The 120479-nt window shown below is 38.3% G+C and overlaps 3 protein-coding genes and 1 long non-coding RNA gene across 7 annotated transcripts; 1 reads left to right on the forward strand and 3 right to left on the reverse strand.

Annotated features, from left to right (window-relative positions):
- Positions 1–17277: 17277 nt before the first annotated feature.
- On the reverse strand, positions 17278–30035 carry LOC139126154 (uncharacterized). Its single transcript, XM_070692203.1, has 11 exons — positions 29720–30035; positions 25436–25714; positions 24509–24946; positions 24030–24178; positions 23570–23716; positions 21686–23159; positions 21258–21383; positions 20927–21085; positions 19501–19776; positions 18985–19122; positions 17278–18759 (listed from the first exon to the last, which is right to left on the reverse strand). Exons 1-11 carry the CDS (start codon positions 29790–29792, stop codon positions 18728–18730), a joined length of 3291 nt encoding a protein of 1096 aa, XP_070548304.1. The 5' UTR covers positions 29793–30035; the 3' UTR covers positions 17278–18727.
- An 11340-nt stretch (positions 30036–41375) lies between these two features.
- Positions 41376–48618, reverse strand: LOC139125884 (uncharacterized). Its single transcript, XM_070691968.1, has 4 exons — positions 48467–48618; positions 43627–43953; positions 43217–43294; positions 41376–42650 (listed from the first exon to the last, which is right to left on the reverse strand). The coding sequence occupies exons 1-4, from the start codon at positions 48525–48527 to the stop codon at positions 42592–42594; spliced, it is 525 nt and encodes a 174-aa protein (XP_070548069.1). The 5' UTR covers positions 48528–48618; the 3' UTR covers positions 41376–42591.
- A 1143-nt stretch (positions 48619–49761) lies between these two features.
- Positions 49762–75726, reverse strand: LOC139126137 (kin of IRRE-like protein 2). Of its 3 annotated transcripts, XM_070692190.1 has the most exons (5): positions 69753–69882; positions 56908–57150; positions 53136–53450; positions 52121–52405; positions 49766–51866 (listed from the first exon to the last, which is right to left on the reverse strand). In XM_070692190.1, the coding sequence occupies exons 2-5, from the start codon at positions 56966–56968 to the stop codon at positions 51793–51795; spliced, it is 735 nt and encodes a 244-aa protein (XP_070548291.1). In that variant the 5' UTR covers positions 56969–57150; positions 69753–69882; the 3' UTR covers positions 49766–51792. The 3 variants fall into 3 exon arrangements, with proteins under 3 accessions (XP_070548292.1, XP_070548289.1, XP_070548291.1); XM_070692191.1 differs by lacking the exons at positions 56908–57150; positions 69753–69882 and adding an exon at positions 75634–75726 and having other exon boundaries at positions 49762–51866; XM_070692188.1 differs by lacking the exon at positions 56908–57150 and having other exon boundaries at positions 49762–51866; positions 69753–69884.
- A 33758-nt stretch (positions 75727–109484) lies between these two features.
- Positions 109485–117275, forward strand: LOC139126130 (uncharacterized). 2 transcript variants are annotated; one of them, XR_011550478.1, is made up of 3 exons: positions 109485–109923; positions 113612–113724; positions 115614–117275. It is a non-coding gene; the product is annotated as an uncharacterized lncRNA (long non-coding RNA). The 2 variants fall into 2 exon arrangements; XR_011550479.1 differs by having other exon boundaries at positions 109491–109923; positions 113606–113724.
- Positions 117276–120479: the final 3204 nt, after the last annotated feature.

The raw sequence follows: 120479 nt of genomic DNA on the forward strand, positions 1-120479 counted from the left end.
CAAAGTGCAGTACAGTTTGATTTTGGTAATGTTCAATGCATACATGTACCCCTGAAAAATATGTTTTTCTGAAACATGATTTTCTTTCTATAAAGAATATTTCTTGAATTATGTCAATATAAATATTTCACAGTACTAAGGTCAATTTGTAAATATTTCTCATGGTCAGTGAACAGTAACTTCCAATTTGTTGTAGTCAATGCCTACATTAAAAAAGTTGTAACCTTTAAAATTGACAGTCTTGTTTGGCAGTCTGAAACTTGAATGTCACTGTGAAATAAATTACCAATGTTCCTGACAATGTAAAATATGGATGTGTTTTTCCTTTCAGAATTGTATTGAATGTGATAAGTAATACAGAATTTATGTCTTCATGTGTCCTGAGCTAGTGGTAATCTCTTAATTCTAACTTTCACTTACTTCTGATAAGAGTGTAAATCAGACAGCCTAATCCGAACCACAACAATTAAGGTATGTGATTAGAAATGCAAAACAGAGACGGACATTCCTTACCACACAATTATGGTATACTATGAGATTTGAAATGCAAAACAGAGACAGTCTTCTCCAACATTGTATGACTAAAATTTTACCTGCAGCACAGAGTCGGAGCACAGAGTCGGACATATACCACCTCAAATTTGGTATGTGATTTGAAACTGAAAATAGAAAGGTCCATCTAGAGACAGGCTTCCTCTATCTCAAACAATTCTGGTGTATGATTAGAAAAAGAAGTATAGACAGGCTTCTTCTATCTCAAACAATTCTGGTATGTGATTAGAAATAGAAAATAGAGACAGGCTTCCTCTATCTCAAACAATTCTGGTATGTGATTAGAAATAGAAAATAGAGAAGGCTTCTTCTATCTCAAACAATTCTGGTGTATGATTAGCAATAGAAAACAGAGATAGGTTTCTATTTTAAATGAACATTCTTCCAGTTCAGTCTTCTTATTTTGTCTGTTCATCGCTCTGTCATATCTGAAAGGAAACAGAAAAACACAAAACCAATTATGTAAACTATTGCACATGTTTTACCAATGACCGTTTTGAGGGAGAGACTCTGCCTTAAGGAACACCCTTTGTTGGTGATGATGCTTTATGAATAAATCAAAACCAAATCACCAATGGTGATTTCACACTTGTTCAGAGGAAATTGGTGTTGAATAGGTCTGATAGCTATTCAAAAAGATGAAAACAAAGTGAACACTTTCTTTAACAGAACATGAAATAGTAAACTATTGCTGTGGCAGACATATCGCATGTGATAACAAACATCACACCCATACTTGACTTTTACATGGTAATTTATATATAAATCCATTCTGATATGAAGTACTACTGTATTCAAAACACAACCTGCAATTAAATAGATTCACTCTTCTGGACATTTTCTTGCAGTATAATAAGTCAATAAACTTTAACAGGACATAATACTACATGTAGTATATTACAATCTTGACAATGACAAACATAGAAAGAATAAACAATGCAATTTTATCATGCCATCACTGTGTACTTCATCAAACGGCAAAGCATTCCTATCGATTCACTTTTTCTTTTGCCCAAATGATAGACCCAACATGGTTTTAAGTCCAGATGGTTTCCAAAGGTATAAAGAGGGTGGCCAGTTTGGGTGTCTTTCATCATACAACATAAATGCTTTCTCTTATTAGGAAAGAAAGGAAGGTACACTTAGTGTTCACCTGGTACACTGTTCAGTCACGAAATGAAAACATTTCATTCAATTCTATGTACTGACCAATTTTTAGATTACAAAACTTAATGAAATGCAATAGGAACTTCTGTAAGTTACAGTTCAGGACTTTTGGCCATATATGAGAATCAGTGAATTGATAAGACGATTTATTTTGCAAAGCAGTATACTCAAAGCCAGGCCATGGACGTTTATCGGAGTATGATATTCCAAGCCAACTGGTATTATCCTATATCATTAACTGGGTAAATGGCAAGCTGCAAGCAAGCTTTCGTGTAGAATTAAAGCAAAACGACAGAGAGAAATGTGTGCACGTCGCCGGTGTCCCGACGGAGTACATCACATCACAGTCCCTCTATCCACTGTGGTCACATCAAAGAATGCTGAACGGCAAATGCAAAATGGCAGGAAAGTTGAACATTCGTATCATGCTAGCGGGAATGTATGCACTGATGCAAAGCAGTATTATTTGCTGAGCGATCGGTCAAATAATCGAGTCACCATTAAACATGTTCACATTTGTGCAGGTTATTGTTGATATAAAATCGGAACAGCAATAAATACCTGTCAGAAAATGGTCCGAGCTGACTTTGTTTGGAATACTTCGATGGCGTCCAGTCCTTCCGACCGATAGCACAGATCCAACTTTTCCGCCTTTTCATGGACAAAAATTTTGTTCTTTCATCTGGGTAATCGATAATTTTTTAACTGTATGATAGGATAGTTGGGCCTCAGGCCGACAGATCGATTATGGCTGCCGACCACTACGCAAAATGTTCGCGTTCGGCATCGATTACGAGAAGGTAAACAAAAACAAAAGACCCACACACACGTGTACACGTTGTTGATTCACTGAGCGGTGCGGGTTGCCCCACAAGATGGCGGATGACCTCGTGACCTGACCTCGTGACGTCAATTGAAAAGCATCTATAACGCCGGGAACACACAGACCTGTACTCAAGGCTAGTGTATGTCCATGGCACGGTACTCCAGCAATATACTCGTAGAACTATAGAACATTTTGCGTACTTCCGCAGGTTATTTTTGAAATAATGTACACACATCACAACCGCATGCTGTCTAATCGTTTGTTTATATACTGCCTCTACTCTTCTACAGTCTCTGTGACACGGGCGATGCTCCCGAAACGGAATTGAAATGTAAACAGTGGTAAATAAGAGAGCACAGCAAGATTGTTTACTCTTCCATTTAAGTTTATATAATGTAGTCTTTAAAATGTCGTTTTACGCTAATTTTTCATGAAAACAGTATCGAATTCCACTAACCTTGTCGACACAGTTGGATTTACCGCCATCTTGTAGCGTCGTTCGAGTCATAGCAACAACAGGGTCAACAGCGGAGGTCAAAGCCTCACTTTGAAAAATATTACTATATCTGGTAAAAATTCGTCACGTGAGGAAAATTACTACATTTGGAAATTGTCCGAACTGCCTATACTTGCCATAATACTATCGAGTGTATCTATTGATAGCCTTGATGGTGATCGCGTCTGCATGCGCTTGTCGTTCGGTAGATAATAACCAGTATCAAGTCTTCAGATTGCATCCACTCGAGTTAATCGCGATAACATCGATGCAGTTTTTACTTGTGTAGAAAAACAAAACATCATCATCATCATCATCATAGTTTATTCGCTAATGTATGTTTAAAAATAAAAATACACCAGAAATCTCATTGGCTCGTGCTCTAAACCACGAAGAATACAATTAAAACATTTACAATATAAAAACAGGATCAACAAACACCGATAAGATACAACACTCAATAAAAAAGTTACGAACATCTGGCTAAAGGGTCCATCCCATTCAGTTGACTGACTGCTGAAGGGTAAAAACTTTTCCTATGACGTTCTGATTTTGCTGCAATAGAGCGGTAACGTTTCCCTGATTGAAAAGCGAAAACTGACCGAAGGCAGGATGGGAAGAATCGGAAAGAATAGAATTTGTTTTCTTTTGCATCCTAGATCTGTAAAGGTCATCTAATTGAGGCAGATTTACACCAATAATGCGCTCGGCAGAATGTATCACTCTGTTTAATAGGCGACCATCCGCAACAGTAGAACTCCCGTACCAGACAACAATGGAGACTGTCAACACACTCTCGACAACTGCCCGATAAAATTTTATCAGGAGATCCCTGCTAAGAACCGAAGCCCGCCAGCCTTCGTAAAAAGAACAATCGTCGCTGAGCTTTCTGAACACAATGCTCGACGTGCGCGTGCCAGGTTAAATCACTGGAGATGCGGATGCTGAGGAATTTAAAGGTGTCAACTATCTCGACATCTGTGCCATTGATAGACAATGGTGTGAGAGGAGTCTTATTCCTTCGAAAATCAATAATGACCTCTTTTGTCTTGCTAACATTTAATTCTAAGTTATTAGCGGTACACCACATCACCATTCATCAACCTGGCTGCGATAATTGATCTCATTTTCGTCAATCAGCCCAGCAACAGTTGTATCATCTGCAAATTTAATAGTGGGGCAGTCGTCATACCATAGTCCGTGGGCTAGAGGGGGTCTACGTGCACCCCCCCCCCACAGGATAACAAACCTGTATTTTTCAGAACCCTTGGGATCCCTAGAATACGAAATGGAATTTTAACAGGAAAAATATAGGGACGCAATAGCTGTTATGGTCATGTTTTGAAGGGTACCGCAAAATCACGATTTTCCAAGCCAAATGCATTTTCGTCAAATCTGTCTTCTTGTAAGTCATGTGCTGAGCTCATTTTTTAACATAACCTCACTTGTTTGGTATCATTAGAAAGGGAATTTATTCCTCTTTAACATGACATATTGCACTATGCAATATCTTCTACAGTTTTTGTCAAATATAACCAAAACTTACCCCTTACCCAAAATTTAACATTGTAAATTACAGTAAAACTCAAATTCTACCAATTTTTTAGCTGGGCATAATAAAATATGCATTGCTTTGTCTGAAATCTGTTTTATTTGATACAGGGACATGTCGGAAATATGAAATAGACTTTTAACAGAAAAAATATTGGGAATCTACAGCTGTAACAGTCATATTTTGAAGGGTACCGCAAAATAACAGTGTTGCAGATTTGCATGCATTTTTGTTAAAACTGTCTTCTTATAAGTTATCTGCTGAGCTTGTTTTTGGATATAACCTGGCTTGTTAGGTATCATTAGAAAGATAATTTACTAATCTTTAGAATGACATATTGTAACATGCAATATCGTGTGTAGTTTTCATGATATATAACCAAAACTTACCCCATACCCTAAGTTTACATTGAAAATTTCAGTCATAGCTAAAACCAAATTCTACCATTTTTTTAGCTTGACACAAACAATCTGGCCGTTTTTGCTATGAAATCTGTTTTATTGGTATAGAGACATGTCAGAAATATGAAATAGACTTTTAACAGAAAAAATATTGGGAATCTACAGCTGTAACAGTCATATTTTGAAGGGTACCGCAAAGTAACAGTGTTGCAGATTTGCATGCATTTTTGTTTAATTTGTCTTCCTATAAGTTATCTGCTGAGCTTGCTTTTGAATATAACCTGGCTTGTTAGGTATCATTAGAAAGATAATTTACTAATCTTTGGAATGACATATTGTAACATGCATATCTTGTGTAGTTTTCATGATATATAACCAAAACGTACCCATACCCCAAAGTTTACATTGAAAATTTCAGTCATAGCTAAAACCAAATTCTACCATTTTTTTGGCTTGACACAAAAGTCTGGCCGTTTTTGCTATGAAATCTGTTTTATTTGGTACAGGGACATGTCAGAAATATGAAATAGACTTTTAACAGAAAAATATTGGGAATCTACAGCTGTAACAGTCATATTTTGAAGGGAACCGCAAAATAACAGTGTTGCTGATTTGCATGCATTTTTGTTAAAACTGTCTTCTTATAAGTTATCTGCTGAGCTTGGTTTTGAATATAACCAGACTTGTTAGGTATCATGAGAAAGATAATTTACTATTTTTTGTAATGACATATTGTAACATGCAATATCGTGTGTAGTTTTCATGATATATAACCAAAACTTACCCCATACCCCAAAGTTTACATTGAAAATTTCAGTCATAGCTAAAACCAAATTCTACCATTTCTTAGCTTGACACAAAAAATCTGGCTGTTTTTGCTATGAAATCTATTTATTTGGTATAGAGACATGTCAGAAATATGAAGTAGACTTTAACAGAAAAAATATTAGGACTATACAGCTGTTGCGGTCATATTTTGAAGGGTACCGCAAAATCACAGTGTTGCAGATTTGCATGCATTTTTGTTAAATTTGTCTTCCTATAAGTTATCTACTGAGCTCGTTTTTGAATATAACTTGGCTTGTTAGGTATCATTAGAAAGATAATTTACTAATCTTTGAAATGACATATTGTAACATGCAATATCTTGTGTAGTTTTCATGATATGTAACCAAAACTTACCCCATACCCCAAAGTTTACATTGAAAAATGCAGTCATAGCTAAAACCAAATTCTACCATTTTTTTAGCTTGACACAAAAAATATGGCTGTTTTTGCTATGAAATCTATTTTATTTGGTACAGGAACATATCAGAAATATGAAATAGACTTTTAACAGAAAAAATATTGGGAATCTACAGCTGTAACAGTCAGATTTTGAAGGGTACAGGAAAATCTCAGTATTCCTGACTTGTGTGCATTTTTGTTGAATCTATCGTCTTTTAAGTCATCTGCTGAGCTTCTTATAGAATATAATGTAAGTTGTTAGGTATCATTAGTAAGATTATTTACTAGTCTTTAAAATGACATATTGTAACATGCAATATCTTGTATAGATTTTTATGAAATATGACCAAAACTTACCCCATACCCCAAAATTTACATCGAAAACTACTGTCATAGTTACTGTCAAATTCCAGCAATTTTTTACGCAGACATAAAAATTAGACAATTTTTTGTATGAAATCTGTTTTATTTTGTATTTTGCCATATCAGAAATATGAAATGAACTTTTAACAGAAAAAATATTGGGATTCTATAGCTGTAACAGCTGTATTTTTAAGGGTACAGCAAAATCTCAGTATTCCTGATTCGCATGCGTTTTTGTTAAATCTGTCATCTTATAAGTCGTCTACTGAGCTTGTTATTGATCATAACCTGGCTTGTTTAGTAACACTGCAAAGATAATTAAATATTTTTTACAATGACATATTGTAACAGGCAATATCTTGTATATTTTTCATGGAATATGACCAAAACGTACCCCATACCCCAAGGTTTATATTGAAAGTACTGTCATAGATAACGTGATCAAATTCCGTGAATTTTTAGCTAGACATGATAAAAATAGCTCTGTTTCGGTATTAAATCTGTTGTATATGGTACTGGGTCATGTCAGAAATGTGAAATAGACTTTTAACAGAAAAAATATTTGGACTGTATGTTGTAACAGCCATATTTTGAAGGGAAATGCAAAATCGCAGTACCGCAAACTGGCACCTTTTTTGTTAAATTCTTCTTCTTGTAAGTCATCTGCTGAACTTATTTTGTGACACAACCTGGCTTGTGAGGTATCATTAGTAGGGCAATTTATTTTTCTTTAAGATGACATATTGTCATATACAATGTCATTCATAGTTTTCCTGGAATATGGTCAAACTTTACCCCATACCCAAAAAGTTCTAATCGCAAATTACGGCTTATCTTAAATTCTACCATTTTTGCTGCACATAATACAAAAGGCAATTCTTGTTTAAAATCTGATTTATTTGTTACAAAAGTATGTCACAAGTATAAAAGTAACTTATAACGGGAAGATGATACAATTAAGTAGTCATTTGGATCATTTTAGGAGGGGGAACCCATATATTGCAAATGTATGTGTTTCAGCAAATTTGCCCTGATACCTGGGTACCCTTCCAAATATGATCCAAAAGGCTACAAAATCATATTATGTTCCTGTTAAAAGTTAGTTTCATATTTGTGACATACTTTTTTAACAAAAACAGATTTCATAGATTGCATACAAGCATTGCCTTTGGTATATAAAGTTAATAAATTGTAAAAAAGGTAGAGTTTCAGATTTGCAGTAATTTGCTGTGTAAACCTTGGGGTATGGGTAAGTTTTGGTCCTATTTCATGAAACCTAAACAAGACATTGCATATTACGATATGTCATTTTAAAGACTAGTAAATTACCTTTCTATTGATACCTAACAAGTCAGGTTATGTCAAAAATCAAGCTCAGCAGATGACTTATAAGAAGACAGATTTAACAAAAAAGCAAGCGAGTTGGCAATACTGTGATTTTGCGAGACCCTTCAAAATATGACTGTTACAGCTGTAGAGTCCCAATATATTTTCTGTTAAAAGTCTATTTCATATTTCTGACATTCCTCAGTACCAAATAAAAAGATTTCATATAAAGCATTGCCTTATTTGTTATGTCTAGCTAGAAAATTGGTAGAATTTGACGATAGCTACGAAAGTAATTTTCGATATAAACTTTGTGGTATGGGGTAAGTTTTCGTCATATTCCGTGAAAACTATATCAGATATGGCATATAACAATATGTCATTAAGAACAATAGTAATTAGCTTTTTAATGATACCAAATAAACATGTTATGTAATAAAATAAGCGCAGCAGATGACCTACAATGGGACAAAGTTAACAAAACACATATGAGTCTGCACTGCTGTGATTTTGCAGTACTCCACAGAATATGCCAGTTACAGCCATAGAATACGAATATTCTTTCTGTTAAAAGTCTATTTCATATTTCTGACATGTTTCTGTACCAAATAAAATAGATTTAATAGCAAAATGGCCAGATGTTATATGTCTAGGTAAAAAAATGGTAGAATTTGGTTTTAGCTATGACTGAAATTTTCAATGTAAACTTTGGGGTATGGGGTAAGTTTAGGTTATATATCACGAAAACTACACACGATATTGCATGTTACAATATTTAATTCTAAAGATTAGTAAATTATCTTTCTAATGATACCTAACAAGTCAGGTTATATTCAAAAACAAGCTCAGCAGATAACTTATAAGAAGACAAATTTAACAAAAATGCATGCAAATCTGCAACACTATGATTTTGCGGTACCCTTCATAATATGACTGTTACAGCTGTAGATTCCCGATATGTTTTCTGTTAAAAGTCTATTTCATGTTTCTAATATATCCCTGTACCAAATAAAACAGATTTAATAGCAAAAACGGCCAGATTGTTTGTGTCAAGCTAAAAAAATGGTAGAATTTGGTTTTAGCTATGACTGAAATTTTCAATGTAAACTTTGGGGTATGGGGTACGTTTTGGTTATATATCATGAAAACTACACACGATATTGCATGTTACAATATGTCATTCTAAAGATTAGTAAATTATCTTTCTAATGATACCTAACAAGCCAGGTTATATTCAAAAGCAAGCTCAGCAGATACCTTATAGGAAGACAAATTAAACAAAAATGCATGCAAATCTGCAACACTGTTACTTTGCGGTACCCTTCAAAATATGACTGTTACAGCTGTAGATTCCCAATATTTTTTCTGTTAAAAGTCTATTTCATATTTCCGACATGTCCCTGTACCAAATAAAACAGATTTCATAGCAAAAACGGCCAGATTGTTTGTGTCAAGCTAAAAAAATGGTAGAATTTGGTTTTAGCTATGACTGAAATTTTCAATGTAAACTTAGGGGTATGGGGTAAGTTTTGGTTACATATCATGAAAACTACACACGATATTGCATGTTACAATATGTCATTTCAAAGATTAGTAAATTATCTTTCTAATGATACCTAACAAGCCAGGTTATATCCAAAAACAAGCTCAGCAGATAACTTATAAGAAGACAGTTTTAACAAAAATGCATGCAAATCTGCAACACTTATTTTGCGGTACCCTTCAAAATATGACTGTTACAGCTGTAGATTCCCAATATTTTTTCTGTTAAAAGTCTATTTCATATTTCTGACATGTCCCTGTACCAAATAAAACAGATTTCATAGCAAAAACGGCCAGATTGTTTGTGTCAAGCTAAAAAAATGGTAGAATTTGGTTTTAGCTATGACTGAAATTTTCAATGTAAACTTTGGGGTATGGGGTAAGTTTTGGTTATATATCATGAAAACTACACACGATATTGCATGTTACAATATGTCATTTCAAAAATTAGTAAATTATCTTTCTAATGATACCTAACAAGCCAGGTTATATCCAAAAACAAGCTCAGCAGATAACTTATAAGAAGACAGTTTTAACAAAAATGCATGCAAATCTGCAACACTGTTATTTTGCGGTACCCTTCAAAATATGACTGTTACAGCTGTAGATTCCCAATATTTTTTCTGTTAAAAGTCTATTTCATATTTCTGACATGTCCCTGTACCAAATAAAACAGATTTCATAGCAAAAACGGCCAGATTGTTTGTGTCAAGCTAAAAAAATGGTAGAATTTGGTTTTAGCTATGACTGAAATTTTCAATGTAAACTTAGGGGTATGGGGTAAGTTTTGGTTACATATCATGAAAACTACACACGATATTGCATGTTACAATATGTCATTTCAAAGATTAGTAAATTATCTTTCTAATGATACCTAACAAGCCAGGTTATATCCAAAAACAAGCTCAGCAGATAACTTATAAGAAGACAGTTTTAACAAAATGCATGCAAATCTGCAACACTGTTATTTTGCGGTACCCTTCAAAATATGACTGTTACAGCTGTAGATTCCCAATATTTTTTCTGTTAAAAGTCTATTTCATATTTCCGACATGTCCCTGTATCAAATAAAACAGATTTCAGACAAAGCAATGCATATTTTATTATTCCCAGCTAAAAAATTGGTAGAATTTGAGTTTTACTGTAATTTACAATGTTAAATTTTGGGGTAAGGGGTAAGTTTTGGTTATATTTGACAAAAACTGTAGAAGATATTGCATAGTGCAATATGTCATGTTAAAGAGGAATAAATTCCCTTTCTAATGATACCAAACAAGTGAGGTTATGTTAAAAAATGAGCTCAGCACATGACTTACAAGAAGATAGATTTGACGAAAATGCATTTGGCTTGGAAAATCGTGATTTTGCGGTACCCTTCAAAACATGACCATAACAGCTATTGCGTCCCTATATTTTTCCTGTTAAAATTCCATTTCGTATTCTAGGGATCCCAAGGGTTCTGAAAAATACAGGTTTGTTATCCTGTGGGGGGGGTGCACGTAGACCCCCTCTAGCCCACGGACTACCACAATATGCAATCGGAAGTCATTAAAGAATAAAGCAACGGGGACAGGGCGCAGCCTTGTGGTGCACCTGTATTCAAAACCAATGTTTTAGAAAATCGTGAACCTATTTTCACCATCTGTGGTCTGCCTGTAAGAAAGTCGAGAATCCAGCTTGAAATGTTGCGGTCCATACCAATACTTATTAACTTACCATGGAGCCTGAATGGCAAGATAGTGTTGAACGCTGAGCTAAAGTCGATGAATAACATGCGAGCATACGTTGGCCTTTTCTTATCGAGATGTTGTAAACATGCATGATTACAAGAATTCCCAGGGGTTTAATTCTTTAATATATACGATACAGCCATGTAGATATGAGACTTCAAAGTCAATGATCGGCTTTAGAGAAAGTATGCTCGCCGGATCTATCAGTAATCACGATAGTGAACAATACTGGAGTGGAATTAAGGTACACTTGAACACTGACGTTAGCTTTGATCGCGGGTTCGGCAGCGACCTGTGAACTCTGCAGTAAACATGGAGGCATCGTCGGATATGTTGCTATGAGTGGCGAGCTACCAAGAATAACTTTACATTGCAAAAGGGTCTGTAGCCGTAACTTTTGATAGTTTTTTTTTTCATTTTTATTGTCAACCATAATAATGTAATGCATCGTAAAGTGTGCTCCTGTCAGTTTAGTATGCGGTGTGAGATATCTGATATCTTCTCTCAGACTGATTTTATCATGTGAATGTTTGACAATCAATTTCTGTTTGGTGTATAAATGGGCGCAGAAACTTTACAAAAGTGTAATCGAGCCTGAACCTTACTGAACGTAGCATCTTACACAACAGACTTTGGTGATTTTGTTGAGAAAACGGGTAAAATACTTACCGCCGCTACCACTGCTCTTGCTGTCAGCCATCTTGTTTTACGCCCTCAACATCAAAATAAGTTCAAAACTATCGTTTTAGATGGCCAAACTTACGGATTCTATTCCACCAACTATCGTTTCCCTACCTAAGCTATCCTGCACGATGTCAAAGCTAACGTTTTCATTCAAAAGCTACACTTTCTTAGGTACCCCTGATAAACATACCAATTTTTCGCCTGGGTTATGTTGGATTTTAAAATTTCACTAGTTTTAGCCTATGAATATTTCACACTGTCTTTGTCCCATTAAAAAGCGATATTTTCTTTAATAACGCCTAACATCATGTACAAACACCACTTGCACAACGTGTAGTTACAAAAAATCTTTAGGGTAGAAAGGAGGTCTGTTATCCAAGATATTATAATTTGACACTGTATGTAGTGGGCGCTTTCGGCATTGCGAAAATATTGGTTATTCAGCACAGTGGATGAAATGAATTAATGAATGAAGAAAGGAAATGAATTAATTTTACGTAATAAAGACAGTTAAACAATAATCATAATTTTAGCTATTGACGTAAGACCTAAACTTACCAAGCCCCTTGAACCATCACGGCCTTTAAGCATTTCCTTATCGCCGTCCTGGTGCAAACACTCTCCGCTGATCATGATCACCATGTTCTTTCAAATCGTGCAGAAGAAATACCCGAAGCCTTGCCTTAGGAAGGCACGTCCTGATTCTTGCTGAAATGCACTTTGGTCTCCTTTTGGAAATACCCTGTTCTGAGCTAAAATTAGTCTTCCGGGTGTTTGATGATCAGCTGGACAAAATAATGGGCCTGTTGGAAATTTCACAAGTCAACAGGATGCCCATACATCGACAGATAAGTAATCTCTAAATGGTTCCCTTTTGAGTCCACGGGCGCTGTTTACATCAATATGACTTCTCACAGAGTTAAGTCTTTGATATGGAAAAAAGACAGAAGAGGAAAGAAACACAATGGATTACAATCCGTCCCACATGGAACTGTTTTGACATGAAAACATCGACGTAGCTAAGATTGGTTGTAAAGCCATGCATCAAGTTGATAAAAGTAATACGATTCCGAGGATGCAGATTACATTACCACAAAATGTTAAGGATGCCAACAGAAGTAAAATGTTTCGCCAATTTGCCAAAAGCAGAACAACAAAAGTCATTTTTTGAAGTTAATCAGCTATTTGCAAAGACCATATCTGATAGCAAGCCTAAACAATTCAAACGGTAGGGACGGGGTTATACGGCCCTATATTAGGCATGCCACACCAGTGGAAATCTCTCTATACGTCCCATCTTGGCACAACCGACTCTGCACATGCACTTACAGTTACAACGAATCTTTTCCCGGAACTAAACAGTATGCTTCTGTCCATAGCATAAAGAATCATTCTTCACAAAAGCATTCAATATAATATATCATGTCATGCCTTCAGTTGCTTCAATGTGAAATAACAGGGTTTATTGTTGACCACAGGTTGTCGATCAAAATGAATGCCACTGTACTATCAACATGGCTGGTGTCAGCCAGTGTAGGGCAAGCCAGGACGAGGCTGTATTCGCTAACTTTAAGCGACGTATTCATTGCTTCGCTTCGACAAATTTTTTGTGCGATGTATGATAGTGAGCGTACGAAAGTGAGTGTTTCACGAACTCTACAGCGTATGGAGTGGTCGCAGTCAGAATTGTAACAATTTAGTTCTGTCATTGAACCAATCTTTTTGAGATTGGGGATATGGCCGAGCGGTTTTGTCTGTGGCTTCTCCGCTAGGTGATTGGGTACCGTACGTTGTGAGTTCGAACCCGATTGCAACCATCGTATTTTTCATGGATTGGAGAAAAGAAAAACCGGTTACACAAAGTGCATACAGTAAAAAATCCACGATGTTTCATTATTGTTGCTGAAAGGAAGTCTGACTCATATACGGAACTGACAGGACACACAAAAGGCAGGCACATATGGTCCTATGGATAAGAAATGAATACTCACAAATAATAACTGTGACATTCAAATATGCAAGTTAGGCTTACTTGATAGATTTGGCGGAGACGGAAAGTTGAGATAACCAGTCAGCTTTGTAAGACGATATGTGATGCAGTCATCCAACCAAAAAAGAATCTGCCAAGTTCACTATGATAAACAAATATAACATCTTAGGCTTCTTTGAGGTATTACCTGCCTATGTCTTCCCCTAAACCAGGTAAGGATTTCTGTGGGGAACAAGAAATTGGCACAAGGACGGGGAACCTTTTCAGTTAACAGCCGTCAAAATTGACGGGATCGAGCGTGCTTATTATGAAATTGTTAATATTATGGTATACAGGCCTGCCTATTTTACTTTCATATTGTAGTTCATCATATGATGGCTAGCAAGTGGAGCATGTGACCATACATAAGGGGGCACCAAACCGTAATCTAGTTCTGGCTTTAATGTGTTATTATTTTAATTGAATAGAGTCCACTGCAACTCCTTAGAGGCTAGGCAAGTTGGCCATCCCAAAATCGTCCGTTTTTCTTGTACCTCCCAACCATGATAGTAATCTTTCTACTACGCAGTCCCTATGGAACTTATTCTTCGGTTTGAAAGATTTTGCCACTACTTTGGTTCAGATTTGCTAATGCCAAAAGCATGTTCTTCGGTACGTATCGACATGTCCTAATTTCAATTGGTCTTCAACGAAGGTTTTACACCAAAGGTGACTAACTTTCATCATATAATAGGAACCTGCATGGGAAAATGCTTATCAGAAACTTACCTTTACTTTTGTCAGCAATCAAGGCTTTCTAGCCTTGTCCTTAAATTTTGCAGGCTGGCGATGATCGGGTTTGCTCCTAAAACATATGGAGTGTTTCATACTTGGTCGCGCACGCTTTGCAATTAGATTTCACATGTCCACTTTACCCGTAAAAGAGATACTCTTTCCGCTGAAATGCTTCATCCCTCTGTTTGGTGGCTTTGTCGAGTATAATAAAATGATGCTAGTTCTACTACATATAGTCTCTGTAGGACATCGCTAGCACCCAAAAGTTTCAGACTTATTTCTTACTTGACCGATGTCATTTCCACCTGTTGTTGGTACTTGTGTAGAGTGATGTGCAGGCGAGGGGAAGTTCGACATTTCATGTCATCATTAAAACAACGAGGCATTATAGCTCGATTCTCGATGATGACTGGCAGATCAGCAGTGTGTGACAGGCACCTTTTTGTAATGTGTTGTGTCTGTTCAAGCGCCAAACCTATTCTGGCAAAGACTAACATCGAAATTCCGGTTGAACGTCTCATTAGAGATTGAGTCCTTTTCTTCAAATCATGAGCTAAGGGAGCGTTAAGTTATTATGGCTGAGGGTGGGCCGGCAAAATCCAGGGGGGGGGGGTTCACCTCAAATTTGAAAACTGCAAGGGGGGGGGGGTCATGTATTTTTCAAACTGCTCAGAGGAGGGTCACTTAATTTTCATAAGTATCCGTCCTGTCAAAAAGCAGTTTCAGTTTTCAGAAATATTCTGGGAGATAAAAATGATTCGTTGCATGATTTCATTCTCTGAAGTTATTCACTTGTTAATCTGAACAAAAGTATAATTATCTGTCACATGAACATCTTGACTTGACAACTCTGAGGCTTGTCTTATTGTAAATCAAGCTCACTGCACTGAGGGCGATGAACAATTCCTATTACTTAGTACATATTAGAGATATAGCAAGTTTTGTCAAGGAAATTATTTATTAGTTACCTGTACTGAGACTACTAGTACCATGAAAAGTTAAATAATACTTTTAGGTGAAATTCCAATATCATAATTGTTGTCCACATCTGAACTTTAAAATACCCTATTTGAATCAAGTACATTTGTATTAATTTTCAAACACCCATAAAAGCACAAATTAATTTAGTTTAGCATTAAAAAAAAATATTCTTAGTTTTCTCATAGACTCCAATGTATGGTGAATCAACATTTCGGTGAAATTCCAAAATCCAATTTCTTGCACACATATCAACCTTTAACCATCGTTGGCTAATGTCTATAAATACACAGATTTTGATAGTTTTGTATTGAAAAAAAAATATTCATTTTCCTCATAGACTCCCATGTACAGTGAATCTACATTTTGGTATAATTCCAAAATCCAATTTCTGGCGAACACATCCATTTGTTACCACCCTAATCTAATCAAGTACATTGATATCAATAATCGAGAGTACATAAATACATGGGTTTACCTATTTTTGTATTGGAAAAAAATTATTCATACTTTCCCCATAGACTCCCATGTATAGTGGATGAACATTTTCAGTGAAGTTCCATAATCAGATTTCTTGTACACATAATATGCACCTTTAACCATCATATTCTAATCAAGTAAAATTATGTTAATTATTGAACATCTGTATATGCACAAGTATACCAAGTTTTTCATTGGAAAAAAAATTATTCACAATTTTATCATTGACTCCCATGAATAGTGGATGAACATTTTTGGTGAAATTCTAAGGTCAAACTTTTTGTCCACATGCCAGTTGTAACAACCCTATTTCATTTAAGTACATTTATGTAAATTATCAAATATCTATAAATGCACAGATATAGTTTTGCATTTAAAAAGTATTACATAGATTTCTCATACATGTATGAGAAAATATATGTATAGCATGTATGGTGAATCAACATTATCAACAGCTAATTTTTAATTAAATCCAAATATCAAAATTTTGTACACACACGCATGCGCAGAAATATTGCGATCCACCAGTAATTTCTGTCAAACCCTTTTGAGGGGTAATTCAAAATTATAGCAAGTCAGAAGGGGAAATCTGATCATTAACACCTTTTGAGTTTTGTTAGGAAGGTCATTTGAAAACATCTAAGCTCTTTTTTGGGGGGGATTCTATTGCTCAATACCCCCGAGGTGTTTGTGTGTGCAACTTTACTCAGGCAATGTGGGGGTAGGGGGTCATGAAATTTTTGTCATCTTGAAAGGAGGGGGTTCATCAATTTTTTGGTACAATGGGTAGGGGGGGTTCACTTATTTTGACTGATGCGCAGGAAGAATTTGCCGGCCCACCCCCGGCCATAATAACTGAACGCTCCCTAATTACGTTGCTTTGAAAGAAATTTCGACGAGCTGATCTTTTACATAATCGCTGTTGGCGAAAAATACTGCTGCAACTGACACTAATGATTGTTTATTACTGTATAATTCTAGACTACTGTTACGCTGCTCAGAATGATTACAACCTACTAATCAGTTATAACAGCCACTGTTAGCATGTTTTGTATACCTCACACATTTGTGGGTGTATCATGGTAGCATGATTTGGTAATATCATGTATATCAGCAAGTGTTTTGCAGATTCATCCTGAGGCATTTGGAAATAAAATTTAGCAGGAAAAACGCAATCCGTGCGAAACTGTTATTTATTCATTTATTTTTTATTTACACTTTTACAGAGCGGGGCTCAAATATAAAGAGAAAAAGCAGCAGAATACCAATACAAAGAGCACAAATCTCAATACAAAGAACAAAAATAATTATATAATAAAAAAACAATAATTGCTGTTCCTCTATGATTAGAAAATTGACCCATTTCTGTCCGCTAGTCTTTTCGTACACCCCAAATAAAATAATCCGCACTGCCCTCTCCTGCTTGCATGATTAGGCCATACACATCGACAACAATTCGTCCAATAATCGAAACCTATGCTGTACTAGCCGTAATGTGAAATTGTCCCCGCATGCTGATAATAAAAATTACTCCGGCCAAGAAACTGCTGTAAGTACTTTCCCTTTCAAAAACACTTTTGGTGCCACCGTGTGTCACCTATATCTTTCAACTTCACAAAAGTAAAATGGTGGAGTACACTGCTAGCATTTAGGGCGAGTGTTAGAATTATTGATCGGATTCAGCTAGTCTCCTCGTGTCATGCACGAGAGCATCCTACTGACGATTTTCAAACACAAAAATATACAAGTTTATGGACATAAATCTTGAAAGAAGTTTAAGAAGAGAAATGATGTCTTCTTTCAATGTTACATTTCTCATACATGCGTTTATTTTACTAATAATTATTGTTTTGTTTTTGTTTGATTACAGATATTACCGTTCTTTTCACTCTCTCCTAATCAAGGATAGGGTGTTATCGTCATGTTCGCCGTAGACCGAGTATTATGGTTTACTCAATACATTATCTAAATCAAATTATAAGTTAAGTGCAAGGGGATACATAGGGAATGAGCGTCTAATCCTAAACATATGACGTCCCCCAGCATGATAATAACACCATTCACCAATAAAGTAATTTTAATGAAGCTTACAAATAAAAATACAAGATCAGTATACACAAGAAAAAATTCCTCCTCCATGTAAAAGTCATATATACATAATAAACATGGATACTGAAGTGTCAAATCCTTTGAATATTTCCAAAAGTATATATGTATAATGTCTAAAACATGTTATAAATGACGAATAAACCCAAGAACGTTATTCCTTAGGTGTAATAAAATATTGAAATATTTTGTGCTAACCCACCTTTAATAATATACGTTAATGTATCAAGATGGTATTTGGAATGGGTGACTTTAGTAATATGTAGAACAATGTAAAATTGATTGTTATAGTGAGGCAGTAACTTGCAAGGTAATCCTGCTTCTATTCGAAACATATACTCACATGTGAATGGGTATTAAGAAATCACTACAGAATATCTTTGGTTAGCTACATATTTGAAACCATATGAGTATGCTGTAATCACGATTGAAACACAGTAAATTGTCGGGATGTGCCGAAACGTCGTCTCGAGGATTGAATGCTCCGATAAAGCGGTCGATACAACCATGTCATAATGGAATGACGTCACCCCTTACAACCATATTGTCTTCTCCGGTGGAAACACTGTACGAAAGAGAGCGATATTTGTGAGTACAACATGCAGCAAATCCAATACTGTTCTCAAAAAAAGCTACAAAGTGGACAAATTAACATTAGCTTTGCGCTTTGAGTGGAACATTATGTTGTTTCTTGATCAGTGTTTAATATGGCCAATAGCTGAACGCGTATCCTTCGTCTAACATTTCCTCAAAAAACTGTACTGAAAATTGAGTAATCTAGACATCCTACCCTCAGTGTAGTCCATCTGCTGACCCTCTGTCTTGTTTAACATGTCAATATGTTCAGGAAAGTCGATCTGGTCTCGATATGCCCAAAATCTTTCAAAATTCTTCTTTTCCCGATAGAGGGCAGCCAAATAGTACAAACCTGAAAATAATTGCAAGCTTTAGAATAAGAGGGTGAATAGTCTTCTGTTTGTGCGTGAGTGCGTACTTGCGTGCGTGCGTATAAATGTATGTATGTATGTATGTGTGTGTGTGTGTGTGTGTGTGTGCGCGCGTGCGTGCGTGCGTGCGTGCGTGCGTGCGTGCATGTATGTATGTATGTATGTATGTATGTATGTATGTATGTATGTATGCATGTATGTGTTGTAAATTTCCGAATATGCTGTCATGCAGGTAGCTAGGTTGTGTAGGTTGGCGATCATCCACTTTTTGATCTATACCTCAGTGTATTATGGCTTATCTTATCTGTATCAAAGTTGGCTCTGAAAAAAGATAATAGTGATTAATATATTTTGCTTACCCAATTGAAATGAATCATTAGTCTTTGGGATTTCCTTCTGTTTAATTTGCCAAGCTTTAAGCAGCAATTCTTCAGCCTTGTCGAGATCCCGATTGTCCTCTTGGATGAGATAGTTCCTGGCCAGGTTTGTACAGCTGATGGCGATGTCAACATGTACATTGGTGCCGTACTTTCTCTCCCAATACTTCTGTCGCATGTCTAAACTGCCTTGTAGGTACTTGAATGCGTTGTTGAAGTCCACGGTATCTTGATAAAACCGGCCAAGCTGGTGGAGTGCTAGATTGGAAGGTAATTATATAAATGATAGGGACATTGGTCTTAATATCTGGCAAGTAATCAACTCTCAAGTCCAGAAATAACCACCGCTGTCTATACGTAATATGATATTCTTTATCAAATGTCAGAAATTTTTGGAGTGCCAGGATTTTTTACTTTGTTACGATAGCAAAGAAGATGTAAGATTTCAAACCAGCAACAATTAACATTTTGCCTGCCAACGAATCTCATGATCTCGCGACCTTAACGCCAATTATTTTATTCAGGTATTCTACATTGCAAAGTGTACAAGAAAACCATCAAACCTTTATATATATATATATATATATATATATATATATATATATATATATATATATATATATATATATATATATATAATTGTAAAGCACACGTACTGTTGCAAATGTGTTCTATATAAAAATCCACTTTATTATTATTAGGCCTATTATTATTATTACTATTATTATTATTATTATTATTGTTGTTGTTATTGTTATATATCGAAGTGAGTGGGACTAAGAATCATTTTATTTTATCTGTGTGAAGATTGCACGGTGCATGAAACTAAGTAACAGAAACTATCACTTTGTACTTGAAGTCATTTTGTGATCATCACATTTCTTTAATTGCTATTTAAGCGTTTTAGTGCTTTATCATTCTCTATCCATGTGTTTTGTTGTACTTTTTTAATTCACAAGAGTAAGGTTGAGAATAATCTGATTAAAAGCAGATGCAGAGATGGAGACGTTTCCATATTTGCGTTTTCTTTGCTGCTTTTCCTTAGCAACCGATCGCCACATTAAATCTCAACCCCCCTGCTTTACAAATTCGCGTTCAAAACACAGGCAATATCAGAACAGCCGACCGTCAATCAGAAGAGACTTGCTAGATTTGGAATGCATTATTGTTAACATCGCCTGACTAGCTCCTGCAAAGCACAAGATTTGAATGTTGCGTAGTAATGAAACTAGCAGTTAAGGAGAATAGCAATTGACATTCAAGTGTAGAAAAATCGCCCTCTCTACATATTATCTTTGTCTATTTTGTGGAGATGAACCTGATGTTTCCTAACTTTCGGTACTTTATTGCAAAATGGGAAACATTCAACGACTTCATAACCGTTTTTTGAACCCTTCTGTATACATACCGTGAGCAATACTGTAGTTGTCACTGCAGTTATCAGACTTGAAGTACTCCCTTTTCATCTGCAGGGTCTCCAGCAGTAGTTTTTCTATCTCCTTCCTTTTAATGTCATCTTGCATGTAGGTCGGATTATTTTGTTGAACTCTACCGATGCCCTGCATAGCTGCAATATAAACGAAATATAGGAGTGGTAATTAAATATCACTGATATTTCATATGACTTCAGGGGTGTATTTGATACCCAAATGGATTATAATGTTCGTTTTGCTTCACTAATTCATGGAAAGGTAGAAACAGCAATTCTATTAATGATGGAATAGGAGTCACAGCTTTACCGAAGGCTATTCTGATGTCATTTTCACCATATAGCTTCTTATGTAAAGCAAGGCATTCTTCAAAGCATTCTTCTGCCTCTGTTAGTCTCCCTAATTCAAAGTTGACCTTTCCAAGGAAATGCAACTCTGAAAGAAATAGAAGAAAAACTGAGTAATAAATTTAAAGAACTTTAACAGCTTTAAAAAGGTAGGTTTATTGATCCATAAAACACAGCTGAAATATCAATACATTAAACAAGAAAAAATATTGCTATTGAGAACTCCTTACATGTACCTTTCTGGGTGCCTGATTTAACTCCTCCTGTACTTTTTGCGTAGCAGTGTTCGTACAACGTTCGTTTCAAGTTTTGCCTTATATGGAATTGGAAAATCTCATTAGGCGCTTGAATTGACATAGATGCAAATCATTCTATTCATGAACAACCTACCATTGGCAAGATCGTGCTCTGATCCTTTAGTTCTCCATCTGCTGAGTCTGGCCATCAACTTGTATAAGAGTCGAGCATCCTTCGTACGCCCAAGCCGCCTTAAGTACGTGCCAACAGAAGAGAATAGCTGTCCAGTTTTGCTGAGGTCCTGAATGTCATCTTTTTCCAGGGATTCAATTTGTCGTCCAAGAGCTAAGGTGTGGATCGCTATTATCAGATGCCGGTCATGAATAGGTTCACTGAAAAGAACTTCAAAGTTGTCAGAAGCAACCTGCTGCACCTTTGGAAAGATACCTTCCAGTATACGCATGGCATTGTTAAGGCTCCGAATTTTATCCTCACGGGTGACGAATTTCAGGAATACAACCTGTTGGACTAGATGGTGAACTGTGAAGGCACCAAATCTTATTAGTTCATTATCAGAGTGTGGTTCTTCAGGATGACCGACAATAATCGTAGCTAAAGAAACTTTTCTGAGTTGTTCTATGAGTTCGCGAACTCTCTGACATATTTCGATTCCACTTCTGCATTCTCCAGTGCAATGCTGCACTTTCAGGAAATTCCGCAGAGCACCATGGCCCAGGTATCTTGCACCATCCGCCAGAAGGGCAATTTGTATTCGCGATGCAAAGCAAGAACATAAAAGAATGAACTCTTTTGTTGCCGCACATTCACACAGCTTGTCATAGTTCAGTTTCCAAGTTGTAAGGAAGTTCTCTTTACTTGGGTCAAGCATCAGGGCGAAGAAATTCGCGTCGGTGTCTCTCTGAGCTCTAAGGAAGGCGACAACATCAATTTCCTGCATGTTGATCGGAGGCTCTTGAAGCTGATCCCTAGTGAAACTCTTCAACCTTAAAGTGTTATTTTGCACGACCTCTCGCAACCGAGGAGCGTATTCTGGCTGTAGACCATTTGCATCCAGCCAGGCAGCTAATGGATCAGTTTCGGCAGCATGCTTGAAAATATCGAGGCGACACGCCTCATATAATGTCTTGTAATGATTGAACGCAACGTTGAACTGAGTGATATATCTACTCGCTTGTCTTAGTGCCAGAGGAAGGCCATGCAAACCACCGACATCGCCGAGCCAGACGAGAGCTTCGTACTCTTCTTTGTTTGAATGTTTCATCACTTCCAACTGTCTTTCAGCATCTTTCACAGAAACACTTCCACCATTACCAGTCATCTTTTCTCGCAGTAGATAGATTGCTGAATCCCTGCCACACATCAAGTTCACTTCCAATAAGCGGCTGTTTCTATACCAATTATTCCAACCTATGCTAACCCTGGATGTTAACAAGATGTGACCATCGCGTAACGGCGGCGTGCTTGGAAAGGCAGTCGTAATGAGTGCCACATCATCGGCGTCATCGATGACCAGGAGCCAGTCGTTGTTCTTATGTAACCAAGCCAGAGCCAGCCTTCGTATGTTAGCAGGAGTGACATTTTCTTCATTCAAGGAACCGTTCACTGTCTAGATAAAAAATGTATAGACGAACTATCAATCTTGACAAAGTGTGTATTCTTTATGACATATTATTACATTTACGTGAAGTACCAGTGAGTAAAACAGCAAAGTTCGTATTTCTACACAGCAGACAATCGCCTCACAAAATATGTATACCCTTTAGAGTTTTAACCGTGAGGCGTTTGCGTGCATTCACCTTGAGTTCATCATTTCATGCCTTCACAAGAATATCATCTGATTACATTCTCACATCAGAATATGATTTGACGGAGTCACTAGCTGTCGGCATTGTAAGTATCATGTCAGTGAAAGATGCATATTTGTTGATGAGAAGAGAAGTAAGGTTGAAATTGGCTGGTAGATTTTGTGAAGTATGTTATAATTATTTGGAAAGTTAATCATAAACTTGCGCATACCATCAATAATCTCTTTAAACCAAAATCAAGGGAAGAGTTAGATTGCCCATTTATGTAGAAGACTCCACCAGTATATTTTCTCCATTCTTGATACACATAGCGTGTTGCTATTTCTGTTTTTCCACATCCACCAAGACCATGCAAAATCTTAAGAAGACATGAAAATCGTAAAATCGGTGGGGAAATTATGATTTATATCTTACACAAGGTAAATAATTTCTCTCTCTCAGTTATGTTTGAGATAACTGTATATTATTGTTCTTTTGAAAACTATTCATTAGAATATAAGAAACACATAGAAGATATAGCTGTCTTCTTGTCTTGTTGCTAAATGAATCAGAACATATTTATCTGGGTATGTGCTGTTTTTTAAATATATTGCACTGAAATAAGGGAAAATGAATGTTGTTCACTGACTACTTATGGTTGCTTCAAACGATTTATGTTAGCGTAAACTCACGTCCACTAGCACTTCTCCCGCTTCTGAAGGTCTACAACGATGCTCTTTATATTGTTCTCGTATCTTTCTCAAACACCACTCATGCCCTTCACCGCCGAATATTCTGACAGGCTGTCGTAATTCCACTGGTAAACCTAAAGAGATGTGACCTGTGGAAGTTTACGCTTCAGTAAGATAGATAGTTTTATGTCTGTATTGACTAAAAGTGTTTAACCGACTCACAAAGGCCATATTTCAAAGTGATATAGCTCGCTTCTTGTAGGAATTTTAAGACTTAACAATACCCCGCGGTCTTTTCGGTTTTAACAATATTATAATTTACTAATTTTTATGTTGGTACCATATGACATAACTATTTCTTAGTAAAGTAATCTTTGAGTTTCTTCTTTGGAGAACATTATATATATTTCGCCCATAAATAAATTTACTTTCAGTTTCCATGGCCAAAATACAAATAGGTGTTGTTGATTTATTCTTACCCCGCAATGTATCACCTCGGTTGGTAACTGTGGCCACAATTATTCCAAAGAGTATGACGACCATTATACTGCAGGTGATACCTATTATCTTTGATTGAACATCTCCAAAGTTGTAAACTTGCGGCACCATAATGGATAGTACAATGACAGCAAATGATACCATTAGGATACCAGAGCTCCATGATATCCGCAAGGGTTGTTTCGTGCAGAAGTGGAATCTTTCAGGATGGTCATCAGGCGTCAGCAAAGGGGCAAGTTTCGGTTTTTGGTCTCCAGGAGCCTCGAAACGTCTACCTAATGTCTCGGGTTGGGACTCAGAAGCAGTTTGGGTTCTCCGGCTTTCTTCTCGCTCTTGCACTACTATGTCGTGCACCGTTCCTATGCCCGCTTCACCAGTTTCTTCTGTTGATGAAGGCTCGATTGGCCGGCTACCCGGCACTGTAAATAAAAACTGTCTCTATTAGCTGCATTTGTTGCCTTTATTATATTTGAATAATATATGACACTCATTTGTGAATTTTTTTTATGATCTTAATTTACATGAAACTGTGCGTCCTTATTTGATAAATGATGTGATAAATTGAAAAAGCAATGATAGTGAAAGGAAATAATGTCAACTAAGGAAGTAAATTGCCTGAACGCCAAGGATACTTATTGCTGGATATCTCATTTTCGTCGTACATACACACGCTTTTCACACTTGTCATATTATGTGCAATGTCAGTGTCATATTGCATAATCCTTGGATGGTTTGCAGCATTATTTTGGTCATTCCATCGTTATGACCATAATTGCCAATTTCGATCAATGTATTTCATACACGAACAGATAATTGCTTTAATGGTAACCTTGTCGATATTGACACGATTTGATAACATTCATCGAGAAAGTGCGTTTTATAGGACGGTTTTACTGATGTTCACCTACCCTTTAAGAAGGCATCAGCGGCAGTGTGCAGACCACCACGTCGCAAAGCGTTAGCGAACCAATAATCAGTTGCTTTAGCCCCATTCCTTAGGATCCACCTCCACACGATTTGATATTTGAGTTCATTGTAACCTCTGCCCTGAAAATCATGTTCGATAGTCGTCAGCTCACCCTCGCTGGAAAGCAGATGTCGACCAAACTCTCTGACACTGGTATGAGGTAAGTTCTCGGTAGCAATGATATACCTGGTTGGTACTGATGAACATCCGCGCAAATCCTCTGTACAGTGGTGAAATCACAAAAACACACGTTCATAACTGGTGCAGTGATCGCAAACTTGCTGCTCGCAGAAAATTTATTTTGGAAGCTTCAGATTAATCCATTGTACGTAATTACTAACGTGGCTGCAACCATTGTAAGAGAAAAGATGACAAACTAGGCGTACATTGATACTTAAAGCAAATAAAGTGCATAGAGACCATTTTTTACACCCATAGACACGTTCAAATGCAGGTCAGTAAGTCAAGCGACAACACCAAACGGACATTTAGGCTTACGTTGATGTTCGTAAACATCTGTGCAGAACTCATTCTCAACTTTATATAGGAGCAGGTTTTCAAACAGTGATGTATGGAGCTCGTGACGAAAAATTATAGCAGTGTTAAGATATATTGGGTCGTTTCGTGAAACAATATAACTCTCAATACTTTGTTCACCTCTGTAGGGGCCGAACCCTGATTGAAGAGCATCCTGTCAATACTTCTCTAAGAAATTCCGTCTCAATGCCAATAATCACTTAACTTCAACAATGAAACTAACCTCGTTACTGAGAAACCACTCAACGTCATTTTGCAGTATGTATTGTGCTGTGCTTGCTCATTTGTTTGTGTCGAGTTGCAAGTACGAAAATAGATACACTAGATTATTCTTCATTGTTTACTGAACGACAGCATTGTAAAGCGACATGTCATTTGAATTATATCTTGTTATACCACAGCGAAAGCCTACCCAAAGGGACGCGTCTCTTTGATGTCGCTATGGAGGACGTGATCCAAGGCGACCCCAAGTCAAAGTAAAATGCCGGTCGTCCGTAACGCTGCCTATTCACAACTACTAGGCACCTTGCCAAGCTAAAGACGGATGAGTGTGCGTACGTATTCATGTAGGAGTGGAGTTTGTACAGAGGTATTGTTCTTCATTATTTTTAATTCATCATCACAGCGTACCCCAATACATGAAACATAACATGTTTTTGGATACGAAAAGTGAGTTGAATTTGCAAAATGGGCACTTTAAATTACGTAACCAATAAATCACTATTATTTTTAAGTGTAAGCTAATAAGGAACGGTTTTGATTTAAAGAACTCCTCCATGACAACGCACTTTTGTTTACTCCCGCTGCAAATCGTAGAAAACGCTGGGAAGCTACTAGGACAACGTAAAATATTTGGGATAGGAACCTTAAGAAACAACCTCAACCCAGAGCTCGATCAGCTGTTTTTTTTATCATATGAATGCACGCTTTAGGGCATCTCATGACTATCGTGTTTAAGTTGTCTACACGCATCTCCGTTGGCAAATACACATGTTAAAAGTTTTTGACCTCACTTTTACGTACGTCAACATTGCCAGCCAAGGGTTGTTACTCGGTAGGGCGCCCCCAACTGATTAGGGTGATTTTGCAAAAGCTGACCTGACTAAGACTGGACGATGACGTGTGCAGGCAATTGTAGTACGTGCTTTTGGAGATGTTTTGGAGTAGTTTTCACACTCCTCAGGTTAATTAAAAAGTTTGTTTTGGATATAACACCGCCAATAACAGGTTATGTATGTACGTATATTGGGAATATTGACGAGAACAATAGCTTTGACTTGTATTGAGAACAATGAAGGTGTTTTCCTGGCAATAATATTTTTTTTAAAATGGTCAACTATTTGTAATTTCAAAGTAGCTTAGATATCTGTGACATTAATATTATTCGGTCAATATTGTACCAACGACTGCTAGTGATGTAGAAAGTCTTAGAAGAAAACTTAATACGGGGAGTTCCTTCTAAATATTTATATACAATCCCATGGTATTTTTCTCTGTTTGACATCATCATACACGAGTGTTTTTCGCGGAGCCGTTCATTTTCGAGCCGAGGGCGAACAACAAGAGTGTACGATGACGTCAAACAGAGAAAAATACCATGGGATTATAAATCTTATTTTTCTTTTGACGCAGATGAATCAAAATTATTGTAACAAATTGCACTAATTTCGTCGCGATTTGTGTTTCACTTACGCGGGATACTTTCATTTAATGAGTAAAGCGGCCCGTCACCCAGGAGATTCTTTCGTTCATAAATCCCATAAAGCTGGAATTTTGATAAATCGAATGGTATCTCCACCAACCAGACGTACGGATTCGGTCACGTGAACGTGTCAATCATTGTCTCGCGCTGTACCGATGCCAAGGCAAGTAAGCCATCGGCGGACATAGCTTTCACCGTGCTAGCGACGGAAAGCCATAGTATTCAGAGTTATTTAGAATATTTACAAATGGATTTATGATGTAAATGCAACGACACGATCGAAACAGTAATTCTCATTCTCAGAGATACCGTGGCTTTTGAAAATATTACACAGGTTTACGACCTTGGCGAGCGCGAAACATTCCGTTCGATGACACACAGAGTGTACCTCCTTGTATGTTTGTGGCCATGCCGTCAGCGGTCTCCGCCGGTGTCAACTCGTCAATCCCGATCTCAATCGTCAATGTTTTCGTCTTACGGACTTTGATGGTTGCAGTGACATATATCTCGCCCGTGGATACCTCCTAATTTTGTTACTTGACTGAAACTCTATTTTGAGTGTTGTCTGCATCAACTTTCGAAATACATCGGATTCCAAAGCGTTGCACTGCAAAGTTCGGGCTTCAGCTCGACAGCTTACGTCTTCGCTAAAGCCTTAGGCCGCGCTACAGGTTTGATTCCGAGCGAGATTTTACAGATCGGAATATTTGGGTGACGAAGGAAATTTATCGTATTTCGTCGAATGACTTTATGCTTGCGCCTCCTACGTCGCTTTCCCAAAGTTTATACGGTACTCATTTATTCTGTTGAACTTACGTTGAGGTGTAGATTTCGGGTTTATCGCCAACCGGAATCGCCAGATACGAAGTCCACATTAAGCCTTACGATTCGACTGGAGCGGCGACGTTACCGAGCCATTTAACGATCGACAGTATCCCCATTCGATCCTCGGGAAAAGCTATAGTTTTAGCGACTCAAATTTTTGTTGGACAAATATGCCTTCTATGTTTCCATGTCTGGATTTAGCATGGCATCGATCACGACAAGTCGGTGTGTGTCGCGACGCGCATACATGTATGAACTGTATCATCCTTGCAGGAAAAAGGTTCCGCTTGATGACGTAGAACAAGCCAGGGTTATTCGGATTTCTTATCTGTCCTGTTCTACGCCACACGGGTGGCGATTCGGGCCAGTTCATGTGATTAAAAGATTAATTTCAGTATGCCAAGTACACTAGGCCTATAAGACAGCACGATTTTAAAATCGTTCGCTTTTACGCACGTTCTCAGGAAGTGGAAAGATATCTAAAATTATATATTTGCATTAGCCTGAGGTTTATCGGTTTGGTTCACAAGTATACAGAAGCGAACAAACTGCTTCAAAATTTAAACATCTCTGTTTTAAAGGCCCCAGCTTCATAACTCTGATATTTTTCAATTAAAACATTTTGATCGAGAAATTTGTTTTCGTCACAAATGATCTCATTCACTTATACAGACAAGAGCATCTGTGAATAGCTTAAATGAAATACAGAGTCAACTAGCATTGTTCCTCACTGACGCGTTTATTGTAACCGTACATTCGGCTTATAAATTAGAAGTGCCCTAAGAGAGAAGCGTTGCAACACACCTTGCCACCGTAATACACTCCCCGGGGCAAAGGTCAACACTGTTTTATGGTTGCATGACCGTACGATCCATCAAGGTATATACCCATGACCACCTCTGTGCGTCTGTTGCCATGCAAGCGTAGAATACAACAGTGAGTAAATGGCAACTGTAGTTATTGCTTGGTCTTAACGCTCACAGTTCTAACTGTTGTTTATTATTTCTTTTTCTTTTGTCTTCAAAGCTGTATTTTCATGTCTGTCACTTCTAATCTCATGTCGAAATGCCCATTGTCTAACTTGCAACTGAATTTTTCTGTGTATTGTAAAATGTTACAGTTGACAATTAATGAAATAACTACGACAGTACTAATACTCACCTCGCGTCTCACCGCCCTCTTTGGCTGTCTCTTGATTATCGTCCTTTTCCGAACACTCTCCGTTGATCGCCATGCTTTTGCGCAAACCAGCAACACAACAGAAGTACCTGGCACCTTATTCTTGTCAACACAACGCTTCCGCCAAGAGGGACGCTGTGACTCGTGCTGAACTAAGTATTCACACTCAGGCCTCCAACGGTCCAAATAAGCTCTTTCTGATTCAAATTGCAGTACAATACCTGCTATATCAGAGGATTTGTTCCTTGAAGTGACCGTCGTACCAGAAGCAGAATTTTAGACCGCCTGCATACGCAGGACGTCGCACATCGAAATGCAAATATTTAAGTAATAGTTCCTTTTTGGGGCCCCTGGACGTTGTTTACTTCAAATGTCCTCACTGAGAGGCAACGTCTTTGATATGGAAATCATAATGTATGAGTGTTTGGAACACTTGTGCACGGTTGGCTGACGAACGCTGAGTGACTGTAAATAAGTTGAATGGACGCTGCCCGGGTCAGCATTGAAGACAGGGTCCCAGGGAGAGTGGCATTTTGTCCCGCATTGGTGTACTACAGAGCAGGCATTTAACGTTTTCAGTTAATTGTGCAAGGTGTTTAAATATCCTCACTTTTGGCGGAATATTTATATCCAAACACTACGATATTTATAAAAATAACGGGTCAATTGATTATTTAGAGTTAGGAAATGTGCTCGAGTAAAAAATTCAGGCTCAAAAAACCACATTTTGTCATCCCCTCCACGGTTTTAATTCTATTTTGGTGAATAAAATCTAAAAAGTAAAACTCCTTTCATGAAATATCCTCCTAAACTGAGCCAACTAATCACAATACAATTACGTAAAATTTTCTCAACTTTAAAGATTGTAAATTAAAACTATTAAACAGGAAGAAAATTAGTCAGCTGATACCCTAAAATACACCGTCTTTCACACTTCTTAGTGGTGGAACTGGCGTTAAGTTTTGAGCAGCGGATATTTAAGGCAGACGCTACAATAAACGGAACTCTTTGTCTCTTGATAGGAAAGACAACAGCAAACTTCCATGAACGTTGAAAGATCACTTTTCCTATATTAAAATGTCGCTATGGAAATACATTATAATTATGCACACTTCTCAATCACTGAGGGAATTCTGTTTAAAATTATAGATGTGCATAGACTTTTTCATCAGTTTGAAACTACGACGGCTCATACTTATAAGCGATTTGTCGCAGGTCGGAGATGAGCTCGTCAGATTTTAGCACTCCTGGTCCATTTTCAGATGACGGGGAAAAGGATTGATTTCGAGGGCAGTAAGTTCCATTTTTTTCTTATTCAATCATAAACAGCCCCTAACAGCAACTTTAGCTTCCCCGTCTCATTTCATGTCCCATAACATTGCCAACTGATAGGGCCAACATAAGTAGATAACGCGGAAACTGCCTAACCTCCTTAAAAACACTTGACGCATAATAAAACTCTAGAGTACGTAAATCTTCGCATAAAATGCTAAAAGACATTTAATTTGCAAAAAGAGAACCAAAGTCAAAGTGCGATATTTCGTAGGTTAACGGTAATTCCATAGTCTTACTCGTTTGTACGTTTAAAATTCACCCAGCAACTTATTTTTCTCATGGCGTACAACCGCCATGTTCCATTGGATTTTAACCAATCGTAATATTGGGCTGTCATTGCCGTTTTAATTCATTCATCGCGTGAGTTTGAAACAAAAGAATTGTAGCATGGGCAAGGGATAATTTGTACTTTTGTATCTTTTCTAATGTCGGTAGAAATCAAGTATTGTCTTATTTTATTCTTTATGGCGTCGGTATCGACATAGCCACTATACTGTATAAATGGACACACAAGCTCGCAACGCAAACTAACGAGAACTAGAACCGACTCAGGCACGGGCAGACTCACAGAATGATGTATCGGTGGCTTGGCCGTGAGACCTAGCCATGGTTTCGTATCCAATAAACAAGTTCAGGTTCCACACCATCACTCGTCGTCACTTCCAGCTTCTTTCCATAATGTATATGACATTAGCACACCCCTTGAAAGTACAATAATTCAATTTTTGCTCAAATTTTCCTTAGTGCGAATTTTAACCATACTGTTACCAAAGCAAGAATACAAATCAGGGGTCAACGTGTAAAGTGCTGTACCTTACATTTACGGATTTGAATTTCAAAATGGTCGCCGTTTCTGCATTAGAGTTGGCGGAGGATACAATTTTCTAGTTTCGAAGTTTGAGATAAGGCCAAGTGGTAGATCAGAAAAGAATTTGGAAAATTGAGAACCCCAATATATGTTCCCGAGGCGCATTCTACCTCTATTAGAAGTTACGTTTAGGTCAAATGAATAGCACTTACTACACGATTTTTGAGTATATGCAGTTACTTGCCCCAGCTTCTTTGCAATTGTTAGAGGATCAATATTTTCTTTATTTTCGGAATACGGCAATTGTACAGTTCACTTTGAGATACGAATACTTGTAATAGCAAGTAGCAAATCAAACAGTACTTTAGCATTGCTGCGAAACGTTCTACGGGGTCAAAGGTTGCGTGGTTGTCTGACCTTTTACAATACACCACGCTATGAATTGTCACAGGTGTGTTACAACCACATTAAAAAAATTGGAAGCGATGTCAAGGGTCATGTCACCGTTCGTTGGGTTTTATTTTCCTTTGGGCATCATCACGTTGTCAATTGAGTGTGAAACATTTCAATACTCGATCGAGTTCCCCCTCTGGTAAGATCTCTACCTAACACCGAATCTAGATTTGTGAACATTTATAACAGGGTTCTTCTGTCGATTTTACACGTCCTTGTGATATCACAAGCTGTAATTGAGTAACTGAGAATATGTCTTTAAGTTGCTTTTTTCGTCTAGCAGAGCGGGAACACCGCGTGTTGCCCCCGAGTACGGTAGTCGCCAATAGCTCAGTCAATGTGCTCCATCTTAAAATGTCACAGGACGATAGTATCTCCGAGTGACAAAACTTGCAAAATGATTTCCTATAATATATATTATGTGATTGTAGGGGACATCCCATCTAAATGCGGATCACATTTCAATTTTTGCTGACAACGCGCCTAGTATGATACACATAGTAGATATCCAATAAAAGAATTTCCGACAACGAACTGGGGCAAAGGTCCATACAGGAGGCTTATTCAGCCATGCGTCGATTCCCTGTTCTAGTTTTAAGCCTTTCAAAGCGCCCAAAGCATGGTACATTTTGTATAACCTCAGATCACTTAGTACACCGAATGTGCCCTTACACGCCTGTGTTAACACTTGTAGTACATTCTCTGGCTACATAGGCATGTACGCTCAGGCACGAATTGTTTTTGTTGCATTTAAATGATGTCAAAGTGGTTTCTCCTTAAACTTTACTGTCATTCTTCATATTCTGTCGGTAACTTCACAGAATCTTATTTTGCTTTTTACATTCTTTCGCTGAGAAAATTACCGATTAGTCATGTGGGGGATGAGCTTTGTACAGGCAATAATACCTAAATGTCGATTTCCCAGAGTAACTACAATGAGTTCAACTACAATTCGTTCCAGGTAAAGCGGAGAAATGTCACATGAGTATCTACTTTTGTCTGATAAATTCAAATGGACTGAACACCGCTGCCATTGAGTAAAATATTAACAGACCTTACGACACTAGGGTAAAACTGTGTGAACACCGCTGCCATTGAGTAAAATATTAACAGCCCTTACGACACTAGGGTAAAACTGTGTTAGTTCAATGAGGTAAAAGTAGAGATACGTCACGTGAATGCCACACCTTTAAGATAAACTTACATAAAACCAACCTGTGTAGCCGACTTGTATTGCAGTGGCGATGTTTCAATCGTTACCTCACAGTCATTCAATATTTGAGTTCATTTTTGCACATTGCTCGATTTATTTTCCACGATGTTAATTTGTTTATGGTTGCAAGTCTTTTCGGAGTGAATGGCAACTTTTCAGTGTCCTCTCTGACGTCAAAATGAAGGAGTTTCATTGAACATGGCAACAGCCATAATGCTGGAGAAGAACTTCGGCCCGTCAACATTGTACATAAGTAAGAACAAAATATCGAAACAATCATTAAGCTAGTATTTAGGATACTTAGACTGTGTAGTGATTTGATATTGCCCATTCAAAATCCTTGAACTTCAGAAAAGGGCCGTGAGCTGCATTAGTCAAGCTTGTTTAAATGACTTTGGAGAAGTAAAACTTGGCGATATGGTATTACACTACATTTGACAAAAATAAAATATCGTGAAATGTTCAAAAGTGTTTAAAATCAAGCATTATCATCACCATCATCATCACTGTGGCCTATTTTGTTTATTTTTATGGCAGATGTGTCTTAAAATATAAGCATGATGCCAAAAGAGTAATTTAAAAACAAATGCATTAGCCAATGCTATCATGTTCTATGTTGTGTCGAACATGCCAATCTATACTGTTTCCAAGCTTTCTTCGTACTCATCGGTCCCAACGTTTTTTCCAAACTTCAAACTTATATACTCAATCAATCTGAATTTCAAATTGCTGACAGATATTGCAGCAAGTCAAACGAAATTTGAACGATTGCAAGTTAAAGGCTCACATTTACTTCAAAAAATGTTTATTGCTTTGACATCGCTAAGAACACATTAACAATACATTGTCGGAACACTCTTGGGTAAAACTATCATTGTACAATTTACTAAAATGTAGGTCCCTGAGACATTAAAACTTTGCTGAACGTATACATATTTCTATGTAGTCTCATAAAATAATGAATTATACATCTTTAATGTTTGAAAAGCGATATTAAACACATCGAATTTTCGTGGATTTTATTCACCTAGCTCATAACTATTTCAACAGCTCTTTTCTGACTTTATTGTCTTAAATATCGCAACCATTTTTTGACGAAACAGCATCCGGTCCTTCTTTTTGAACACGATAATCACTGAAACAAATGAAATTGAAACGTATTTATTCAACTCTGTCATTACTGCTGAGGGCTTATCTATTCAGTCTCACCTCTCACCTTTTTCGAAACTGTCATCTATTTACCTAATATAGTATATATTATTCATAAATGCACTCATCTAATTTTCAAGCCACAAGCCGCACATCAATCAATCAATCAATCAATCAATCAATCAATCAATCAATCAATCAATCAATCAATCAATCAATCAATCAATCAGTCAATCAATCAATCAATCAATCAATCAATATATTTACCTATCTATCTATCTATGTATCTATCTATCTATCTATCTATCTATCTATCTATCTATCTATCTATCTATCTATCTATCTATCTATCTAGAGGTATTTCTCTATCTCCCTCTATTTCTTAATTTGTCTGTGTGACTTGTCTGTCGCTACCCTACTGTCTGTGTCTCCTCCACAGTATAAATTGTTCACTATGCTGCATGTCCATCTTTGCGTTTGTAATGGACACGTTTCTTATGCTTTCCCATGGCTATTATATCTACTTTCATGTTTTCCTTTATTTCCTATTTTCATGTGCCTCTGCTGTACCCACTCTCTATAAGACGTCAGAATGTGAAAATTTAAACTCACGTATCAGTGTCATGATAAAAATTACTGCTACCATTGCAGGTATGGTGTGTTGTAGAAGATTACCATGATTCTCAGCAGCTGAAATTAAATATCAAAGTTGTATAATTACGTTAAAATCTCACCAATACACGTTAGAAAACTGTATCAGCTACCAATTATATTGATTTGAATAATTACCTTATTTCATTTAAGGGGTTGTTCAGTAAACTTTAACGTTGATAGTGCATGGAACAAACAATTAGTTACATATTAAAATATCACTGAGAAGTCAATTGAAACTAGAATATCCGGACAAAAGAGTTTACTGCAGTGGACGTTTTAGTGTTGTTATAGTTCTAACAAATTTAACAAAAATGTCTTGCATGGATGTTAACTTACCTACAACACTTAATGTTGCACGTTTGGTTTGATCATCTACGATTCCAGCAAATCGGCAAATCCAAGTACCTCCGTCTTCACTCTTTGCAGACCGAATCCTCAGATTAACTTCACCGTTTTTGACGTTTCCTGTGACGTCACAGCACGAATTATAGGAGATACCAGTATCTGTTATCAATTCTTCTCCATTACATTTTCTCCGTCTTTATACCATTCCGGCAAAATACGTAGATCACCGTGATTTTTCACAGAACAGTACAACGTTGTTGACTGACCTTCGATGACCGTAGTATCAGACGGCACCACAAGCCATTTGTATGTACCAGAGGCTACAGTGTGTTTAAAAAGGGTAAATTAATCACTCTACACGTCACGTCGCCGTTTTTCTGTAGTTGATTTTTTACTTAACGGCAAAACTTCAGTTCTCAAAGATGGCTGAGTTGTTGTGAATTTCCTCTTTTTTCCGTGTGAGAGAGAACCTGCCGTAAACTTTTGCCTTACCAGGGTACCGGGATGAGAAAAATAGTATTAAAATGTTAGGTATCTTGTTTCGGCGGTTTTCTCTGGAAGAGGGGCAAGGTATTTGCATGATGGAACACTACCAATTCCTTGCTGTCCCTGCAGATCCTTTTTACACTTTTCTGTGGCATGTATATCATTTCATTTCACAAGAGAGTGCCAAATCTTCTTAAAATATCCTACCTTGCTTTATCAACCGATTAATTTGAAATGAATGAAGTAAATCATGGAGCAAATTGTCATGATTTGTACGACAGAGGGAACTGTATAAAGAAATTTGTTGTCAGTATATTCATTTGCGTTGGTGTGAGACAGATGGACATACAGGCAGAGACAGAGACAGAAACAGAGACAGATCGGACAAAGAAAGAGTGAGATAGTGAGAGATAGACAAAGAGAAAAAATGGCACGGACTGATGTCATTAAGTTGAAGGCAGAAAGGTTTTTAGATCAAATGGACATACAATTTACGCACAAACTGTTATCATCGCATTTCTGCGTTTCTTGAAGTCTACAACGAATGGTGGGCAACCTGCCATGCATTGTGTAAACGCAAAGTTCGGAGGCGCTTGATTGAAATTTGTTTCAAGTTTTATGCTCCATTTGCCTTCTCAGAATAGAAGCCCGCTACATTTTTTTCTTTAGGTTCTCTGAAGTTAGAAACTGACTGCGATACAAGAAAAGCACTACTATATCTTTGAGACTTTAGATTGGTCTGTTGGTAATATCTCACCTGGGTCGACTGCATAGGCTGTAATCAGAAAAATAAGCGATAGTCTTGTTATACTGATCATGCTATTTTCTTGGTTCCTGTCCGGTTGAAATTATAGAGCCAGCGTGGCGATCAATCAGTGTTTACTATGATGACGTCATTTAGTTTCGAAAGGTCATTCAGCGACAATAAAAACTCCAACCACGGTTCGATAGACATTTTTAAGTAGTGAAGCAGTTTTAAGCTAATCGATGCAGAGAGCAGAGCCATAGACTGACACTCGTTTCGTTTCTTATAGCTAGTCTCTTGCTCTTTTTTTCCGGCCGTTTGTTAAAATTTTCCATAGAACTGAGTCGTCTTATCCAGTAACAAGACGGTTTAACCACGTTTAGGACCGTAATGCTTGACTTTAAACATCGAGAACGTTTTTCTTATAATTACAGAACGATCAGTGCGTATGCCGAGTGTGGGCAGTTGGCAGATTAACATTGTTGACTTTAGAGCAAATATCAGATGTTTCAATCCTGATGGCAGCTACATTATATTATGTCCAGGCATGGATGTGAGGGGGGGTGACTGTCCTGTTAACTTAGTTTCGACTGGCTTTACAAAGACATACAAAGGCACACAAAGGCACATATACCGGTACAAGTGTAACAAGGCTCAGTTGATCGAATTGAGAGAGCACAAAACTATAGAATACAATCACGTCCTTTGATTATGGTGAGTATCTTGCTTGTTTTTTCAATAGTTTGTTGAGACGTGATGGAAAGGTATTTTGTTTAAGAACATGGAGTATCCCCAATGCTTGACTTTCAAAATCACTGAATCTTAATTTTGCGGAAAATATTTAAGGGGCTGCTTCCGAGTTTAAAGGCACGGCTACAGGAAGTAAATCTGTACGACATAGGTGGTGTGAATCTCCTTCTTGTACGATCATTGCCAGCGCGACGAAATCAAAATGTGTTGTCGAAGCACTGACTGCATTTTCTGCTGTAAAACGGTCACTTTTGGCACTCGTAAAAGGCTCAATACGAATGTTTATTCAGTGAAGCGACATTAGAAGTTACCATAGACTTTGAGCTCCAAAATTTGGAATACCACAGACTGTCAACTGTTCACTGATTCATATTGTGCAACAGAAATGTAAGGGCGTCCCCGTATAGTTAAGTGTCAAAAAGGTACCACACAAATTTTGTGCGCAGTGAAAGACAAACAAACAGTTGAAGCACATGTGATATATAATGATGTCTAAATTTTGGTTTTAGTAAATTGTGTTGATGGATAGAACATTACAGAGCAGTCAGTATGCATGTGTAGTTCGGCTTATAAACAACGTTGCTTTACGGCCAAACGACTATTTTTGACTCTCTAGGATATTGACAGAGCCACAAAGCCTGGTGACTGCTACATTGTATTCTAGAGAATGAATGATTTACCGACACCTGACCTGAACCCTGGCTATGTCAACATTTAAGTAGGGGTAATACGAGTTAAGAGCCGATATACTTGATATAATAAGATACTGATAGAAGCTTCGTATTGAGGAACGATTTTACTTTGATCAAGGCGTCTACAGGAACCAAACCTTCACTGCACGTACGGGAAAGCGAGGTAACTTCTGGAAGCCAGCAGATGACCAGCTTTACCCGTCTTTACAAGCACTATTGCTGTCTCGCTCTTATTTACAGCATATTTTGATAAGACGTTTGCTTGTAATCGCCATCGCGGATGATGATTGCGGATTAATGTTGACATATGGTTATGCCCAGGCTGCGTGTGTAAACATTGATAAGAGCATCAGTGGAGTAGGCGAACTTTTAGATTTTGGTAACTATACCACCTGTGGTGTTCTAAATGGCTTAAAAGCTTCTGCATATGATTTTATGATACCCTTTATCTGTAGGTTTGATATTAGAATGTTTCGAACTACTGTTTTGTTAATTGTTTTGTTTAGTATTTTTCATTACACGGATATATCTGATATGCAAGTGTGCTGGTTTACACTCCGCAGAACTTTATGTGGTTCTTCAAATCAGATGTAAAGATGGTGACGTATCCCCATGTTCTTTTTTTTTGCCGTTGTCGGTAATCATTAGTCACCTCAGTGAACGAGGAAAGCAAAACACAAGCAGAGTTGGAAACGTCGCCAACTCTACACTGATGTAAATAAAATTGATTTTTCTCCATAATCATTATGTTGTCAAATACAGCTCCAGGGATTGTAGCGAGTTGTCGTTGGAAATATGAACCGTCTATTCCAAACAATGGTACATTCAATTTTCAGGTATTGCCCAAGAAGCAAAAGAACAGTTATAATTTCTGTCAAAAACCGATCGAGTAGCTTTATTGTCGTAAAGGCGAGTATCGCTCCACTACAATTGTCCGTATTCGATATAAAGTGTTGATATCATTCAGTTTGTGACACAAATACAACTGCCAGTGGATGTTTCAGCATAGAGATAAAAATCTATATCATATCTTCAAGCTTATATAAGTGACGTGTTTTTTTGTAGTGAATTATAAAAGCTATTGTAACTACATCGTCAAAATAGACTTTTTTGCTTGTAGAGAACGCATGCGAATATTTCGCAAGGTACGATTTTCTGACCGCCGTGTACGTAGGATCACATTTTCAAATGACAAGTTTATCTGATTAATTCACAAAATCCTATACCAGGAATACATATCAACAGCGGTTATCAAATATCTGAAAACATGCATGTCTTTCAGGTGTTGTGTCAGTTGGCATCGCGAGAACACCATTTGTTGTCCACTACGCTCGATGGTACCAATCGCCAGGTGCTCATGATCAGATACTGTTTTCTTGCTTGAAACATGTCAAAGGTCGATAGTATTTCTGACAGGCACAAATATACTTCGTATTCTCGACCGCGGGTCTTTCGGGTACATGGTGTTTTAGAAAACTATCGCAGAGCCATGTAGAGAATGTGTTTTAAAGAGGGAATAATACCTGAAAGTCGATTTTTACTGTACAAATTTATAAATATTGATTTGTCTTCTAAGGATTTGCGTTTGAGAAGCAAAATAAGCATATATTAGTATATCGTATATCTCATAAATTTGTGCATTGATGTTTTGTCAGAAAACGTACCGCTGAAAATGAGCCAGTCAAATGATACATTCAATGAGTACTGTAAGTTCCAGGTAAATGGGAGGAAAAGTCACCGAGGTGTCACTTTTGTCAAACTGTTAATTAAAGGGGATTGAACGCCGCCGAAATTAAGTTAAACATCAACAGATCATCACGACTCTTGGTTGGAATTGTGCCTACAATATGCGGGCACAGTATATACATGTCAGATAACCTTTCAGATAAACTCACAAAAAACACACTTGTGAAGCCGACATGCCGATACTTCAATCGTGACCCCACGGTAACCCTGTCAGTCAGTGTTTGAGTTCATTTTTGCGCGTAAATTGTTCGAATTATTTCCCATGATGTTAAACTATTCATGATTGCAAGACTTTACAGGATGAATGGCAACTTTACTGTGTATGCTCTCTGACGTCACACTGAAGGAGTTGGATCACACTGAAGGAGTTGGATTGTACATGGTAGCAGCCATGACGTTCAAGAAGAATTCTACACTGCCTGCATTAAATGACAATTCTTCTCACTTTGGCCTGTCAACATTTCCACGCCAGAGATTTTTATTTAGTCGCCATCGATATGTACATCGGTATAATTATATGCTTTGTGGATGTGCCAACCTCTAAGACCTGTGGATTCACAGTGTAGTGAAAAAAAATGGATAATGCCTTCGAAAAGTATATTTTCTATCAGCAGTTTTAGGGAGCAAGTTGATTGCTAAATCGTTCTACTAAACCTATATTGATCATTGAACTTTTCAATCATTATACTATGAGCATCACGATCATTAAGTAGGAATTTCACAATGAACTTTTAAATAGTTTTTTCTCTGCTAAGTGTAACACCTCCTACCTGCAGAGGCAATCATTGACGTTAGTGCCATAAGCAAATACTTTGATGTTAGGGCATTCTGAGTCCATGGAAGCAATTTTCATGAAGGTGTACATATATCATATGTAAATTCCAGTGTTTGTGTTCATGATTATCCTCCATGTAAGTGAGGAATAAAGCCTACAGTTCAATCCTATGGTACTGAGTTACCCTCATTTGGTTTAACTCTAACATGTACGTAAAAACAGTATCAGGCGTGCAATGTAACTATAACATCGGTAAAAGTGTTGACCCGTATATTCCTTGAATATCAGGTTTATGCAAAAGAACGTCTTGGTTGATTGCCCAGAGTGCTTTTTCCGGTAAAATAAAATGCCTTGACCTACATGGCACTGTGGACATCTTCTGTTTGATCGTATAAATCAGCAGTGCTATTCGCTGGGGAACGTTATAATTAAGTGGCGTGGTTTTTTTCCTGCTTCATGTTTGCATATGAAATAAATTCAACCCTTTCAATGTGAAAAGAAACCAGTAACGTTATTTGAAATTGAAAATTGTTTCGTATTTGCCGTCCAAATGAAACACTTGTATACTAGGTAAGTTTCGTAACTCGTATAGTAACTCTAGCAAGTTTATGTTGAGAAATGTGTGCTAGGAGATGTTAATCATGATGTAATCAGCTGCATGATTGGAAGTCTGTGAGCCTTTTATTGATGTACAAGTTCAAATGTTACTATTCTGCGTATAATGCAATTTCCCCTTTCACTAATAAAGTCGTGTACAGATTCCAAATCTTCAGCTTGTCAATACGGCCTTTATCTGTGTAATGTCAACGTGACTCTTGATGACTACTGAACTTCAGTGAAAACAGATCAAAAATACCCCATGAAACAGAATTGACAAGCATTCACAATTCAGAGAACAAACATTGTTCATAAGTAACAACAAAATATCGAAACCACCATTCATATAGTATTTAGTATATTTCGACTGTATAGTGATGGGACAATGCCCATCAAAAACCTAAGCTTCATAAAAGAACCATAGAGGCCCATTAGTCAAGTATATTTTAATGATTTTCAAGAATTGTTCAAAACATGTCGAAAATGTATAACATTACACTACAAAAATAGAATATCTTGGCATTATTAAAATATAATATCTTTGAAAATGTACAAAAGTGCTCAAAAAGCAGCATTATCATTATCAATGCAGTCAGTGTCATTTTTTGACATCAGAGTTGTCTTAAGTTTACAAAATAAGTATGATGCCGAAAGACAGTCAAATGTTGGGGCTAATGCTAACGATGCTCTATATACGCTCAACTGTTTTTTCTTTGTATCCATTGTTCCGTTAAGTTATTTCGATTTGCTATTAGATCTTAAGACATGGTCTTTTAAAACATGAGTGTTGCCGGACATATGAAAGCAAGTCTTAAATTGAATGACGTCAAAAGTGCTCGCTTGCTACTTTTACTTTTAATCAGCATTCCTACGAAAGTATTCCGGGGACAACGACAGGTATACTCTTCACTAAAACCAGACTGGTGTTACTAAGCAACAGTCAAACATGCTGAACTCATCTGCATTTCTATTAAGTCCTAAGAACTATTGTTACAGGTGCTAGTCATATAAAATATCCGACAAATAATATTAAGAACAATATTTCAGGGGATATTTCTCACTTCGCTCGCTACTGTTGCTACCAGTTCTAATCTTACGCTTTCGTCTTAACTTAACTCAACTTTCTTTTGTCCCCAATTCTTCTTACACCACAACACAATGAAAACTGAAACAAATGAAATCAGAAACGTGAAGATGAAACTACGTTCCCATTGATTAGTTATCTACTCAAATCTTCATCTTACCTTTTGTAGAACACTTAATCCATTTACTCCTTCATTCATTCATGTGACTTTATATACATATTACTCACTTTTATCTATGTAGTCCAACTCTATCTATCTATCTATCTATCTATCTATCTATCTATCTATCTATCTATCTATCTATCTATCTATCTATCTTCTATCTACCTACCGACCTACCTACTTACCTACGTACCTACCTACCTGTCTGTCTGTCTGTCTGTCTGTCTGTCTGTCTGTCTATCTTTCTATCTATCTATCTATCTATCTATCTATCTATCTATCTATCTATCTATCTATCTATCTATCTATCTATCTACTATCTTCTACCTACCTACCTACCTACCTACCTACCTACCTAATTTAATGTGGTATTTTTTAATAATTCTTTATGTCAACGCATTATACATTCATGCAATTATCATATTTCCATACTGTTTGCATCCCCTGGTAATTGAACGACCAAAGACTGAAAATGAGAACTCACGTATGGATGTAAATGTAGCAACTGCACACGTTACAGCGAGCATTGGGAGATGTTGGCGGTTATGATGATTTTCAGCAGCTGAAATCAAATATCGAAGTGTTTTAGTCACCTTGAAATCCCACCCTTCGTACAGTTAATTATACTTACAATTAATATTATCAATTTACTTTTTTCTAACTAGTTTACTTGACTCACAAAGAGACCTCGGTGAAAGATTTAACTATTAGCTACAATTACAGTTAGTACTCGTTTCATTCAGATAACTTAAACATGGTGCATCAGAATAACATTTGTATTTAGTTCATACTTAAAGACCGACGAGAAGTTAGGTACCAAACATAAAAATGTCTGGAAAGGGGTCTGCTACAGTAAAACTGTCGGCAATATCGTTTATGTTACTATTCTCTTACCTACAACACGTAAATTTGCACGTTTGGTTTGATCATTTATGATTCGAGCAAACCGGCAAATCCAGGTACCTTCATCCTCCCTTTTTGCTGACCGAATCCTCAGGTTAACTTCACCGTTTTTCACGTCTCCCATGACGTCACAGCATCGATCATACGAGACACCAGTATCGGTTATAAGTTTTTCATCTTTCCCGGTGACTACTTTATACCACTCCGGTAGAATACGAGAATCACCAGAAGTGTCCACAGCACAGTACAAAGTTGCTGAGTTTCCTTCGGTGACCGTCGTAGCAGATGGTACGACGAGCCATTTGTATGTAGAAGATCCTGTCAGGGATGTTTCAAGAAACACAAATTAAACACTTAACTCGTCACGCAACCTTTTTTAAATTTTTTTAAAATTAAAATTAAATTTGTTTTTACTTAACCGTAGGAACTGGATTCTGAGAGGTGTTTGAGAGTATGGGAATCTAGATGAGATGTGATGAAGTTCAGAGCTACTATCTGATGTGAGAGAGACGTTGCCTAAATATTTTGTCAGACCTGAGGACCAGGGTAAGAAAATCAACACTACTATGTCAGGACTATCTAAAGAGGGGCAAGGCCAAAGGTTAGAGAGGACTTAAGTCGGTTTTATTCGAAGTAGTGCCACAATGGGGCACTAATAAGTTGTAATTTTCTGTGCTGACTCTGTTAAGATTGTGCAAAAAACAGTCTCTGGTGGCATCTATATTTCACCCAATTTCATTATATGTGTCAGTGTATATCGCGAAACCACCAATCTTCCTTCTTCACAGCTTTGTTTGAAATAACTGAAGTGGCATTTTTGTGTTTGTAAATAAATGCACTTAACGTCTAGGTCACTCGTCCTGCTTGATGTTAGAAACCGGCAAGATGGTAGGAATTTGCACTGCGAGTTTTAAACAAAATATTTGGGGATGGTAAAAATTAATAATTGTAATTGATTATCTTCTTCTTAAAAACTATCTACTGTTGATTGACCAATCAGAGTGCTCAATTCAGGGTGTTTTATTTACTCATAAAGCCTTGGTCACCAAATTACAGAAACGATTGACAGCGCCGTAGTAAAGTACTGTCCAATCAAAAGTGAACATGTCATATTCTGTAGACATCTGGTACGTTTTAATATTCTAATTTGGTAACACAGCGGAAACCAGCTGCAACACAAAATCTGGTGTGCCCTAGGGCATTTATATAATGTGCCCTAGGGCATTTATAGGATGTTCCATTACCAGGGGTTTCATTAAGAGCCGGCGAAATGGACCGGTTACTCTCACGATTTCGCCGGCTACTTTTTCGGAAATATGAACTCTTTCATAGCTAAAATATTGTTTACCTTCTGAAATGATACGCACAGGTTTCACAAGCTGCTAGCTGTGTAATCAAACTCTTCAACGGCTTTTATGTGAAACAAAATTTAGAAGACGAGCGACTATACTACGATCACCTTGTACTACGATAGAGCTCGGTCTTGGGTATACTGCCACAATAAAAATCGGAATTGCAACGGACGATTCTATTGGCTACCCGAATTGCTGATTCCTATGTGGTGACCTTTATATACGCCAATGAAAACGGGCATACTACACCTGTCGGCCGTCGTTAGCTCGACTCAAACTGGTCGATGAACAAATGCAGACGGAAGCGATCGCAAGGTCAGGCTTCGCTGTACGATCCTCGGTTTTGAAGTGGACCAAGAAACAAGAGAAGGATAATTATGTGACTTTAAACTGTTTTCGAAGGCAATGACCTGATTTTTTTCTCACGAAAAACTTCCCGGTTACAGTTCGAATTTTAGTAAGCCGACGTGCGTTGCACTGCGGTGGGCTTAAATGTGAAGGTATATAACCAGCTGGACGTATGATATGTACTGCTCTTTGGTCTATCGACGCCAATAAGAACGTCGCCCAGAGTGGTTACAATACGATCAGACCTCTAAATTCACTTCAAAAACGGTCGTCAGGTTAAATCCAAATGTGAGTTTCTGAACGTACAAATTTTCATATCCTATATCAAGGTTCTTACTTTGCATACCCATATAGTCAAATAACCTTGAGGGTCTTTGTTTCTATTTGCGAAATATGGTAATGATTGTCATTTTTTTATCATTATTGTTATATAAATTATCCTTTTTACCTCCCCAGTGGTATAAAAGTTCTTCATCTACAGATTTCCATACCAAACATCATGGTTCTTAATTTGAAGCATAACATTGTTCATTAATGAAAAGTTTTTCATTTACTGTGCTTAAAATATGAGTGTTTCATCCAGGATGACATCAACAAGGGGGATTTTCTTTACCAGAAAGTTTCGGGGCATTTCACCAGTTCATGTGTTCTACTTTGACCTCTAAGGTGTGACTGGCACCATTTCATTGGGGGGAGTGGTCCCCTTTGACAAATAAATTGGGGGTGCCAACATTTCAACAGAGGGGGAATCCCCTATCGCCATGTCCAGATGTAACACAGTGTAATATCATCTACATATTAAATTTATATCATTAATAATTGTGAATTATCATAGTTTACCTCCTAAAAGTATAGAGGCTCTAAAGACTTCAGTTTCCTTTGTTCAAAATATCGTCAACATTACCACATTTTATCATTTTTAATTATGAATTATCATATTTAGGCCTAATCTCCCAGGAAAATGGCTTTTATGATATGAACACAAATTGCCCTGGAACACTGCTGACAATTCTCCTGAAAATACTAGAAATTCAAGTGACTGCGAGCTGTAAAAAGTAAATTTTAGCTCATTTATCAGGGTTTCCGGCCTCCCGGACCCTACCCCAACGACGACCGCAGTGGTCATAGCAGCTGCAAGCCGCCTACTTTCCCATTCTGGCCCCCTACTTCAAAAGTTAATGAAAACCCTGATTACATTGGAAGGCTATTTCACAAATAAAAGTTTTGATTCATATCCTAAACATGTTACATTTACAAAGGGGACGGTTGACGTAAACACATTGAAAACGAAAATACATCAGTTAGGGGCGATAGTTTTTAAGTCGGATAAAACCCTCGTACTCGGGCTCTTCTGGTATATAAAATCCAACCCTACGATAAAATGTCTCAGCCTGCGGCCTCGACATTTTATCGTTGAGTTGGATTTTATATACCAGAAGAGCCCTCGTACTCGGGCTTTATCCTATACTGCATTCGTGTTAATTTTCCACTGTGTGTGTGTTTGTGTGTGTGTGTATGTGAGAGTTCATAAAGAGAGAGAGAGAGAGAGAGAGAGAGAGAGAGAGAGAGAGAGAGAGAGAGAGAGAGAGAGCGCAGTGGCATTTACACTCATCATGCTGCGGCGTGTTCGGTGTCTGCAGAATTGCGTAAACGGTAAATAGAACAGCCATAAACGTATGACTGTAGTTGTTTTGAATTCTAAGTTCCAACTTCTTTCTCAGTGACCCAACGTGTGTCGAGTAAACAGAATAGTGAATGACGCATGTGACTCAGAATTGTTTCAAGATTGAAGTTCCAAATTCTTTCTCAGTGACCTGCTTTCGCTTTTTCTTTTTTTTTTCTTGGTGACGAATGTACTAACAGCGAGATGTTAATCAAACCACGATTGTCAGCAGGACTGAGATTAGCAGGGACCGTGGATAATTAAAACATGGATACGGTAAAACGAAACTAAGTGCGTTTGCCCTCAACCGAATTCCCCCTCCCCTAACCGAAAGTTCGGAAGTGCGAAAATCCAACCAAGCCTCGTTATATTCTGTATCTGAATCCAACAATTGGTGATTACGTCGCTATGAACTCAAGCATAAGCTACAGACCGCCCCCTGTGCATACCCCTTCCTCTCTATTCAGTGCCAACTCAACAATGAGGCAACCAATAGAATGAAATTAAGCAGTGTATCCACAATGATTGTTACGGTATTATACTCGTGCACAGATTAACATGTATGTCGAACAGATGCTGGTGTAGTGAGATGTTGCGATAGGAAAACTTGTAGTGCGATTTTTGCGCATGGTAATCGAAATACAGCCGAACTCGTTTACCGTGCGCATGTTTTAATTATTCACGGCCCGTTAGAGACTATAAACAGCAGCGAGCGAGGGTATTTGGTTGAGGATATAATACCTCGGGTGTGACAATTAGCATATTTGGCGGGAATGATTATTTCCCGCCAAAAATCATTAGCTTATTTCCCGCCGATTACTATTAGCATATCTGGCGGGGAATCATCACTAAGCTTCGCTCGGTGATGATTTCCCGCCAAATATGCTAATTAAATTACAGTTATAATTAGCATATTTGGCGGGACATAAAAGCTAATTGTCACACCAGAGGTCCTTACATGCACAAAAAATACCAGAGCGCACCGTTTATAACCACATTATAATGTAATATATCAAATACAAGTTCACAATGTCGTCATTTTCAAGCGAAGTAAGGACGAGGGTTCACGAGCCTAGCCTGAACACAAACTCTTTAAACGAACATGTCGTAACGCTTGATTATATACGATAAGGTAAAGCATCGCATCGATTACTCATTACACTTGAAGTATTTTACTGGAAAACGCTTAAAAAAGTAAAATTTAACAATTATGATATTGTTTCACCGCCGTCTCTGTTCATCAAGTTGCACTAAACTGGACAATCAAAATTAACCTCAAGTCGTACACTTGTCCTACATAATGGCGCGTTGAGCTCTCAACCAGGAGCTCGAAATTATATGCCAAGCGTCCAAATCTTACCCGCGTAGACGTATGTAGGTCTTCAAGTCTAGAATATAAAACCCGGCTCAAGACAATCAGATTGCGTGAGTCCAGCTAAGCATAATATAATTATTTGTAATACCTCACCTGAGAAGACAGCGTGGACTGTCATTAGAAAAACATACAAAACTCTTGTTATACTGGTCATAGTTTCAAGTTTTCCACAGGCTTGCCGAGTTGAAACTTCAGTGTCAACAGGTTTAAAATTGGCGGTAAAAACGTAAACTATGATGTCATTTAGTTTCGATTGGCTAACAAAATATATACAAAGTGACGTCATTAAATACAAAACGAAATAAGGCTAAGTGGATCAAATGCAGAGAGCTAAAGTGTAGACTACCACTCAACTCCTGAACTATGGCTAGTCTCGTTCTCGTATTTTCAGCAGTCTGTTCAGACATCATATAACAACACTGCTTAGCTTAGCCTATAACATCGACTAAACCTTTGTGTATACAAGAGCCTTATAGCAGGGGCTTCTCAAAATCGTCTTAATTTGAAAGGTAAATTGTAAAGGAAGTAAAATCTGTACAACATCGTTGCCATGAATACCCTTTTAAGATCATTGCTAGAGTGACGAAGTCTGAATAAATTATCGAAGCACTGACTGTATTTTCTGTGGTGAAACAGTCATTTTGGGCACTCACGGTAGGCTCAATGCTAATGTTTGTTGAGAGAAACGTCATTGGAAATTAGCCTTCAATTAAAACTGGAAATGCCGCCGAATGTCAACTGTTCACCACTTGATATTGTGCAACAGGACCGTAAAGCCGTTCCCGTACGGTAAATCATGTCACAAACTTCTTCACGCATTTTGTGAACTGTGATTAAAAACAGACGAAGCAGACGTGACTAAAATTTGAATAATCCTGATAAATGAATGTAATACTACAGCTTAGTCAGTATGTATGGGCAGTCGGGCGTATTGTATTAACACCGTTTACTTGAGAAAAACGACAGCTTGTCTCAGTTTAACTGAGCCTCCAAGCCGGGAGTGCTACAGTATCTGCAGATTGGTTTACCGACAACTGACCTGAGATTGGGGTACTACGCAGCTATGACCAAGAACTTGCCAACCGTCGAAACCAATAACAGACTAAAAGTTATTTTATCTGCTGCTGTATTCGCAATCGCCCATTCAGATCGCTCATTTGACCTACTCAGACTACAATCGTTTGATATCCGTCACTCGAGGGCGCTCTTAGAGAGAGCCCTTGAACAAAGGATCATTCAGTCTAACCAGACGTAGGCGGGGCAGAATCCGACACATTTAGATGGTAGTCAGTATTTATTGGCCGCAAAAAGTATGTGAGTCAAGGTTATGAATATTTTTTCCATAGTCAGTTCTAGGTGTTATTTTTGATAGCTATTTTGAAAATTTGTGAAATGTTTTAATTTAGAAGTGTTGATGTCATGCGATCTTATTCTCGCCTGAATTGTTATGTTTAGGAATTGTGGTCTACCAGCGAGTAGGGTTAAAGCTACTCAGCGTATTAGGATAGGATCTATGTCAAGGCTTTGTATTCTTTTTAAAGGTATAGAGACAACTTTCTCGTTCAAAATCTCTGGTTTATTCAAAGAAAAGTGTCTAGTAAATAACATGCATCAATTCATAAACAATAACTGTTACCACAATCAGACAGACTGTCAACTAAAAGGGCTAATTTTAGGATAATTTTATTCTATATGCTAGATAACCGGTCATTAAATTCTAAGTTGTGAAATAAAGAAATGGCACTAAGTAATGTTACCGAGTCGCGTGATAGTAGAAATGGAAATTTTTCGCAGCTGCCAAAACTTAACCAGCAGGGCGGAGGTATAACTTCCGCGTGTGTTTTTAAGGAGTGATGGTGACGTTAACACCAATGTCGAACTGTGTAGCCTAAAAGACTAACACTCAAAATAAGAAAATTCGCAATCGTTCGAATTCGCCATCTCCATAGGTCATTACTTGAATTTTTTTCAGTCTATTTAAATATTCTGTAAGATATCAATTTAATTAGATTAAGAGTCTGATTCCATCGTCCTATCATCGGAGAAATCTACGTCATACATTTTATAACATAAACTCATACAAATTCAGAATTGTAAAATTAAAAAGCATTTAACACGCCTAAAAGATGGTAATTAAAAATAAACACTACTGATACTTTGATAAAACTTGCAAATAAATTCATCTTCATATAATCTTCTGGATGAGATACTGAGTAGTAAAAGAACTTGGAGATCTGATGGACGTATTCGATTCTACCGCAACTATTGGTGAACTTGTCCTTTAAATTAAATTTCCATACATAAACAGCATTCAGGAAGACCTTTTAAGTGGGTTTCGTCGGTAAAAGTAAATGTTGATGTACACCTTGACAGTCAGAATAACATTATTATGTCATAATCATAAAACGAGGGGGACAGAAAGATGTCAACATTCCGCCGGTGAAGCGGTCTACCAAAACTTCTCAAAGTCAATATCCGTACTGACTCAAAATTAATACATTCCCACATAAGCTTACTCGTAAAAAAATCTTTCAAAATTTGGCTATTTAAGTGTTTTAGTACACCAGACGACACCAGATATGTATTTGGAAAGTCAGTAATTATACATACGCAAAGCTAGGCAATGGTCAGCCTACGTACTTTGTCAATTTATAGGCGGAGAGAGTCAGTCTATCAGACGTGTTACTGTTCAGTATTTCTTTGATGTTTTCTTCGCTTGCGTTTTCAGAACAATAGTGTTGTCGCTTGTTTTAGCCTGTCTCATGTATTCAATCACTTCAATTCTGTACGAGTAGGAGAGAATATCTATCTCAGATTCCATGATGGCAGCATGAACGATATGTGGGGCAAGTAAGCGCGAAGGAGATCGCAATATCATTGTGCTTTGCAGATTTCCGAATGGAACGTTGGACCGGATTGACAACAAATTGTGTGGTAGTTTAACGTGATAACGTTGTTGTTCACTTCATTTGCCTATTGTTCACTGTCCTTTAACTTCACCGTCCTACGAGTCATAAGGTTAGTCACTGTATCCACTCCCAGCTATGGTCTCACTTATTTCTGGATACTCGACGTTTGCTGAACGCGTCGGCATATTCGGACACTGAACCGTTGATAGGACAGCCGTACGTCGGGTTATGATACACTCGCAGAGAGTATTAGCGCTTCATCTGATGTACGTACGAATTACAGCAGAAATAGTCTGCTGTGTTTGTCGTTGAGGTAAATCTGGAGACGGCTGCCTTCATTATCGACATGCGTGGAATCATCACTGCTGAAGGATCACTGTGTTTATCCTGGCTGTGACTTGAATTCGATATCTTCTCAGTGTGTCTGTTCTGTGTAGCGTAGTGGACTTGTTGCTGTTCAGGAGATTCTTCTTCTGAACCACCACAGGCTGCATGACTTGACGGGGAACTTCACAGATAATGTAGGTAGAATCCAGAGCTTGCAACCCATAGCAAAACAGTAACTAATCGACTCTGCCCTTTACCTGTAAACAAATGGAACGAAAATACCATATCAGGGAATAACTATGGTCCTCTATTGTTGCGTTTATCCACAGTGGTTTTTCTTATTTAATTGTGGAAAATGCAGGAGCAATCACTTTCAATGGATATCATGAGTAACACCCGCTTGCATAATATATGTGGATAGATGTTGACCGTAAAGTAAATATTGTGTATTCTGAATCAATAAAGTTCGGCAATGACTTGTGGTGTTTATCAAATATTGAGAACTTCTTACCAGCGCCACTGGCCACGCTGATTGGTTGACTGTACACTTCCTGTGTGTCCGGCTGTATCACACTGCACATCAGCTGTCTCGGTGGTTTACTGAACGATGCTAAGGACAGTCGACTGACACTGTTGAATGTCCCGTCACTATTTTCGCTGATATTCGGGTCTACTTCGGAATGAAGTATTGAGTCGGCATACCAATACATCTTATTTGTGGGTGGTTTTCCGCGTGTAGCAAGACATACAATTACGCCTTTTCCCATCTCTGACAAGCTGACATTTCTGTATGGTACTGTAGAGGAAATTAATGTATACGTTAAGGAGCCATTCCTCTAACACAAATGAGAAACGTATGTTTTATTGCATTATTATGAACACAAACGTACAATCCTGCACGTATGTTTATACTATGTACATACCTATGTATGTATGTATGTATGTATGTATGTATGTATGTATGTATGTATGTATGTATGTATGTATGTATGTATGTATGTATGTATGTATATGTATGTACGTGTGTATTTTTGAGTTTGTGAGCATGTTCAGTGGGTAGGTAGCTATATGGGGGCTAGCTATATGTCGAAATATATGATGGTTGGTTACCAGTTCATTAATAGCAACCACGTATGCTTTGTGTGCAGGCGGAAAATTGGGTAGATACTTGTAGATATAGGTAGCGTGGAGATAATTAGCAATGTACTAGCTAGTTGCGTAATTATGTTGCTGAAGACTTGGGCAAAGTTCGTAGGGACGGAGGTACGCTTGAACGTATATGCAAGTATCGGAAAATGCATTGATCGCATTTAAAGCATCAACTACATATGCAAAGAGCAAGCAGAGCTATCGGCGTATCCTCGTGCATTTCATACTCTTGGTGTCATTCCGTATGAGAGTAACAAGAGTAATATGCCTGTATTATGAATATTGATTTTCCTTCGAATCAGCAAAAATCGTGTTGAAATCAAGTGTATCAGATATCCAGCAGTTAGTCTTATGTGGCTTAAGTTTCGTATACTTACCATCAACAGTAAGTCTTCCTTTTTGTTTTCTTGGATTGGCATGGATAAACTCACACGTATATTCAGCCTCGTCGAGCAGGGACACATGCCTCATAAACAGATGAAATTCTCCCTCCGAATGATTTCCGATGATCTTGTATTTCTCTTTATCACCGTGTACTGTATTGTTAGTTGCTATTTGGATACGGTCCTTGAACCACTTAGTTTTGGCTGGAACACGTGATGTCATGTTTGGTTGGCATCTAAAGATATGGTCATCTCCCTCTCGCACCTTTGCGCTGACAGGTGTCTGTAGCCATGAATCACTGGGCTTGACTGAAGGACAAAAAAGATATGTTTTGTTCAAAATTAGTTAATGCATCTTTAGGTTTATACATTGTTTTGTTCTTTAAAGCTCATCCAACAGGCGAACCCAATTACAGGATGAGCTACAGATAGCCCGCTACCCAATGGAGCAATGAGGAGAAAAGTTACTTGCTCAAGGGCGCAGCACCGTGCTATGGAGTCTTCAACTCTCGATCCTCTTAAAGTGAGTCCGTTACTCTAAATCTACCTGCTCTCGAACTCACCATACGCCGATAGTGAGTCCGGTACCCCAACCACCGCTCCACGGTGCCTCAACATTAGGTTTAAGCTGCCACACCTTTCCTGAACAATGATAACTTGTGTTGTATAGCCTTGAGTTGTATGACCACAGACACTAGACACCTTAACCAAGCACATCAGGTCCGCCCATCTGCTTGCAGACATAGACAGTTGCCAAATCTCTAGATCTATTCGAATAAGGTGAAGTATGTTCGGAAGAATTGGAAACATTTTGTAATATTGTTCTTGAAATGACATAACTCTAGCTCCGAACATATATTTTTGACTTTATGCAAATACGAGTGAGCTTGCGCTGAAGTAAGGATCATGAAAAATATGTGTTACACTCAACAAGTCGTGCACTGAGTACAACAGGACGTTTTTGCCGACGTCAACTCATGCAGGCTTTTCATAAACAAATTTGCAACAACAATTGCAACAAAGTTTATTTCAGGGGACGTAACCTTTGAACTAGAGCCTTATTACTGATAACAACGTATAAAATCATCAAGGTTTTCATGTCAACTCGATGTTTTCGAAAAAGTGTGTCAGCGTAAAGAGTGTAATGAAATAAAGGCTACACTATGGTGATAGTACAGCAAAAAGTGGACAAGAATAAAAATCGGAGATGATTTTGTCTGAGGCATTATAACCATTGCATGACGTCGCGAGTCAAAAGGAGGTAGAGTTCAAAAGGTCCTTGAATGTTGGTACTCGAATTCCAAAACGTCTAAGGTATATGCATATGAATATTCAAAGACTGATTAATTATTTACTTTTCCGACGGCCAAGTGAATGTGACTAGACAGTCTGGCATGTTCTAACTCGGCAGACATCAACGGCGGAAATGACAAAGAAACAACAATCAAAGCAAGGGTGTTGAATACCAACACCGAAGGACACATGACCTGACGAGCAGGGACAATTGCTATACCTGCCGAGTCTATCAACACTATCCGGACGGTGAGACTTCCTGTCGCACGACCACAAATTTATTCTAAATCCAAAGGCACGTGAGGCTGAATTGCCACAAATTTAGACGACAACAACCGAGAGTCAAGCTTCAGTAGTATCTTACGCAATTTTACACGTCGGTCGATAAAAACACATTAATCAAAAGGGAATATGTATGATGTCAAAGTTCAGAGAAATGCGGTTACAGTTCACACTGACTGGTTGACGTGCAAACCTATGTCTACCAATAGGGTCAACGTGATATTACCCCATTCACAGAATGAATGATTGAATGTATCTCTCCGAAGTTCAAATACACCTAGACGTACTTTACTGGTCACTACGCAACCAGGCAGGGCCATCAAACTAACACGTTGCGCTCAACAAATTGCGCTTTGGCAGTACATGAACTCCGCCTCGTCACCGCAGTAGTAAATGAGTGAAAACAGTTAGCGGTTCATGGTTCAGGTGAGCCGTCGACGGCTTCTGTGACGTTTGCACTCTCGCATAACGCATCGAACACGTTGCAGGCCCCGGGGGGGGGGGGTGTTGCAGGTTTCACTTCGAAATTCTATTTCGAGCACTGTTGACGTCTCACGGACAAATGGTTGGAAATATATATTTTTCTTGTCAATTGATGAAGGTAGTTAACAGGAGAAGAGATTGATTCAACTCGTAGGTAGTCAATGATAAAGCGCCGTACAAGTTTCTTTGGCGACGACCTTTGACCTGATAGATAAGACACAGCACCCGTATTTACATATATACACAACCGTATCATGGGGATGAGCATTATCAGCTGTAAACTGGCATGACCTTTAATACTGAAATAACGGAAAGAGGAACAACACGTCACAATCGACATGTCATACTATCGATAGTCTGTCCACTCGGTCACTTAGATTCAGACAGTCACAAATGATGACTTTGAAACAAAATCTACTGACAACCTCGCTTCGCTTCGTCATCAACAAATGAGCTCTCCTGATTGCAACACAGTTTACTTAAAAGGCGTAACACGCAGGCTCAGAACCTAAATTATATACAAATAGCGTATGAACCGTCTTTTTTATACCGCAACTCAATCGTAAATTTTCTGTTGTTACCGAAATAATTACAGTAATTATTCAAACAACTAGTTAGGAAAGAAAGCATGCATATTGTGATTGGGGTCAAGGGCATGACAAACGAGCAGCTTGTACCAACAATCTTTATCAGCGGATCGAGCAGTGGCTGATTGTGCTAAACCCGTGCCGCTTTCTCAAATATAATTAATCATCAAAAAATATTCTAAGTTGTGCAATCTAATGGCACGTGAGGCTGAATTGTAAAGAAAATGACGACTGCCTTGAACATTCCAATATTATGACGTTGCAGGTAGCGCACATGTTTGCTCTACAAAACACTGTATTAAATCACGGATGCATTTGAGAGAGGTAAATTGTTAGTAAAATGTATACTTTGGGCATACGGCCATGAAGGCATTAGCAGTCCTAAAAAAAGTGTAAAAGCGTCTTATGATTATCGTAGATAAAAACTAATATTTTCGTCACTATTGTATACCTTCACTTGAATCATCAATTATGATAAATCCTTATGCCAAATTCACGCAGTTGTACTAGATACCCTCGGAATGGAGTCTATCGTAATAGGTCGGATGTAATGTGCAAGTATTTACTGTTTACAGAGATTGTCAAGATAGTACTGTGATGGCGCGTTACGGTACGATGCAACGGTACAACTGTATTTGCTTAGTCAACCGAGTGAAATATTGATTTCATTCAGCTTAAATGCAGGCTGCCATGACAACAACCACGGGGTCAACCATGACAAAAACTACGGGGCCGAACTATGGATGTGAAGTTACTAACAGGAAGGTTAAAGGGCCTCTCAATCAGAAAACGATAAGCGTTGTAGCCAGTGGACTACCTGTAGCATTCGCCGCCTTCTGATCAGCCTAATGGTGTCGGTAACACTGAATTAAATCCCGGTGGAAAAAGTACACAACCAGAATCGTACAGGTCTGTGTCGAACTCAACAAGTGCATAAAAACAATTATATTGTTGTAGCCAAGTCTGTAGAAGGAATGTGTAAATACATTTTATCCGTTGATGAGCCTACCTTGAAACAAACTATGCTGACAGTACAGCAGGGGTGTGTTGCTACACTCAAAGTGTCACAGATCGATATTCTATCAACTGTCATTTAACCTCAAAGTTTACTATGAACTCACCACCATCAATGCCGGCCAAAATACACGCGACTCCAAGACAAAATCCAACAATCACGGTCATTTCTGAGATGCCTTTGGCTGTATTTCCGACCTATGTACCTTCCGAGTGTTCTGCTCGATGTTGCCGTCTTCTCACGTATTCACAAAATGATGACTAATGAAGACAATTTGCTGACTCCTGCTTCTCTGGCTTTTCGTAAACAAATGATTTCTGTACTGGTATTGCAACATACATGTCGTGTCCTGGAAGATCATGAGATGTACATGCTAATTCGACGCTTACCAATCAGGAAGAGCCAGATCACTCTAAGTGTACTATCGCATGAATCATCGTTACTTTGCCTACCTATCAGAAAGAGACATCAAATATCGCGTGAATCACCACCAACTTCAAGTAAACGTTATTATAAACCATACATTGGCATGACGATACCCTCTTTCCGAGCACAGTTTTTCCTCTTGCACTGAGGTGTTCGGGGTCAGGTAAGCTGACAATATGTCTGCTAACAAATTAAATTTGGTCTCTTAAAGGCAAAAAGACAATCGATTTCAGCTTCCCGTGTATGCGGATGTCGAATAAGTAGGTGTGATTTATTTTTGGCCCTGTGTGTGTTTGATAGGTTGACGGCTGTGTTGACAAGTGCGACAGAGGGTAATTAAACAGTGTCGCGCAGATAATTCGCTAAATCCCTGTTTCCGCTTTGCATTACTGAAAAACAGTGCAACATGGATTGGGCGGAAAGGTTTTCGGACACCCCTCTGAATATTCATGGCAAGTAAAACCTAATAATTAGAGGAATTGAGTGAATCAAAGTCAATAACTGACATAATAACACACAAGCATTGCGCGAAAATATTATTTTTCATGTCTAGTTATTATCTGTGATGTTGGACGTCATTTTATATGCGTTGGCAAGTGCACTTTGAAAGTAAAACATGTAGTAAAAAGCAATGTGAAGGCAATTTCCGTCACAGCTCAAAACGGGGCATGGAGAGAACACTCACGGAATTGATAGGTATTTATGCTTGTTCCGAAATCTTTCAAACTGCCAACCATGGTGGAATTTTCAACGGGAAGACAGTCCCGTAATTTACAATACCTAAGAGAGGCCCCTGCCCACAGCTATTTGGATGTGTTCTTTTACCAGCATAACCTACGTAACTTGATGTATGATCCCGGTGGCGGACTGGCAACATGAATGCGGAGATTTGCCGAACAGTGAATTTGACATTGACATGTATTTGGCATGTATCAGTCAAATGCAGTTACCGGAGTAAAGATTTGAATGTTTGAAAGGTATTTACGATCGTCGTATATCACTTTTTTAGGGCAGATATTTTATTATGTTGTTTGGAATTCTCGCCGATTTGTTGTGTCAAACCTTCTATTTTATATTACTACCGTTCTGTTAAAGTCACCTATCTCTGGACAATCACCACCAGACATTCACCCCTCCCCCGACTAATGACCATCAACCATTTCCCAACAACAACTTACCATCCAGGACATTTACCACCCCGGATATTAACCCCCTAATACTATTTACGAAATTATTGCTTTGTCGAAATGTCGTCAAGTGGAGGTTGTAAAATGGACTAATGTGTAGGTTGGGGGCACTTAGACGTACATTCTATTATTCGCCATAGTCCGAGGAACGACGCTTTAGTGACCTTGATAACTTCCTGTCGGCACCACTCATATCAGGCTAGCAGTGGCCAAAAATGCCATGTCAGGCAACTTAACAGGTAACTACCTGTCTTATGTCGGACGTCTGTCTATATTAATAGAGAAGCACTAAAATTTCGATTCGAAAGTGCTACATCACTGGCGGTGTTCTAAAAGAGCAAGAGATACACCTTCCATCCAAGGCTACCTGTATGCCAAAATTACTACTTTGATTTTACAACTTGACATGCAACTCCGTTTTTTATTTCACTACTCAACATGCTATTCCACTGCTCTGTATCCTATTCCACAACTGTGTATGCTATTCCATTTTCTATTCCACAATTCAACATGCTGTTCTGAATTTAATTTGACAAGACAACATGCCATTCAAAATTCTATTTCACAATTCAACATGCTCTTCTGAATTTCATTTGACAACACAACATGCCATTCCAAATTCTATTTCACAATTCAACATGCTCTTCAGAATTTCATTTGACAACACAACATGCCATTCCAAATTCTATTTTACAATTCAACATGTTCTTCTGAATTTCATTTCACAACACAACACAACACAACATGCCATTCCAAATTCTATCGTTGAGTGGAATTCCCGGAAACACGAAAAATGGAAAATTGAACATGGAAAATGGAGAATGGAAAATAAGAAAAATTTGACAGATTAGACAGAAAAAACTTACACAACGAAAAACAATCAAAATTAAAGTAGCAAACTAACATACAATAAATATATGAATAAAACATATGGGAGAGGGCCCCTTCAGTCAAGCACCTGAGGAAGGGTCGTTGGTGACCTTGTTTATTAATCCATCCTAAGAGGCCGAAATGTGGGAAAGGCTTTTGCAACAAACCATTCATTTAAAGTTCATGCAGTGAATGGAATTTTCACATCTCATTGGTCGACTTCTCCAAGTAAATTATTCATTAAACTAATAAGAGAAAGTTTGGCACCATATCTTTCTCGGAAACCATACCAATGCTTATTGAAAACACCATGTTTATTCAAATAGCCAACCAATCGTAATGTGTCGAATTTAGCAGTTTTATTTGCTCACGTGTTTACACACGTGAGCATATGTCGCAGCGATGTCTGTCTGTCTGTCTGTCTGTTGGTCCGATATCTCAAAAACGGCTGGTCAGATCAGAATCAAATCTAGTACATATATTCAGTTAGCAAATGGCAAGAACTGATTAGTTTTTGGTGAATGTGGCTTGCATACTTTTTACTTATTTGCATAATAAATGATTTTAGAAAAAACGGATATACATTAAAAACAACTACACAAAATTTGATGAGATTTGCTACAAATGTTGATCACACCGAGATATATCAGCAGTGGGAACCATTAAGGGGTTATATGAAAGGTAGTTGCTAATTTGCATATTTAATGAACTTTCCTAATTAGGGATATATGTCTGATTTGACCCGACCAAATTGACCAAACACGGTATGTATATTAAAGATACTATTATTTAACATTATTGAAAGTCATTAAGCGTTTTAACTTTTTCAATTCCTAATTTGCACATTTAATGAACTTTGCTAATTAGGGATATATATTTGAATTGACTGGACCGACGTTGATTAAACGTGCTACATGTATTTGGAGCTACTATGATACAACATTTTTGAAAGTCTTTAAGCATTTTTACTTCAGCCAATTCCGAATTTGCATATTAAATGAATTTTCATAATTAGGGATATTTATCTGAATTGACTGGATCAAAATTGATAAAACTTGCTATGTACATTAATGCCATTATAATACAATATTATTGAAAGTCATTAAGCATTTTCTCTTCAGCCAATTCCTAATTTGCATATTTAATGAACTTTCCTAATTAGAGATATATATCTGAATTAACTTAACCAAAGTTGACAAAACTTGCTACATATATTGCAGATACCATGATACAACATTATTGACAATCATTAAGCATTTTTACTTAAGTCAATTCCTAATTTACATATTTAATTAACTTTGCTTATTAGGGATATATACAGGGATTTACTTGATCAAAGCTGGCAAAACATGCTATGTACATTGATGATTATACCAGGTTAAAACAATATCGAAAGTCATTTCACATTTTCATGTCGGCTAATTTATAATTTGCATATCTAATGAGCTTTCACAGCTCGGCATATATAGCTTGAAGGACTTGGCCAACGGTAATTACAATTGCTATATAAAATGGTGATACAATGATAGCAGTCAAAGAGCTTTAATATTTTTATTTCAGCTAACTACATATTTGTATACTTCATGACCTTTTAGAATTAATCGGCGGTGATTATTGTTCATTATGTTGATCATAATAATTTCAATGAAGTTGCAAACATGTGGCCAAGGTTCAAATTTACACATAACCGGTATATAATGAAACACGTGAGCATTTTCAGTTCATATCTGGTATTGGCATTTTTCAAAGAATGTAGATTTTACAACCCGATACAGCAGAAAATTGTATTGTTGTGTTTTCAGTTTCAACCGCCAAGGTATTCTGCTATGCAGACATCGACTCAGCCGAGTCCAATATAGTACTGCAGCAATAAAAATCATACCGTATCAGTATACAATGTCAGGTTAAACAAGTCATCGTTGATGACACAGTCCCCACTTGTTAATGGGTACTTCGATTACATGTCCTCAGAGAGGATAGAGTCCTCTTCATTAATAAGGTTTGTGATAAAAATACTTTGATAGAGATGGCGCTCAATGGCCAAGAATGAGTTCCATGGTGATGAAAACATAAAACCAATGTACGCAACCATCCTAAAGTTCATAAAATGAGTAAACTAGGAATTAATCAACAGGATGTTGCAAAACAGGTTTGCATACAATCCTAACACTTAACAGATTATCACTGGTACCGTATTTCATAAAGTTTGATGCAGTATTTACAAAACTATAAGATCAGCATCTGTATCAAGTTTCATCAAATTTGACGTTGTATTAATTTGTGGCTATATCACTCTAATTAGGAAAGTTCATTACTTATGCAATTACAAATTAATTAACATGACACTGATAAATGTCTTTTTCAATGTTAAAGCAATGTGAGCTTAACATCTGTACAAAGTTTCATGAATTTGATGCAGTATTTCTTGACATATTAGCCTATTTACAAAACTTCAATAATTGACATTTTACTGCTACATGACGTGAAACAAATTGACTAGCATATGTATGAAATAGTCGATGTCCTTGTACCAACTTTGAATGATACTGGTGGAAATATGTCTGAGTTATGGCTCTGTACATTAGAAAATTGTCACAAAATCACCGCCATGCAGCGATATTTGATCTTACTGTTTAAAAAATCAACACGTATATGTATGACATAACACTGCATGAAAACGCAATAATACAGATAAATTCACATTAATGAGTTGCCTGTATTATAGAATAATACACGTGAATTCACATGAATCCACATGAATACAGGCTTTCTGAATACAAGCAATGGATTATTAACTGTATTCACCTGTATATGCACTATTCAGCTAAAATACAGGCAATAATTCATGCTAATACAGTAAGTATTATAGCGTTTTTATGCAGTGTAACTCAATGTTCATATACCACTTTGGATAAGATCAGTTGAGACTTGCCAGAGTTATGGCTCTCGACATGAAACAACCATAACAAAATTGCTACCATGTGGCCATATTGGACCATCTCGTGAAACCAATCCACATACATATGTATAAATAAATCAATGTCCTTGTACCAACTTTGAATAAATTCGCTTGATACATGTCTGAGTTATGGTTCCAGACATGAAAAAATCGGAAAAAAATGGCCAAAAGGCGGCCATATGGGATTGTATCACAAAACAAATCAATGTGCATATGCATGACATAGGTCAATGTCCTTGTACTAAGTTTGAATAAAATTGGTGAATAAAATCAGTTGAGACGTGCCCAAGTTTTGGCTAAGGACATGAAAAATTGTAATAAAATGGCTGCCGTGCAGCCATATTGGATCATATCATGAAACAAATTGACCTACATATGTATGACATAGGTTAATGTCCTTGTACCAACTTTGAATAAAATCGGTTGAGATATGCCTGAGTATTATGATTCTGTACATGAAAAAATCGGAAAAATGGCCGCACGGCAGCTATATTGGATCGTATCACATAACAAATTGACATGCATATGTATGACATTAGTCAATCTCCTTTTATCAACTTTCAATAAATTCGCTTGATACATGTCTGAGTATTATGGCTCTATACATGAAAACATCATAATAAAATGGCAGCCTAGCGGCCATATTGGATCGTATAACAAAACAAATTGATTTGACGAACATATGTATGACATGGGTCAATGTCCTTGTACCAACTTTGAATAAAATCGGTTGAAACATGTCTGAGTTATGGCTTTGTACATGAAAAAATTGTAGCAAAATGTCCGCATGGCGGCCATATTGGATCGTTTCACAAAACAAATTGACGTGCATATCTACCGGTATGACATTGGTCAATGTCCTTGTACCAACTTTGAATAAAATTGGTTGAGATATGCCTGAGTTATGGCTCTGTACATTGTAATAAAATGGCCGCCAGGCGGCGATATTGGATCGTATCACAAAACAAATCGACGTGCATATCTATTACATTGGTCAATGTCCTTTTACCAACTTTGAATTAAATCGATTGAAACATGTCTAAGTTATGGCTCTGTACATGAAAAATTGTAATAAAATGGCCGACTGGCTTCCATATTGGATCGTACCACAAAACAAATTGACGTGCATATCTATTACATTGGTCAATGTCCTTGTACCAACTTTGAATAAAATCGGTTGAAACATGTCTGAGTTATGGCTCTGTACATGACAAAATCGTAATAAAATGGCCGCCTGTCAGCCATATTGGATCGTATCACAAAACAAATCGACGTGCATCTGTATGACATATGAAGTAATCCTTGTACCAAGTTTGAATGAAATCGCTCCCTGCATCTCCGAGATATCAGCGTGAACGGACGGACGGACCTACGGACATGACCAAACCTTTAAGTCCCCCGGACGGTGTCCATGGGGACTAAAAAAGAAACGGAAGTGCGATCAGTGACTGCCACCAGAGGCCAGTGATATTGTCACATGTTTACGCTATTATTTCGAACTGATGACGTCACCTTGACGATCGAACCTCCCATCTCAGGCTAGTCGGTCTATAAATAACAATGACGTTTTCCATAGAGGCTACAGTGAACCCCTCTTGCCACAACAGGCTTGAGGTATTTTATTAGAATTGAATTGATGTTGCAATATAAAACAACAGAAATTCTGCAAGACAAACTGAAAGGTAAAAGTCACTCTTTTAGATGTAAAACTAAACTACGTCAACTCATTCTAAAGTACAACGAAAAAGAGCATTTAAACAACCCTATTGATTCTGTTCTGCAATGATGATTATTTCAGGACGTTTTTGGATTTCAAATTAAATTAGGGTTTACCAAAACTTAATCGCTTAGTTTTTTCTAAGTTTAATTTAGCACTAATTTTGACGGCATGGCAATTTTACAGCCATTTTAGTAAACGGTTGTTTGACACGCACTGCATGACCACAAACGATGGTTTGCTGCAAGGCAAATTTTGCGATGTTTTCAACGAAGCGCTCCGGGTACGGCGTAAAGCACGTACATGTTATCGTATAGAATTTCTACAATCCCTTGTGCCTTCTCTTGTCTATTGTTATTGTCTCTCGCACATACGGGTTCGGTTTCTTGCCAATGCCGAAGTGTCGATAGCCTAGATTGCTTTACCGTCCGCTTGCCTGCGTACCTCCGTCCCCACTACGCACATTATGCATTGGGCGTGTCTTTAGTTAGTCATTTCATTCATTGATTCTAATGATTATTCATACTACACTGTATATATGGACCTGTGATAGTAATAAAGGTCAAGATTTGAACTTGGTCATACTAAGACACAATACAAAGCTGTCTCCGCCTATTCTGTCTCTCTCTAACCGAACCTATCCCCAAGTGTGTACCCCACATTTGCTCTGCCCAACCAAGTCATAGGCCAATCATGAGAGGGTCATTTTCAGTGATTGACTTTGGAAGGGATGCTGGTGACGTCATGGTCTCAGTTGGTGACCATCGACATTCAAATGAGCAGTTTTTACAACTCCAGCTCGAAATACTGCTCACGAGACTAGACGGTAGTGGGGACGGAGGTACGGAGGCAAGCGGACGGTAAAGCAATCTAGGCTAAAGTGTCGAAGGCTTTCGCCAGACATCGGCCCTCGATTCGGCCGAGTCCACTGTTCCTGCAACAATGGAGCTCGTACAGTATCAGTATACATGTACGGAAAACAAACGAAAGTCCGATGAGTGACCTGCCACCCCAGGCTAGTGGACTGGTGATGTCACCGTGACGTACCTCCCATCACAGGCTAGTCGGTCTATAAATAACATTTATGTCTTTCGTAGAGGTAACAGTTTGTGTGAATTATCCTAATTGTAGACGTCGCAGAAAGCTCAGATGTGCAAGTTTTTGTTTTGCCGCAGTGATGCATATCGGCCGTTAAGCTTATATATTTCGCTACATGATGCGTACAACAAAAACTAGTAGCCAGAGAGTTGAGTACGGTCTCCTGTCAACTCCTTAGCCTCCTTTGCGTGATATATTTTTCAGTTTATCAGAATTGCAATCATACATATATCCCCGAATTACGGACAAATGACTACAATACGAAAAGGCTATTTCGCTGCAGTTACTGATTCATTTGTGTCAACTTAACGCGTAAGTACTAGGTCACAAGCCACTGTAAGATCACCGATTATGTTGGATGAAAGCTTAGGGCCGCGTTCAAAAAAATGGTGGGGGCGGAGCCTGGAGGAATCTCGATTGAAATTTTTTTTTTCAGATCCTCCCTCAATACCCTCAAAAATTGTCAAGCCCCCCCCCCCCCAAATTACCACATAGCCGCACATTTATTAGGAATGCACGCAGAGTAGAAACAAACATGTAATGTGTCGTTCTGCACGCAGATGTTCAACACTACCTCTTATCAGCAGGTTGTAGAGCCATATACTTAGGGCAAGTTCTTAAATTGATTCATTTTTAAATGCATCAGTGGAATTTTTGGATTTCTCAGTCTAAGCCGACTTGAGTTTATCCAACTCTGGCCAGTTCAATGGCACCAGCTGAAAAGCACACAAAATGACAATCATGAGAGAGTATGAAAATTGTGTATTCCTAGCTACGTTTAACCAAATTGTTAAAAAATGAGCACAGTGACCAACTGAATTTTTTTCCAAAAGTACAAGACACATATAACTTAGATGCCACTTATAAATGTTTTACAAAATTGACAATACTGGAAGGTTAAAATATTCGATAAAAGTTATATTTTAATCTCAGAAATTTTGGGTGTAATAATGGCAAATTTGATAAAAAATAAATGATTCCATTTAGTCATACATTTTTCCATTGAAATTAGAGTCTTTACTGTTCAAAGTTTTACTTTTGTGTTATTGGTACAATGAGATGTGAAAATTTCATTCACTGCATGAACTTGAAATGAATGGTTTTATATATTGATTTTAAGTGATTTTAGAAAAACTTACTGTAAGATCAAGTATGGTGACCCCATCTTTTTTCTCTAATATTTGATTGTTCTCATATGCCAGAATTCAAAAATCCATGATATGGTAACTGTTAGCCCCCTGGTCTTCTATGTATTGCTCTGTGGCTGGATCTTGTGTAAAAGTAGATGTATGTTTCACTATCAATTGAGTGTCCTATGACCGAAACTACATCAGAATCAGAGCTATATGTATCACTGTCACTGCCAGTATGTAGTAGCAGGGCAGTTATTGTATTAACTTTTTATTTTGACAATATTTTTGTTCAGTCTTTACAAATGCGTTCTTGTTCTACTCCCTACAGCATGTTGAGCTGTCAAATATTTAGCTTGCTGACACAGTTTACGTGTACCATGCATTTGTATCATTCAATTATCACCAATATTTAGACAAACAGGTTTTGTTGACAAACTGAATATTGTGTTTTCCAGCATGCAGTAGAGAGACACCAAGAAACTGTGTTTGATACATTGCATAGAAATATTGAAAAATTATCAACAGTTGCAGCTCCTGCCCCATTACAAGGCCAACTTGTTTCACGAAAATTTAATGGCATTCATACATTTTTAGATTTTTTCGAGATTAAAGACATAGAATGTGACAAAACGGTTCTAGATTTTGTTTAATTATTACTAACATTAGAACCATTGGATGACATCAAAATGTTGGGAGTCAAAATATTTTCAGGTCCCCCTATAGGCAGAGTAAAACCTTCAAGTCCCCCCTCGACTGCCCCAAAACTTTTCGAATCCTCCCTGAATTCCTCCAGCCCCCCTCCCTCACCATTTTTGAACGCGGCTTAAGCACTACCAAACTTTGAAAGGAAAGTTATACAGGGGGTGTGTACCTCTATTGTGACCGCTTACCACTTCGTCTACGAGTTTGACAAAGGTCATATCGATGTGGCCTGACTTTTTTCCTAGGTTATAATGAAATAGACGTTTGTATCGCCTATGCACTTTTGAACTATTAAATGTACCGAATTTAGAAGTTTTGCATCAGCATTTTCCAAAGAATGTAGATAATAGTGTAACAATGGGAAAGTGGCTTCACACATCAGCCATCTCGTCTTGTATGTGCTTTGGCGTATTTAGTGTCTGAGTTGTGTTTTGGCTGTTAGTGTAAAAATTAACAAATGAGTCGTTAGTTTTAAAATAAGCCATGGCAAGACGTGGGCGTGGTCAGATGTGTCCTTGACAGCAGTGACTCTTCTTTATCCCCACGTTTCGAAACCAAAGCGGTCTCTTCCTCAGTCGCTTAAGATATATTTATATCTTGTTTTGTTTTATGTCATGTCGATATTGTTGATCTCCTGTTCTTCTAGCAGTGAGGCCAGAATGCTTATGTTTGGATCGTAGTGTGCTCGTTCGTTCATTGACTTGTTTCTAATGCAATGGACTTTGACCTTAGTTAATGTGTCGCTGATGTTCGTAGGAAATAAAATGTTTCGTCCTTTTCTATATGTTCCCAGTTTTCACACATAGTAAGTTTTTAGTGTCTAATCTGTCAAATCTGTCTTATTTTCCATTTTCTAGTTTCCGTGTTTCCGGGAATTCCACTCAACGTAAATCGTTGATTTTATTGCATCAGTGACATCTGGCGGTTCGCCTGCAATGAGTCGAGAGCCTGTGGGCAAAACCACTGGTTGCAACGCAGTTACCACCGAAAACAATCGATTTTTCATCCAAAATCGTGATCGATCTCCTATTTTGAGCACGCTCAACTTGTCAAGATACACGATGTGCTAAGCCTGTGCTTTTAAACTTACACAAAGCCCACTTTTCTCTCTCTATGCGAGGGAAGCGTTCGTATCCGCCGCCATCGTTTATCTCATTCAACCCGTGAGCACTCGGGCGAAAAACAGCCTTGCAAACAAAAGAGCATCGCGATGTCGAACCTCGAAAGTCGACGTTCTGAGAGGAGTGAAACAAGAGAAAATTGTGAAATATGTAAAACTTCTGAAGAGAAAAAAGAAAATTATTTTGTCAACGGAAAATGATCATCGTAGATTGTTCATAGCTGAAGGGTGGTTAGAAATAATGTTAATTACAGAGTGCTACATCTCGATGCTGTTTTGTTTGCAAGGCTTGTTTTTGCCCGAGTGCTTATGGGTTGAATGATAACAATGGCGGCGGATATACCAATGCTTCCCTCGCATAGAGTGAGAAAAGTAGGCTTTGCGTAAGTTTACAAGCGCGGCTGAGCACATCATATACCTAGGCGAGATGGGTGTGCTAGAAAACGAAGATCAATGCAAGTTTTGGATTCAAATTCGGCTGTTTTCGGCGGAGAAACTGCGCAGTATTTCCGAGGAGCTACGACCTGCAGCGGTTTTGCCTATAGAGCAGTCTGCAAGGGTGTGGTGGGAGGCGGTATAACGCCGGTAACACACAGCCCTGCCATGCAGAACTTGGTCTAGAATGGGATGTTGTGTTGTGAAATAGAATTCGGAATGGCATGTTGTGTTGTAAAATCAAATTCAGAGCAGCATGTTGAATTGTGAAATAGAATTCGGAATGGCATGTTGTGCTGTCAAATGAAATTCAGAAGAGCATGTTGAATTGTAAAATAGAATTCGGAATGGCATGTTGTGTTGTCAAATGAAATTCAGAAGAGCATGTTGAATTGTAAAATAGAATTCGGAATGGCATGTTGTATTGTCAAATGAAATTCAGAAGAGCATGTTGAATTGTGAAATAGAATTCGGAATGGCATTTTGTATTGTCAAATGAAATTCAGAACAACATGTTGAATTGTAAAATCGAATATGGAATGGCATGTTGTGTTGTCAAATGAAATTCAGAACAGCATGTTGAATTGTAAAATAGAATTCGGAATAGCATGTTGTGTTGTCAAATGAAATTCAGAAGAGCAGGTTGAATTGTAAAATAGAATTCGGACTGGCATGTTGTGTTGTCAAATGAAATTCAGAAGAGTATGTTGAATTGTAAAAATAGAATTCAGAATAGCATGCTGTGTTGTCAAATGAAATTCAGAAGAGCATGTTGAATTGTGAAATAGAATTCGGAATGGCATGTTGTGTTGTGTTGTCAAATGAAATTCAGAAGAGCATGTTGAATAATAAAATAGAATTCAGAATGGCATGTTGTGTTGTCAAATGAAATTCAGAAGAGCATGTTGAATTGTAAAATAGAATTCAAAATAGCATGTTGTGTTGTGAAATGAAATTCAGAAGAGCATGTTAAATTGTGAAATAGAATTTGGAATGGCATGTTGTGTTGTCAAATTAAATTCAGAACAGCATGTTGAATTGTGGAATAGAAAATGGAATAGCATACACAGTTGTGGAATAGGATACAGAGCAGTGGAATAGCATGTTGAGTAGTGAAATAGAAAACGGAGTTGCATGTCAAGTTGTAAAATCAAAGTAGTAATTTTGGCATGGATTGGACACCATACTACCTGGACGTACGTATCTGCACTATGTATTTCACAATCCAGGAAACATTGAGTGGGCGTTCCTTTCCGATCCCACTTATGTGACATTACATTATCGTAAGATGAAAATGAACTTACCGTTGAGTTGTCGGACAAAACTCGCCGAAGTAGGAATGAAGGATAAAAGAATACACATCACTGTTATCCAGTAAGTGCTACTTAACATTTTGATGGCCGAGGAAGCGTGCGCTAAATTAACGATCAGTTAACATCGACTCGAAGCTGTCAAGTAAGAAATGGCACTGGTTACCTGGCGATTATGACATCATACTATTCGCGTGAATTATTTGGGACTATTTCATTGGTCTATCCGGGCTTACTGCGTGCTCACTAATATTTTGATTGGCGTTTTCCAGGCCCTAAACATGTGTAATAACGAGATGTAGCCAACGAAGCTGTTGTAAAATGGTCTTCGTGTGCAGATTTTCAGTTGGCGGCAAAAAAAAAACTCATCAGCGGGCAGGGAGAAAGAGTTAATGTTTACAGTGCAGTAGGGAGGGAATACATTTCACTTTTACCTATGGAAGACAGAAAATTTCTGGCAGTGCCGGGGTACCGGAGGACAGGTAGAGAGGGGGCATACTATGGTAAATAGAACTTCGTGGAGATTACTAAGAGCCTTATAAAAACTTAGAAGATGTTAAGTATAACAGTTCGGTAGCTTTTCACTGAACACGGATGCATATTACATTCATGCACTAAACAATGTATTGGATGATAAATGGTTGCATAAATGATATGTAAAATGGGCGCGTGTGCATCTGGTGGGCAATGGGGACTTTCAGAGAGGGGAGTTGGAACTTGAATTGTTGTGGTAGCGGGTCTCGGGCAGATCATAATAATTACTGGAGGGCAGTTTTCATCATTATTACATGCCTCGTATATCGAACGTCGCGCGCTCCATAGGATTCAATGGTAACTCGCCGATGACGTCGCGGGCCGCATAGTCATCACTGGACTGAAAGTGAACCGGAACTATTTTCAACTTGAAAACTTTTGGATGTGAAAGTCTTGAAATTTCATGTTTTGCACAGAAAATCCGGTTTTTGGAAAATTTCGCATAAAATAATCGATCAACCGCATAACAGTAGTTTAAATATATCAATGCGCCATTCGATGATGAAAATCGTTCTATTTCTAACAGTTTTTCGTCTAAAATGACAATAAAGCATTTGACTATAATTTGCTAATAAACGTAAATATTTTTGGTGCAAACTGAGTAAGAGAGGCAGGTAATAAGAACATTATAGCCCAAACAAGGGACTATGTACCCTCGGGGCAGGAGCCCATTTGCCCTCCTTACGTCGGGCAAATGTTCACCTACCCTCGGGCACATAGTCCCATGTTTGGGCTATAATATATACTATTCTGTGGAAGGGCGGAAGGGTATATTTTCCGCATATGCCAATAGGAGGGCATAATTGAACAACTGAACTTTCTCCTCAAAATTTTAAGGCCAATTTCAAAAACATGACGTAGAATCAGTATATCAACCGTCGAAACATTTCCTTATGATTTTCTAAAATCGATCGTATTTACCAGTAGGCTGCAGCTTTACATTAAAACAATGATATTTGCGAAATACGACCTACCATTCTGAGTTTGAACTTCAACATAGACTGTGTGTGATACATCTGGATATTTTTTCGAGGACTTTAAATCTTCTTTTTTTACAGTACCGGACTAACTAACCCCATCCCCCTCCCCAAGAGAAGAAGATGACGCATGGTACTGATACAAACAATCTTGTATATGATACCGTGACCATGGTTACAAGTGTTGTTCAATATAATCTACGCTGGAATTGGTCGACCAAACAATATCAAGTAGTTCCATTCGACAAAACCAGAGTAATCAAAATGAATCTGTATGACGTCATTGTCAAGAGAAATGAGGTTACACTTCGGACGGCACTGACGAGTAGACGTGCATGAAAAAACGATGTCTACCGATAGGGTCAACATGAATACAGGTCTAGGTCAAAGGAACAGATTTGTTTTAATTTTGAAAGAGTACGGGAATGTGGGTTGTCCTTAACAAAACTGCGGCTGAGTTGTAAATAGGAAGGTATACAAATGTTTGCATGACATAAGGTCTTTTAAGGTAGCTTTCCACCTTTGCGTCGACCTATTTTCAAACGTGAATTTTGCCATCAAGATGTGTACTTTTACCCAAGTATTATATATCACCTGAAAGCTATTGCTATGATTTTTTTGTTTTCTCAAGAAAATTAGTGTGCGATGAATTTTTTTGAAGATCTTAGTGAAAGTGTAAAGAAAATGGGTGGTCTCACGTAAAAAAGTTTAAGTCTGAGCGGAGAGGGGCTATTGTTTAGTTGATAACGGGCAATTGGTCTTCAGGATACTGGCTACAAAACCGTGTCTCAGATTTTTGAAAAAGGCCTTAGTTTTTTCACATCGTTGAGTCAAAGTTTATCCACCGATTAGTCTTACAACGCCGCCTAATTAAGCAGCAATAACTCGACTTTAAAAATCTTCATAAGAAACTGAGACACGGTTTTGGAGACAACCTACTTGACAAACGTCTGTGAAAATCTGGTGAACTTCCGTTCACGCGTTCTCGAGTTAAACTCTTTTGAACGTGCTGCAATGTGACAAATGGCGAACTGAGAAAAAGGCGATTTAGTAAATTGGTTCGGTTTTTTCCTTTTGAATGGCAATAAACAATGTACTCAACGACAAAACACTAAACCAGATAGTGAAATCAAAGTGTTCAACTTCAACAGTATATTCACTCATTGAAATCAGTGTCAACGGTCGAAATGAGGCTAAAAAGGGTGAATTTTGGGAGCGTTGTACTCTTTTTAGAGCGCAATCTACACAGTAGCTGATGAGTAAATAAACTTGGGGAGTGCCAGGAAGGGATTATGCATAATCTGTTGACTGATTAGTTGTAAGGTTTAAATAGAGTATTAACTGTTCGACCTAACTGTCGGAACTGCTACGGCATCTCGATGCCGTCAACACGAGCGCTTGGACTAATTACCTCCATGACAAGCGTACACTACAGTGTAAGTTTATGGCAGCATTCGATTCGACCTCGGAAACGACTCACTGCTGCGGAATGAAAGCGAGCCCAATGAGTGATATAGGGAAAACAATATTGGCTGACAACAAAAATATCTGCGTTTGTATGTGGATGTACATTTGCGGTGTCTGTGATCATGGAGATAAAAAAGAACAGCTCCATGCTGTGATTCGTTACGGTTAGAGTAACCGAGGATTCAGTGAGCAGCCATTTTTTAGTTCTTCACGCGCCTTGAAAACTAATTAACACTAATCAAACTACGAGCATTTCTGAGACAATAGTTCGTCCTCACTCTGTACAGCATTTCTGTGGGTGAAGACCGTTTCTGGAGTCATGAACCAATCGCCTGTCGGTGGCATAAAAGTCAAAGGAGAGAAGTTGAGAAAACATGAACATAGAGAAAAGTACGTCATTTCATCAAGCGCAAGTTGCATGCGATAGACCTCTCGTCAAGCGTCATACGTCACAGCATGGAGGTCGTAGTCTTCCTACCCCATGGTCACAGATAGATAACTCTCTGCTGTTGTTCGTATCCAACATGAGTACCATCGATTCCAGGCGAATATGATATCAGACCCGTCTTCATTACATGTAAATCTCAGGATTAGGATGGTGTTTTGCACTGTATTCAAGTAGTTAGCCCGTAAGCGTCTCATTCAATGGTTACCGACCAATGATGACATGTTGATGAAAACTCAGGGCGATTACGTTATTACGTTGTGACGGTCAAATTCATATTGAAATTTGTCTTCGGTCCTGCAGCATTTTGGCTACTGCCATGATAACTGATAACAATGCTGTCGTGTCCATTCCCATAAAATCATTTGATTCACATTCGTTCGGTGTACGATGAACATTTTTAGTCGACGTATGTTTTTACTTTGTCAAGGTCGGTTTCTCATTTAGTTGTAGGGTTGCATTGTACGATTATTGGGTAATAGCGCGGTCCGGAAACGAAATGGGACAAGGAAAAACGGGACCGCGGGATTGAAACGACTTCGACATTATCAGTTCACTGCCATTGTGCCAAAACGTCTGCAAACCAAAGCAGCTATTGTTTTGTGGCGTGGGATTTCTGCATCGCTACGTATTTTGCCTTGGGAAAATTTGCTGTCGCTCTCTTGCAGCCCATGCAATTTGTTTCCACCTTGTATTTTCTAATCCCAAGTAGTTCCAGTGCCGCGGCTTCTGATATTTCATTTTTATTCATAAATTGTTCAACTCACTTAGTATTCTCATCGAACGGACAATGTCGGGTTTCTAGACCTTTTGGCGCAAAGTCGTTTCGGCCGCACAATTTCCGACCCCAAGACGTTTAGGCAACGCGACCAAAGACGTTTCGGCACTATCTGGTTGGGGGACCTCGTGCTAAATGTTACAAATCAAAACAATGAGAAGTAAAGTGTCAGCATTCACATGCTTTAAAGTTTGTGAGAACATGGTGAAAAACCGTCGAAAAGAGTTTCATATCATTTTCAATAGCAATAGCCGCCGACACTGTCAAAGTTTGAAAAGCGGGGCCTAAACGGCACTGTAAAAGTCAGACTGGTCAAAACGCAAAGGTCACGCTTATGAATATGACTGGTCTGTCAGTTACTAATAAGTTTGAAGGGAAAAAAATAAATCGTAACGGGGGTGTCGAAATGTCTTGGGCCAAAAGAAGCCGAAACTTCGGCCGAAAGAGGCCGAATGTTGCTTGAATGTTGAAGATGTGAAGGGTGTCTGTTGCGGTATTCAAGTGTTCCCGCTGTCACTAAGGCCGCCAGTGGAACGTACCATTTATGTATACGGGACAGCCTCTTCAAAGATGTTTAACATTATATACGAAACTTATCCACCACTCCTGGTGCTTTTACAAAAGCACAAAAATGTGCCAGATAAAACATTTAGTGCGTGGGCCATTTGTGTAATCTGAAATTGTACCGTCAACAATGTCATAAGTGTGACCTTGTCCGATTGTGTCGATAAATTGTGATCTTTTGGGAGCGGCCACCCCTATGAGAAAAACGGTAAGACCCACCTTTCGACGCCTAATTGCCAGGTACACACTATGGTCTTGACCCACGCAGTGAACGGTAGGTGCTAATGGGATTTTCACAGCGTATGTTGTCCAAGTGCATGTGAATACTGTGACGCTGCTTGCTTAGCGTAATCCCTTGTCAATCAAGACTTAACGGTAGTCTCAAACGCCAAAATGTACACCTGTGCCTCTCGTACATTTTTATTCCAAAATTTCACCCAAAAACAGGAACTTCACGACCAAGATATTCTACACACAAGGAAGATCAATATATAGGAATACTTTTAAGGGATAAAAGAAAAATCGTGTTTTTGACTCAAAATACCAAAACAAAGGCGGAAAGCTACCTTAAGTGGAACACGCACAACAGATGTCCATTTTTATAACAATGTGTTAAAGACAATTGCACAGGTGATTAGACATTTAGTAGAAATTCGAAATAGTTTTGTGGTATGGTTTATTGATAGGGCATAACTCTTACAGAAGGAATTGTTGAATGTATCTCATCGAAGTTGTTTAATCAGATACGTGTTATAGAGCTCGCACTTAAACTATAGCGGTCACTACGTTACCAGAAGGAATTTTTGAATGTATTTTTTCGAAGTTGTTCAAATATCAGCTCATGTCTAACGCCGAAAAAATATAGTGGTCACTAAGTAGCCAGGACCATCAAGATTATACGTTTAACAAGTTGTTCTTTCGTAATACACAAATTCGGCCTCGTCACTGCAGAAGGAATGAATGAAATTATTTATCGGCTTATGGGTCAATCATCTGAAACAAACCACGATTGTCAGCTGCTGATTGAAGTACAAAAGCCCTCGTCACACTCAACATGCCATTCATCGATGTGGCGTCGACTCTATCGAATGAAATAGTACTTTCTCTTACCGCCATTAGTCTCAGCCAAAATACACACTCCAAGAAAAAGTGTTCCAATCATTGCTTGCTGTTAGATTTGCTTTGATGTATTTCCGATCCCGAATTTCATAATCCTTTGTTTGACATGCTTGAAAACATATTCACAAAGTGATGACTTTGCAATAAAATCTGCTGACACCCGCTTCTCCAGACTTTTCATAAACATGTGAGTTCCTTATCGCCACACAAAAGGCGTAACAAGTAGGAGGAAATTAAGCATTGAACACCTTATGACGCTATCAATATATCTAGGTCAACTCGGTCTATTATTCGCCTAGTCAACGTAACGAGGCTTTAGTGACCTTGACAATCTGACTTCCTGTCAGCACCTGCCATCTCAGGCTTAGCGGTGCGCCAAAAAATCCATGTCAGGCAACCAAGCACACTGTTACCTCTTAATGTATACTAATCCAGAAGCAGCAAAGATTCGATATCCTGTGAAAGTTCAATGTCGCAGTGACCTAAAGTTAGAAGCAACAGATACGCCTGCCTTCTCAGGCTACTTGGACGCATATATTAATGATATCAGTATATTTCACAATTGAGGAGATATATTCTATGAGAGTGCCTTTCTGATCCCACTTATTTGACTTTACACTCCGAGTCTTACACAACTCAGAGTCTGATGACAATATGCAAAGGCACTCCTAGTTTGTCTGTGCTCGTTGATGGAAAAGGCCTGCCAGTCTTGGTCGATGTAACGACGCTTTTTTGACTTTGACAATATCTCTTCCTGTCAGCACCTGCCGTCCTAGGCTAGTGGTACTCCAAAATGCCATGATGGGCAACCTAGCACAATTTTTACCTTTCTAATGTCTGTCTAATACCACATACGACTCTATACGTCGCACTATTAAAATATTTCAATTTGAAAGTTCAATTTCGAGCACTGTCGAGGCACACGGAAAAATGGTTGAAAATCTATGTTCTTATTATTGATGTAGTTAACAGGAGCACATAATGAGTCCATAGACAGTCAATGATAAAGTGCTGTACACGTTTCTTTGGCGACGACCCTTGACCTGAGCATCAGCAATAAGCCAATTCACATCTATACACAACCGAAATCATGAGAGTGTGCATTATCAGCTATAAAACTGGGCATGGCCTTTAATGCTGAAATAATGCAAACAAGAACCATGAGTCACAATCGACGTGTCCTTACATCGACACTCTGTTAACTCGGTCACTTAGATTCACCGTGACACAAATATGACTTTGCAAGAGAATCTTTGACACTCCCTTTGCTTCGTCATCAGCAAATGGATTCCTTTCCTGCTTGCAACAAGGACCTGACGAGCGAGCAAGTTTGTACAAGCTCACTTTATCAGCGGATCGAACACTGACTGGTTGTGCTAGCCCTGCCGCTTTTCCAAACATAGTTAATCATCAAAAATATTCCGAAGTTTTGCAATCTAACGGCACGTGAGGCTGAATTGTAAAGAATATGACGACTGCCTCGAACAATCCTCTGTCATGAGTTTCGCATCTAGCGGACATTGTTTTGAGAGGCAAATTTTAAGTAGAGTGCACACTTTGGGCACACGGCCATGAAAGTATTAGTAGCCTTAACAAAAATTTAAAAACGTGCTATTAATACATAATATGATTATGATTATCGTTAAAAAATTAATATTTCTGTCATTACTGTATACTTGCAAATGTACTAAACTGCACTTGAATCATCGATAATCAGTATGTATGCCAAATTCACGCAGTTGTACTGCATAACCTCGGAAATGGAGTCCATCGCCGCAGGTCGGAAGTACTGTGCATTATTTACTGTTTAGAGAGATTATCAAGATAGTAATGTGATGGCGCATTACGGTACTGTGCAAATACATTTGCGTTTTCTTGTAGTCAGGCATCTGTGATTCAACAGCTTATCTTAGATCAACGGGTGGAAATAATGATTTCAGTCAGCCGAATTGGAGGCTGCTATCACAACAAACATCGGGCCAAACTACGGGTGCTCAGATACATAAAAGGAAGGAAAAAGGCCGGTCTCTTTCTCAGAAAACGATAAACTTTGTAGCTAATAGGCTAGACTGTCATATCTGTGGCATTCCCCGACTTTTGACCAGCCGAACTCTCGGTCACGCTGAGTTAAACCCTGGTGGAACTTGTACGCAACAACTTGAAGAATCATACAGGACTCACATTGTGTTAAAAATTTAATACATAGCTGTAGCCAAATCACTAAAGGAATAGCAAAATAAATTTTATCTTTTGTGGGCCTACTTTGAAACAAACTATGTTGACAGTACGGCACACTGCATAAAAACCCTATAATACTTACTGTATAACATGGATTATTGCCTGTATTTTAGCTGAAGAGTGCATATACAGATGAATACAGTCAAGAATCCATTTTTGTATTCAGCAAGCCTGTATTCATGAGGATTCATGTGAATTCACGTGTATTATACTATAATACAGGCAACTCATTAATGTGAATTTATCTGAATTATTGGGTTTTCATGCAGTGGCAGAGGTATGTTGCCACACTCAAAGTGTCACAGATCGATATTCTATCAAGTGTCACTTAACCTCAAAGTTTACTATTAACTCACTGCCATTAATGCTGACCAAAATGCACGCGACTCCAAGACAAAATTCGGCAATTACGGTCATTTCTGAGATGACTTTGGATGTATTTCTTATCAAAATATCTCCTAAGCCCTCGGTTCGATGTTAAAGTCTTCTCATATATTTACAAAGTGACGACTATGCACTAGAATCTGCTGACGCCTGCTTCTGTAGCTTTTCGTAAACACTTACTCTTGTACTAGTATTGAAACATACATGTCGAGTACTTTAACTAACATAATAGTAATTGAATGATCCCCGATAGCGGCCTGGCAACGTGAATGCTGAGATGTGCCTGACGGTGAATTTTCGCCTCGATTTGACACATAAAAAGTCAAATGCGGTTATCAGAGTAAAGATTTGAACTTTTGAAAGGTATTTTCGATCTTCCGATGTCACTTTTATAAGGGCAGATATTTCATTGTGTTGATTTTATAATTCCCGCCAATTTGTTGTTTCAAACCTTCTATCCTATATACTACTACCGAGGTTTGGCATTCAGCCTTACACTCCGGGTCTGGTTCAATTACAGTCTTCATCCAGACAAATACTCCCTGAACAATCACCACCCAGACAGTGCATTCCCCACCACCCTTCCCCCAGGCTAGTTACCAGCAACCATATAACCATCCATACCAAGACATTTACCACCCTGATATTTACCCCCTAATACTATTTACAAAGACATTGCTTTGTCTAAATTATGTCAAGTGGTACGTTCTAAAAAGGTTGAAGATGTATTTGGGGCAGGAGATTGGAATGGGGCTCCGAAACGTACGTGGGGAAATGATGAAAAAAGGGGTTGCCAATGCTCACTACGACTGTAGGCTTCGCTAACCTCGGCCTGTCAGGGGTTCAAACCTAGAACGCCTGAAATAAAGACCTCCCCTCTAGCCACACCACGCGGTGCTGCCTGCGGGTCTTAGTTTGAATGTAAAAATAATCTTTAACTTGAAATTGTATGTTTTGACTATGCATGCTATGACCTGAATACTATAAGTAATATTAAAATGGAAACTGAATGGTATAATTAAAAGGACTGAAATAATGTATCTCTGTGAGTCATTTTATTCGCTAAGCCTGGACCTAACCGTTGCCCTGACACTAAGCAACCAATAAAATTGTCTTTTTTACACTAATTATGCCTTTTCTTCTTCAAATTTTAAATTGTGTGCTGATCAACTAAGTAGAGTACTTCAACACCTATTTCAAATTTCATTAAATAATGTTACTATTCCGGCATTATGGAAAACCTCAACAGTTATCCCGATTCCAAAACGTAACAACCCAAAGCAGCAAAACGATTTCGATTCCGTCATGTTGCCCTCAGTACCTAAGTATTTGAAACATGAAACGACTTCAACAGATTCATCGTTGATTGTGACAGGAGTAAAATCCGGGCAAACTTTACAACCAATGACAAGCTCTTTTGTTTTACTAATATTCATATCTAAATAGCTATCTATGCACCAGTTCTTTAAAATTTTAACATTATGGAAATATTCAGAAAGAGAATCTTCCTTTTTGAGTAGCCCAACAAGAGCCATGTCATCAGCAAATTTGAACAAACAAGATATTACAGTATTGCACCTCATGTGATCTGTGTAAATAGAAAATAGAGTAGGTGATAACACGCAACAATTTTTCTTCAACTTTCATTCTGTACTTATATTTCGCAATTCTAGCCTGCCGTCTAAATTCCTTTTCTTTTTCCTTATATTTACTTCTGTCGCCTTGTAGGAATGCTAATTCTTTTTCATTTAGAAACATTTTCATTTCTTTTGTTACCCAAGGCTTGTTATTCGGGAATACACGTACTGATTTGGTTTTTACCACAATGTTTTCGCAAAACTTCATATAACAGGAAACGGTAACAACAATTCTTGGGTTCAACGAAGGTGTTTTAAAAATGTCCCAGTCTGTTATCTCAAAGCAGTTTTGAAAATCGCCAATGCTTTCCGGAGACCAAACCTGCATGGTTTTGACTTGCGCTTTTTCAGTTTTCAGCTTTTGACGATATTTCGGGAGTAGATTTATCACATTATGATCTGAACGCCCGAGAGCTGGTCTGCAATGGAGCGATATGCATTGGGAATATTCGTCGGAAAGACTAACGAACACTCACACTTGGCAGACCCAGAAAAATTGAGATTCTAAAATGCAAAGCTGCAAGGTAACTCCACGCACAGAATTCCCAGGTAAGGTCAATTTCGAGCACTGTCGACGGCTGCCACCTGTAGGTGGCTGTTACTATTTATTGGCCGCAAAAAGTATGTGAGTCTTGGTGATGAATAATTTTTCCTCAGTCACTTCTTGGTGTTAATTTTCGACAACTGTTTTGAAAATTTGATAAAAGTTTTAGTTTCAAGTATGTTGATATCTTGATGTCTGGCGATGTTATTCTCGCTTGGAATGTTGTGTTTAGGAATTATGTTCTACCAACGGGTAGGGTTCTATCGATGACTTGTTCGTCAAATCCTGCCTCGTGCATGACCATTACCACCCGGTATCCGGGTCGATTTCAAGAGTGTGTACTACATACATTAAAGCGACCCGATATCGAGTAAAATGAGGTACTTGTGACAGTGCCTCAGTGTTCGCGTCTCAGGGTCAGTGAGCAAACTGGAGCTCCAATATGTACTATTAAAGCGCAGTGGTCGTCGCGCTGCGCATCCTCCTGAGGGGGTCCCCTCTGTTGTAAACAAATCCAAGAACGCCGCACATGTTACGGGTTGATTGTAATGTTTGCGATATTGCCGCTTGTTAAAAATGGCGGCTGATCTGTCACAAGCATACCAACTATCCAATGTAACACACAATAAAAGGTCAATTAATCTAAGTTAAATATCTGCTGAATATTGAACAATAATTGCACGCTGGATTGAGATCACATTTGCTCATGATTTTCTTGAATCAGTTGAATGGGGCTCGGCTACTGTTATCGCTCGAGCCATAGTGTAGACGTACGCATGTAAGCATGTATACGCCAACAGACTATCAACGACCGGGCTCTAGTTTCGACATCGCTAGCAAGGACAAGAGCTTTCATTTCAAGAGGCCCCACAGGAGTACAACAAGTTGTACAAAGACAACAACTCAAACTGCAGAAATCTACAGCTCGCAGAGCAATGCCCGCTGCAGCAAGAAGCATCTCTGCATCTGTTCCGTTCCGTGGTCTGTATGAACGTCCGTGTCAAACCGGGTATATGGCGCGCTTCACTCGGCTGTGGAGAATCCAACTCAACTGCAACAAAGTTTACCCTGTTTTGGGGTGCAAACGAGAATTCTGAGTACAGGTATCAAGTCAAGCGAAGGACCTTTCATAGGTCTTCTTGTTATGTGGGGGTTATCTCACTTGAAAGAGGATTCAGACCTACCCGGCAATCAGGAGGTACAACAACGAAGTTCACCGGTAGGCCTACACCAGCTAGCGGTTGGATCACTGCCATGACCGTGCACAGGCCCGGGGCACAGGATCTCTCGATACGTCCATGCACGGTGTAGCCGTGCAATTTTCCTGCCAAATGCCGCAAAAACCCGCTCGTTTTGTCTATTGTTTCCTGACATTTACTATTTCTTACCACGTAATACTAGGAGAAGTAAGACATGGTGATCAACAGTTGGTTGTTGGCCAAGTCGTCGCGGGCCGGCCGGTACGTTGTGGGACCGGATTCTCTATATCCGTGTACGTCAACGTGGTGACCGTCTCCCAACAACATCTCCCGTGTCCTGCTCAGGCTAGCCGATCATGGTCTTGAGTGTAATTTTTGTGTTAGGCATTGTGCTTGTTGCTGGTCTACATATATAGGCAATGTTGATCATTTTAGTTATGTATTTTCACTGTACTGTACATAGCATTGTGTATAACCAGCGTGATCGCGCGCGATCAAAGCTTTTTGTTCACTGTGTCTGCGTACAGTGAACTCAGCGACATAATGTGCTGAGTGTAGTGTCCAATGTTCGTAGCTCTACACGAGTTATACCACTGAAGTTCGCTTCCGATCTTAATATTTTACTATTGCATGATGTTGAGTCTTACAAAGGCCTTAACAAAGTGGGGGACTGCTCCCATCTCACTCCTATTGAAGTTGAGAAGACTTATGTTTACAAAAATTTATGTTTATCAACAAAAAAACCACGCAAGCGCGGCGCGACGACCACTGCGCTTTAAATATCGTCTGAGCCAGTTTGGTAAACCGGTATTTCTCAGAAATATAAACCTAGGCGACAGTAATGGCAGGCCAATCCCTTTTCATTATTTCAATAAATAGTAAGTGGGCGAATAGGGACAGAAACATATAGTCAGTGAGCCAGGCCCCCAAAATTGGTCGATGGTACCAATTGGGTGGGCAAATTCCCCCATACATTTTCTGAAAGCCCGAAATCTGAACTTTCTGAAATCTTTGGTGGACATGTCTCAGAAGTAGCTTTCTGTCTAAAAAGTTGTTGTCATAGCAACCATACTAAAAATCTTAAAATTAAGAATACTACACAAAACTGACTATTTAGTGAACAGCAAAAGATATTTACATGATTTCATGACACATACTGGTACCTCACATTATGGCCTTTCAGTTGACCCCATGACCTTGAACATTCTGGGTCAAGGTCAATAGGTCATGCCCATAACATCTCAGAATTTCTGTTATATCAAGCATTTTTCACAAATACTTTTCTGCTACGTTTACATAACATATAATAGAAACTCAAAAACTTGCTCAACAATAGCCACAGATGTGTGCTATTTGAAATTAGTATGTTTTGTATCAGGGATGATGTCGTTAGTGAGTCATTACCAAGGCAACCATATGTGTGTTTTCAGTATGCATGTAGCCTATGAGCCAGACCCCAAATTTTGTCAATTTGCTTCGTTTGACTCGAGTGGGGAACAAAGCAGCCTTTTAAACCTGAAAATCTGAATTTTGAGAAAATCTTCATTGGACAGTTTGCTGAATACGCTTTCAGTGTAAATATTGTTGTCATGGAATCAGCATTCAAAAGCATTAAAATAAGCATACTATGTAAAATAGATTATCAAATACACGACAAAAGATATTTGATTGATTTAAGGATGCATATCAATAGTTCGCATTGCTTCTTAATTGACCCCATGACCTTTAGATTTGTAGGTCAAGGTCAATAGGTATTGCCTTCAGCAACTTAGAAATTGTTTAAGGTGGGATTTTTTTGCAAATAGCTTTGCAACATTTTTACCAAACCAAAAAGTAAAACATGAAAACTTAGCTATAAGAGCTAACGCGATCTCTTTAAACTAGTGCTTTTTATCATATACCTTGTTGACAGGGCGGCAATCACCATAGCAACCATCAATGCATTTTCAGATACAGTAATAGAGCGACATTGGACATACCTTTGCATGTATATTAATGGTTATAAAATCATAACTTTTGTGTGCTAAGTACACAGCAATGTCAACTAAAGTCATATCGACAGTAAAAGAGGTAAAAGGCAATATACGTAAGTGTGTTTGATTGTTTAAAAACAAAATTTGGCAAGGTTTTATGTTTTTGTTTTCATGATTGAAGTAACATGTTCACTTATCAAAAATGAGTATCTGTGTCGGACCAACGTAGTTAGTGGGAGATGATTATAAGCTTGTCAACGAGTAGACAAGTAGTCTGATCTCAAGAGATACCGATATACTATAACTTTTTCCGGATTTCATGTTGAGCTACCCTGTATCTCCAGATAAATGCTTTTGGTTGTTATTTTCCATTGGGGCGGAGCTTAGGTCACATGGGAAAAGCTTTAACAAGAGGCCTAGCAGCCGATAGACTTCTGCTGTTATGTATTGCTTAAAAATAAAAAAGGTCAGGTTTTGTTTGTAAATAAACTTTGTAATACTGATACATCTGCTTATGTTGATTTTAGGAACACTGAACAAGGACATCCTTGCAAATGCATGTATTACTATTATAATAATTATATAATTATATAATAATGGGCTCTTGTTTTTCATCTCTACCATAAATATACAAGTATTAGCAAAATTTGAAGAAACTGAAGTAATACCTAGGAACCTTTAAAGATAATTGTGAGAAAATTGTGTTTTTCAAACAAAAACGAAAAAAAGGCCCAAAAATTTCAAGTACGAAACTTTTCTTCTCAACTTGAATAAACCTCACTCAGGTTGTCCCTAGGAACCCACATAACACATTTCAAAGTTGATAAAAAGGAAGAAATGCCCCAAAATACAAATATGTAAATTTCACCATGATTTGAACAAATCTAACTGAACTCAGCCAAATGAGTTGCATACCAGTATTGAAAGCAATTAGACCAGCAGTTTCAGAGAATAAAACAATTGTTGATAGATGACGGATGACGACGGACAATCCACCTATCTGATATGCTCCACGTCACTGACAGCGGAGGTAAAAACTGCGTAACCACCTTAATTCCTGAAAAATGATCGCTGTGTCGTGAATATCTTGGTCCAGTTAGTTGCGCTGATTTAATGACTGTCTGTTTCAATGTTACACATGTTGCTACAGCAAGTAGAATTGCAACTTCAGTTCGCCTTTTTTGAATCTATCTATTCGCCTTTTGTTGAAAGTTTTGAATTTTGTCTAGGCATGCACAATACACATATCATGCGCATACAATATCCGAGTAATTAAGTAACAAAGAAATCATCAACATATAAAATAATTCAGCTTCATGCGATATTTCTTATAAAACTGGAAAAGTGAGTTGTGTAAGTAATAAAATCAAACATCTTGAAATTAAACTTCACTAGTACTCCAAGGGAGTGATTCATTTGTTGTACATCCTATTGGTTTTGTGGTCATATACTCACTTATTTTTTCAGACATGGAAATTCACTTAACCTTTGGTGATTAAAATACAATTAGTCACCTCCTAAATAATCTTTAATTTAATATATATTTCAATAAAGTAAAAAAGATTAAGTGGCATTTCTTTTTTCACGCAATATCATTGTCTCGATTGAGTTTGTGAAAATTTTGTTAAATCTAACGTTATGGATGTTTCAGAGGATGTTAATCAAAACAAGCGGGCGAAAAATGTGCAAATATTACGTCCACGTATCATTTAAGGTGCTATGGCTCACATCTTATTAAGCTCGGGGAACTCAACATTTGGAAAGGTTTGTTCAAAGCAAACCAAATTCGCAAATTTGAAACTGTTTTACATATTGTATAATCTAGACCGCGGAGAAAAAGTGTTCCCACAAGAAAACACTTAGTAGACTTGAATGTGAAAATTCAGTTCAATCTACTATTAACTGCAATCTGAGTCTAGGGTGTCACAAAGGGATGCTACAAATGTAAATACTGGAGTCTATCAGAAAAAGATGTATAATTTGTGAAAGAACAAAATATGTAATAAAGGGGCTAAACACGAGAACCCCTACATCAAGCAGTAGACTTGAGGCCAAACATAAGTCTTTGGGAAAATGCTGTAGAAAGGATGATGGCTATAACGTCTAGGGGTATTGTAGCAGCAGAAGCACACTGCCACCGCAGCTGCTATACAGTACCCGACAGAACTAACGCAACAAAAGGCAAGCCTCGGGCAGGCCACAGGCTTGCCCCAGGCCAGCTCAGGCTCACATAGGCTTGCCTGGGTCTGCTACAAAAACCCTTGATTTTACAGAATGCACAGTCTGAGCTTGTGTTTGATAGCTGGCATACCTTTACCAACATTACCTTGTCGTGATTGGCGACAGCAGCTGGAAAATTTGTCATAGCTTATGCTTCGTTGTTATAATATTCGACAAATATTCGATATAATGGCTAATATGAACACATCTTGTAAGACTGAAGGACAGCCAGGGGCGTAAACAAGTGACAAGATGGAGTTCAGTTCAGATACAGCGCTGTGATGGAGATACTTGTAGAGTTCAGTAATTTTTCCCCACATAAATGAAAATTGGTCAAGGAAAGAAAAGTGGTCAAGGAAAGAGCCGATACCGTGCAACAAAATATTTGGAAAATGGAATTCGATTGTATGGTCGTAAATGTCCAGAGTCGTTCATTGCCGTCTAGGTCGTTATCGTTCAGCTGTCACTGAATCTGATTCCGCTTGGAGCCATTCACGACATTTCCAAACCTGTCGAACATGTTCCGACGAAGATTCGCCCAAGAAGAAAATATTTCCTTCCTTCGCTATATATGTCGTTTTACGTTTCTGCCAAGTTTTCTTTAAAAAGTACGCCGAAGTTTTCTTTTTTCGTTCTTTAAAATGTATGGACAGGCATTATTTCTCATCTCAAAATAGTATATGTCCCAGGACAATAGTAAAAAACACCCTAGCTGTCTTTATTTTTGGGCACATTACTAACGCTAGGATTTTTTTCCAGAATCTGAATAACAGAACTATTATTGTTCAGAGTTTTCCACTGACTTTTGACAGCAGGGCGTGACATCTGGCCACATTTTAGGTAACAGAAAAAATTGTGTAGCCTGTCCATTTACCACTCAGGCTTCCGTTAGGAGATGAAGCCATGCAAGTGGTTCTGAAAGTTTATTTAATTTACTAAACAACAGACATCGAAACAGGTCCAATAATCATTATCATTCAAGGTAACTAAGAAATTTACCAGGTCCAAGGGATACATCAAAAAATGACAAAAGCAATGGGGTAATCTTGAACCACGAAATACTTTTGGTACCACTTGTCCGGAATGGGTACGCGTACCCTGCCAGCTAGCTGCCCCATCAAATTGACCCAAAGCGACAAATCTAATACAACGTTACCGGAAATTTGATAAATATCTGATAAACATTACGTCGATGCGCAGTTAGTTTGTTCAAGCGTTTGGTTGACAGTTGATGTCTTGATATCGATGATATAATGCGTTGATATGCAGTCAGCAACAGGCTGCCCTGGTTACATTGTCCGCTGGTTCCGTAAAATTAGATATTAAATGTCTAAACCTTCGCCAATTTCAAAATTAAGACTTTCTACAGCTGAGTAGCATACACACGCAGATCTAGATCGCTTAAATTTGATAATTTTCTCTTGATACATTTTCAGAAGCATTCCATTGTCTTACTTGTTCGGCGTCGATTTTTATGAGAAGCGTCCATTTTTAGTAATCCGCGTTAAGTACCCGAGGAGCCCTATACATGTAATTATAGGAAATACGTCAATCCGAAAACCACTGGCGCAACTGGGGCAGCAACGGGTTGTCTGATGAATCTGATTAAAATCAGATGTACGCCGACGCCTATACGGTATTCTGCTGCTGTTACCTAACAGCACCAGAATACCGTTTAGACGTCTGATGACCTCTTTAAGGTGATGTGGCATGAAAAAATGTGATTTTGGGCAATTTTCACCTTTTTTACATAAATCAGTACGTCATATACTACCACCTTGTGAGGATTGCCTTTACATGCATGCTTTGCGTGCAAACTATCAGACTGCTGTCTGGAAAGGAAGCCTTGCTTTTCATCCATATATAATAAATTTTTATGAAGGGCATGGTTGGGTTCATTGAAGACCGTTGTTTGTCAATCAAATCGATAAGGGGCATACCAGGGTTGTTGGAGTTTGAGGCATGTAAATGTTCAAAATAGTGCAAATTTACGCCATGTCAATGTCTGGTAAACGGAATAAGGTATACTCCGGTATATATAATCTCCTCACGTATGGAAATATTGTTGAGTTTGAAGAACAGCTAGGTTACTGATGATGATGTGATGATGATGATGATGATGATGAAATGGAGAAGAAAATAATAATGAGGATCAATGTAAAAGATTGTTACCTAGATATTACTACTTTCTTATGAAATGCTTTACAGTGTGTTAGTGGTGGCTAATGTACGTAAGAATTACTGGTACTGTATTTTGATAAAACCCATGCCAGGGAAAGCGTAGAGGATCATAGAAAGTCAACATAACATTGGTCGTTGGTCATTTGTAATTAGTAAGTTAACGATGAACATTAATATGTTTTTTTTATTTAGTGCTATTTACTTTTGATCAAGCGGTTCAAAATAGTAGTTTTATTATTAGCTCTATCAGACACATTTCATTTTGTTATCTATCGTTGATATATTTACGGCTGATGTCCAGCAGCATTAAAAACTTATTTCTGACTGGTCTATTTCTTTGTTAGATCAGGTGCGGGCCACGCATATAAAGGTATAAGTACTGGGCTCAGTACGTTGTTCAAATTGTCATGTTAAAGTTCAGATGTCATGTCACTATGATTTTGCATTTACGTAAACGTTCGAAAAAACATTAAAATGACACATGTTTGTTTACAGTGGTATGAAAATTCTGAAGATATACATTATTGGCCAATACGTATAGCTATAGCTAATAGCTGTAGGCTGTTAGCTAAATATAAGCTTGTTGATATTGCTTATCATTGATAATTATGATGATATGTTTAATACAAACTGGCACCATAAAATACTCTTTCCGTGTAAAAACATATACGTAACACCATAGAAATCACCATTTTATTCTATGTTAACCTTGTTCTTTCATTGACCTTGACCTTGGTTTGAAAAGAGCATCAGACAATGTGGTCAAATTTAATACCGGTAGAAGCCACATGTATCGTTTATCAAAGATAAGAGTGCATCTTTGCTAACAAGAGTGCACCTTGCTTGAAAATGTGAAAAAGTGCACAACAAAAGAGACGCTATTTCTGTGCATAGGCACCTGAAATGTAAACTTTCCATGTTTTGAACTTTGACCTCATTTGGTCATGTACGCCTGACCTTGACTTTAAGGTCACATCTTTAGTGAAAGTTAGAATGTGTAACATATCCTATTTATGTTATCAATTTTGGTATGAACATTTCATAAAGCAGGATATTCACTTTTGTATACAATTGTACTTTCTAAATAATTCAGATGTTTGTTTCTATGGCAACGGTTTTCACCCATTACTAAGCTACCAAAACTTTTCAGAAAATTCAGAGTTTCAACTTTCAAAAATATATTAAGTGTGAGATTGCCCTCTGCTTGCCCCAAATAGTACCAATTGACCACAATATGGGCCTGGCTCATAGAGTACATGTATAACTGAAAACACACTGATGGTTGCCTTGGTAATTACTCACTACCAACAACATCCCTGATACATAACATACTAATTTTCAAAGAGCACATATCTGTGGCTATGTCTGAACAAGTTTTTACATTTCTATCATATTTTATGTTAATGTAGCAGAAAAGTATTTATGAAAATGCTCTATTTTATCGAAATTCTGAGATGTTTGAGCATGACCTATTGACCTTGACCCAGAATGTTCAAGGTCATGGGGTCAATTGAAAGGCCATGATGTGAGGTACCAGTGTCTGTCTTGAAATCACGTAAATATCTTTTACCGTTCCCTAGAAAATCAGTTTTATCTAAAATTCTTAGCTTTTAAGATTGTAAGTATTGTTGCCATGACAACGACTTTTGAGACAGAAAGCTACTTCTGCGACCTGTCCACCAAAGATTTTCAGAAAGTTCAGATTTTGGGCTTTCAGAAAATGTATGGTGGAATTTGCCCACCCAAATGGTACCAATAACCTATCTGGCTCATGGACTAATAGTACCACCCAATAGGTGTGTATATTCTATTCAAAGCTATAGAGATAACACCGTTTACCGAATTTGTAGTTTATTCAAAGATTAGTATCCCGGACCAGTAAATAATATATGCATTATAGCATTATTAACTATTATATTATAGCTTTGTCAATACCAGTGAATTTTGTGACGTCATATCCATACATTATTACTGATAATGCATTCCATTATTCAGCATTGCGGCCACACAGCGAGCAAGTTTTTTTTGAAAACGAAAAAGGACTGCGCATTTAAAAGGAGGGAAAATATCGGATAAACCATGTTATACACAAAACTATAAATCTTTATAATGGTGCACAATATTGATAATAATATCTTACTGTACGATTTATCACATTTTTTGAGTCCTCACGCACGCACTTGTCGTCTGTCTGGCTGGCGCTCAGCATGCAGTCCCCGTCCGATACGCTGGTTATACTACTACGTTTGTTTACAACATGGTTCGCTTCGTTGCCGTATAGGTGAAACAGAACCCAGTACGTTTGCAAACTCCTAGACGATACTGGGTTTGACACATGGCATATTATGTATGTCAGTGGCCATAAGGCTACTCGAACCAGCCGTAAACGGGCCAACAACGGCAGCTTGCTGTCATCAACCTTGACCGGAAGTGTCTACGGATATACTACGGAGCCATTCAAAGTCTCGGTCCAAGGTCAGCTACTACCAACAATCATGACGACCGTGGACTCATGATCTAACATCTCGGCCACCTAATTCTGATGCACTGACTGTAATCGGAGACAACTTTCATTCATCGTTTTTTTCTCCATGTCTGTGATTTTACCTTGCCTTGTTCTCGATATCGCGACGGTACCGAAACCCTCCAGTATGTTTGTCAACTGTACCTTTCAAGCACCCGTTTACGTCAAGTTTTGTCGTTCGCCGAAATAAAATAGCTCTTCTCAAGAAGCCATCGAAAATTAAATTTATAGACACAATTATTATTGAAATATAAACATTTGAATAACAATGTTGAACTCTGTTGATATCGTTTGCAATGAATGCTGTACTACTAGCGACATAATAATGATCGTATTGATCAGCTGATACCATGGCATGCAGCTCGCTGATCATACTGATGTCGATGCATGAACATTCCGTTTTCTTCATCTCTGGCATTTCACCGTGTATACTTTTTGAATGGCATGATATTTAAAGATGATGTTTCAAGTTTGATATAGACGGTAGGGATGCAGTTACTTTTCATTTCCTTCGAAAATACATCGTTTTTCAATTCAAAATGAACCGTAAAAGTGCTAGTTATTTTTTTGTGCTGAACGTGCGTGTTCAGTGCAGTGCACTGTGCAGTGTACAGAGTCAGGGCCGATCATGCTGGACGACACTCACTGGCTTCAAACTTAGTTTAAATTTCCTTTTTTATTCGTTTTCTACAACTACAAATTCACTGGCATTGCCAAAACTATAAAGTTTGCTTTCGTCCATTATGGGCCGGGAAGGGGTGCATTATTGCTTAAACAACAGTCAGACAAAGCGTTAACTAAAAAGGCTCGTTTTTGGGATATTTCTATTCTACTTTATATGCTAGGTGACCAGTCATTGAATTCTAAAGCAAAAACAACACTGAGTAATGTTATCGGCCCGTGTTTGATGATGAGTAGAAATGGAAATTTGTCACAGCTACCAAAACGGAACTAACAAGGGTGTAGGCAAAACTATAGTGTTGAATTTTTCTAACACATAGTGACGAGGACGCCAATGTTTCACTGTGTAATGTTTTCATACTCCGGGTAAGAAAATTCGCAATCTTACAAATTTGCCATCACCATACGCCATCACTTGAACTCATTTTATTCATTTTAAATACCCTGTTGTTTAGTTAATCAGATTGTGACTCATCATTTCCATTGTTTTATGTGTCAAATTTGTGTCATACATCTCAAAAGTTACTCTCTACGCCATGATCCAAAATAACCTGAACATAAATGCTTACAAATTAAAAATTGTAATAGTAAATGTTAAAATTAAAATTAAAAACTACTGGTACTAGGTAAAACTTACAAATAAATCCCTCTCCATAATCTGCAACTGATGAAATATCGATTATTATATTATAGCTTTGTCAATACCAGTGAATTTTGTGACGTCATATCCATACATTATTACTGATAATGTACTCCATTATTCAGCGGTGACAGCGAGCAAGTTTTTCTTTTGAAAACGAAAAAAGGACTGCGCATTTCAAAGGAGGGAAAATACACAAAACTATAAATCTTGATAATGGTGCACAATCTTGATAATAATGTCTTATTGTACGATTTATCACATTTTTTGAGTCCTCACGCATGCACTTGTCGTCTGTCTGGCTGGCGCTCAGCATATGCAGTCCCCGTCCGATACGCTGGTTGTACTACTACGTTTGTTTACAACATGGTTCGCTTCGTTGCCGTATAGATGAAACAGATCTCAGTACGTTTGCAAACTCCAAGACGATACTGGGTGTGACACATGGCATATTATGTATGTCAGTGGCCATGTAAACTATGCAAGCGTGAAAGGCTACTCGAACCAGCCGTAAACGGGCCAACAACGGCAGCTTGCTGTCATCAACCTTGACCGGAAGTGTCTACGGAAATTACTACGGAGCCATTCAAAGTCTCGGTCCAAGGTCAGCTACTACCAACAATCATGACGACCGTGGACTCTCCGTTGATCTAACATCTCGGCCACCTAATTCTGATACACTGACTGTAATCGGAGACAACTTTCATTCATCGTTTTTTTCTCCTTGTCTGTGGTTTTACCTTGCCTTGTTCTCGATATCGCGACGGTACGGAAACCCTCCAGTATGTTTGTCAACTGTACCTTTCAAGCACCCGTTTACGTCAAGTTTTCTCGTTCGCTGAAATAAAATAGCTCTTCTCAAGAAGCCATCGAAAATTAAATTTATAGACACATTATTATTGAAATAAACATTAGAATAACGATGTTGAACTCTGTTGATATCGTTTGCAATGAATGCTGTACTACTAGTGACACATAATAATGATCGTATTGATCAGCTGATACCATGCAGCTTGCTGATCATGCTGATGTCGATGCATGAATATTCCGTTTTCTTCATCTCTGGCATTTCACCGTGTCGGCTTTTTGAATGGCATGATATTTAAAGATGATGTTTCAAGTTTTATATAGACGGTGGGGATGCAGTTCCTTTTCATTTCCTTCGAAAATATATCGTTTTTCAATTCAAAATTGAACCGTGAAAGTGTTGGTAATTTTTTGTGCTGAACGTGCGTGTTCAGTGCAGTGCACTGTGGAGTGCATGTGATGTGTGCAGAGTCAGAACGCTCACTGGCTTCAAACTCCGTTTAAATTTCCTTTTTTATTCGTTTTCTACAACTACAAATTCACTGGCATTGCCAAAACTATAGAATAATAGCAACAATGCACACCCTCCCGGCCCATAATGGACTCAAGCAAACTTTGCACTCCATAATGTACTCGGCTTCGCCTCATACATTATGTCGTGCAAAGTTTGCTTTCGTCCATTATGGGCCTGGAGGGGGTGCATTATTGCTTAAATATAAGAAGCTGGAGATCTGATGGATATGTTCTGTTCTACCGCTGTCAGTGAACATGTCCTTTCAATTAATGTATATATATATATTAGCATTCATGGAGACAATTTAAGTAGTTTGCTTTGGTGAAAGTAGATGTTGATGAATACCTGAACACAAATAATAGCATTATTAAGTTATAATCTTAAAGTGAGGGGAGACAGAAAGATGTCATCATTCCGCCATTTTCTTCAATTTTTATAAAGCAGTCCACTCAAAGTTCCCAAAAGTCCACATCTGCACTGAAAGTGGAGATTGAATACATTACCACATACGCGTCAAAACAAAATTGGCGCTAATATGCAATGTCAAGTTTTGCTGTCTTAATCTCACTGACGACACCATATAGATACACCCATAGTTTAAAAAGTCATTAAGTATACATACGCAAAGCTAGGCAATGGTCAGCCCACCTTCTTTGCCAATTTATAGGTTAAGGGAGTCTGTCTATCACTGTTACAGTAATTGTTTCATATCTCTTTGATGTTTTCTTAACTTGCGTTTCAGAACGATAGTGTTGTCACGTGTCACCATTTTTATACCTCTTTTGAGGTAGTTTGTAATGTTTAAGTGTTGTCACGTGCCTCGTGCGGACTTAAGTGTCACAGTTCTTTTCAGTCTGCCTCAATCATGCATTTGATCTCTTCGATTCTGTATAAAGTAGCGGAGAATATTTCTCTCAGATTTAATGATGGCATCATAAACCATATAGGGGCAAGTAAGAAACACGAAGGAGACGGCAATGTCGCTATGCTTTGCAGATTTCCTTTATGTAACGTTAGACCGAATCGACTACAAATTGTGTAGTTAAGGACCATTTCGACGTGATAGGAAAGTTGTTTTTCGCTTCATTTGATATAATTTTAACAGTCCTTTAACTTCTCATCCTGCGAGTCAAAAGGTTACTCACTGTATGCATCTCCGGCCATGTTCACCCTTATTTCTGGATAACCGGCGTTCGCTGGACGCCGCGTCGGCATATTCGGACACTGAACCGTTGAAGAACAGAAAGGTCAGCCGTACGTTGAGTAATATACGTATAGAGGGTATTATCGCTTCATGTGATGTACGTACGAATCATAGCAGAAATAATTCTGCAGGGGTTGCCGTTGAAGTAAATCTTGTGACGGCTAACTTCCAGTATCGACATGCGATACAGTGTACGTGTCGAATCATCACTGCTGAAGTATCAGTGTGTTTATCCAGGCTGCGACTTGAATGCGACATCTCAGTCCGACTGTTCTGTATTGGCCTGGCGGACTTGCCGCTCTTGAGGAGATTTTATCTTCTGAACCACCATAGATTGCAAGAGTTGGGGGAACTTCACAGGTAATGTAGGTAGAAGAGAGCGCTTGCAACGCACAGCAAACAAGTAACTAATCGACTGTGTCGCTTATCTGTAAACGAATGGAACGAAAATACCAATTCAGGAAATACCTATGGTCCTCTATTGTTACTTTTATCCGCAGTGGTTTTGCTTGCTTAGTTATGACAACTTGAACTGTTCAGGAGCAATCACTTTCAATGAATATCATGAGAATGACCCGCCTGCGTAATACATGTGGATAGATGTTGATCATAAAGTAAACAATATTGACAACTTCTTACCAGCGCCGCTGGCCATCCTTATTGTTGACTCAACTTCATCTGTGTACGGCTGCACCACACTACACATCAGCTCTCCTGGTATTTTACTGAACGATGCTAAAGACAGTCGACTGACGCTGTTGAATGTCCCATCGTTATTTTCGCTGATATCGGGATCTACTTCAGAGTCAAGAATTGAGTCGGCATACCATTTTATTTCATTTGCTGGTGGTTTTCCGTGTGCAGCAGAACATTCAATGCCGTCTTTTCCCATCTTTGACAAACTGACCTCTCTGTATGGTACTGAAGACGAAATCAGAGAATATGTGAAGGTTTTACAAACACAAAAGTGTGAGCACGTGTGTGTGTGTGTGTGTGTGTGTGTCTGTCTGTCTGTCTGTACGTATGTATGTATGTATGTGCATGTATGCATGCATGTATGTGTGAGTCTGTGTGCGCACTTCGAGGGATATGTATCTATATCGGTATAGCAGATATCTACAAGTTGCAAGCTACATTGCAAGCTACATGACGATATACTTGGTAGGTTACGAGTTCATGCCCTAGCTTTGTGTGCTGGTAATAGCTTGGGAATAATTGGCAATATGCTTGCTAATTGAGTGACTAGGTCGCTGAAGATGGGAAGAAAAGTCCGTAGCGAATAGCGATGGAGGTATGGTTGAAGCATCCTTGCACGTAATATGCGGGCACTACAATATATTTGCCGTAGTTAAAATTTCAATTAATGTGCCAAGGGCAAGCGGAGCTATCTACATATCCCAATGCACTGCACAATCTTTGTGTCATTCCTATAGGTGTATTAAATTAGTAATATACCTATGCATCGAATACCGATTTTACTTCTAATCAGCAATAGTTATGATATCCAGCAGTCAGTCTTATATGCCTTAAATTTCATATATTTACCAGTTACAGTAAGTTTTCCTCTCTGTCTTATGGGATGAGCATGGACAAATTCACACGCATATTCGTCCTCGTCATCCAGAGACACATTCCGTATGGAGAGGTTGAATTCTCCCTCCGGGTGATTTCCGATGATTTTGTATTTCTCTTGATAGCCGTGTACTGTATCATTTGTCGCTATTAGGATACGGCCCTTGAACCACTTAGTTTTGGATGGAACACGTGACGTCGTGTTGGGTTGACATCTTAAGATATGGTCGTCTCCCTCTCGCACTATTGCGCTGACAGGTGTCTGTAGCCATGCATCACTGGACTTGACTGAAGGACAAAGAGTATGCTCTTGTCAATTTCGTTGAGGCATTGCTGGCTTGATACGTTTAGTTTCAGCAGCCGTATTTTTGCTGAACGATGGATACTTGTATTGTAAACCCTGTACTGTTAAATCATTGACCGTACCATAAACACCTTATATAAACACGAGTCTCACAACGGGTCCGTCAATCTCCATACAGACAGTTACCTAATCTCCATTTGAATGAAAAGAGATATGTTTGGCAAGATGGAAAACACCTTTGTAATACGATTTATTGACTTGACATATCCCTAGCTCCACGAACGTGGATTTAGACTTTTCTGCAAATACTGGTTAGGTGGCATAGGCTGAGATGGGAAGGATCATAGAAATATGCGTTACATTGAACAAGTCGTGCATTAATCACAAAATCTCGTTTTTGCAATAATATTTGCAATAATATTTATCCAGGCTTTCCGTAAACGAATTGAACTTCTATTGCAACAAAATGTATTACAAGGGACGTAAGAGCCTCATTATTGATAACCAAATATTATGCAATCATCACGTCTGCATGGTCACCTCGATGTTAAAATTATTCAGTGTTTTCGAACTAGCGTGTAAGCGTAAAAAGTGTACAGAAATAAAAGCCAAACAATCGTGATAGCAGAGCAGAAAGTGGACTAGGATAAAAATCGGGGATGGTTTTGTCTGATGAATCATAATCATTGTATGACGTCACGGATCAAAAGGAAGTAGGGTTCAAAAGGTCGTACCTGAATTTTGGTACTCGAAGTCAAAAGTATCTAAGCTATATTGCATACAATATTCAATGACAGATTAATTATCTACTTTTCCGACGGCCGAGTAAATGTGACTCGACAGATTGGAATAGTTTAGCTCGGCAGACATCACGGCTAAAATGACGAAAACCAACAGCCAAAGCAAGGGTGTTGAAATACCAAAACCGAGAATACGTGCGTGACAAGCAGGGGCAGCAGCTACACCTGCCAATCAACGGTGTCCTGGCAGTGAGACTTCCTGTCGCCCGGACCACAAATTATTTCTTAATCTGGAGCCACGTGAGGCTGAACTGTCACAAATTCAGACGACAACAGTCGAGAGTCAAGCTTCAGTAGTATCGTACGGATAGTAGGTTTTGTATTGCGACAAAACACATTAATTGGGAGGGAATATGTGTGATGTCAAAGTTCAGAGAAATGAGGTTAGAGTTCGCACCCGTAAGTGTATCGTGCGAACTGTAACCTCATTTCTTCTGAACTTTGATATCATACATATTCCCTTCCAATAATTGTGTTTTGTAGCAATACGAAACCTACTATCCGTAGTGGGGCAAGCCTATGTCTACCGATAGGGTAAACGTGGAATTACCCCATTCACAAAATGAATGGTTGAATGTATCTCTCCGAAGTTGTTCAAATACCGGTTAATGCCAACGCCGAAACATACTTTAGTGGTCACTACGCAACCAGGGTCACCAAACCAATACGTTATCTGCATTACATGAACTCCACCTCGTCACTGCATTGGGAATGAGCGAAACTGTAAGCGGTTTATAGGTCAATCCTCAAACAAACCCGAGTCTGCCGACAGTGCTGCACAAGGCATCCGTCGCACTTAACATGCCATTTATCGATTCCGTCGACTCTGATGAATAAAATACCATTTTTTCTTACCGCCATTAGTCCCAGCTAAAATACACATGCCAAGGAAGAGTGTTCCAATCATCGCGTTCTCTTGGACCATAATCCTATGTTTGGCATCATGGACAACGCCTTATATACGTATTCACAACACGATGACTCTGCAATAAAATCTTCTGACTCACACTTCTCAAGACTTTTCATAAACCCATGACTTCCCTATTACAAAGGGGGTAACAAATGAAATGAATTAATCATTACTAACAGCTTATGACGCCATCGATATGTCTAGGTCAACTCAAGGTTAAACTTTTTTGATATTCCGAAAAAAAAAGGTTTAAATAAATCAGAAATCGGAGCTACATATCGGTAAGAGAAATGCAGGATAGCCAGTGTAGATCAAAAGGAGAGACAAATATCGTTTATGGTTTCTTTTATTGATACATAACCACGTGACGTCACTCATCTGAGTTTTTGAAGGCTGATGAGTTTAGCATTCAATCGAATTTGAAGCTCGTAAGCCATAATATTGTAAAATAGACAATAATGACAACGTCAACAGCAAAAAAAAGGCTATTGAAACACAACGGATCACACAAAGCACAGGTCAGACGAAGTTAGGCGGTGACGCGGAGACTCCCTGTTGCACTCCCACACATTTTATTGTTTACAAGAGGCGCGCGAGGCTGAATCACCACAACATCAGACGACTGCAACGGAAAGTTCCGAAGTTGTGCTTGTCTTACACAACGTCACCTGCATTGACGTCACCTTCATTCATTACAGACGTTCTCCTTCGATAAATTTTGCAACAATTTAACCCGATACGACGTTCACTGTGTCACCGCCAACTTTGTCAGTGTCACCATGCTGCCAAAAAACAACTCACACGTACACTCACTGTTGACACACAATAGAGAGGGCGCACCTGCAAGCAGAATCTCACTTCCTAAGGGACCGTCTCAGATTGTCGCAGAAGTTCAAGAAACGAAATTTCTTCGTTTAGATCAAAACCCTCTCCCCCCTCCCCCTAAACGAAACTTCAAAAGTTTGAAATGTTCATGTCTGCCTGAGAGTACAATGTTGCATTTTGCTATAGCTACTATAGACGTATTCCCCTTGCCACATTACAATTAAAGTGATCGATCAGATTTGAGTACTAACAGGGCATTTTACCGCATAAAAGTTTCATTTGATTTTACTTTCCCTTTTTGCATCTCTTGTGCTGTTCTTTGTGTTTGTGAACACGCAATTTGTACTTGGTAGGGGCGGTAAATAAGCGAGAAACTTTGACAAGGGGGCCCAGGCATGTTCAATCATATTGAAACGACTATGACCAGGTGCATAACAAGTGAGAATAAAGACATCTAGTGGTTAGAGCAGACGCTTATAAATAGCACATTTTTTAAAAGATTATGCTTTCTGTCTATGTATATAATTTGATGAATGAAATGTTTAGAATACAATGTTCCTATCGGTAAATTGTGTTTGGGGCACAAACGAGATGGAAACAGTTACAAATTTGTTGGCACGAGTGTGCAGTTTTTCTTTCATTTAAAATAAACACACGAAAACTTGTGATCACAAAATAAAAGTGCGAAAGTGAAGTTCACTAATTGAATGGAGGTCAAACCCCCCCCCCCCCAAACGAATAAATTTCGCTTTGAACTTCTGCGAGAATCTGAGACGGTCCCTAAGGCAAAAAAGAAGAAAGAAATGTTTCTGGTCAGCGCACGCGTCACTTGAACAACAGCGCGTCACCCTTTTTTTTCCTGGTTTGTGGCCCGCGGCTGTAGCAAACTACATACTGATTACTATAACACCAAACCAAAACGGCTGAAGAGAAAAAGAAAATTCTTTAGGGCACATGATCAGTGAGTGCATGAACAGTTTAAATGTTACTATATTGATAAAACTATAAAACAGTGTTCTCCCCAGGCCATTTTAGCGTGGCGGTCCCGCTACGCATTCGCCTCTCCCCGCTACGCTTTGATTCTCCCCGCTTCGCTTTAAAATATTCCACCATCCTTTAGTTCATACGCTCTGCGTAGCTACCAGCTGATGCATGCATTGTCTGCACATTAGCGCTCACTGCAACTTTCAACCTGGTGAAAGAGTGGAAGGTGTGAAGTACGGTATGCATCAGATAAGTTGTCCGGAAGTGTTGATTCGGCTGGGTTGTTCACAAATTTTCATTCCAGAACGACCATTACGACCAACAAAGACCTTATACATCGCGGAAAATAGCTGTGATATCGCAGCGGTACTTGTGGCGTGTGTCGAACGCGCTCGGGTCATTGGTTTGGGGTCATCGCCATGACCCCAATGACCCAAGCGCGTTCGATACACGCCACAAGTACCGCTGCGATATCACAGCTACGCGGACAAGTGTTCACAGAGGTAGGCGGTGTAGCACTAGAAGGGCCTTTGATCATATTCCCATGCTTTGATCAACGAAATGGACCGCAAAAGAAACAGGAGTTGACTGATGAGGTTGATTATGATTGTACAACGATGAGTTTTGTCTGAGTACAATCACGATCGTGATCGAGTTCACATTGCATAAATTTCAATATGGCGGCGGCCATGTTGGCCGACGTGTTCACAACGTGTAGACATTGATCCAGTCTGAACGCTAGGGGTGCAATTTGCATATGCAAATGCCATTTCCTTTCGAACGGCACTCAGCAACTCAGTCTACACTGTGACCGTTGGCTGGCTAACACAGTTTTTCAGTCGCTCCCAATCCTCATTTTTTCGCCCATAATTATCATTGGAGACCAACTTCATCTCTTCAATTGGTTTTCTGAGAAGGTAAGTGACTTTTCGGGGCTCTGTTTGAAAAATTAAAGTGAATTTTGCGATTTCAGCGATTTTTCATAGTACGATGATATATGTCGAGCGCGGACTTGTGTTGCTGTACCAACTACGGTAGCATGAATTAAGGCCCAAAATCAAGCATAGTTCGTGGAATTATACTATAAATTAGCTTTTTACCGCAGAATTTTGTCTGTTCATGCCAGGAATTTGATGTTGGGCGGCAAAGTTCGCCGCTGTGTTTTGCCGCTAAAATCCAATATGGCGCCAAATCAACATTAGTGTACTGTACGTTTACACGTACACTGTGTACTCGCATACGCTCATAGTGAAATAAATCCCCAAATGTGCGCATTTTTAGGTCAAATGTTACTTTTTTGGGGGAAACTATCATCAAGTGACACTTTTAGGTTGTAATACGTAAAATTCGTGTCACAGTTGTTTGTAATTATTTTCCTCTTTTTTTTTCAGGGTCATCACAGTCCGAGGATGGCTTCGAAGCTTCCAGCCGGGGCTTCCCATAGAAAAACTTGTGCATGTGACCTCATGGTTGTTCACTTTTAACTTTTTTGACGTAATTTTCGTGTCTGATTTGTCTCAGTTTGTTGCAGTCAAGTCTCTGAGGCTTAAGTATTGATCAAACTTCAGGTTATTTAGAATAAAGCTGTTGTCTTTGCAGTATATTGAATTCAGAACTTATTAATTTTCTTTTAATTTAACCAACACAAAACCAACCAACACGTTCCAATATTTATCGAGAAATTCGTGTCACCCGAGCGGCACTTTCAAAGGCTTCATTAAAGGTGAACTTCTCCGATATGCTTGCACATGCAACAACGACATGGACTTCATTGAAAAGGTCAACTTTCTCACACGCAAACTTCAACAACAAGATTATAGAAAAAAAGATATATCTCGTATAAAGAAAGATGTTAATCTCACCAACCATCGACGATACCTCACTGATAAAGATAAGAGGAATATGACATAAGAACAAAACTGGTTTACACAACGACCTTCAGTCCATTCATCAAAACCAGGCAAATCAAACAATGTCTAACAAAAATTGGAAAATAATAGAAGCCGATCAAACACTGGTCAAAGTTTTTCCAGAAAAACCTATCATAGCATACAAAAGGAATAAAAACTTAAGAGACATCCTCGTTCAGGCACAAATCAAGCACGAGGATAAAATAAACACGAACGGTCTGACCAACAAACCACTCAAAGTTCAGACCACAACATATCCATACTAGCATCTCTAGTTGATGAACAATCGCTACTATCAAATTAACATGTGGATAAATAGCTCCAACACATAACCGGTTCTTTCCGGGGACCCAGATCACATGACCAGGGTCAAAGCACTATCGATTCACCGGTGTCTCGCCATGTTTCTCCATATCATTAAACCACATTGATCGAATCAATATACGCATCACTATCAAAGGTAGAAAACGATGTGTAAAGTTGCTCTCATTTTCCTATCTATAGAAACAGACTTCAAGATACATAAAACAATTTATAAATTCTAAAATTCTGAGAAAAAAATATACTAAGAACTGTAGTTGTAGTTAACATAAAATTATTCTCGTTTGTAGAGGCCATCTAATCTGTGGTGAATGTATAATGCCCACTGTAACAAGTACTAGAAAACGGCATTCATAGGTGAAATTTTAGACGAAGTTTCGCCAAGGGTCTATTGAAAAGTGTACCATTTCCAGTAAAATAGCTCTGTGAAGTTTAAAAATTGGTATACACAAGATTCAATTGTTACTGAAAAAGACACTGCTGAAATTTGATCGGTGTTCAAGACCCGGAAGACCATTTACTAGCCCCGTTTCTCCTTCATAGACAGACCCAAATCGTGTTATGCAACAGAAACTACCACATGTGAAGTGTTCCGTATCCACAGACCTATAGCAATATCCATTTTGATGGATTCTTACAGTATACAGCAGAATCCATTAGAGTATCCATCATTATCCAGTACTGAGAATCCAGCACCGGAATACATAATGGATTCCCCCAGTATCCAGCAAAACTAAGGCTGTGGGGAATACATGCAAAATCCATTTTGGATACTAATGGATTCTAGTGTCACAATGCATTGTGGGTCTAAAAAACACAGACCTGGCTAGATTTTGAGAATCCATAAAAGTATTTATGATGGATACTAGCCTTGCCAGTGTAACTGAAAGCACCGTCCCTCCACCCACTGTGGGATGGTGCTGAAAGTATGACTTCTACAACACTTTTTTATGCTGAGTGAAAGCGTTGCAAAAGTTGAAACGCCTTAAAAATATTACTACTCGTAAATTCGTTTTGCAATCGACATTGGCAGTGTCAAAAACGCTTTTTCCTAAAGATCCTATAAACATACAAATAAAACAAAATTCCAAAACTTAATGTACGTCAAGAACTACAACGTTGCCGATAGAGGACTATGGCCTTTCATGATCAATCATTTGAGTCAAGACATGGATTGCTTTTATACTTATCAGCTTGAAACCCCCTCCCCGTTCAAATTGACCCCTCTCCTGCTGCAAGTTTACGTTTATCGATACCAGGTTTTGTTCGAGCTCGTTACAATTTGAGACGGTATATAGTGGACGGAATCGTTCATTACCATCTGTGTAATAAACCAAACAAATACGTCATCGTGACGACAAGCTATACTCTCAAGAACTTGCGTCACATTGCCGAAAAAAAACTAAGAAATGGCAGAAATGTAGAAGTGACCTTCACTAGCATAGGATGAAAGCCAAATTTAACACTCTTATGCAATTGCATAAATTTGCATAAAGTTGGTCAGCTCCTGTACGCACCTTTATGCAGTGCATAAAGGTGTGTAAACATGGTGTCAGTGGTGGTGCCTATATGCATCTTTATGCACTTGTATAAAAGGGTTTAATGGCTCACTAAAATTATGCACCTTTATGCAATCCAATAAATTTGCATAATTTTATGTGTGAGGTAAAGATTGTAAAACAACACTGAGGATGACAACTTACAGTCTCTACAAATTGGAAAGGACTATATGTGTTAAAGAATAGCTGGATGTATAGTGAGAAACATCTAGTCACTTCCCTGGGCTCACATTTCTAACGTTCACTCTACCCATCTGGAAACCATCTTGAAGGGCTTAGGGTTTGTACTTTGGAGTCCCCGCACTGTAGTAGACACATCCCCCTCCTTCAATTCTTATCATTTTGCAACTGTCTCTTTATCTTTCGACTGAAATAAAGCTTGCGTTTTGTATACCACATTATATATGTTGCTGCAGTCATGACGAAAATAGTGATAGGTCAGGCAATGGCAAGTCATGCAGGGCTCTGATTCATTGCTCCATTGTCTCAAGGTGTAAATAGCCATATGTCATTAACATATCAAGTTGCCATCGATATCGCCACAGCAGTTACACATGGGATACTTCCCTTTTCGTCACACATTGTTCATTCAAATTACAAATGTGTGGCGTCAGTAGATGACATCCTATCTTGTGATAGTACAGTATTTGGTAGCCGGTATCAGACAGTTTGTGTTCGTGTCGGCTACACAGACGATCCGCCCTCTTGCGAGTTCGACTTCGTGAAAAAAAGCTATGACCTGCGACCAAACTTGCTTATTTGACACATAACCAGGAGACCTGCATTACATTTTGCACCGGTATGTCATGAAGAGGAACTATGGTCAGGCAATGGCAAGTCATGCAGGGCTCTGATTCATTGCTCCATTGTCTCAAGGTGTAAATAGCCATATGTCATTAACAACAATCACGAGGACCCCCTTGAATTCATAAACAAAAGCGGTTTTTTTTTGCTTCAGTCACTGTTGCCAGAAAGTTTAACTGAAAATAGACTTTGTTCAAGTCTGCAATTTACATCAAATTCTTGTAAACTTGTTTTCTTTTAAAAGTTGATTGAACGCATTGTCATGGAGTTGCACCCGAAATCACATTTGCAGGATCGCTGTCAGCCCATGGTCAGCCCTAACGCACTATGGATGAAAAAAGGAATGTCATATATTTGAAAGATTTTTGTGATGCATAGAAAATTATCAGTGAAGTTTGTGTGTGTGTGTGTGTGTCCCTGGACGTACCACAGATACGTCCATGGAGTGTCTTGCCCGTCCTCATCATGGCAACCATGCCACAGCTGAAAAGGCCACCGTCGACAAAGATAAAATAATAGGTGTGAAAGGGATTATCAGGTCGTCCTGTACCCTTACATCCATGACTGCACCACCGTGGACGGTGACTGCACAGACTCCACTTCTAGTGCGTTCTACAACTTTTGAGAACGTCTACACTCAAAAAAGTAACTTGAGTAGTTTTGCGTGAAATAAAGATGACCGTGATAGCCGTGATTGAAACAACGTTTGTTTGCTGTCTTACTCGACCTCAGCCGACTACCATGGTAAAAGTCGGAGACTGCTGAGACGGGAAGACCATTATCAAATTTGAAAATTGTGAATGTATCGGTCATTTTATCCAGATGATTTAGTGTCCTTTTCGATATTAAGTGGGCGAACCAAGGCCCCCGGTATGCACTCTGTGGTCACAATGCATGTGCAGTACAATGGTACAGTCAGGGTGAAGTGTGCAACGCAGACAAGGGAATTAATTGTTTGTGTATGCAACAAGCATTGTCAGGGCAGGGACGTGGACTCAATGTCGGAATGTGGAGGTTGCCTGATGTCCTCCCACATTAAGTGTATGGCATAATGTTATGAACACTCTGGTGCACGAATGCTTCAATCGTCGTTTGTGTGCAGAGGGTCTGTGGCTTGACGAAAACCCTATGATACAACTTCTCACTTGCATCGTGGGGGTTTCGCATAGTTACTATCAAGTCGCCTGTGCCCTGGCGAGTGCATAGCAATTATCTGGCGAATCGAATACCTTTCAAAATCGATCAAGGAATGTTTTAAAGTGCTGAGTAAAATTAAATGCTGAACACAGAATCGACAATACTGAAAATACTTTGCTGTAGCTGATGGCACAAGTAATTTGAAATACTCTCAAAGCGAACCTACTATAGTCTTAGTTTCCGTATGAATACATCGCTACAACCAACCATCAGTAAGCATGAATGTGAAAAGATACATCAATGCTGTAAGGTCAAATTATTTTGCTCTGGTAGGTAATTAAGATTGTCTTTTTTTTAATTTTTCCTAGTGCTTCCTAGTGTACCAAGTATTTTCTGGCCAGATTTTAGAGTTGCAAACGTTGTATCTCGTATAACGGTGTGACCGCCAGGTTTGCCTATTGGGTATGTAAGTGTAAGAGTATCAGGGATAGACTTCTCCAAGTCTGTGGGCATATCAAAACATAATAAATTGAAGGACTAAACATCGGCAAACCGTTGTGCTAATGGTAGGCTATTCGTGGATCGTGGAGTGAATGTCGCCTGGTCAGCAAGTAACTCAACTGAAGAGAAAGCGCGACTGGGGCCAGTCTACATCCGGGACTGTGTACTGTTAATAAATCCTTGGCTAAAATTTCCCAGGTTTAGAATAAAACTGGATCATATGTGCTTATCAGAGATCAAGAAGTATGACGCTTGATTTTGAAATACAAGTGCATGTTGCTTTCTAATGCTGAATTCTCATTGAGAAAACAGAACAGTATTAGGAACTTATCATGCTCTTCATATGCGCTGCAGGTTTCATTATGATCAGTACACTTTGTAAAACAGACTTTCAATTTACAGACATCAAAATATTTCTATATATTTCTGACATATTAAAGTACAGCGCCCGGAGCGCCCGCTGAAAATATTAACATATGGATATCTCCGATATATATGTCTGATATGTGAAAGTCAAGCGGCTGAAGGGCATGCTGAAAATATGTTTGATATTTTAAAGTAATGCGCCCAAAGGGCGCGCCGACAACATTTTAAACATACGGATATCTCTATTTATTATAGCCCAAACATGGGACCATGTGCCCGAGGGCAGGTGACCATTTGCCCGACGTAAGGAGGGCAAATGACGTCGGGCAAATGGTCTCCTGCCCCGAGGGTACATAGTCCCATGTTTGGGCTATAATGTTTTTATTACATGCCTCTCTTACACATCTGTCACTCAAAATATTTAGATTTATTGGCAAATGATAATCCAATGCTTTATTTCCATCTTAGATGAAAATCCGTTAAAAATGGAACGATTTCCATCATCGAATGACGCAATGATATATTTAAACTACTGTTATTCGGTTTATCAATTTTTTTTCTGCAAAATTTTCCAAAACCGGATTTCATGTGCAAAACATGAAATTCGACATTTTTATATATGAAGTTGTCAAGCTAAAAATAGTTCCGGTTCACGTCCAATGATGACTATGCGGTCCGCGACGTCATCGACGAGTTACCATTGAATCCTATGGAGCGCGCGGACGTTCGATATACGAGGCATGTAATAATGACATATATGTCTGATACATTAAAGTTTCGTGCTTGGGGGGGGGCCTCTGAAAAATATGGGTTTTTTTTATTGTTATTAAAGTTAAGCACCTAAAGGGCGTGCCATGAATGCAAATTCAACTGAATGATGAAATTTGTCGCTTGCATGATGCATTTTAGGCAAGTATGAGCCCGTGTCGAAATTTTTAAAACACAGTGAACCCCGGCCCCTCCCTAATTGGGCATTCAAAACATAGTGACCCCCCTATCACCATAGTCAAAACAGGGTGACCCTCATGAGTCCACTGCGCCCCCCCCCCGCCGAATAAACTGACCAGTCCCTTATTATGAATATTGTACGACTTTAGCAGTTATGAATTCCTAAGACAGAAGTTTTATAACAGCCTGGTAGCCTTATAATCCATCATAATCTTTCGCAAATGTGCTCGTTCTTCAGACCGTGCTTCAACCAAATCAAAAATCGACTTGGGGTGAGTCAAGGCTGTTTAGCGGCATTGCTCAGTGCTAGCTTCAAAGCTCGAAAGTTATTCTCGAAGTAGGGCGGCAGCATTCGTCAGGGCCGGATTTTGCACATTATATGGAAAGCAGTGGTTATTTCTTCGAAAATATGTGATTGGACTGCGTACTTCTCTTTTGGGCCTGGACTTTCGCCGCCTCGCCCCAAACGTCAATAACAAACTAATCACAAGATAGTTCAGTCACGTGAATCTGTAAATTGTGATGCATCGATCTATCGTGATTAATTCTAAACTACCTAACGCATAACAAACAGGGTCGCAGTCAGGTGTTCGAGGACGTTCAGAAGACACCGTCAACTAGTTTAATGTCAGAGTTAGAGGAATTCTTTTTACTTGTTTCGAGAACTATCAGTGTACCGTACTGTTGCATATGAAATAAACTTTTAGACGATGAACTTCGAAGTTTTAAAATGTGCACAGTTTTATTAAAAACACTTTTCCGAAAAAGCGGGTGCATGGGAAAAGACACCGCGACTGGAGCGACAATTGCTCAAGAAAATGTCTTTTCCACTTTCTACATTTACCTTCGTGTTCCATCAAATCCCACATCAAGTCATAGTGAACTCCGAGCTCAGTCCGCATGTGAAATTGCAACCGTGACCCGATGATATACGATAATAGATTTCATAAAAAAAGTGCTAGAATTTCGCTTTTCCAGGCCCGTCAGTACAGGTTGGTAGATATTATATGAGACCGATTTCAAACCATGTTCAGAATTGATGAAATAAGCAGATATGATCTCCAAAAACCGTTTTTTATTCAATTGATTCATCACCTTTTCGCGTAGACCTCGCTGTGTGTATCCACATTATCGTTCGGAAAGATACCAGTATATCTCTCACATACGTAAGCTGACATGGAGAACATCGTCAGAACTACAATATTTCTGCAATGTCTCGAACATATTGCACCACCTTGGTGAATGATACACGTCCTTGTATGTTCGTCAGAAACTAATTTCAGTAGGTTAGGATACGACATCGGTCAAATGAGGATGAAATATTGTACTGCAGTTCTTTCTTTCAATTTATTTTTCTTTGTATATGGACTGTATTATTCTCAATTCCCTCCATACTATTTTTGAGCATAGCCGCGTGTACATAGCAACATTGTTGGTGTTGAAATGAATCCAAATCTAGCTATTGCAACAGTAAGAATGTTGTATGTACAATAAAGAAAGAGAATACAAGATGCACGATTGGCTGTATCTGCAGATGCACTATCAATGTTAATATCAATGTTGTACTAGCCACTTTGCACAGTTCAACCCGTCTACACACGCACATACATATCTACCAAAGCAAGATCAGAGAAGAGATATCGTTTATCTCTGCTACCTCCATGGTTTATTTAAAATAGTTAAATATGAATCACATGCAACAAACGAATGAATTCTTCAAAACCGTCCTCAAAATACAAGCAACAGGCCTATAGGTCTACTTCGTATGACTCACACACGATTATTTCCCAAAGTTTTAATTAGGCCAAATAGCTGCTATTTTTTACCATATTGAAAAATATCTCGCAAATATCCGGCTCAGTGCTCTGGTTAGGCACGTCTGTATGCCTAACACGGAATATTCATGAAGATAAAAAATGCGTAAGCTGCTTAGTGTACATGCACAGGGGCTGAACTGCAGCCTGATGCTAGGGGGTCAATGTGTACAATGATGTACCTTTATCTGGCGAAACACGAAAATATGGTTCAGTTAGCAGTATTTTTGTCTAACGAGAGCAAAAAAATAACATTTTCTTCAAGATTGAGTAAACAATGATAGTTATAATCAAATTCTTTGCAAAGTTCATTTCGTGAATACTTGAGCACTTAAGGAGTCATACTCAGAAGACGCCATTGTTAAGATTGGCGTGGCGTGGCGTCGCGTCGCGTACATCTGTATATCGTACCATTCATACCCCGTGATCGTGCCGTCAATAATCTTCAGTTGTCGATATTTTAGCTTCTACTGACATGTCCCGTCGGTGTTTAGGAATGTCTGCTAAAGAGTCTACCCTTGAATTCCTGGACCATCTGGACGACTATGCTGTACGTTGAATCTAGTGCCAGTGTGTCATCGACCGTGTCATGCAGTTACGACATGGTCCGACAACTTCAAGCTTTATTCTCCGTTCAACCAGGACGAAACTCGCCAAAACGGAAGAGAGTACCTCTTTTCCGCACCAGCGATAGGTCAACACACACTTCAAGCCCTCGATCGTCGCTGAGTCCTGCATCAGCTGGACGGCTCTCGTGTACACTACAATATTATGTACCAGGTATGTATAGCTGCTGTCTTATTTTTAACCAGCCCAATTGTGTCTAAGAATATACGTCTACTCCTTCTTGTATAAACGTGTTTAGCAATGTCTGCATCTGCAAAGTATCTAACGTTTGTTTGGTTTAAATCATCGATATTCCTGATAATTTCAATGAACATCAAATTTCCAGGTCACTTTATGCTAATTTGACTTTTAGTGGTATGCACCCCGCCCGGGATGACTGTTGATTCATGTCAGGGACCGGACAAAATTAAGGGCGGGGAGGGGGGATTGGTTGGTGTTTTAAAGGCCTGTGTTGGCACCAGATTGTCTCACCAGAAATTTACACACCAGATTACAATTCCAATGGAAACAACAGGCTATCACCCCTCCATAGTCCTCATGCATACTAGAACAAACGCAATTCCAGGGATCAGCAAAAGTGCCTTTTTAAATCCATGGAAAATAATGACCCTTCAAAAAGTGTTAGCAAGAAAATGATTCTCCCTCCCAAATTTTTGTATGACCTGTGAGTCACAGTCTGTATAAATGATATCTTAATTATTGACATATAAGTTCTCATTTGACTTTGAACTTTTAAAGAATACCTTTAACCAAATAGAAATAATCAGTAGAGTGAAAGTTGAATATCATATTTGTTGTTCACATCTGCTCTTTAACCATCATGTACATTAATATCAATTGCCAAACATTAATAAGAGCACAGGTCTAGCTTGTGTTGTATTTAAGCAATAAAGCACACCCAGCGACGGTATACTACAAGATTTTGACCAGTTCATGGCATATATGCATGAGTGATAGCGAGTGCATATTTGAAGTGAATGGTCAAACTAATTAATTTATAAGGTTATAAATAGTGCAAAGTAACATGACATAGCATGTTTAATGCCCACTAGCTGTAAGTCGTGAAATTTGTTGACCTCAGAATATGTTCCCATTTTTGTCGTGGTTTTCTCTGAATTCTACCCTCTGAAGGGATATTGGCTTTTACTGCATTAGGAAACATTCCTTTGAGAACATTTAAACAGTAAACTCAAATTTTAATAGCCATTTTGATTATGGCCCCTTTTTTAAAAATTGGTAATATTAACAAGGAGAGAGAACATACAATGTCACAGTTGAAAACATTCACCTCTAGGGTGAACATTCAATCTAGGATGTCAAAACAGCAGGACAATCATGAATGTGGGCCCGTACTCCTGTCCCAAGGGGGTCATTTAAGAAAATCAGGGCGGCCATTGTCAATATACATGTAAAACCCTTGATACTGTAAAACCCTTGAATTTTCTGTGGAAAATACTATAGTCTATCAATATGTGACCTAAATAAAGTAGTCGATATATCGAATTTTATTAAACCCTTTTCCTGCCAGACAGTATCCCTTCCCCATCAGCCAAGTCAGTAAAAACCAGTATTGAGCCAAAACATGACATATTTTCACCCACTTGGCTTGGTCTGTTATAGCATCTTTAGTCCAAAAGAATCAAGTTTACAGTTTTCAACAGCTTTCAAATGTACAGTATTATGATAAAATACACCACAGGGCTTGAAATACTTTTTTTCAACCACCTGTCCACTGGACAAGTCAAAATAAAAAGTGCCTGTCCCAATGAGAAAAGTACCTGTCCCAAATGGCATAATTTATTCCAAGAAACTATACTTATTTCAACTCACCGGAGACAATGTCCAGAGAAATTGATTAGAGTTCAAGTGAGTTGTGAGAACAGGAAATTGTAGTGTGTAGTTTATGACTGTACGTTGAAAGGATAATTGAAATTTCATTTAGTGCCCCTAGAACATGAAAGTGTGTTTTGAAGTTTAATTTAGTGCCCCTGAGAACAAGAAAGTGTGTATGCACAACTATTGTTTGTTAGATGAGGGACAGTCCATTTAGAGTCGACAGATGAGCCGTTTCTGGTCGTCCGCGTTGTCTCTCCCTCCCCCACCCCATGGAGAATGGTTCTTGGAATTAGCTCATCCGCTCATTCTTTTTCTATATGTTACTCAAAAATTAGCACTTTGAATTATTTTTCGATAACCATTCTTTGTTATAAAAAGATTTATCCATATTTTAAAACCAGCGTTGCAATGGCTAAATATGCGGAGCAATTACGTCATGCAATTCTCTTCGGGCATTTGAAATAAAACATCGCTTTTTTCAAGTGATAATATCTAAGTTGCAATTCTGATCGAAATGTTTTGGCAAAAAATACAATCATTTTGGGAGTTCATTTCGTCATGAGGCGATATCGAAGATGTGTTCAGCTTCAAACATGGCCTCCCGTAACGTTGTAACTTATACCTTTGAGCTACCAAAAGAGCCATGCTTGTACAGCTTCCTTCTGTAACTGGTGGAGCCACGTGCCCTTCTTTTACTTCTGAATTTATCGATGTGTCCGTTTATTTGTCAGAAACACCAAGTTCGAAATCCTGGAGTTCGAAGTCGCTGAATTCCGTTCAAAGTTATAAGGTTGAAGGCAAAGTGTGTCCATTGGGCAGTAGCTCAATACAACGTACAGTAGATAAGACCCCCTAGCGATACCCCCAAACTTCCTCAACCAAACACGAAAACTTTGCATCATCTAAGGCCAAGCCTCTCTCAAGGAATTCCGATAAGTGGCGCTTCCATATGGCGAAAATTGCGTCATACACATCAATTAATAAAACATAAATTTCCAGGAGAATCATTAGCACATTTCTCATCTCTTCATCATGAATGTTACAAAAATAATCTACTTCAACTTTTAAAGGCAGGTTGATATTTGGGTGGACTATCCCTTTAACATTTCACACTATGACTGAGGTGAAGTGATGACCTTTGGGGAGCCCAACTTCACTGCGCGAATGAATGAATTACATGCATTTGCGTGAACTCTGTGTGACCAAACCATTCAGAGAATGTTGCGTCCTGAGTGGTGCATCAAATAGTGAAGTACATGTAAGGGTCATTCAACATCTTATAGCATGAATTGCACAATGCTCTGTGCAGTTTATGTGAAGATTTCAGTACAGATATGCACATTATCCAGGGTTTTGCTCGTATGAATGGTGATGGGATTTAATGTTAGGGCAAATATTTAATCACATTGCAATCTCTATCTTGGCCAAAGTTGCATGTATAGTCCCAGTGGGTAGTGAATAATAAGTGTATACATCACCAAAATCAGTACATTCTCACAAACTTATTTCGGTTTGAATGTAAAATAAAAAAAAACAATGCTAGAAGATACAGCTAGTAGGGGCTTTAAGTTAACATGAGATTAATTCTAATCTTACCTAAACATGATATGTCATTTTATTTTGCATCATTTAATTTTAAATTTCTAAATTATTTCTATTACTGCTGAAAATGAAATGTGGTGTTATTTTCAACATGCACATTTTGGATATTTATATGACCATGGATGTAAAAAGAGTCAATTTTTCATCAATGGTCTGACAGTCTACAAGCTCTGAGATACTGCAGGAATGCATAGTGCAGCGTGAATCCAATTATGTTGAGCCTTTTTAGGCCATGAAATGCTTGATATATTTCTGATTCAAATGTGTCGATGGACTGTCAGATTAATATGGTTATTCATCGTCATTATTGTGGCTTGAAATGTGATTCATCATCTGTGTTTGAGATAATTTGATTTTTCTTGGTAGGTTTTTTAACTTTTTTTTATATTCTTGCAAGTTGCAGGTCCCCTGGAAGTACATGTATTTATAGGCGTTGAACAAATAGGGAAAGTGTAGTGCCCAAAGGAATGACAGTCACACAAAAAGGCATGCCAACAACTGGGAACAATATGAGAGGTATGTAGTCAAAGTCTGCACTGATAAATTTTTAGTCTAAAGTAGTGAACTTTGAAGGGCAAGTTAACCAAAGCACCAGTGTTGGTGAATTATGGTACGTGAACATGGTTAAGCAGAACCAATACAACACAAAGTAAGACAATTCTACTCAGTTGACCTTTGATGTTTGGTTATATTTGCAGAGAAGCCATAAGCAACAAAATCTGCCTTTATTATCTTCTTTTGAAGATACAGATGTAATTGATAGTGATGCAGCTTAGCCCATGTCAAATTTTGAAATCACAATGAAATGTGTAAACCCTGCAATTTTTTATAGAGAGCAGAGTGTTGAAACAACTTAAGGGGGCTCTTACATGAGTTCCAAACTCAAATGTACATGATGACATACAATAATTGCATAGTCAAACCTAAGAAATGTTCTTTTTAACTCTGTCTCCAAACACTTGCCAAAATATTATTGAAGGAATCCATGAAGTGTACTTTATGAACTTTGTACGGGAAACAAAACATCTAAACAATATCACAAGACAAACTGTCGTTGGAGAGTTTGTTGCAAATTGTGTAATGAAAGATGAAACAAGCTTCTGTTCTGATAACATGTTCCAGATTTCATGACATGCTCAAAAACCATAATTTTATCTTTTACTAAAATAGTATGAAACTATTTTCCTGTAAACTTAATCTTAAACTATAATCCAGTGGGGACTATGTCATACTAAACTTACCTGTTTATCATATTGAAAAAATCTACTGGGGCCACGGAGCGAATTTTAAAAAAACAACAAAACCAAACAGAAGCAGTGGAATGATCATTAGCGTGCAAGGTCGCTGTATTATATGTCAGGGTAAAAAAATTGTAGCTTTGAAATTTCTGGACGGTACAAAGGCTCAGTGGTACGAATGTTCATTCATTGTTGACATCGTATCGATCTGATTGACACTACAGATGTTTGATCGTGCATGCCCTCATGATTGGCAGGTGTTTGAAAGTTTTCACATATTGTTCTTTGGATGCTTTGAACACGTCCACAGCATCGCAGCAGTTTTGGCATAAAAAAATCAACTTACAATGGAAACAATGAGAGAATTTCACCAACAAGGTGATGCCACAAGTATTCACAAAAGTAATATGTTGGAATGGGTTGGGTTGGGGTTCACTTTAAATTTGAAAAATGCAAAGCCTAAGGGGGTCATGTATTTTTCCATCACCATTGGAGTCACTTAATTTTCTTAAGTATTTGTCCTGTTAAAAAGTAGTTTAAGTGTTCAAAAAAAGTTTTGGGAGATAAAATGATTCGCTGCATTATTTCACTCTCGGTTTTAGTCATTTAACAGTAAATCTGAACAAAAGTATAATTATCTGTCACATAAACATCTTGCCTTGGCAACTCTGGAGCTTGTCTTATTGTAAATCGAGCTCACTGAGGGCAATGAACAATTTATATTACTTATTAGAGATATAGCAAGCTTTTGTCAGGGAAAGTATTCAACAGTGACCTTTTGACCACTAGTACAATGAAAAGTGAAATAAATTTAGTTGAAGTTCCAATATCATTACTGTTGACCCCATCTGAACCTTCAAACACCCTATTTGAATCAAGTACATTTGTAGCAATTGTCAAACACCTCGGAAAGCAAAGAATGTGTTTGTTAAGCATTGTAAAAATTATTCATAGTTTTCTCATAGACTCCAATGTATAGTGAATCTACATTTCAGTGAGATTAGGAAATCAAATTTCTTCCATACATATCAACTTTTAACATTCTAGTCTAATGAAGTACTTTCAAATGAATTATCAAAGGTCTATAAATACACAGATTTAAACAAAAACAAACTAAATGGATAATGTACAATTCTGATGATTTATTCTGTGTGTCGTTATTTACAGAAATTGAAGGACGTAAACGGGGCTATCCAAGGACTAGCATGAAGCTGAAGACATTTGATAGTTGTGTGTGTTTCTTCTGAGGACAGTGAGCATGACAGAAGTTGCAAGGGTGGTGACTTTATTCGGAGACACTTGCCATGGGATAGAGAAAGAAGTGAAACTGCGTACAGTATGGAAAAACGCTTGCATCAAAGGAAATGCATATTGAGGCTACCTTGCATTGAGGACGTGGCCTCAATCAGACCAGAGCCTGAGGATGAGGATGGTGGGCCATGAGCCGTTATACAGACAAATGACAATATCAACAGCGCTGACAACTCATTACAGGACAATGTTTAATGTATAAGCATATGTTTTTGCATTTTCTTGATTCTGCTAAAAGCTCAATGATGCATTTTTAGTTTTGAACAAAGACCACTCAACTTTTTAATTTTATTGACTAGATACAGGCTGTACTCATGTTATTACACCGACCGAGTCACAAATAGTGATTATTTGTATAATTGAATTTTTGGCACTTTTTAGCTCATATTTGGTTTTATATATAAATACCAAAAAGAGCTATATGATGACTGTATGTCTGTATATTTGTGGTATGTGCGGATGTATGTCCGTCACACACAAAGGCTCCCATACCGCCAAAGCTACCATCTCAGTATTTGGTGTACAGGTAGATGTAGGGGTTGAGATGTGAATTTGTTCAAATGAACATATCAGTGTCAAAAATGTGCAAATGAGGTAAGAAAAAGGGAAATTCTGCATGTGTGCAGGAGTTACATGCCAGTAAGAAACAGGCAAACTCCACTTATCTTGAGTCATTTCCTGTCATTGTTTATGAACTGTTACATATTAACAGAACTGCCTAAACCATAGACAGTAGAGGGGAGGAAGACCGTCAGTAGAGGGGAGTTGTTTATGAACTGTTACATATTAACAGAACTGCCCAAACCATAGACAGTAGAGGGGAGGAAGACCGTCAGTAGAGGGGAGGAAGACCGTCTATGGTCAAACTAAGAGGGGCTAGCTGCCTTTCAGCTATGCATGTTGCTAAAGTTGACCTCCAGTACCTAAAATTTCAGACCTTAATTACTTTTGTCATTCTTGTTTTTCTGGTTTAAATATTTCTTGTTGTTTTTCTGGTTGTACTGTGCAGAAATCATTGTCATAACATCAACGTAGAATTTTCCTGCGCTGAACAGATAGAAACAACATTTATTGTTGATTTTGTTAACCCATACTGGTATGTACCAATTCTGATCAAATTTGAGTGACACCGTATAATTGCGGTATTTTTTCTATTCTTGGTCAAGATATCTTCTCTGAGACCACAACTCCAACTGATTTGAAAGTTGGTGTGGAGGTTTTTAGGGTACAGCTCAGTAAGACTTTCAAATTGTGGTGAAGTTTGCATAATTGTATTTTTGGCAAAATTTTTACCATTGTCTTTTGCCTTGTCTTTTTTTTTAAATCGCTGCTACAATTGTACAGACGTTCAATGGATGACTTGAAATGTCGGTTTCAAAAAATCTGGTTATATTATTGTTTGTGATTTTTTTTCAGAAACCACAGCTTTTGTTTAACACATGTGTCAATTATTGTAATATTTTATTGGAACAGTATTGTTCAGTGAATAAAAAAGACATTATTTTTTTAATTGCATAACAGTTGTATGAACTTAAATTGTTGATGTGTGTAGTGTAACATGTGAGTATGAGTAAAATGAAAGAACACTAGTATATCATGAGAATACCGGTAATACATTTTAATCAATAATGGTAGATATTGTGCATACCATCCTATGGCAATATGCCTGCACATAATTCTGTGACCAAATGGAAGAATGCAGAAAAGATATTAAATATCCACGCTGTACATATTGTATCAACTTGGTCCTGTTTGTTTCCCCATAATAGAACTAACTGCCCCATATTCTATCTATTTTCTAAGCATGTCCATGCATCATTACCAGTGTAATTGTTGATAATTGCACTGAAGTAAGGCCTTTTGAAATGGATCTGTCAAAAATAACATAAAGGATACAGAGGCCATGTTTAGAAGCAGAATACAAGGTTATTTTGGTATACAATTATGAAAATAAAATGATGAAACAGTACAAATGTGCAAAAGGTAAGGTTACTGTTTCAAGTAAATACCGATTCATGAGAAATTCAAAGAATTAAAAGGAATGACAGCAGAGCAGTGATATTTTATGCGATTTCATGCAAGGTACCATGGGAAAATTTAAGGCAAGAGGGTGGATTCCCATGATCACTAATTTCACGCAGAATCCATTGAAATCCTGCACAGGATTATTCAGGAGACAGTCTTATGGAATCCATTAAAATGCTGTAATGGATTCTGCTGTGGATTCTAAAAGTGTTCCGTATATAGAAGAATCCATAATTGGATACCTTAGGATTCCCTGAGTACCCACAATGGATATCTCTGGATTCCCTTGGATTCTGATTGAATCCACGGAGGAATCCACAACAATGCTTAATGGATTCAGGCTTTTTCACATAGTGTACTCAGTGTACACATCGACAATCTTTTGAAGGTAGGTTTATTTTTACATGACAAACTGTTTATATCAGAAACAAATTCCTAAAAAACACATATTACCTATAACATTCACTCAGGTCCGCGGTATAGCGTGAATGTACGCATGTTTAGGCGACCCATGCTTGTGTGACCCCTGCGTACTACTGCGACCTTTGTTTTGAAATGAAAACGAGGCTATTTTTCTGAGGGCGCTGTTCAAATTACACCCCTAGCATTCAGACTGATCCTGGTGTCGCGTGTGATTCCACTCTGACACGTTCTCTGAATATTTTTGCACCTGATTTTCGAGTGATTCTAGTCGTACCTAGGGACTGGACATAAATTACAGGGGGGGAGGGCCGGTGTTTTTCGAAACACCGCTGCGTCGAAAATAGTGACCCTTCAAAGTTCATGCACAAAAATTAGTGACCCTTCCCCTTATCCGTGCATGAAAATAAGTGACCCTCCCCCCTGTTACTCAATACCCCCCAACAAACCCGCAATGTGTTCAAGACCCCTTCTGACTTGCTATACTATTTCAGTCACCCTCCCGAAAGGAATGCAAATGTGGGCAATAAACGCGTTGTCCAAAAAATATCAAATCATATGTGTGTGATAATTCATGTAAATGTACTTTGCTTGAAGTGGCAGGTAAAAGTGCATGCCTGTACAAAAAAAAATGTAATTTTTAGATTTCATCAATAATGCTGATTCACTATACATGGTAGTCGACTATAAGAAAACTACGAATGTGTATTTTCCACTATAAAACTAATGATTAGAGAAGAGTGCTTTCAAGTCAATGGGTGTGCAAGAAATTTGATTTTGGAATTTCACCGAAATGTTGATTCATTATACATGGCAGTCTATGATGAAACCCTATTAACAATTTTTTTCCAATTCAAAAATAGGAAAATCTGTGATTTATGTAAACTTGATTATTGGTATTAATGTTCATGATTAGACTAGTGGTTTCAAGTCGATAGGTGTGAAAGAAATTTGATTTTGGAATTTCACTGAAATGTTGATTCACTATACATGGCAGTCTATGATGAAACTATGAATAACTCATGGTTTATCTGATCCTAAATTGTTATTCAAAAAGTTGTTAGACCTGAAGCTTCCAGTTGTTATTGATGACACTATGCACTATTCTGAATAGTTTGTATTCTGTCAATGCCCTCAAAAAATATAAAATGTACATACAGCGACATGAACGTTTGACACCGACCTATACCCTATGTATTGTCAGTGGGAGAATTATGTCAAATTAGTGATCTCCCAAATGATTATTGAAAGAGTCATTATAGGGGACAGTTATGCACAATAGAGGAGTTGAATAAGTAGTCATGACAACTTAAATCAATGTGGCTGCTTGGATCATCAATACATTGTTTATTATACCTGAAACTTGCGCCCGAAGGGCGCGCCGAACATGGAAGTGACAGAAAATGAAAGTGCCAGGAGGTATTTTTTCTTTTTTCAGTATTCCATATTCTTCAAGACGTGCACATGCAATTTCAGCTTTGATGCATGAAAAAAGGTGACCCTCCCCCATAGGCTTGCACAAAATTTTATGACCCTTCAAAATGATTGCGCGAAAGATGGCGACCCACCCCAAAAAAACACCGGCCCACCCCCCTGTAATTCATGTCCAGTCCCTTAGTTCATGTCTTGTGATCACCTTGGTGGTATTTTTAAAATCAAGAATCGAACTACGATGATGTTCAGTGCAGTGACAGTAGTAGTTATGCGGGCGGGGGGGGGGGGGGAGGAGGCGTTGGTTGAAATCTATCCCCATGATGAAAAATTATTCTCCGTGTTTGTTGTTCAAAAATGATATAAAACTCAATTACATTTGAATTGGGTAAAGCTTAAACTTGTGAATTTTCCTCTTTGTTGTTTGGCCTATTACCTGCCATTGTTGCAAAGTTGCAACGATACTACGGTCACGTGACCGGGCACTTTTCCAATTTTGGTCTGAACTATTTCCCTAGGAAATAGCTTTTTAAAATGTGCCCTCTGACGTCACTTTTTCGATTCATGGGTACTAGACGTATCTATTTTCTCGTCACGTGACATATTCTGGCGAATCGCGACACGGAATGAGCATGTGGTGTGTTATCATCATTAAAATGCTCCATACACACAATATATTTGTGTTTGCGAACACAATGCTACTGTAGACACATAATATCATATGCTTGAACATTAAATAATTATAAATAAAACCTAAAATGATAATTTATACACTCATATCCTAAAGTTTTCACGTAAAGCAATGCCCAATGAACATAAAAAGATGGTGTTGGTACATAAAATAGT

Source organism: Ptychodera flava (genome assembly GCF_041260155.1).
Source record: "Ptychodera flava strain L36383 chromosome 3 unlocalized genomic scaffold, AS_Pfla_20210202 Scaffold_26__1_contigs__length_13983176_pilon, whole genome shotgun sequence".
Taxonomy (NCBI): Eukaryota; Metazoa; Hemichordata; class Enteropneusta; family Ptychoderidae; genus Ptychodera; species Ptychodera flava.

Coding starts and splice junctions, on each gene's coding strand:
- LOC139126154 (XM_070692203.1), bottom strand. CDS start 29,792: ATGGCGATCAACGGAGAGTGTTCGGAAAAGGACGATAATCAAGAGACA. Junction 21,384..21,685: donor AGAGCACGATCTTGCCAATG/GTAGGTTGTTCA, acceptor TATTTCTTTCAG/AGTTGCATTTCCTTGGAAAG. Junction 18,760..18,984: donor GCAGATGGACTACACTGAGG/GTAGGATGTCTA, acceptor TCTTTCGTACAG/TGTTTCCACCGGAGAAGACA.
- LOC139125884 (XM_070691968.1), bottom strand. CDS start 48,527: ATGACCAGTATAACAAGAGTTTTGTATGTTTTTCTAATGACAGTCCAC. Junction 43,954..48,466: donor AGTCCACGCTGTCTTCTCAG/GTGAGGTATTAC, acceptor CATCCCTGACAG/GATCTTCTACATACAAATGG. Junction 42,651..43,216: donor TGCTACATTTACATCCATAC/GTGAGTTCTCAT, acceptor CATTTGTTTCAG/TTTTCATTGTGTTGTGGTGT.
- LOC139126137 (XM_070692188.1), bottom strand. CDS start 69,840: ATGTTAAGTAGCACTTACTGGATAACAGTGATGTGTATTCTTTTATCC. Junction 53,451..69,752: donor TTTTGTCCGACAACTCAACG/GTAAGTTCATTT, acceptor TTTGTCCTTCAG/TCAAGCCCAGTGATTCATGG. Junction 51,867..52,120: donor CAGCGTGGCCAGTGGCGCTG/GTAAGAAGTTCT, acceptor ATTTGTTTACAG/GTAAAGGGCAGAGTCGATTA.